The 121896-nt window shown below is 38.5% G+C and overlaps 2 protein-coding genes and 1 non-coding gene across 3 annotated transcripts; 1 reads left to right on the forward strand and 2 right to left on the reverse strand.

The window, feature by feature from the left end:
- Positions 1 to 24742: 24742 nt before the first annotated feature.
- Positions 24743 to 24814, reverse strand: TRNAE-UUC (transfer RNA glutamic acid (anticodon UUC)). The gene has a single exon. It is a non-coding gene; the product is annotated as a tRNA-Glu (tRNA).
- A 16944-nt stretch (positions 24815 to 41758) lies between these two features.
- Positions 41759 to 84829, reverse strand: NUFIP1 (nuclear FMR1 interacting protein 1). The gene is made up of 10 exons (XM_016205433.2): positions 84388 to 84829; positions 82253 to 82335; positions 81137 to 81235; positions 80352 to 80414; positions 79679 to 79755; positions 73543 to 73635; positions 66868 to 67061; positions 60394 to 60510; positions 46767 to 46999; positions 41759 to 44539 (listed from the first exon to the last, which is right to left on the reverse strand). Exons 1-10 carry the CDS (start codon positions 84797 to 84799, stop codon positions 44423 to 44425), a joined length of 1488 nt encoding a protein of 495 aa, XP_016060919.2. The 5' UTR covers positions 84800 to 84829; the 3' UTR covers positions 41759 to 44422.
- A 108-nt stretch (positions 84830 to 84937) lies between these two features.
- On the forward strand, positions 84938 to 121494 carry GPALPP1 (GPALPP motifs containing 1). Its single transcript, XM_016205434.2, has 9 exons — positions 84938 to 85106; positions 96927 to 97059; positions 97862 to 97960; positions 100591 to 100699; positions 106248 to 106379; positions 107617 to 107781; positions 111118 to 111216; positions 117286 to 117504; positions 118118 to 121494. The coding sequence occupies exons 1-8, from the start codon at positions 85019 to 85021 to the stop codon at positions 117502 to 117504; spliced, it is 1044 nt and encodes a 347-aa protein (XP_016060920.1). The 5' UTR covers positions 84938 to 85018; the 3' UTR covers positions 118118 to 121494.
- Positions 121495 to 121896: the final 402 nt, after the last annotated feature.

The raw sequence follows: 121896 nt of genomic DNA on the forward strand, positions 1-121896 counted from the left end.
AAGAAAGCCCTTCACAACAAAGAATGATCCAGCCCAAAACATCAATAGTGCCAACACTGAGAAGCCCTGGTCCAGCTCGTAGGAAATCTTTCTAAAACCATACTCAGATCAAGTTTCTCTCCTGCTCAAATGGCTGCACATTATCTTTGAGAATTCAAGCTCCTTGGCCTTCAGTCTTTCTAGAACTTTCCCATGGCTGCCTTTGCAGTCTTATCTCTCACTACTCCCAGTATGAACCCTTCTTACCCACCAGCCTGGACCCACGCATAACACTGCTCAAGCTCTTCACAGCTCACCTTACTTTAAAAACATTTCCCAACTGGATCCCCAGTGGGGGGGCGTGCAGGAGGCAGCGGATCAGTGACTCTCATCATTGATGTTTCTGTCTCTCTCTTCCTCTCCTTTCCTCTCTCTGAAATCAATAAAAACATATTTTAAAAAAACAAACAAAAAAAAAACATTTCCCATTCTCACATTCAATCCTGTCCTTCAAGGATCAGCTCTAGCTCCACCCCTTCCAGAAACTCTCCTGGACCAACCTCACCTTCTCAGTCTCATCTGGTGTACACTCGCTGTCCCACTAATACAAGCTCTTTTCCACCCTCTTCTCCTGGCTCCTGTGTGACTGGCTTCTTATCCTTTGAGTTTCAACTTAAATGCCATCTCCTCAGAAAGACCCTCACTGAACCCCCAAGTTCTCTGTCATCACTCTATTTGGTTTCTTCATAGTATTAATCACTATATAGTATCCTGTCCATTCACAGGCTTGCTTACTTCTTTCCTGCCTTTTTTTTCTCACACTAGAATACACAACACTCCGAGGGTAGAAGCCTTGTCTAGCTTGTGCATCAGTATGTCCCCAGCCCCTTCACAGTACTGTGCTCAGTATCGGTTGAATGAGTGAATGAACACTCCAGCTTACATGCAGGTGTTATTGGGGTGCATCTCCCTCATGCTCAAGAGCAGGGCAGCCCTGCCCCACTGTACAGCCTGATGCATTTGGTAGGTAACTAGTAATTATGCCCTGGATGAATAAGTGCCTGCAACAGACTTAGTATCTATAGAGCTTGCATTCTAATATTTTTAGATTTAGTCTCCACAGCAGACCTTACAGTTCATTCTAAATGGTTGAAGGTGAAAGCGGGAAGCAGCATTCTCACTAAGTAAATTACCTGGTAGGTGCTACGTTCTGATGTACATTTCAAAGTTGCTACACTTCTCTTTTACCCCACTAATGTGCCTTGTTTATTATCACTGGGCTTTATAGGGACAAATTGTCTAGGGAAAAATTTTCATTGGTCTGTTTACAAAATCTGTGCAAAGACCTGGCAGAGAGCCTCTCCATTCTCGCTTGGCTTTTCTCCCCCGGGGGCAGTTAGGAAGGATAAGCATCACTATATGAACAAAGCATTTTGTCTTAAATTCCTCCAGTCACCTGTGACAGAGCTTCTGTCTCCTTGAACTCCTTTTTTCCTCTGCTTCACTGTGGTAGAATTTTTAGCTGGGACATGGCCACCCAGTTCAAGACCACGTTTCCCAGACTCCTTTGCACTCAGGTAGGACATGGGACTGAGTTCTGGCCAACAGGATGTGAATGGACGGTAGGTGTACAGCTTCCTGATGGTGAGCTTGAAAGATGAGTGCCTTCCCCTTCTTTTCCTCTTCTGGCTTAAATATGGATGTGTTAGTGCCCACCGTGCAGATGAGGGCAATGTCCAGAGATGGCAGAACAACAAGGGAAAGGCAATTGGGTCAACGACATCATTGCTGCTGTGCAACCCTGAACTGCTTAAGCTCAGAAGTTTCCAGGAGAGAGAAAACTTTCTACCTTGCTAAATTAACTGTTATTTGGGGCCTTGCTCCAAAATATGACCTGCTAGTCTCACCCTTTCCTGCCTTCCCCACTAAGAAAGTCAGCAGTACCATCACCATTTTACCAAACCAAGGTGCCCACTTTGTTCAATAAAATCGGCAGAAATGCTAGAGTTGAGCCAGTACCTCCTAGGACATGTTTTCTGCGACCTCCTCTGCCACCCAAGCTTCTCCTTTACTGTCTATCCTTGGCCTTCTCTTAGCTCCTTCCAACCTTCATCTTGCCCATGGGTACTGATCAGGTGGCACAACATGATCTGAATAAAGGATATTTTGAGAGATCTTGAGCAAGCTTATCTCCTATCAGCAAGTCTTTTTACGTTCCCAGGTGGAACTTGCTCCATTCTTTTTTCTCAGCTTTCCCTAAGGTTTCATTTACTGCACTAAGACTGAAGCATAGTTCTTCCCACCTTAGAGATGCCTCCAGAACGTGGGATCTGAGTCTGTCGCTATGGATTGTTTTCAGTATTACTCACACAGTAATACTCTTTACTGATAGCAGAGTGCTTTCAAATGATCTCCATTTACCTCCCATCATTCAGTATTTGTTGAAAATAGATGATCATAGTGTCCCTAAGTGTTCTAAATGGAAGCAGCCAAGAAAAATGGGACAAGTCAGTTTATGCAACAAGCGTATGTGGAGCACCTGCTCAGGTACCATCCTAGGCACTGAGGAAACATCCGTGAGCAAGACAGATAAGGCCCCTGCCTCCTGGAGCTCCCATTTTAGTTGGGGACACAGACAAAGAGAAAGAAAGGGAGAAAAAATAGGAGAGGGAAGACAGAGAAAAGAGAAACTAAGCGATTTTGTATTGTGATGAAAGTGCTATCGGGAATACAGTGGGGAATGGGTCAGGCAGGCCTCTCCCGAGAGTATCTGATTGAGCTGAGGGCTGAATGACACCGACCCAGTGATGGGGATAATTATCTAGGGAAGAGTTTGGGAAGAGGGAAGAGCCCATGCCAGTGCCCTGGGGTGGGAACACCTGGGTGTGTCGAGGGGCAAAAGGAGGACCCCTGTGGCTGCAGTGAAGTGACTGAGGAGGAGGACATGAGATGGGGTCAGCTCATGCTCCTACCAGCCCCTCAAAAGTTCACACATGGAGTTGCAAAAGTGAGCCTGAAGGTCAGGAAAAGAGGAAATGAAAATCCTACCCTTAACTAATGTCTTTCCCAGGAAGACAGGAACTTAAGAAAACTCTGGCCCTGGCCAGTGTGGCTCAGTAGTTGGAGTGTCAGCCTGCACACCCGAGAGTCATGGGTTCGATTCACTGTCAAGGGCATGTGCCTGGGTTGCAGGTTCACTCCCCACCCCAGGTCAGGGCCCTTGTGAGAGGCAGCCAGTTGATGTGTCTCTCTCACATCGATGTTCCTTTCTCTCTCTCTCTCTCCTCCTCTCCCCCTTCCACTCTTCTGAAAAAGCATTGGAGAAAGTATCCTTGAATGAGGATTAACAGGAAAAAAATAAAAAGAAAACTGAAAATCTGGTTCAATCGTGCCTAATCCCTCGTCATCTCAATGTCCTGCTTACATTGTATGTGTGGTAATTATGATAATGATGGTACTAAGTATTGGAAATTGACAGCATTGCTAAATTTTGGTGTTAAATGTATATTCTTCAAACTTCTCTAAAATATGTACCTTCTAGCATAGGCAGAAAGTAAAACTTCTTTTTATACTAAGGCTGAATGTTTATTGGAACAACTCATGCTAAAAGCAGGGACTAGAGTCTAAAAAAAGATACTTGTTTTTAAACCCTTTTTTCCCCCTGCATTCATGACATCACAGCCCAAATGGTCCCATCTCTACCTTGAGTGACCCAAGACAAAGGTCTCTGGGATGACTGAGATGGTCTCATGAGATTCACTTTATATGTTTGGGGCCTCAGTTTTATCTTCAAAATGAACATAAATAACTTAGAGATTAATGTCAGCTCACTGGTAAGTAGACTCTAGGATCTACCTTCTCTCTGTCTTTGTAAATCATCGTAACTTCTGCCTCTGTATGTGGCATACCTACCATTCTCCGTAATTTCACAGAAATTCCCACTGACAAGTATAATGGTCAATGTTCAGCTATTTATTCATTGCCTGGACCGTCAATGGGGATACCATGATGGACAGGATGGCCATGGTCTCTGCCTTCAAGAAGCTAAGTCTAGTGGGGAACACAGATATTGAGCAAGTAATTTCTAGAGTAAGTGTCATGCAGGAGAAATTTGGGTCCCTTTGGAAACAGCCATCTCAATGTCCAGGTCTGATCTTGGAAAACTCAACTCTTCTTGAAGGACTCATTCATCTTGAGAAATCTGAAGGTTGTTTTGTTTCATGATGCATTAAAGAAAATACCGGAGGACCTAGTTTTCCTTTCTCTCCCCTGCCTGGGTTACATTATCTCCCTAAGCATGGCCTTGCCCCATCTTTCTTTAAATACACTTCTAAGGAATGTAACAAAGTGATGTGGTGTGGTGGAAAGGGCCAGAATTTGGCCTGAGATGATCTAGGCTTAAATCCCAGCTTTGCCTCTGAGAAGTCCCCACACACTCTGAGGATAATAACTGTTCCACCTCCCCCAGGATTATTGTGAGCACTCATATGATCATTTACATGAAAATGCTTTGCAAACTATGGAGCATTATTCTCACGTCAGCTGCCATTTCACAAGTCTTTGCATATTCTGGACTTCAGTTTTTCCTGACACTAATGTACAGATTCCTGCTATTCTTTTGTGACACCCTTCATTAGTGCCCCTCCTTCCATCTTTGATTCGTGTTCATTTAAAATCAGGGCTCTGTCAGCTTTCCCTCATTGTCATGCAGGTTCCTCTAGCTGCCTCTCTTTTTTTCTTCCTTGTGACTTGATTCAGATAGGACGGCATTTAAAGCTTTGTAAGCTTCCCAGGTCCTTTCAGAGTCGTCCTCAATTCCAAACCCCAGACAGCCCCTATTCCATTTTACCAACTTGGAAAATAAGATCCAAATTAATCTAGATCCAAATGATGTCACAGCCTAATGTCAAGTAAGGATTAATGTAACTCTTAGCTTTCTCATAAACTCTATCCCATTTGGCGGTGACCCTGGAGGAAGCCCAAGGGGGTCATAATTTCCTTGAGGATCTGATATTGGTGACTCAGAGAACCTAATGGGACTCCTAGACACACCCCAAACCTTTCATAAGCCTCCCAGACTCTCCCCACCCCCTGCAGGCCTTATCAAACCAAGAAGCTAGGTCTTTGTTCACTGGTACATGACCACAGAACATGACTTCAGCCTCCCAGGCAGTTCATGGCAGGTTGGAGGCAAGCTGGGAACCAACTCACACCTGGTGTGGGAGGCAGGCCATTTCTCCCAGGACCCTCCAGAAGCAGCTGAAGCATGAGCTGCTCTTCTTCATCCAGACAGGCCACCACTGATCCTGGTGGCAACCAGCCAGTAGTGCTATTGCCCTGGCTGCCCCTAACAACCGCAGAGGGCTTTGCAAGAGTGTCATAATCCTCCTCTCAGGAAGTTCCAGCAGTTGCCAGGTGACATCAGAGGCTGGAACTGGGGAGAACTCCTGAGGAAGGTGAGCAAGGAGAGGCTGTGGGTTAATCTGGAGTGTAAGGACACATAGGTTGAAAGCACGCCCCCGGAAAGGAAATTAACATCACTTTTTTCCCCACTTCAGTGAAAGAGGTCACTGGGTAACTGCAGCACAGATGCTACTTCTTCATTGGAAGTGTCTTGCTGCCAAAGACAAGGAACAGGGAAGCAAATGGGAAGGATGACAAAACCCGGGGATGTTACCATGAGAGGCGGGGGCAGCCTGGTGAAATTGACCGCACACTACTCTTTCCACACTGTGGGCACCTCAGCCAGGGTCCTCATCTTGCTTCCCTGGCCAAGGCAGTGTGATCCCTGGAAACGCATAAAGAAACATACACAAAGGGATTCCATTAAAAAGGGTTGCAGCCCTTGAACAAAGAACCAAAGCATGCAGAGGCTGAGGCTGCACCCCAGCTCTCAGCCTCTGGCCTCCCCTTTACCAGGTGGTAGTGCCTTTTTCCCGAATAACTTACGAGGAATCCCAGGAGCATGTGCCTGCATCTTCAAACAAAGACACCAGAACCCTTTGGTTACTACACAGGACCAAGTCTTTCTTCTTTCTTTTTTTAACCTCCTTAAATCAATCTACTCATCTTCCATAGTCATTACCAAATGTCACCAAATCTTCTGTGTCAGGTAGAGACAACTACTGTTTGCTTGAAACACAGGTTCGTTTATATGCTGGAATATGACACATCTTAGAAATGGCAAATCAAGAAACAGTCTGAAAAATAAGCACTAGCAAAAACAAAAAGTAACTTTATATTGTCCAAAACACTCAACCGGGAAATACCATAATTTTCCCCTTCTGCAATCAGAGCCATTAATGGACCTCATCTTTCTAATTCTGAGTACTTTTTAAAAATGTGTGCCCCTTTAGGTTCTGGCAATTAAAGCCTGAAGTTTTTGTTGTTATTGTGGTGGATGATTTCAGAACTGTTTAAGGGTTTCTTGGAGTTGCTTAAGAAAGTGTGCCCTTTTTCACCCCCTCTCTTTCTTTTTTTGTTTTGTTTTGTTTTGTGGAAATATTGACCCATGAGGATTTACTTAAATCCTCCTTGGTTATAGGCCTCCAAAGACAAAGCCATATCCATGGTAACCACAGGCCGCCCAGAAGAAGAGAGAACACATCAGACACAGGGCATAATAGCTCTGTTTACTGATGACTCAGATCTGAAAGCACTACTGTACATTCCAACTCCCAGCTCAGGGCAGGAGTCCAGGCATCCCAGTCCTCCAGACCCAGCAATCTGTAATCACAGAAAGGAAGAGAAGCCCTTTCCCAGCCCTTGGGTGTTCCTCCTCCCTGGGGGGAGGGATGCAGCAATTCTTCCAAGGCCCTGGAAGATCCTGCAGAAAAGGAAATCATAGGACAACATGAAAAGGAGGCAAGGACAGAGCTCTGGCAGGCTTGGAGTTTAAATAAAAGCACTTTGGGTCAGAGCCCAAACAGAGGGATAGGGCAAGTTATGTGGGGTGGGGTGGGGTGGGGTGGGATAGAGATGCACCTGCTGAAGCCCTCGTGGTCACGGGGAGTTTCCCTGCCTAGTGCATACCATCTGAGGCGTCCTGCAGGAACAGGCTCATGTTGAGGCCACCTCCAGATAAAGGCACACAAAGCAAGAGCAGACCCTAATAGAGCCCAGTTCACAGCCAAGAGTTTTATGATTTACCCTGTAATCCCTGCTTGTACCAGGATGCCTCATTCTATCAGTCTTTCCCATACGCCAATAAAAATCTGGTAAGCAGCCCTGGCTGGTGTGGCTCAGTTGGTTGGAGCATTGTTCTATACACCAAAAGGTCATGGGTTCAATTCCTGGTCAGGGCACATACCTATGTTGTGGGTTCAATCCCTGCTAGAGTCAAATACAGGAGACAACCAATCGATGTTTCTCTCTCTTTCTCTCTCTCTCCCTCTCCCTTCCTCTTGCTCTAAAATCAATTTTTAAAAACCTGGTCAGCACACAAACCTGAGTAAAGGGCTGGGCACACCAAGCCCCTCCCTCCCACTTTCTGATACGTGGGCGCAGAACAAGGATTCACAGAGTTCTCATCCAACTGCTGAACAGGAGCAATCAAGAGGCCTCAGGCAGCTCGCCCTACCGTCCTTCCAGAAAGTGAGCTCATCACAGCAAACACCAGAATGGAAAGAGCTCTGGCCCAAAGTGCTTTTATTTAAACCCCAAGCCCACCGAGCCCTCCATGGGAAGATTTCAGTTGCCTGGATCTGGGAGCGGACAGGGAAGCAATGGAAGGTAGGGAGCAGTTCAGGGGCCAACAATCCAATTGATGTGTGGATGGGCCTGCATACCCCAGGGTCTCCCAGAAAATGAGCAAAGCCATCCAAAAGTGCTTAAATTTCAGGAAGCTTCCATCCACCAAAAAGAAGGAGAGGGAATGGAGAGGGAGGGAAAGATAAGAATCTTGGAGTGACTATTGGGCACCTTGCACTGTAGTTCATTCAGTCGTTCTCACATTGACCTTAACACGCAGGCATTGCGTTTTCTATTGTTTTTTTAGATGAAGAACTGGGACTTGAAGACAATACAGAATTTTCCCCAAGATCGCATGTTGGCAGAATCAATGCCATGTTGTGTGTCAAAGTTGAAGCCACGCCCCAGGGTTAGATAGATTCTCCCTCAGTTTTATTTCTCTGTAAAACTAGTAGATATTTGCAAATGATTATAGATGACAAAATAAAGAAAGGTTACACAGTCTAGAATAGCTTTGCCAAGAAATTCAAAATATTGCCCAGCGGGCGTGGCTCAGCAGTTGAGCGTCGACCTAGGATCCAGGCGATCAGGGTCCGATTTCCGGTCAGGGCACATGCCCGGGTTGCGGGCTGCAGCCGATCAATGACTCTCTCATCATTGATGTTTCTATCTCTCTCTCTCCTTCTCCTTTCCACTCTCTAAAATCAATAAAGATATATTAAAAAAAAAAAAAAAAAAAAAGAAATTCAAAATATTTGGGGACCCGCTAATGTCCCAACAGGCCCCAAGTTGACCAAACCTTCCAAGTCAGATTGATTCTAAATTCTACAAGCTCCATGCTGAAAAGTGGGGTTCTGTTTCTTGTCATCAGCACCCAGAGTGTTCTTTGTTTTAGATGCCAGTGCTTTGGAGAGGTTTGGGTTGCTCCAATTTTACCATCACAGAGAGAAAACTTCGTAGAATTGCTAGGAAATGGAGCCAGCACTCTATGTTTAGGGAATTTTCCACAGTGTCCTTGCCAGAAAAGGAGCATCAGCTCAGCTTATGAGGCAAAGTGAAAAGAATCTGCAAAGGGCTTCATTCAGAGCTGTGAGCTGGGCAACCACTGACTGCATGGAATCAGCTTTTGTGCTCAAAAAAGGCTCGTGAAAGCAGCCAATGTTCTCTGACCAGAACTGCTGGTGGTTTAAATTTTTCTGCTGCTTGGAAATCTCCCCAGAAGGGGTTGGGTCGAGCTTCAGCATCCAAGAATGTAACCAGTGAAGTAACACTGCCCCGTGTCCAACGCCTTCTGCTCAGTACCAGGTCATTGAGATCATTTTACTCGCCAATGGCTTGTGGCTCAAACAGAAGTTGGAGAATGAATCTGTGACATGAACCTAAAAAAGAATCTTATATTGGCTGCACACTTGATCCCTCAGAACATTCCCCGAAATTGCTGAACTTGTTTGACCCAACTCAGCACTGGGTGGAACAAGCAAGAAGTGAGTGGTAAGGAAAGGAACTGGGGATCTTTCTGGTGTCTGCAGTGGAATCCAACTGCAATGTCAGGAACATGCATTTACACCTAGTCATCCAAAACTAAACAACAAAAAAGCCCACACAACAAACTAGCACTGCCCCTATTCCCCACTCCAACTCCCCAAAAATATTCAAGGAAATACAACTGTTGCTTCTGTCTGGAGGAAGAACAGTAGAACCCTACATTTTCTCTTCTAGTCTCCCTGCATCTCTACTCAGCCCCAAGCCAATTGCCCTCCATTCGCCAACATCCAACTTTACCTTTATGCCACAATGGTGGCAAACTGCTGTAGTCAATACATTCAGTCTGCATAGTCCTTAGGTTCCTTATGTTTATCATTCTCACTTCTTTTAATTTTTGTATTTTGAAATAATTATAGACTCACTAGAAGATGCAAAACATTTAAATGCGTTCATTTACCTGAGAGAACTATAGTCTTACTTGCTATGCCCCACTCCCCATAGGTCTCTTTGAGGGATACAACTTGAGAAAAATTGAGCAGTAAACTGGAAATTTACCAACTCTTGGAGGTCTAACTTTCTGGGAAGTGGAATGATTTTCTATGACATATGTGTATGTATATAGATATGTTTATGTCATGTCCTCAGAAGATTGTGTTCAAAAGGTTAAGCACTCTACATATCTAAGCTCTTTATTTTGTTTTTATTATTACTGAGGCTAACATGGCATGAATTTTATTTTCCCTCTTATTATTTTGTCATATCTGACATTGGCCTCTTTCCAGCTTATGAAAATGCTAGTTGTTTCTGCTAACCCTCAAATAAGAACTCATATTTCTGTGATTCTCGATAAAGAAATTCATTTTGACAAATCCCAGGGCCTTTTACACCTGGCTAATGAGTAGTGAATCCAAACTCCACTTGAAAATATTTTTAAAAACCAAAAACACTAATTTTCATTTGCAAAAGAGCATTAAGGCAAGGCAGCGCTCTGACAAGAGAAAGTTAGCAGATAAGTAAGCCTAACAGGATCCACGCTGTGCACTTAAGAAGTTTCTAAACACTAAAATAAAGCTCTTAGTCTTTTGGGGTCTTTTGTTCTGTTTTGTTTTGTTCTGTTTTTCCTATATAGCTAAAATGGCATTTCCTGTGCAAGGCCCAAGGCGTTTAGGTTTTGTTTCCAGATAGGAAGATAGACTGCCCACACCACCCTGGGTGAGAGCAGGAAGGCTGATACAGTGGGCCTGAAGCCTTGTCTCTTCATTGCTCCCTCCTGTCCGTGGCAGTGGTCAGCCCAAAAACCTGAGCCTAAAAGGTGACAGCAGCAAATAAAGACCCACAGAAGGTTGGACAGCTCTGAAATACCTTTGTGCTGGGGGTGGGGTACTGAAAGCACACTATAAGACATTTCAGACACACTGTATTCAACATACTCAATACAGTCTTCTGAGTTAGTTATATGAATTTATTTCAGGGAAATACATTGCTGACTATGAAAGCAATTACATACTCATTTCAAAAAATTTAGAAAACTGAAATAAGTATAAGGAAAAAAATAAAGTCACTTGTCATTCTACCATCCAGATGTAGCTACTGTTAACTTCTTGGTGTATTTCCTTCCTGTTTTTATGTACGTTTGTGTTTCCTTCTATAAACAAACTAATGTATAATACAAAGTTGGACTCAAACTATACATGAAGTTTGGAATACTGCTTTTTGCTTTTTTTCAATATGTTTCTTATTGATTTCAGAGAGAGGAAGAGGGATAGAGAGAAACATCAACGATGGGATTGGCTGCCTCCTGCAATCTCCACACTGGGAATCAAGCCCACAATCCAGGCACATGCCCTGACTGGGAATCGAACCGTGACCTCCTGGTTCATAGTCCAATGTTCAACCACTGAGCAACACCAGCTGGGCATAGGATACTGCTTTTTTCTGTGTCATTAAGTAACTTTGGCTGTATATAATACTGCTGTACAATATTCCATCACACGGATGGACTGTTTGTTCATTCATTCTCCTATTGCAGGATCTTTTTTTCCATCTCAGTAAATCTTAATGATAGATGATGCTGTAAGGAAAAACATTCCTGTTCATAAATCTCACTCTTTGTCCTTCTCTGACTCTTGCCTTGATGTAGATTTCTAAAAGTGAAATTAACAGATAAAAGGGAGGAGATCCAAGATGGCAGCGGACTGAGTGGAAGCTACACTGACACTCTTCCGGGACTAATCTGGATTTACAACTAAAACAAAGAAAAAACATCCTGAAAAACAACTGAAGATGAGCTGGAGAGCACCCTCATAACCAAAGAGGAAAAGTGGAGACTGCAAGGATACTGGTAGGAAGTACGGACGTGAGAGGGCTGGCTGGGAGCAGCTGAAGGCCCAGAGGGGTATCTCAGCTGTGGAGGTTCCCACTGGGGACTCTGGGGCCTAAACCCCAGGCTGGGCTTCCCAGCCAAGAGCACCAGAACTGAGAAAGGTGCCCACATAACATCTGGCTGTGAAAAGCAGTGGGGTTTCTGTCTGCCAGGGAGAGGCAGCTGGAACTGCAGGCACCCACTTAAAGAGCCATTGCACAACGTTTCATGTGCAGCCACTCACCTTAGGCTCCGGCAGAGGGGGAGTGGAGTGGACTGGAGCTGTGTGGGGAGAGTCTGGGGAGAGTCATTCCCCCAGACTGTGGGGAACATCTTTCTTGGGAGGCGAACTTTCTGCTTTTGCCTGAGGGGGAAAGCAATTGCCCCACTCTGCTGGAGAGCCTCTTGCCCTGCCCAGAGGAGTTTCTACAGCCTGAGGCTTATTAAGACACAGATAACAACTAGCCGCCCCACCCTGTGGAGCTTCTACAGCCTGAGGCTCAGTAAGAGGATCAGATTAACAAGTCTGCAGACTGAGGCAGACCTCAGGGAGCTTTGAGTTTTTGCCTGATCTGTTTTGGGACCCAGGCCTTAGAAAAGCAGACTTTGGTGTGCATCTCAGTGCTCTCCAAACACATCCAGCCCCAGCAGTGGAGACCTCAAGCCTGGGGTTGTTGATAGCCCCAAACAGGATACTCAGGGCCAGGCACAAACTGCGTATGACACTGGCCTGTACCAGAGACCCGCCAAAAAACACTGAGAATCCTAGCAGATCTACTTAACAGTTAGCCAAAATGGGGAGACCAAATAACAAGCCTCAAAGGAAAGAACAAGAGAAGTCTCCAGAAAAAGAGCCAAATGAAACAGAGATAAACAACCTCTCACATATAGAGTTTAAAATACTGATTGTAAGGATGCTCAACAGCATGAAAAAAGATTTGGAAACTATGAAAAATGACCAGGCGGAAATGAAGAATGACAGAGCAGAAATAAAGACTACATTAGAAGGAATAAACGGCAGATTAGAAGAAGCTGAGGATCGGATCAGTGAATTAGAAGACAGGTAGAAAAAATCACTCAATCAGAGACCCAAAAACAAAAAACAATTAAAAAACAAGAGGGCAGTCTAAGGGAGCTGTGGGACAGCATAAAACGTAACAATATTCGTATTATAGGAGTGTCAGAGGAGGTTGAAAGTAAGCAGGGGTTAGAGATGAAATAATGGCAGAAAACTTCCCTAACCTGGTCAAGGAAAAAGGCACACAGGTTCTGGAGGCACAAAAAGTCCCAAGCAAGAAGAATCCAAAGAGGCTCATGCCCAGACATATCATAATTAAAATGTCAAAAATCCAAGACAAAGAGAGAATCTTAAAGGAAGCTAGAGAAAAGCAAACCTACAAAGGAGCTCCCATAAGGCTGTGATCTGACTTCTCATTAGAAACTCTACAGGCCAGAAGGGAATGGCATGAAGTATTCAAGGTAATGCAAAAGAAGGATCTGAAACCAAGACTACTCTATCCAGCAAGATTATCAATCAAGCTGGATGGTGAAACAAAGAGCTTCCAAGACAAAAAAAGGTTAAAAGACTTTATCACTACAAAACCAGCATTACAGGAAACGTTAAAGGGACTGCTATAATTAGACGTAAAAATAAAGAGAATGGGAAACAGCTATGAAGAAACAAAATGTCAGTAGATAAGTATCTTTCAATAATAACCTTAAATGTAAATGGATTAAATGCCCCATTAAAGAGATATAGGGTGGCTGAATGGATAACAAAACATCACCCAACTATATGCTGTCTACACGAGACCCAACTCAGAACAAAAGACTCATACAGGATGAGAGTGAAGGGATGGAAAAAAATTTCCATGCAAATGGAAATGGAAAAAAAGCTGGGGTAGCAATACTCATATCAGACAAAATAGACTTCAAAATGAAGACCATAATGAGAGACAAGAAAGGTTATTACATAATACTAAAGGGATCAATCCAGCAAGAGGATATAAGCCTGATAAACATATATGCACCCAATATAGAAGCACCTAAATTTATTTCAAAAACTTCTAGAGGATTTTAAGGGAGAGATCAACAGCAATACAGTCATACTTGGGGACTTTAACACCCCACTGACTTTACTGGATAGGTCTTCCAGACAAAAGATCAACAACGACCCTAAATGAAACACTAGATCAGATGGATCTAGTCGACATTTACAGAACATTCTACCCCAAAGCTGCAGAATATACATTCTTCTCAAGTGCACAGAGATCATTCTCAAAGATAGACCACATGTTAGGACACAAAACAAGTCTCTATAAGTTCAAGAAGATTGAAACCATATCAAGCATCTTCTCAGATCACTATGGCATGAAACTAGAAATCAACTACAATAAAAACACTAAAAGACATTTAAACAAATGGAGACTGAAAGGTATGCTTTTAAACAATGAATGGGTTGCCAAAGAGATCAAGAAAGAAATAAAAAACTTCCTAGAAACAAATGAAAATGAACACACAACAACTCCAAATCTATGGAACACAATGAAAGCAGTACTGAGAGGGAAGTTGATAGCACTACAAGCCTACCTCAAAAAACAAGAAAAACTTCTGATAGACTTTTTAACCCTACAACTCAAAAACTTAGAAAGGGAACAACAAGAAAAGCCCAGAGTAAGTAGAAGGAAAGAAATAATAAAGATTAGAGCAGAAATAAGTGACATAGAGACTAAAAAAACAATATGAAATATTAATGAAACCAAGAGCTGGTTCTTTGAAAAGATCAACAAGATTGATGAACCTTTAGCCAGGCTCATCAAGAAACAAAGAGAGAGGAACCAAATAAACAAAATCAGAGACGAAAAAGGTGAAATAACAAATGACCCAACAGAAATACAGAGGATTGTAAGAAAGTACTATGAACAACTATATGCCACTAAGCTGGACAACCTGGATGAAATGGATGAATTCCTAGAAAAATACAACCTTTCAAAACTCAATCAGGAAGAGTCAGAAAGTCTAAATAGACCAATAACTGCTGATGAAGTTGAAGCAGTAATCCAAGGGCTCCCTGCACAAAAAAGCCCTGTCCCGGATGGCTTCACAGGAGGGTTTTACCAAACATTCAAAGAAGAATTAACACCTATCCTCCTCAAACTATTTCAAAAAATCCAAGAGGAAGGAACACTTCCAAATTCTTTTTGCGAGGCCAGCATTAGCCTAATTCCAAAGCCAGATAAAGATACTACAAAGAAAGAGAATTACAGGCCAATATCTCTGATGAATATAGACGCTAAAATCCTCAACAAAATATTAGCAAATCAGATCCAGCAATATATTAAAAAGATCATACACCATGACCAAGTGGGATTTATTCCGGGGATGCAAGGCTGGTACAATATTCACAGATCAATAAACGTGATACATCACATAAACAAACTGAAAGATAAAAATCACATGATCTTATCAATAGATGCAGAAAAAGCATTCAATAAAATCCAACACCCATTTTTTATAAAAACTCTCAGCAAAGTGAGAATAGAGGGATCATACCCCAATATAATAAAAGCCATATATGGCAAACCTACAGCCAACATTATACTCAGTGGGCAAAAACTAAAACCATTTCCCCTAAGAACAGGAACAAGACAGGGTGTCTGCTTTCACCACTCTTATTCAACATAGTACTGGATGTCCTTGCCACAGCAGTCAGACAAGAAGAAAACATAAAAGGCATCCAAATTGGAAAGGAGGAAACAAAATTGTCATTATTTGCAGATGACATGATATTGTACATAGAGAATCCTAAAGACTCCACCAGAAAACTACTAGATTTAATAAATGAATTCAGCAAGGTAGCAGGATATAAAATTAACACCCAGAAATTGATGGCATTTTTATACACCAATAATGAACTCTCAGAAACAGAAACTAAAAAAAAATTCCATTTACCATTGCAACTAAAAAAATAAGATACCTAGGAATAAACTTAACCAAAGATATAAAAGACTTTTACTCAGAAAACTATAGGACACTGAAAAAAGAAATAGAGGAAGTTATAAGCAAATGGAAAAATATACCATGTTCATGGATTGGAAGAATTAACATCATTGAAATGTCCATATCACCCAAAGCAATCTATAAATTCAAAGCAATCCCTATTAAAATACCAACAGCATATTTCACAGATCTAGAAAAAACACTTCAAAAATTTATCTGGAACCAAAAAAACACCCCAAATAGTCACGGCAATCTTGAGAAAGAAGAACAAAGTTGGAGGGATCACAATACAAGATATCAAGTTATACTACAAACCCACTGTAATCAAAACAGCCAATATGTCTGGCAGAAGAACAGACATATTGATCAGTAGAACAGAACAGAGAACCCAGAAATTGACCCATGTCATTATGGTAAATTAATATTTGACAAAGGAGGCAATAACATACAATGGAATAAAGACAGTCTTTTCAATAAATGGTGTTGGAAAAATTGGACAGATACATGCAAAAAAATGAAACTGGACCACCAACTTACACCATACACAAAAGTAAATTCAAAATGGATAAAAGACTTAAATGTAAGACATGAAACCATAAAAATCCTAGAGGAAAATATAGGCGGTAAAATCTCAGACATCTCTCATAGCAATATGCTTGCTGATACATCTCCTAGGGCAAGAGTAACTAAGGAGAAAATAAGCAAATGGGACTGCATCAAAATAAAAAGCTTCTGCACAGCAAAGGAAACCATTAACAAAATGAAAAGGGAGCCCACTGTCTGGGAGAACATATTTGCCAATGACACATCTGATAAAGGGTTAATATCCAAAATATATAAGGAACTTATACAACTTAATAAAAGGAAGATAAACAATCCAATTAAAAAATGGGCAGTGGACCTAAATAGACCCTTCTCCAAAAAGGACATGCAAATGGCTACGAGACATATGAAAAAATGTTCAACGTCGATAATCATCAGAGAGATGCAAATTAAAACCAGAATGAGGTGTCACTTCACACCTGTCAGAATGGCTACCATCAACAAGTCAATGAACTACAAGTGCTGGTGAGAGTGTGTAGAAAAGGGAACCCTAGTACACTGCTGGAATGCAGACTGGTGCAGCCAATATGGAAAGCAGTATGGAGTTTCCTCAAAAGATTAAAAATTGACCTGCCATTTGACCCAGTGATCCCATTTCTAGGAATATATCCTAAGGAACCCGAAACACCAATCTCAAAGAACTTATACACCCCTATGTTCATAGCAGCGCAATTCACTATAGCTAAGATTTAGAAACAACCCAAGTGCCCATCAGTAGATGAGTGGATAAAAAAGCTGTGGCACATTCACACTATGGAGTACTATGCAGCTGTGAAGAGGAAGGACCTTTTGGCCTTTGGCACAGCATGGAGGGAACTAGAGAGTATTCTGCTAAGTGAAATGAGCCAGTCCGAGAAGGACAAGTACCAAATGATCTCACTTATATGTGGAATATAATAAACAAAATAAACTGATGAACAAAGTGGATCCAGTAACATAGAAGCTTGGAACAAACTGAGGGATCTCGGAGGGAAGGCAGGGAGGGGGGTGTGGGTGGGAAGAGATTAATCAGGGAACTTGTATGTTTATGGGCATGGCCCATGGACGTGGACATTGTTGTGGGAAGGGCTTGGGGGTTGGGTGGATGTGGGGTGGAGGGGATCAGTAGGGTTAAAAGGGGGACATCTGTAATGGTCTCAACAATAAAGATAAAGTGGAAAAAAAAAAAAAGATAAAAGGAAGGAACACGTGTATGGCTCTTGATATGCAATATACAGTAAATGGTTTCCATGAAATTTGTAGCAACTCCCTTTTTCAATGTGTCCCAGAATCACACACAAAGCATATGCAAGAAGCTAGGTGCCAACATTAAAACACCCAATCTACAAAATAATTAGTAGCTCAGGGTCTTTGACTGATTCTTCACATAATGTAGCAAGATCAGAAGGGACTAGAAAATTTGCAGGCTTCATTAACCAAGACTTATTTTTAAAAATAGCCTAACAAGCACCCCAGAGCCTCTGCTAGCTTATATAGCACCTTTGCACAAATCAGAAAAAGTCACACCTTCCTCAAGACACTTTGCTGCCATCTACCAGAAAATTATCATAATAAATATCAAATCTATGATAACTGCAATGGGACTGGGGGCCCTTGGAGCTGTTCAGTGCATGGCTGGTGCTCTTGAGATGTCTGTCACTGCAGGTTTAGAGGTTTACATACAAAATTTTGTTCCTGCCCTAGCTGGTTTGGCTCAGTGGTTAGAGCATCAGCCTGTAGCCTGATGGGTCCTGGGTTCAATTCCGGCCAAGGGCACGTATCGCAGTTGCTCCATTCCCCATGTAGGCAACCAATTGATGTGTCTCTCTCACATTGATGTTTCTCTCTCTCCCTTCCACTCTCTCTGAAAAGCAATAAAATATATATCCTTAGGTGAGGACCTAAAAAAAAAAAAAATTTGTTTCTGTCACTGTAGGCCAGGTACACGACAGAACCTCTCTCACATGCTCATCACGCTCCTTTCTTTTCCTCATCTACTGCTTGAAACAGCCAGGCACTGTTCAGTTAGAAAACTGCTAAGCCTCCTATTTACCTGAAAATGACAACTGCCCTTGTAGGTGTCTACTTTCACAGGTGTTCCAGCCTGGATTTCCTGTGTTCTTAGGTTGTTCCATTTAGATGTCCCAACAGTGCCTCAAATTTGTCAGAAGAGACAATCTAATTCTCTCTGCCCCACTTCTCTGTCTCTCTGGGGACGCTTATCATCTTGGGGTTGTCAACAAATCATCCCTTCCCTTAACACCTCACCGCTGAGCTGTTGCCAAATTCTGATTATTCCTACTTCACTCCCCTTAGTGCACTGTTCTCTCCACCTCCTTTGAATCCATTAACCCCAATCAGGACATTAATGAGCACGGGTTATGGAAAATTACTCCAGCTTCTGATAACTGTCACTGTACTGTTCCCACGTTGACTCAGTGAACACATCTGATGCTTATAAGATCTCCTGCCTTCCTCTACATGACTCCACCACCACCACCACCAATTCCTATATTAGAGCTTAAAATAGAAAACAGCACTGGATTGAGAGGCACCCAGGGGCAAGAAATAAATGGTGGAGATTGCTGCCTTTGGCAAATGGACTTGCTAAGTTTATACACAATCAGAGAGTCAGGGTAAACGGTGATGCACCCAGACTGTGGCAGGTGTTGGGCCAATGTAACTAAAACCCACTGGGTGGGGTGGAGGTCCCTGATAAAATGGTGAACTCCCCAGATCCACTGTGAAATCCTGCAAGATCTGGACTAAATCCTGACAGGCATCCATCTTCTGCCATTCCATAACTTAGCTTTGGACCTTCCAGTGGAAATCCTAATGCAGGTGACATCCTTCAAACTAACCTGCTGTTCTGATGAGGCAGAAATCCCCAGCATCAGACATACCCCAAGGGCCTATTGCTTTTGTTTTAAGATCAGAGGGTGGTGACATGAGGCAGCCAGCCAGAGTGTGGGCCTCAGAACCTGCTGTTCCCCACAGCCACTCCTCACCCCTCTTTCTGGAACTTCCTCTTCAAAGTCTGGAGAATAAAAATGGCAGAGAGACCAGAGTCAGCACGAGCCTATGTTTTAGCAAACAGCTTGTGTCAATAACCAATCCTGTCTCCTCCAACTCCTTTGAGAAGAAAACTAGGAAAAAATGACCTATAGTCAAGATTATGAGCTTCTTAAAGAGAGATCTGGTTTTTGCCCTTGAATTCTGGGAAGTAAGCTATGTGATATCTGATGGGAGTATCTTTGTTTAGGGCAGGGGCTGGCCACACCTGACAGTTTAAGAGTGGTTGCTGGCCCAGCCAAAGACCAACCATGTGACTTAGGATGGGATCTCTGAGTCACTTGTTATCAATCAACCTAGAGTTTGAGTTGAACTACATGGGCAATCAATCAATCATTCAATCAATCATGCCTACATAATGAAAACCCAATAAAAATTTAGATGAGCTTCTCTGGTTGGCAATGTTCCATGCATATTGTCACACGTCACTACTAGGTGGGTAATGTAATCTGACTCCACAGGGAGAAAGGACAACAGAAGCTTGGTGTTCGGAGCCCTCTCAGGCTCTGCCTTATGCATCTCTTCCTCTCACTGATTTTGATCTGTACCCTCTCAGTGAGTTCCCGGGGTCCTCTTAGCACATCATCCAACCTGAAGGTGACTGGGGAACCCACACCCCAACTTGCAGTTGCTGTCAGAAGTGAGGAATGTGCTCTCAAACTTTGCAATTTGGCTCACTCTGGGCAAATGGGCTGAAAGTAAAGTATAATGTGATGTAGGTTCGTCCACAAGGAACCTTTATTTTATGACAAAGTTTCCAAATTCTGAAAATGAAGTTATGAAAGTCACCTCAAGAGATCTGTGAACATATTCTCATCTTCCTATGAAAGTGTGGGTGGTGCTCACCACAAGCAGAGGACCAGACCGGAAGCCTTTCAAAGTCTCTCCAATCCAGGGTCTCCTGGGGGTGGGATTCTCTCTGTGCTTAAATCTCCAGAGGTTTTCTATCACAAGTAGAATGAAATTCAAACTCCTTACCTTATTTCTGTGTGTGTGTGTGTGTGTGTGTGTGTGTGTGTGTGTGTGATTCCCCAACTAAACTATAAATCTAGATAAGTGCTGGCACACAGTAGGCACACTATAAATTATTGTAGAATAAATGAATAACTCAGATAAAAAGAATATAAAAATGCTTGTTTTGCCAGTAAGACCTTCTCTCTGGCTTAATTTTTTTCATTTCTTTATTAAGATATAATTCATATACCATAACATTTAGCCTTTTACAATTTGGGGTTTTTTTAGTATATTCACAAAGTTGTGCCACCGTCATTTCATTCCTCTGGCTCAGTTTTAATCCCTGTTCCTCCCTCCTCTCCACCACATGGTTCTAACGAGGGCTGCCAATCATAACACCCTACATGCTTCAACCATAAGAGAGCACAGGGCCCAGGCGAGGCAACATTCCTCCCCAGCACTTTCCAACAGAAACTAAGAAACGCCTTTCCTCTCGGGTGGGGAGGCTGTGAGGAATAAGCCTGGAGCTGGTGGTGCCCAGATCCCCTGCCATGTGGAAGTAAATGGTGCATAATAGGGGAGAGTAAATCTGACACACACACAGAGGGAACACTGGTTCTGGTTGTCCCTGAAGCCAGCCACACCACTCCACTTCCCACAGCTTAGTTATATAAGCCCAATGAGTCTCTACTGGGCCTGAACTGGTTGCAGTGGTTTTCTATAACTTGGAAGCTAAGGTGTTCCTTGGGGCAATACAATCCTTGTCTGGCTCATACATTCCCTCAACACATGTTTTTTAAGTACTTACTGTGCGCATGGCCCTGGCCCTGGAGCGTACAGTCTAGTGGGGCCACAGCAGTGCAGTAAATTCAATGAGAGGGAAACTCAGAGCAAACCACCTCGCCCACTGTCAGTGGGACAGGAGAGACTTTCAGAGGAAAATAACACCTAAGCTAAGACCTGAAGTTAGAGAAGAGTTTGTATCGGGAGAGAAGTTCACAGGATGCTAAGGAGAATCAGAAGAGGTTCCCACTGGCAGGAGAGGTAAGGGAAGCTACATGAAGGATGTAACATTTGAGTTCAGCTTTAAAGCATAGGGATAAGATGCAGATACTTAGAGAAAGGGCATAAGAGCATTTCAGTGGGAGGAAAAAAACTGAGAAAGGGCCAGATACAAGACACAACGAGAAGTTAACTGGACTCTGGGGTTCATGGAGGGAAGAGGAAAGAATCTGGCTGCAAAGGTAGGTTTGAAGCGCGTGGCTGCCCAAACTGAGGGTTTAGGTGCAGGGGAGCAGCATGCTCAGCTCCAAGCTGTGAGAGGCAGCAGAATGTGACATGGAAAAGATGGGTGAGATGGAAGACAAAGAAACCAGTTTGGTTCCTATTGCAATAGTCCAAGGAACAAAACACTCGGACCCAGCACAGTGGCAGGAGAAGTAGATATGAACATATATGTTGACTGAGACTTGACTTGGTGTGAACACACAATGCAATACACAGACGATGTAGTATAGAACTGTACATCTGAAACCTATGCAATTTTATGAACACCTATACAATTTTATATGTCACCCCGATAAATGCAATAAAAAAGAAAAAGAACATATGTGGGTGCCATGGAAGAGGTAGAAATGACCAGGTTTAACACCGTGATTAGAAGTCAAGGAAAAAGAGGGACTAAACATGATAATAATGATGGTGGTGGTGGTGATGGCAACCAGAGTTAATTGGCCCAAAACTGAGCCAAACACTTTATAAGCATTATCTTCTCTAATATTCACCACCCTATGAGGTATGTCCTATTATTACCCCCATTTTAGAGTTGAGGAAACTGAGGAACTGAGAGATGAAGTAATTTGTGCAAAGAGAACCTGAATACTTTAAAAAATAAGGAATCCAGGTAAAAGAGACTCGGAAGGAGGATGAGGTCATTTTTGCACAGACTGAGTATAAGTTGCTTATCTGGGTGAAGCTGAGCCCCAAACTTCAGTTTAAATGTGTTACTGCCAGAGGGCAATAGCCTTGCCTACATTTTCTTCATGAGTACACAACAAAGTAGAAAATCTCAAGCTTTCTTAAATCAGGATAGATAATCTTGACTGCCCACCCCCCACCCACCATGTCGGTCACTCTGTGACAAAAGGAAATTAGATTCATCCGATAAGCTTTGTTTTTCACAAAGCTATGTGGGCTGATTACCCAGTACCCTGTGGTCTTCTAGATGTTTGCAAATTGATTTTTTTGATTATTTGTTCCAGTGATTTTCCAAGTATTCAGTGTTTTTCCAAGTTCTTTCAGCTTTTCAATATGAGTGGGTTAAAATTCATATTTGCCTTCCCTGTCTTGTATTAATATGAAGTTTTAAGGTTGCAATTATTTAGGATATTTTTTACATAAAGTATATATCTCTGAGGGAACATACAAGTATATACAACTATAAATACATATGTGGATGGGTATAAGTTGATCTTCATGCAGAATCACTCAGAGTTTATGACCATATGCAGAAATGGGAACATATTGGGAACATATGGCTATTTCAAATATCCCAAATAAATTAAGATTATCACTTTCTAGAAATGTTTATATGGTGAATAAAAACAAAACAACCCTCAAAACCTCAAAAAGGAAAATTGTTCTATGTTCATGTAGCTATTCTGTGAACACTAACCAAAAACAAGACACAACTGAATTTTTAAAATTTATCTTCTCTCTTCCCAATCCCCTTCCCTGAAACCAGGATTTGGAGGGAGTGGTATCTGGCTAGGACTCCATGTAGAGATTCCAGTTTTTGGTGGATACACTCTAAAGTCCAATGCCAGGGAACCAGAGAAATAAAATTCCAGACCCAATGCTCCATGAGGGGCTCTATTAAATTACTGTGAAGGGCCTTTGCAGCTCAAATAGTCCATGCAGCTAAAGGCTGATTATGAGGATAATTAATAAAAATTATGGCAAAATGTTCTGCAAAAATGCAAGACTAAAAATACCAAATATAACTCAAGCAATCATCTCCCCACAAAGTTAAAGTTTTTATTAAGTATGTGTCTTTAGATCTACTATGCTCTGAGTCTCTTAAGTTTCATAGGCATCCAAAGTAAGCTTTAGTCAAATCCATGAAGCCAAAAATCTATTTTATGAAAATGAATCATTAATAGGATAAATAGATTTGACAGCCTTCATTTGAATGACATTCTCCTGCCATATGAAAGCAAAAGCAAGTTTTAAAACAAACAACAACAAAAAACACAGCTCCTCACTAGCAGCCCTCTTCATCAGCGCTTCTCTCTCCCCATTTAGGCCCAGGAGCCCTGAGGGCTGCATTAATTATCGATGCTTCCCTAAACACTAAATAAACCCTCAATAGTCCCTTTGTTGAACTCTCTGCTAAGAACGTGTCATCAGTTTCCCTACGAGGCCAATGGTTAATACAGGCATAATAATATCACCTAATAACAAAATAAAGATGAAATTGGAAAAAAAAAAAAATGTGTAAAGCATTTAGCCTGGTTCATAGTACATGCTCACTAAATATTACCTATTATTATTACTGGGCTTTTTATTTGCTTATCAATTCTGTCCTATTTGATTGGATAAATACAGATAACCAGCTGATGATCAATTTCTCCTCCAAGCTCTTTATTAGGAATTTTGAATGAGCATATATTAGCCTAGTATTTGTCTCATGAAGATGACATTTGTTTTTGTGTCTCTTAAAATTCCAAAGGACTTTAAAACATAGCAAATTTCAAACAAAGTTACATGACACCAAGTTTTTTCATTTCTCGGTGGTATTGGCAGTCTAGGAAGAAACTGAGGAACCTTCAAAGAATTCAACACCAGTGGGAAAGAAGGGTGGCTTCCAAACACCTTAAGGTTTTTCCTAATAGCAGCTGTTTGGAGGGGTAAGCAAGATGAACCATTATGGCACAGGCTGCGACAGTTTGAAACTGACTGGTCACATCAATGCTAAGATTTCTAATGCTAACTGAGTATATCATGAATTCTCGCCACTCCTCAATATTTGTAGTAACCTAATTTTCTTTTTTCTCCCCCCACCCCCTCCCCAATTAACTGGTTTAGCGAGCCCTTTGAATCGCAAACACATAGACTGCACACTGAACTACTTAATCTGCCCTTAACAATGGGGCGTTTTTGTGTGTATTTTTTTCTGGAAACCTTACTGTCCTTCTCAAAGGAATGGCTTTAGGCAACTGAAAAAGCCCTGCAATATCCTAAAACGTGTCTTGTTCTTTCAAAGAAGCGCACTTTTTGATCATTTGCTCCATAGCCACAGCACAAGGAAAAATTAGGGCAGAAAAACCAACTGGAACATACATTTCAGCACGGGACTGGCGGTTTCCCCGTTTTTTCACCTCAGATTTGATTCCTCATTTCAAAAGCGAGCTTCACCCTGCTCAGAGTCACTGCCCTTCCGTCGGCTTTGCAGGCAGGGCGGCTCCGGAGGTAGACTGAGGCCCTGCAGCTCCCTCGCCCCGCCCCGCCCTCCCCCCGCGCGCGGGGCTCTGAAACGGGGTTTGAGCGTTTTCTAAGACCAGTCTTGGCCTTGCTAAGCCTAAATTGGTGCTTTAAAAAAAAAAAAAAAAAGTTATGGCGTTCCCACACCGGGAGTCGAACCCGGGCCGCCTGGGTGAAAACCAGGAATCCTAACCGCTAGACCATGTGGGAGACGACGAAGGTGTGCTCGGCCTTAGACAAATTGAGTCTTGTGCAACTGCTTCCGGCCGCCTCGCCGCGCACGTCCTCCGGCTTCAGACTCGCTTCTGCGCCTGCGGGGAGCCCGCCGCGGTGCAACCTCCGCCTCTCCGCTCGCGCTCGCCGGGGCCCGCGGTGCTCTCTCTGCTCCGCGCAGTCTCCGATTCTAGGCTCTAGCTCGGATGAGTGAGTAGTCAGGATTCCTCACGGAAAAGCCTTCCGAGCCAGAAGGACTGGTGTTCGCGTTTTAGACTCACTAATAAGAAACAAGAGCTGTGTGAAGTCCCGAAAGCGCCGCCGCTGAGCCCCAAATGCAGCTGCGCTCCGGCCCCGGCGGCCGGCAGCCCCGCGCGCTCCAGTCCCGGGCTCCCGCCCAGCCCGCAGCCGAGCGAACCCCCGTGTGCCCCGCGCTTGGTGAAACGCCCCGGGCCGGTGCCCCTGCGCCCTGGGCCACAACCCCCACGGTGCCCGTAACGCCCGGGGCCGGGCGCAGGCCCCATCCCGCCCCCTTGAAGTTTCCGTTTCCAGACGCGGGGACGAGGCTGCGGGAAGCCTGGAGCCTTGCAGGCTCGGAGGACGCGGCGGCCACAGGCAGGGCTTGTGTCGCTGAAAGCAGGCAGCGGCGGTGTGTGAATGGAGCTTAGGAAACTGGGCAGCCCCCCACTGCAAGCGGTCGCGATTCAGATGGGGGTCCTTGTGGTTTCCACACCCGTTCTCCATTTGAAGCAGCAGTTCTGTGGGAGCAGTTTATGCGGCAGTAATACACTGTTTGGTTAGGAAGGTCCTTACAAAAAGTCCGTTATTCGGGAAGCCAACGTGGGAGAGCTGTGGGCCTGCTGTCCTCGAGGTGGCTTAAGCTACACAGAAGTTGTTTTTACTAGCGGTGGGCACTTTGGAGCCCATTTAAAAGCTGATTCTGGTCCTCGTTTCTCCCTCCTCGCTCCCCACCTGCCAAAGGCTTAGAAGGTCCTGGCTCTCTCCCCGACTGAGGCTCCCTGAGGCTGCAGTTGTGACATCTGTCAGCAAGAGGCGAGGGAAGAAGAGACCCGCAAGAGCAACTATTCTATTAATTCTATCTTGCATTTATTAACACGGATGAAACTCCCTAACAGGAAGCGAGCATGATCCACATTATTGAAACAATTAAGCTCTGAAGAAAAACTAGATACTACTGCTTATAAACCTACTGTGTGTATTAGACAGGTTCAAATTTGTTTGCTCATTGAATCCCCACAGTATACCTGTGAGGTCTAAGTCAGTATAACTGTCTTATCCGCATCTTTGGTGGTTCTTCCTATGCTATCTTAGCATCTTTAAACAGTTTCATTTGTTTTTAATCACTGAGACAGCTGCCTTCATTTGGGGGACATCTGTTTTGGAACACTAAGGAAAATTCTCCAAAACAAACCTCATCAACTGCAGAACACCCTACATCTGTGGTTCTCAATTTGGGGCTGAGATTTCACATGTACCTTTCAGTTTTGTATTTCCACTTGATGATATTTGTTTTTAGAAGTATCTTAACAGTTACATTTTGCCAATGTAACCTGTACATTAGACAGGCACCATCCTTAGGATATTGTTAAAATGCAACTTTACTTTTGTCTCTTATTATCCCCAAACTGAACTTTATTCACTTTTTCTCTTGCCACTGGATGAAAACTTAACAGGAAGCCCTATGGTTACTTTAAATAATAAAGCACAGTCACAGACAATATACTCTTTAACAACTCAATTTTTATTCTGGTTCTTTTCCACCACTCCAGTTTGGGCATGATTTCAGGCTAGGGGCAATGGTGAGGAGGATGGGGTTCCCATGGCTCACAGTTGTGGGCATCTCTTCCCAACTTCGTGTTCAGTGACATCACATTGGTAGCCTGAGGTAGCCATGCTGGGAGTATTTACACCACAGAAATAGGCAAATACTCCAAGACAGTGCTTTTTTACCTTGGAGAGTTGGTGTGCTGGTTTAAAAATAGTGATGTCCTGGTTAAATATTTACCAGCACAACACAGCCAGGGTCTGCTGTCCAGGAAAGAGGGCGTGTTCCACTTCTCATTTCTTTCTTCTCATTTTCTCCCTTCAAGGCTCCAAGGCCCTCCAAGGTTGGAGTATAGAGAAAAGGGAACCAACAGTTCCTAGTGGACTGGTACTATCAAAAGTCAGTTTCCTGCCCTAGCTGGGTTTGCTCAGTGGTTAGAGCATAGACCATGGATTCGATTCCACTCAAGGATACATTCCTCTGTTGTAGGCTCAATCTTGGCCTGGTTGGGACATGTGCGGGAGGCAACCAATGTGTCTTTCTTTACACATCAGTGTTTCTCTCTCTCTCTCCCCCCTCCCTTCATTCTCTCTGAAAAGCAATGGAAAAAAAATATCCTTGGGTAAGGATTTAAAAAAAAAAAGTCGGCTTCCTGCTTTCTGGGCCTGAACATATTTTAGGGCTGACTCTTTCCCAGTGGGTTCATCAGAGGCTTCCCTGCTTGGACCCCTTGAACAGTGCCTTCCAAAAGGCCAACAGTGTTCTCCCAGTGTGGGTCTCTCACTCTAGTAGTACCAGGATCAACAATGGCTTTGTGGCTTTGTTTAACTGCAGATTCACTTAGTTTAATTGCAGGTTCTGCAAATGAGAACTTCTGGGAACAGGCCTGGGAATCTGAATTTTAACAAGCCCTTCCCCCCCCCCCAAATTATTCTGATGCCATTAGAATTTGAGAAACACTGAACTACATGGCAATAAGTTCCCTTCAATCTCTAAAAGACCATGATCCCTGAAGCACCATTTCTATCATTTCTCTTTCCTGCTCAAAACCCAGGAAAAAATAGCTTCTGGTCTCCTGTTGAGTAAAATCTAAACTCCCTGGGCAAACCTTCCAGGCTTTCCAAATCCAGCCCTCACATTACCTGCTAATATTATCCCCTCTCAGAGCCCACATTCCAGATCACCCCACTTTCTCTGTCCCATTTGTCCCTCGTGCTTTCCTGCTCTGATCCCTTTGTTCTGCCTCTTTCGGTACTGCCTTCCCCACTCTTCTTTCCACATCTGATCCCAGCCCCAATGCCAGTTCAGCCCCATGAAGCCACCTAGGGTTCTCCTGGTCACAGGTTACTCCGTTTCCTCTGAATCCCAAAGCACAGGCCTTTTAAAAATGGGATGAGGATTATGCCTTGCCACTCTTATTACTTAAGTTATTTAATAAGAAAGTACATGAATAAAAATCAGATTCCATAATCCCCCTGGGAACCCAGTCCTGCATTCTGCCAAGTAGTCCTTCCTTTTATCTAACGTAAATACTTCCTGCTGTAGTTCCATGAGAAAGCTGCCCCCTTTTAACCACCAGCGTGAACAAAATGTTCCTAGGAGGAGGGGAAAAAAACACACAAATTGTTGAAGTTTAGCCAGACCAGTAAGTGAGCTGCATGTCTTTAGTTCTGCACACACAAAGAAAGCCTCCTTGTTGACACAAGGAACAGCTATTCCTTTCCCATGCATCTGAGGCTGACTCTCACGGGGCAGCTCTCCCATTTCATCCACCATTTGATACTGGAGTAAAGCCCCAAACATATTGTACTTGCCTGGCATCTACATTAGCTGAAGTGGTGGGTGCGATTCAGCTCCTTGCCTGCCAGTCATTTAGGAGTTAGATGGTTTCCATTTCAGCGGGCTCAGGAATCACCCTTTACAAGGGCACCAAAAATAAGCACCAATTAAATTCCACTCTCTCAAGGAGAGCTCTGGGAGCACAGCCCCAGCCTATGGTACAAAGTTAACCTCAAAGCTCTTCTGGGTAACAGCACCTGCCCCAGTTGGGGTGAGTTAATCTTCATGGCCTAACACTAGGCTCAGTTTCTAAAATTGGATCTGAGCTCAGGAGGCCACTGGGATGACAGAGCTTCCTCAGGGCTTGTTTAGATTTTATAACTCTGTCCTTCACCTCTCCCCCAAGTCTAGCAACTCCTACTTATCCTATAACTCAGGGCAAATACCCTTGAATTCACTCACAAAACTGGGTTAGGTTTTGTGGGCCTGCTCATCAATCTTTGGGCTAGATGAATTTCCCAGCTTCCCTCCCCTGTAAACTCCTGATGGCAGAGTCTGGGTCTTATTTTGTTGTATCCCAGCATCTAGCACAGTGCTTGGCACACATAATCATTTTCTAAATGAATCAATCTCTTAAAATATCTTCATTTCTTTGAGGACTATCCTATAAAAGTTACTTCCCCCCTTAAATCAGCAACTAACAAGAAAATATTTCTCAGCCATGTAAAAATATCTCCAAAGCATGGTATCTTTCCTGACACATGAGCAGTACTCAGTAAATGTTTGAGTGATTGCTTACTCAACTCATTCAGTCAGTCAGTAATCAATCATCTCAGAGGAATAGTCTTGGTTTCCACTTGGCACCTGAATGGCAAAGCAACTGAGAGTCTCACTAGGCCATAATTTTATTTTAATTCAGTTTTCTTTAAATTTATCTTTACTGTTGAAAGTATTACAAATGTCTCCCTTTTGCCCCCATTGATCCTCTCCACTCTGCACACCCCCTCCAGGCCTTCACCAAACTATTGTCTGCGTCCATGGGTTATGCGTGTACGCATAGAAGTTCTTAGGTTAATCTCTCCCCCACCCCCACACTCCTGCCTTTCATGCTTCTGTGTCTCTGGATCTATTTTGTTCATTGGCTTCTTTTGTTCATTAGGTTCCACATATGAGTAGGATCATGTGATACTTGTCTTTCTCTGACTGGCTTATTTCACTTAGCATAATACTCTCCAGGTCCCTCCATGCTGTCTCAAAGGGTAAGGGATCCTTCTTTTTTACAGCTGCACAGTATTTGAAGGGATAAATGTCTAAGAAGATGCTTAAATATGATTTCAATCTTCTTGAACTTGTAGAAACTTGTTTTGTGTCCTAACATTGTCTATCTTTGAGAATGTCCCACGTGCACTTGAGGAGAATGTATATTCTGCAGCTTTGGGGTGAAATGTTCTGTAAATGTCAATTAAATCCATCTGATCTAGTGTGCCATTTAGAGTCATTGTCTCCTTGTTGGTTTTTTGTCTGGAAGATTTATCTGGTAAAGTCAGTGGGGTGTTAAAGTCCAATTGGCCATAATTTTAATATCTGAGTAACTATAATATAGAACAAGAAACTACAGTGTCTCCTAATATCCTTCCACATCTCATAGACATTCTTTTTCCCTCATCCCTTCCTTTTATCTGCTCTGATCACACAGGACAGGAAGAGCTTTGGCAGATCATCCTCATATTCATCTCTCTCTGTTGGCACCTACCAGGGCTCAGCCCTGGGGCAGAGACAAGCTTTTCTCATTTTTCTAAAGGACACACTCTGGAGTTGTGTGAGTCTAGATGCTCCAAGGTCTGGCATCTAGACAACGTGCCCAGCATTATAGCTCCCTATTCCATGTGGCAGTTGTTGAAATATTAAAATTATGGCCCTCTGAGATCCTCAGTTAGTTTGCTTTGCCACTTAAGTGCTAGGTGGAAATCAAGTTAGACCTTGTATGGGAGGTTAAAACTGTTTCTGGTTCATTTCCAGACTTCCCACCAGCAGTTCTGAGTTCAGTGAGCTTTCTAAATTTATTTTCTTTTTTCCTTGTGAGATATTGTCTCATTTATCACCAATAGATTTATAGCCATCAATAGAATCACAGTCATTAAGGAATTATGTCAAATACAGTGTTGACCATGGCACCCAGTATATATTTGACAGTGCTTGATATAAAAATAATAGTCATCACATATGAGATTCACTTTGTGCCAGACAATTCTGAACACTAATATATTAATTTATTCTCACAAAGACCTAATGGAATAGGTACTAATATTATTCCTATTTTACAGAACAGAAAACTGAAACACAGGAAGGTTAAGTAATTTGCAAAAAAGTCTTACAACTTATTGATAATAGAAGCAGTATTCATACCCAGGCATTTTGTCTGGAATTCAAACTATTAATATGAAACTAGCGCTACTGTTATACATATTGCATCAAATAGGTGACTGTTTTGATGATAAAAATGATCATGCCTTTAGCAACAATGACAACATACATCCTGAGGCACGATGGCATCTTCAGGGGAGAGTGAAGGTGTTAGACTCTTCTTAAATCAATGAAAATAACATTTCATGATTTAAGACTTCATAGATGCTGACACTGGCACAGAGAAGACACCCTTGGCCCCTTTTCCTCATCATCTACCAATTTTCAAAAATATTATCTCTTTCATGATTGTCCAAAAATACATAAATGTTTTTTCCTCTCTCAACCCAGTCTAGGGTTAGAAATCTCATAACTCCCCCCCCCTCCCCCCCAGCCTCTACTCAGAAATGTCTTCATTATTGTTTACTGGTTGGTTGGTTGGTTGGTTGGTTGGTTGGTTGGTTGGTTGGTTGGTTGATTGAGGCAATCAACAAACCAGGCGTGAAGACTCATAAGGCATAAGACATTCCGCCTTCCAAAGCCACAACCTACTTTCCATCAGCATGTGGGTGACTAATGAATGTCTCAGATTTAACACATGTAAAACTGAGCTCTTGAGAGTCCACCACCTCACTCCCCCAAACCGGATCCTTCTGGAGTCTCCCCCATTTCCATTAATTGCAGCTCCATTCTACCAGTTGCTTCAGCTACAAATTCTGGAATCAACCACAATTCCATTCTCTCCTTCATTCGACATCCAATAATTGAGGAAATCCTACTGACTCTATCATGAAAATATACCCAGAATTTGATCACTTCTCCGTATTCCTCCTGCCCAAGTCAATATCGCCTCTTACCTGGATTACTAAACTCGTCTTACTCCTGCTTCTGCCTACAAGCCCTATTCTCAGCACTGCAGCTAGAGGGATTCTTTTAAAACAAATCGGATCTTGTCTCTTCTGTCTTCAAAACCCTCCAATGGTTTCCATCTTACTCGGAATAAAGGTCCAGTCCTGACTATGATCTACAAGGCCCTACATGACAACCACCCCCTCCAATTAATTATCCCAAACCATTAGACACTCTAGAACAATAGCAATATTTTTCTTTGGAGTCACTCTCAGGATAATAAAACTTTTATAAAGAGAACTAGGATGTAATACTGAGTACAGGGTAAGTCAACCGCTCATTAGTGATCCAATAGGAGCTGAATATACTCTTAGCAATATCCCCTTAAAATTAAAAAGCTATTCAGACTACATCAAAATAGCACTCTCTCATTGCCTCTTCTATTGAAACTCATGTTCTTTGCACTCTACCTAAAAGGAAACACTCAGAAGCATTTCCTAGTGACCCTCAAAAAAACAGACACCCATCAGCACTGCCGTTAATCTCTTTTTCTGATATGTCCCTGGGCAAAGTGCCGAGCAAAGAACAAATAATGCTTGTTAAAGTAGAAACAGAAATGCAAGGGGGAAGCTAGAGGAATCAGAGCTGCAGCAGCAACATCCCGGTGGAAATAAATGAAGACCAACCAAAGGAGAAAAGCAAAAGCTATTTGTTCAGAGCTTGCTAGAGCAAGGGAGTCAGCCACTGTCACTTGTGTTTTGGCAGAGACTTAAAGGCAGGCAGTGGAGAGGGAAAGCTTTCTGGTGGAAAAGGGGAAATCTTCAGGTGTGCCCCAACTGGAGGCTCCTGGCATGGGGAAGCTGTAGGTGTGCTAACTAGAAGCTGGATGTCCTACCTGATTGGTTAAGGGTACATATTTGTTTTGCTCTGGTTGGTCCCAAGGTGGAAATTGGGACAAAATAGGGACGTTGTCAGTTATGAATCACGTCCTGGCCATTTGGGGGTGATGGTTACAGAAGTTATTGTTTAGCTTCCTGCACTATCACTAGAGATAGCTGTCTGACTTCCTACAAACCTGACTCCCAGCAGGCTGGCTTGCTGGGTCGTTTAGCGCAGATCATGGTTGGGTCTCCTGGGCAGGCTGCTGCCGGCTGTGGGTCAGAGTTCTGTGCTTATGTACAGTCTGGCCATTGCCTGTTTGTATATTCAGCCTCTAGTTCCCAAGACGAGTAGCAGTCTCTCAGAGTTTCAGAGCTCCCTTTCAGACCAAGACACACAATCCAGCTTCTCCTCACTCCTTCCTTCTGCTTTCAGACTGGCCCCTCACCAAAGGCCCACCGAGGTGAAGTCTTCCCTTTGTTCTTCCCAGAACATCTCTCCTACCTTGTCTACTTGAGCAAGAGCTCTCCTTTGCACTCAGAATCACTTTGAATTCACCCCTGTGCAGTCTCTAGGGACAGGCCTCCCAGGTGCTCCAGGTCCCCTTCACTTTCCGCAGTGTTTTATGTCATTTATTTATTTACAGCACACATACTTATCATTTGGTATTAACATAAACAGCAGTGACTGTGTCCATTTTCAGACTGTCTGGGCCTGCAATAGTGCCACCCAGAGAGGTGTTCAGTACATGGTTCTGACCAATGACTCCAGCTATATCTTAGCCAAGTGGAGAGCAGGTCCAGTCACCCAGTCAGAAGCCTTTCAGCTGACCTGTTTAACCTCCGGCAGTATCTTTCTCTCCTTGGGCCCTCTTTCTTTTTAAATTTAAAGTGGGTATACCCACTGTTTGGGAAAAAAAGTTTCTCAGCTTTGTTTGAGCAGCAGTAAAATTACTATATATGCATATCTTATCGATATACTGATTTAATTAAATGTTTGCTTATGATAACTATTAAACTAAAAGCTACCCGGCAATAATTAAAATAAAACAGGCCTTCCAAGTTCACAACCAGAACTACAAAACAAACTGGGTAAGTGTAGTAAAGGCTGATTTAACAGTACCCCATATGACAGCACCCCTCACCTAGATTCAGACTGATGCCTGGAACGCCTCAGACCTTATCCACCATGAAAGCCTAATGTGGCATGAACTTTTGTCCGATTCCCAATTCCAGGCTGTAAATAAATTCCATTCAATTAAAATAAACTGATTTTGGAGGGGAAAAAAGCCCATCAAAAAACTCTCAAATACTTAAATGGTCAAAGTCAGCAATAATACATGGACTAGTGCTTTCTATAGAGATACTTGTCCAATTTATCTGGATCCAAATTCTGGCCTCCATAGGAATGGTCAGGAGGGCCATTATTTATAAACACCAGTCTTAAAAGTATGAAACTTCTCTGTTAATTTTGTAAGCTCTGAGCCTTTGATCTCTGTTCTTTCTCTCCTCTGAAGTCCTCCCTTGGGTACAGAAACTCATCACCTCCCTGGACCTCAGCCAAGAACCAGAAAGGATACAAATAATAAATAATACTTCTCATTGGCGTCATGTTTTACAGTTTACAAATCAGCTCATATACAGTGAAGTCATGTGAACCACAAATTGTGGGTGAGATATAATCAAATATCAGTGGTGTTCTATCCCTTAAAAGATATCAGTCATTATCAGTGTGTGGGACAGACACAGGAATTTTCACAAGCTCTGTGAGAAGCCCATAACAGTGTAGGAATCTAGTAAAGCTGCCAATGGGCCTATCTCCCTGGATTGTATGAACTTGTTTTTTCCTGCATCCATCCAGCATATCCCACAAAATAGGGCAGACAACTCCCCTAATACATGATTTCCAAGTCAGCTGCCATGGCTACTCTTTTCCCTGACCCAAAGAAAGATACTAAGTTCAAGCTAATGCTGGAGACTCAGGCAATTGCCAACTGCCTCCAGGTAATGAATTGTTCCCTCCTCCCACTTTCTAACCTTTAGTAAAACAGGCTTTTAAAAATCCTAAACTGGTTATTTCTATCCTCAGCATGTTCCCTTCACCCGTTTGGCTCTGCCAATAGGGGGCACCAGAAGGACACTGGGAGGCTGTTTGCTTTCAGTACCCAAGAGTGTCACCATGACCACACACACACTTCATGGTAGCAGCAGCAATTGCTTCCACCACTTCCAGAAATAAACTGATCACCACCTCCTCTCCCTGCTCAGAGACACCAGCGCTAACTGGCCAGCATCTCCCCATCAGAGGTCTGCATGCCAGCTCCACAGTCTCCCCATTAAGTTCCTGAGGAACCAAGACCAGCAGAACAGGATCTCCTCCAGCCCAGAGGTCTGAGTCCCGGCTCTGCAGGGCCCTGCTCCACGCTTCTACATTTCAAAAAATCCCAGCCTCTTACATTTGTTCCCCCACCGTAGGGGTGATCACTGTTTCTTATGGTTCTAACCTCTGTGACGCCTCAGCACCCTCTTTGCCTTTTCTCTTCCCTAATTCCTGGCCAACGATCTTATATTAAGTTCCCTGTTAAAATGCATGTGTGGTTTCTGTCTCCAGATTGGACACTGACTGATAAAAGTCCAGTTTGGGAATGCCTACCCTGCCCTTCCCACTCTTTTCATAAAATGTGACCCTATTCCCTGCCATTCGTTCAATTACTATGTGCCAGGCATAGTGCTTATGGCTGGAACAGGACAGAAACCACAAAATAATAAGCGTTTTTACACTGTAAATCCCAGAGCTTACAGTCTAGTGGAGAGAGACAAATTATCACACCAGTAAATATAAAACTGCAACTGTGACAATGCTGAGGAAGCAGGTATGTGGTGCTGAGTGTGCAAAAAAGGAGGACCTGACTTAGGGGGTCAGGAAAGCCTTTCCTGAGGAAGTGATGACTGATGATGATCCAAGCTTTGCCAAGCACTAACAAGACACTGGGGGAAACGGAAGAGCTTTCCAGGCACGGAGAAGAGCAAGGCCTCCTGGCAGGAGGCAGCATGGCAAGGAACCATGGCTGGGGCTCCATGGCTAGAGAGTAGAAAGATTAGGCAACCTGCACAAGATCACAAAGCCAGGGTCAAAGAATGGGGCGGTCGCCTAGATCTACACACTGCTGGGCCATTCTCTCATACTAAAAAGCCACCCTAGCTAGCGGCTGTGGTCTTCTTTCCACTCAAAACTTTCCAGATGGGCAGAGATCCATCAATTCATGCTCACTCCAAAGGAAGAAAATCACAAAGTAGAACATGAAAAAGAAGTGCAAAGGCTTGAGCCACAAAAACTAAAGACCTTGTCATGGAATTCAGTTTCTTTGTTGAATGTGCCCAGTCTGGGTCTGTGGGGTCTTGGAGATGGTCTGTTATCAGTAGTACTCAGTGTGGACCAGCAGCAGCAGCATCTCCTGGGAATGAATTGAAAATTCTCAGGCCCGCCCAAGACCTGAGTGAGAAAGTTGGGAGGTAGGGCCTGGTAGTCTGTACTTTAACAAGCGTAAGAGTTTCTACTGTTTATATACTGGTCTATACCAGTGGTTCCCAAACTGACCATCCTAACCACTGGTGGAAATAGTTAAAATATTCCAGTGCCACACCCAATAGCTACAAAAATCAGAATCTCTGGATAGGAACCTATATTCAGATGATCAGCCTGGTTTGGGAGCCACTGATCTATATCAGAGTAATACAGTGTCTGACACACGAGCAATTTTCAAATACCATTCTTTCCTTGCCAGGTAATTAAGAGTAATAAGTACCACAGGTTCTACAAGCCAGAATCAGTACATAATTTGATTGATAACTTCTATCTTCTCAGCTCTCCAATTTTAAAACATTGTCTTTTACAGATTTATTTTGATGTTTTTTGGTGAATGTCTCCAGCCAGAAAGATTAAGCATATCATATCCACCAAAAACCTGTATGAAATCTAATAAGTGCTTATCAAATTCAAACCTGTTATTTTAGTTGCCTTCTAAATAACCTGCTCTTGAAAATGTCCTCAAGTTTCAAAATAGAAAAGCGCCTAGCCTTGTAATACAAATATGCATCTAATTCAGAATTTTTCTTTTTCTTGCTTTTGCAAGTAAATAAATTTTCTATCATAGTGATTCAGCATTGTTTTAAGTAGGCACACAAATAAATATGGGAGGAATTAAGACAATATTATGTCTAAAAACAAAAAACAGGAAATACTTCCAGAACTGAAAGAATAGATATTATCTTAGGTTCATCTTCAAACAACAGCATTTTCAAGAATTTTTCCATCTTAGAATTTTCCCAAATCCTGGGATTTATGCAGCTCATATGCAAATAATATTGACTGGTCTACTGCAGGTAAAGCAAGATAAGGATATATGACTTATGTCCCTCAAAGGTCACAGTCTCAGTGAGAAGGGTCAAAAAAATGAGTGGTTGCTGTAACATAAAAAAAAAAAAAAAAGGCCCCCATTATTGGTTATCTTCAGACAGTTTAGCAATTGGGCCAGCAATCTTTGATTGTGTAAAAGCAGAATTTGTGAAGTGGCTGCTGCTACTACGCCAATAAAACAAGGAAGCAATTTGAGTAGTTTTAAGAAATGGAAAAGAGCAAAGGCAGGAAAAGGTAGCCTGGATTATATAACTCTGCTTCTGAAGGTATTAAAAAGAAACCATTAACTGTAAAATTGCATAATAATGGAAAACCTTTTATAGAGCACAAAACCTAGAAGGCATTATCAAGAAAGTAAACTGCCCTGGCCAGTGAGCTCAATGGTTAGAGCATCCGCTGTGCACCACAGGGCCCAGGGTTTGATTCCCCGTTAAGGGCACATACCTGAGCTGCCCCTTCCCTCCCGGCCCAGCTGGGGCACGTGCAGGAGGCAACCAATCGATGTGTCTCTCTCATATCAATGTTTCTCTCTCTGTGTTTCCCCTCCCTCCCTTCCACTCTCTAAAAAAAAAAAAAAATCAATGGAAAAATATCCTCAGGTGAGGATTAACAACAAAGAAAGAAGGTAAACCATTTTACCTGAAAAAAATAAAGAAATTAGAGAAAAAGTCTAAGGTCCTTGTCTATAGTTCTACAGAATAGGGAATTTTTTTAAAAAAGGTAACAGATCCTTACACCATATGCAAAATAGATTAACACTAAAATTTGGTATCACATAAGTATTATGAGAAAAAATATATATACATATATATATATATATGAATGGCACAAAGGCCTAAAACCATCAAAGAAAAAGTCATAGATACAACCTCCCCAAAAGTTAAAATATTAGCAAGAGATCAAAATATTTAACAAGCCCTAGCCAGTTTTGCCCAGTGGTTAGAGTGTTAGCCTGCAGACTGAAGGGTCCCGGGTTCGATTCTGGTCAAGGACAAATACCTCAGTTGTAGGCTCAAACCCTGGCCCTGGTTGGGGTGCATGTGAGAGGCAATCAATCGATGTGTCTGACATCGATGTTTCTCTCTCTCTCTCTCTCTCTTCCCCTTGACTCTCTGAAAAGCAATGGAAAAAATGTCCTTAGGTGAGGATTAAAAAATAAAAATAAAATTTAACAAAAGGTTGAGATTCATAACAAGGTGTTTGTACAAATCAAAGGGAAAAAAACAAGCAAACAACAGGAAAATAAAGGATCAGAACAGACAATTCACAGAATATAATGGCAAAAAAGAAAAAGACCCGACCCCCCCCACGGAAAAAAGCTTAGTACCAGGAAACTGAAGAGAAAAAAAAAAGCCATTCTTTTACCAGACCAAGAAACAAAATTACTGTACTTGCTATTATCAGATGTTCTTGTCTCTCAACAATGTCATCTAAATATAATCTGTTACATTTGAAAGGTCCAACACTGGGGATCCCTCTACCATTGCTCTGGACCCGGGGCTGCTGACTGGCACAGCTCATGGGGCCACAGGTATTCTAAGGCAAGGCACACCTTCCTAACCACCAACGCGGTGTGGGCTATGGAAAGTGAAGCCTGGCCACCACCTAGTTCTTACCGTCTCACATCTTCCTCAGGCACCTGAATGGTAAGCCCCAACTGAATTCTGAGGAAATGTTTATTTATTTATTTTTTTACTTTAAGCCTTATACACTGGCACATTTCATGCATCAGCAAAACCAGTAAAAATATTTGTAATACATTGGTAGGAGCACAGGTAAAAAGAAATGCTCATGTACTGTCGAAGAATGATTTTCAAAAAGTTGGAAATATAACATAGTAAGCACAGGTCAAAAGATTTATTTAACTTGTTAACAAAGGACCCCAAAAGATGACAAAAGAAGATACCAAAAAAGAATGCTGAAGTAAGGTTACACAGTCAGGCCTGGCTGGGTGTGGCTCAGCAGTTGAGAGTCGACCTGGGATCCAGGCGATCAGGGTTCGATTCCCGGTCAGGGCACATGCCCGGGTTGCGGGCTCGATCAATGACTCTCTCATCATTGATGTTTCTATCTCTCTATCCCTCTCCTTTCCTCTCTCTGAAATCAATAAAGATATATTAAAAAAAAAAAAAAAAAAAATTACACAATCAGATGCTAAAGTAGTTAATATCCTACAAGTCTAAACAACTGTAACCCTCTTTCTACTGGAAAAAAATAATGTCACTCTACCAAATAAAAATCATTTGCAGTTTATCAATATTGTAAAAGTTAGTATCTGGCTTTACAGAATCTGGGCCCCAATCAATTACAAACAAAAAGTGTCTGTAAACCATTAGATAGGTTTGTTAGACAATGCTCTAGTACAGTGGTTTCCCTAATATGTTGGTCTCAGGACTCCTTCATACTCTTAAAAATTAAGGATCTCCAAGAGCTTTTGTTGATATGGGTTATATCTATTAATACTTACAGTATTAGAAATTAAAATAAAATTTAAACATCAATTCACTTAAAAACAATAAACCTGTTTACATATTAACATAAATAACATTTTTTAAAACTTCTATTTTCTAATACATAAAAAATTAGTGAGCTCAGTGGCATCATTTTAAAGTTTTGTAAATCATTAGGATTTCAAAAAAATAATTTATTGATGATAATTAGAGAGGTTACAGAGTCTATAGCAAGGATAACCAAAGATAGCTAGTAAGAGTACAGCAAAAGTACTGAGAACAACCTGAGTTAATCTCTAAAAACTCATACATGTATATCCTCAACCTACCACCTTGGAAAATTCTAGAAAACACAATAGCCAAGCACACTTCCCATTAGCTGTTAAAGTAATGACAGCATCACACATCATGTAGCCTCTGGAAAACTCCACTGTATAGTCATAAGAGAAAGAAAAGTAAAAAAGGCAAATAATATCTTATAAATTACAAAAATAGTTTCAATTTCACAAATTCCACAAAAGGATCTTGGACACACACAGAGGTTCCTGGACCACACTTTGAGAACCACCACTCTAAAGGGCTCACAGTAATCCACTTTCCCGATTTCAAGTCTCAATACATTTTTAAAAATATATATTTTAAATAAGAATGTAATTTGATATAGTCTTTTAAAGGCCGTTTGACCTTTGAACCTGAGGCTCTTTCCTACAGAAACATTCATAGGTGCACACAGACACACAGAGTGTGTATCACTTTAAATTCAGCAGTGTTCATTGTAGTATCATTAACATTAGAGAGAAATTGGAAACAGATTTCCCCATAGATGAATGATTTAAAAGTGTATGATAAAAGCATGCATGCATACAAATATATTTATATACATATGTACAAATATTCATGACATATTGTCAAGTGAAAAAATGTGCAAAGCAATATCTATGATTTTTCTACTTAAAAGCCAAAATTCAACCCTGGCTGGTATGGCTCAGCTGGTTGAACTTTTTTTCATGAGAGGTCGCCGGTTCGATTCCTGGTCAGAGCACATGCTCAGGTTGTGGGCTTGATCTCCAGTAGAGAGCGTGCAGGAGGCAGCAAATGGATGCTTCTCTCTCACTGATGTTTCTCTGGCACTCTCCCTTCCTCTCTTTAAAATCAATAAAAACATTTAAAAAAATAAAACAAAAACAACATTCATATAAGCATATTTACATATTTGTAAATATATATATTTTAAAAGTCTGGAAATACAAGCCAAACTATTAACAGTGGTGTATCCGGGGAATATGATGAGAAGGGAATAAAGCAGAACAGACCTCACTTTCTGTATTTTATACACTACTCGACTGTTTGAACAATGAGCATATTACTTTTGTCATTAAAAATAAAAAACGAAAAACAAGGTAACTTAGAGACATAGCAACTAAAAGCAACGTGGTATCCTAGATTAAATCATCAAAAAGGACATTTGTAAAAAACACTGGTGAAATCCAAATAAAGCCTACAGTTTAGATTTACAAATTAAATAAAAACATTAAAAAATCAGAAAAACATGTAGACACAAAACCACACAACTTGGCCCAGGAAATGGTGGCATTATTCACTAGTAACCAGAGATGAAGGTTGCCAGGAACTGGAATGTAGAAACCTTCACACAACCTTGGAAGGGTCCTAAAGTGGAGACATTTTTACTGAGTGTGTACAACTCATTTAAGTTGCCTGGGTACAGAAGATCAATAGAAGACATTTGTCACTCTCATTATGAGAAGACCCAGAAAGTGTTCCAAACAGCCACAACTGGTATGTAAGAGTATGTAATGCACTGCAGGGTACAATCTATGGCAACAGCTACAAAGAACAGAATTTCAGTTTGGGGTACATTCTGACTATGTCTTATTACTCCATTCATTCACATTTACTGATTTTCTTCTATCCCAATTTTCAGGAAGAAACAATAATTTGTTCCCAATGCCACTCTCAAGAAGCCTCCATTTATGCTAACAGGAGAACCAGTCTGGAACCAGTCTGCCCTCTAAGCTCCTGCTTCCACCAGTTGAAATGGATCCTCTTCTCCAAGTGGCCATTCAGTCCACTTTAGCCTAGACAAAGTTACTGGACAAAGGACATGAATAGGCAACTTTCAAATGCTAATTCAGCATGTGGGCTGTGGAGGTTAGAAACCATCACAAGAAAAACTGCCCTTGCCCTGATCCATTGCCAGGGCTGTCTCCCCTCTCCCCCGACTGCGTTCTGACCACCTAGCGGCAGCGGTGAGCTTTATGGCACTTGGCACCACCATTTTCACTTTTAAATTAAAATACACTGTCCATTTCAGAATTTAAATGTCTATTTTTTAATGGGAAAAATGATAATACTAGTAAATATAATAAATGGGTTGAGCTTTTATTTATGTCCAAAATACAATTTTCCAGTAAGACACTTTTGATATACAAAACAAGGCACAAATGGAATATACAGAATGATCTTATTAACTATGTTATCTTAAAAAGTTACAGAAACTTAATTTGTCTGATTGGATCATTGATGGCCTTAAGGGAATTAATTTTTAAAGATATGGTATTTTCTCACAAAGTCCTTATCTTCTAGAGATATGTACTGAACTATATAGGGCTAAAGCGATGACTGGGTATTTGCTTCAAAATAATCTCAGGTGGGTGGGGTAGGGTTAGGAGGAATGGGTGAGTCATACATGAAGACAAGAATGGCCACAGATGGATGAAGTATTGAAGCTGCATGATGGTTGGGAAGGGAGTGTTATTACATTACTCTCTATATTTCTGCATATGTTTGAAATTTTCCAAAATAAAGTTCTTATTTAAAAAGTCACAAAAAGGAGCAAAAAATTTAAAGATGCTTACTTAAAAAACTAAGGAATATAATGAGTGAAGAGACTGTTATGAGTCCAGACTAAAACAGTATATTACCTCTCTCCTTTGCTCCAAATTCCTTGAAATGATATATTTTACAAGAACTGAAGAATTACAACGGTGAAGGAATACAAGATTAAAGGTGATGTTAGGATACCAGTGATTTTCACAGACTCCTCTTAAGTTCCTCAAAGTGATTCTCTGAAAGTGGTCCCTCAGATAAACATCATGAACATCACCTGGAAACCTGTTAGAAATGCAAATTATCAAGCCACATCCCAACCTCCTCTGGGATAAGGTCATGCAATCTGGGTGGTAACAAGCCCTCCATGTGATTCTAATGCACAATGAAGTCTCAGGACCACTGTAAAGCTGATGAGACGGACAAGAAACAAGAGAGGAAAGCCTTAGCCCAAACCAGCCCCAGAGACAACAATCAGAAAGGAAAAGCAATGACAAGGATACTCTAAGCTCAGGGTCAACACATGGTGGATAGCTCGCGGCCTGCCGCTGCAATAGTCAAGTCCTAACCTTGCCCACCTCTTAACCCAAGTGGTTGGTGGGAGTGGGAGATAGATAGTTCTGTCCAGGGAAGAAGATCTGCATCCTCTGAATAAAGTGCTTAGTGTTTTGGCAAAGAGATGGGAGTGAGGATGGGACAAGAGCCTAGCTCTTCTGCCCACTCCCCATCTGTGTATCCTAAAAGGCCCGTGTGAACAAGGCCCCTTTTCTCACAGTAAACGTCTTTTGGAGAAAGGAAGGCTTATACAAATGTGGGAAAAGTCCACACCAACTACCAATACATTAATCAAGTGAATCTCTCACATGTAAGAATGATCCTTTAAGAACAACAAATAGTGATACAGATAATTAGTAAAGTGAACAAACAAAAGATTGACAACCAACGGGGGGGAAAAACAACTAATAATTCAAGAGACAGAAAAGAATGTGAAAATCCTAATTGGTATCCTCAGAAATGTTAGGGTGCATCTATGGAACAAAGTAATTAGAAGAAGAAAGCAATCTTGAATATTTAAAAACAAATCACTGAACTTAAAAACTAAATAGAAAAGCTAAATAATGATGTAATGGACACATCTGAGAAGGATTAGTGATCTGGAAGATAATATTTGAAGAAATCTTTTGGAGCAGAGGATACGGACCAAGACAGAAAATAAAGGTGAACTGACAGATGATCAAGGCAGGAGGTCCCATATTCACTTAATAAGAGTTCCAGAAAAACAAAGCAGATAGAACAGAAGGAAAATAAAGAAATGATTTCCAAAACTGCCCTTAATCCAAGAATGATACAATTCTTTAGTTAAAAAACCATGGGGTAAAGTAGCTTTTATTTATTTAAAACATTTAAAAAGGATTCAATTACTATCTTCATAGGAGGAATTTTAACTAAACCTAAAACTGAGGTAACTCACAGACTGTTTCTGCTATAAGAAATTAGTTGAACCTCATCAAGTACTATACTTTACATACTTTATCATGAGGAAACTACAAAAGGTCTAATTCTGAACCACACCAAAAACAAGCACTTTTAATTGAATCTAAACATACACAGAGGCTGTATCAATATTAATATTTCAAACATTCAATAATTAAGCTACTTAAGTAGTAGCCATAGGTGAATTTCAAAATGTTCTTTGAAATAAACAGAAAATTTAAATCTCAGGACCTTCTAATTATATTAATTTAACCTGATTTTTAAGCTATTTCCTCCTCCTACAGTTAAAGAATGATGCTTCCTCTCCTGCATTAAGAACAAAATAACTATTTTTCTCTCTAACCTACAGCTTTGCTCAGCTGAATTAAACATTTTAAAGCTTTATTCTTTACTACTAAACCAGTATCTTGAATTCTTAACTGGCCCAAGAGCAGACATCCTTACAGGGCAGCAATACAATATATACAAATAAAAAGAATTCAGCCAGCAAATATTATGTTCAATAACAATACAGACAAAGTATTAAAAATCAGTGAGCATTTATTTGCATAGATTCAAAGGAAAGATTTGAAAATCCAACGTAGTATCATATGAAGCCCACAATTTAATTACTAATCCAGTTTAAAAATAAGTTTTCCTCCACTAACTTGAACATGGCACTATTTCAAATGCTTCGGTTATTAGTGCTGGAACATCAGACAACTACGCATCTTCAGTTTTTGTAGAATTACTATTAAGTCCAAAAAAGTCTTTTTTGATGATGTACCGAACACACTGCAAAATCACATTTCTTTCATGTCGAATGTCTGGAGCTAAAAGCTAAAACACAATAAATACAGAGATTAGCTAGTAAATAAAATATATCCAAGAAATACAATCTAAAATATTGTGTGCGCCTTCCCCATATGAAAACACAGAACAACAAAGATATATATTTACTAACTATTTTGCTAAAAAATAATACAAGAATACTTCCTTTTAATTTATAGAAGACTATCTAGCTTTTTAAACAGCACAAATGTTAACATTTGGGGTCCTCTCTAAGAGTATCTAACAAGGGACAAGAAAAATAGGTTTGAAAGTCTGCAATTCTTTAATATAAAAGTCATATCAAAGAGGATCCCACCAAACCCAAATCTATAAACAGTATAGAAATTGATAAGTAGATATAGTAAAGACAGTAATAAAACTAGCAGTTAAAAATCCCAATATTCTGCCCGGCAGGGCGTGGCTCAGCGGTTGAGCGCCAACCTAGGATCCAAGCGATCAGGGTTCGATTCCCGGTCAGGGCACATGCCCGGGTTGCGGACTGCAGCGATCAACGACTCTCTCATCGTTGATGTTTCTATCTCTCTCTCTCCCTTCCTCTCTCTGAAATCAATAAAGATATATTTAAAAAAAAAAAAAAGTCCCAATATTCTGCCCTAGCTGGTTTGGCTCAGTGGTTAGAGCGTCGGCTGGCAGACTGAAGGATTCCGGGCTTGATTCCGGCCAAGGGCACATACCTCAGTTGCAGGCTTGTGGTATGTGCCGGAGGCAACCAATCAATGTGTCTCTCTCACATCGATGTTTCTCTCTCTTTCCTTCCCGCCCCCCACCCTTTCACTCTCTCTGAAAAGCAATGGAAAAATATCCTCGAGGATTTAAAACAAAAAAAAATCCCAATATTCCTGGACTTTTATAACTTCCCATTTTCGTGCTTATTGTAATGAAAAGAAAGCTAAAAATCCCTGTTATTTAAAATAAGTACATAACCAAGGAGTCATATGTAATTTGTCAAAAAGATAAAAGTGACCTCAACTTATTTTCTGATGTCATTAATGTAGTCTGGAAACATCACATAGGAACTCTCAGTTGAAAAATGAATTTGCCCCTATTAGGCAAACATTTTTAAAATGCAACTTACTTTATATAGCACTGAAATTTATAAAACAGAGAACACATTTCAGATCAACTGAATCAGAAGCAACTGTGTCTACATGTAACCCTCATAGAGTGTAGTCACAGAACACTTTAGCTACAGCACAAGCACTTATCTGATAAGGCAAAACCAAACAGAATTTTCGCAGAATGTTAAATTTTACAACTTCACTAAAAAATTAGGAATATTTCCACTTCTATCACTCTTATACACGAAAGCCGTGGATCTCTGAACAGCTTCGTGTCCATTACTTAGAATCAAAAGATGCACTGCTTCCTCTTTATAATTTGAAGAAAGATAATAGATTTTTTAGCACACCACACTGAGAATAAAGCCAATAATGCACAAAACAAACACACAAAATCTTTTTCTCATTCTGGCGGGGTAGCTCACTTGGTTGGAGAGTCATCCTGTACACCAAAAGGTTGCAAGTTTAATTCCCAGTCAGGGCACATACCTAGGTTGCAGGTTCGATCCCTGGTTAGGGTGCCTGCAGGAGGCAACCAATAGATGTTTCTCTCTCCCTCTTTCTCTCTCTTTCCCTCTCTCTCTCTCTCAAATCGGTGGAAACATATCCTCAGGTGAGGATAAAAACAACCAAAAAAAACCCCTTTCTTCTTTCAGCCTGCCAGTGTATTTAGCTGTGCTTTCAATGAAAACTTTGTCATTATACCTCAATACACATTTCATAACCAATCAGTTAAACCTAGATTCTTTTATTTTAAGCAGTTTTGAAAACTGTAGAGGGATTAAGCAAAAAAAGGGGGGCAATAACTCACAGACATGGACAACAGTGTGGTGATTGGGGGGATATGGGGTGGGTAGAGGTGGAAGAGGGTATAGGGGGGATAAACGGTGATGAGAAAAAAACCTTGAAAATATAAAATAAAGAAAAAAATTGCAAATAAAAAAGAATATTGTAATTATTCCATATTTACTGAACAAATGAACATAAGCTATATGCCAAATGCAGCTTCATAATTAAGATATACAGATGAGTCTTCAAGGAGCTTACGTCTTTGGTAACCTTAAAAAACACACACCCACAAACGCACAAACCCAGTGACTCTACCTTCATGATGTGAGAAGAATAAAAAGATTAGAATGGGAAAAAAAATCATTTACCATTTCCAGGAGATATGGATGATGTGTTCTTGGTTCAAATAATGAATGATAGTTGTGATAATCTTTTTTCCTCTTAGGGTTTGTCTTTTTGAAACTTTTCTTTTGGTTCTTATCCTTGGCTTCTGAGAAATTTCTAACAGTCGCTTTAACATCTTGACTTGGTCTCTTAGGAGTATCACTATGAAGAACCTGGTCTTCCGCCAGAAAGTCTGCTTCAGTCTTAATGGGAGTTTCTAAATGCAATAAAAAACAAACACAAAAATTAAAAACAAAAGAACAGGTTACCCTCCTAAAAAATAACAACAACAAAAAACATAATAATTTCTCCAAGCCATAATACTGGCTACTTATTAAAATGAGGCATTTAGAAAGTATTACAATATTTTTTTTAATTGGGAGTTATAATTGCCAAAACTTGAGATTACCATAAAGAAAGTGATCTTTATGAAAAAAATAATACCAGATGGGAACTTGGACCTACAACAAATGAAGAACGAAGAGTGCCAGAAATAGTCAATATGTGTGGACAATACAAGAGATTATTGTTTTCCTGTTTGAAAATTCTTTTATAGATAATGACGATATAAAGCAAAAATAATAACAATGTATGGGGGTTTCTAACATCTGTAGAAATAAAATCTATGATAACAACAGCACAAAGGAAGGGAAGAGAAAAATGTAAATATATTGCTATAAAATTCTTAAATTATATGTGAAGTGCTACAGCATCATTTGAAAGTTTACTGTGATAAGTTAAAGTTGTATACTATAAACTCTAGATGAAGTCCTATAAAATAAACGAAGAGATATAACTAATAAACCAATATTTGCATTATCCTAAAAACACAGAATGACTCCAAAGGCAAGAAAAGAAAAATAGAAAAACAGATGAGACAAAAAGAAATAAACCTATCAATAATTACAATATATGGAAATAGTTTAAACACCCTATTTAAAAGGAACTACATGTCTATAGGCAGACCTTGCTTTATACAATTTGAACTGAGATTAAATCTCAGTTACCAAGAACAGTGCAAAGAGAGGACGCCTATATAAAGTCACAGGTTAAAAGTAAAAGGATAGAAGGAGATACCAGGCATATACCAATCATAAGAAAACTAGATGGCTATATCAATATCAGACAAAGGAGAGTTCAAAACAGAGATAAAGAGAGACAGTTCATAATGATAAAGAAATAAATTTATCAAGAATACAGAACAGTACAGCTAATTACAGAGTGTCAATATACATGCAGCAAAATCTCACAAAACTGAAGGAAAAATCCATTATTAAGGTTGGAGGTTTGAACACTATGCTCTCAGAAACTGAAGAACAATTAGACAGAAAATGAACAAGGATACAGAAAACCTGAGTACTACTAACAATCAACTCAAACTGACAGAGGATACTCAACCCAATATATGTTCTTGTCAAGTTCACACAAACATTCAGCTTGTATTGGGCTATAAATTGAAAAAACCTAAAAGCATATAGAGGATGTTCTATGACCATAACAGAGTTAAAGTAAAATCAATACCAGGAAACTATCTAGAAAACCTTCAAATATTTGGAAACTAAACCACATGCTTCTAAATAACCCACAAGAGAAATTAGAGCCTGGCCAGGCAAGGCTCAGCGGTTGAGCATTGACCTGGGATCCAGGAGATCGCAGTTCGATTCCCGGTCAGGGCACATGCTCAGAATGCAGGCTTGATCCCCAGTCAGGGCGTGCAGGAGGCAGCCGATCAGTGATGACTCTCTCATCACTGATGTTTCAGCTCTCTTTCTCCTTCTCTCTCCCTCTCTCTGAAATCAATAAAGATATATTTTTAAAAAAAGAGAAATTGGAAAATATTTTGAAATAAATAAGGATATAAACATAATATGTGAAATTTATGGAATGCAGCTAAAGCAAAGCATGAAAGCAAATTTATAGCTTTGAATATTCATATTAGAAATAAAAAAAAAATCTAAATTCAATTATCTATGTAATGAGGTAGACAGTGAGAAGAGAAGAAATAACAGTGGCCTTACCAGCGTGGCTCAGTGGGTAGAGCATTGGCCCACGCACAAAAGGGTTGCAGGTTCGATTCCACAGCCCTGGTCAGGGTGACCAATGTGTCTCGATCACACTGATGTTTCTCCCCCCCCCCCCCCCTTCTATTCTCTCTCTTAAAAAAAAAAAATGGAAAAAATATCCTCAGGTGAGGATTAACAAAAAAGAAATAACAGAGTGAAAAAAATCAATGAATTAGAAATACACAACAGAGAAAAATCAACAAAGCCAGAAGTTGTTTCCTCGAAAAGATTAATGAAATTAATAAGCACCTAGCAAGACTGATAAAGGAAAAAAGGAAAAAGATGCCAATTAATAATATGAGGAATCAAAGAAGGGACATCACTATGTATCCTACAGATGTCACAAGAAAATATTATGAATAACTTTATGTCAATAAATCAGACAACTTAGAGGAAACAGAAGAGTTCTTTTGAAAGACACAATTCAGCAAAAATGACTCAAGAAAAAATTGAAAATCTCAATAATTTCCTAATTAAGGAAATTTAATTCGTAATTTAAAATCTTCCCCAAAAGAAAATGCCAAGTACGGCTAGATGACTTCACTACTGAAATCTACAAACAAGAAAAAATGGTAGCAATTCTACACAAACCCTTAAAAAAGAAGTAGAGGAAACAGGTCCCAACTCATACCAAATCCAGCTAAAGCTATTACAAGGAAAAAACACACAGACCAATAACCCCCATGAACATGAATATAAAAATCCGCATTAAGATATAAGCAAAACAAATCCAGCAATGTATTAAAAAGGTAATACACCATGACCAAGTAGGTTTTATCCCAGAAATACAAGGTTGATTTGATATTTAAAAAGCAATCAATGTTAATAAAGAAGAAAAACCATATGATAAGTTGAAAGTTTGAAAGTTTTAAGATAGGGAAAAAATTTAAAAAAATACAAGTTTTAACATAGGAATCTCCTCCTCTCACCCCCTAAATGGTTATTCTTTGATGACCATGAATTATAGGTTGATATGATATAAAGAGTTCTATTCTAGATTCAATGACATGGAAGCATGGATCAGACTGATGAATCTCAGAGGGATGGAGGAGGGCGGGTGGGTGGAGGGGAAGAGATTGACCAAAGAATTTATACGCATATATGCACAACCCAAGGACATGGACAATGGTGTGGAGAGGGACTGAGGAGGGGAGTGGGAAGGAGTGGAATGGTTCATTGGGGAGAAAAAGGGACATCTTTAATATTTTAAACAAAAATAAACACATCAAAAAAAATAATAATAAAATAAAATACTATGCTTTAAAAAAAAAAAAAGAGTTCTATTCTAGAAGTTGGGAGACTGGGTTCAATTGCCTGGACAAGAGTGTGGGAGTCTAATCAGCTCCCTCAAAACCTTCAACACTCAAGCATTACAAAGGAAATTACATTTGAAAGGGCATGTAGGGTAAGTGATAAAAGCAGACTGACTCTGGTCCCAAGCTTTTATGTTCAAGTTCTAATTTTAGCACTTATTATGTGATCAAGTTATTTATCTCTGCCTAAATTTCCTCATAAACAATGGCATCTACTTCAGGAGGTTATGGTAATAATTAAATGAGTAAAGCACATAAAACAGGGCCTGACAAAGAATAAGCACTATAAGAGAATCAGTCATGATGATAAAGTTTTGATGTGCCTTCAAAGTGACTGAAGGAGAAAAAGGAGAAATATAACCATAAAAGAATGGAACTAAGAATTCAAAATGGTTCATAGAGTTCAAAATTATGGGAATAATAATTAAAGGCAAAAAGAAAAACCAGGGCACTACGTTCTATTACTCCCTTCCCCTTCAGATACTGATCTCCCAAACCAGGAATACAAAAGTCAAATGAATCAGAGCTTATATACTGTCAATTTGCTGCTAAGGAATGAGGAATTGGAACCATTTCTATTTTTCTCAAGATTCACATTTCCCAGTTTAGTATCAGATATTAATGTAATGTTTATCAATCCAAATAAATTTAAAATACAGCCACTGAGTTTTTTCAATCCTAAATCACTCTTTTTTGGTTCATGGCCTTTTGAATGAGTTAATTTAAAGGTCTCCAATCATATCCAAACCAATTTGAAGAAACAACAATTTGGGGGAGCTATAAAACTGCACTTAATTTCTAATATGGCAAAAACAAAACAAAAAACTAACAGATAAAAACAAATAAAAAACCCCATCTGGAACAGACATCATACTAAACCATTTGAAAATACTTCTCATTGAAATTTTCTTTCCTATATACAGGGTGAAGCATAGCCTCCTCTTTTATTTCAATCTTTCCTTGTTTAAAATTCTTTCCAGAAAAGCATTACTCATGTTTAAGATCCACTGTAATTTTTATGTTAATCCCTAAACTGAGACAGATCTTATCTATAAAGATACACAGACAATTATGCAGTGAAGGCCTGGAGTGGGGCAGGAGCAGGGTGGAGGGGGCCAATGGGGGGAAAATAAGGGGGAACATCTGTAATACTCTCAACAATAAAGATTTTAAAAAATTATATATCATTGTAAATGCTTAGGGAGTGCCTATGTTAGCCTGGGTGATCACATTCTGTGCAGTTCTTTAATTTTTTTATGAGGGTATGTATGAAGGCCTGGGGGTGGGGTTGATGTGGGGTGGAGGGGATCAATGGGAGTAAAAACACACAATAAAATTGTCACTTTAAAATATTTTACAAAAAGTAAATTACTTAATTAAATAAAATTTAAAAAGATACAATTGTTAACATCTGTGAGAATCAGACTGCTCCTCTCCATTTAGAATCTACTTAAGCCTAGTCAGTGTGGCTCAGTGGCTGAGTGTCGACCCATGCACCAGGAAGTCACCAGTTCTATTCCCAGTCAGGGTTGCAGGCTCAATCCCCAGTGGGAGCTGTGCAGGAGGCAGCCAATTGATGTTGATGTTTCGATCTGCCTCTCCCTTCCTCTCTCTCCAAAATCAATAAAAATAGATAAGTTTTAAAAAAGAATCCACTTAAATAAGCAGCCTTCCAAATTCTATTTCATGGCTCAGAGAAGGTCCACTTTATGTCCCTGGTTTATTTATTCCGAAGTCCCTGTGTGTCAATACCCTATCCTATAGCCCAGAATTAACACTGAAAGCTAGAAATTTGCTAGTGACCTGGATGGCTTAATAAAGCTGAATTCAAACTACATAAAATAATTCTTAAGGTTTGGGAATGTGTAACAAGGGCTTTTCCTTAAGGTAGGGCATTTTAGATAATTAGTCAAAATGAATTCACGGAAAATCAAACACATCTTTTAACAGATAGTATCCTTTGTTACCTTAAGAAAAGAAAAAGCAAAACTACGAGTAAGGTCACTAAAAAACTTACAGCATAACTAGGGATAATTTGTGACAACAAAAACATAAAAGGGAAGGGGGAGAGGGTCAGAATTTTCAAAAGAGGATGGAGTCAGACACATTTAAAAGAAAATGGACTACTGTATATATGAAAGTTTCTTTTTCATATACCTAATGGTAACCACACACAAAAAAACAAACAAGCTGAGACACATAACTTTAAAAAAAGGGAAAGAAGTATGGAATATCACCAAACAAAAACAGACAGAAACACAAAGAATCAATGGAGGCACAGAGCTAACAGGAAACAAAAGATAAAATGGCTATAGAAAATACTCATACATCAATAATTATTCTAAATATAAAGGGACTAAATTAACCAATAAAAAGGCACAGAGTAGCAGATTGGCTCAAAAAACAAAACCCAACCATGTGCTGCCTTCAGGAGACACATTTAAGCTGCAAAGACAAAGATAGACTCAAAGTGAAAGAGTGGAAAATGATTCTCCAAGCAAATAGCATCCACAGAAAAGCAGGTGTAACCATATATAATAAAACATATCACAAGATAACAAAGGTAACAACAGACAAAGATGGACATTTTATAATGATAAAGGGGACACTACATCAAAAAGACACAACACTTTTCAATATATATGCACCCAATCAGGGAGCACCGAAATACAAAAAGCAACTACCAACAGAACTAGAGGGAGAAACGGACAAAAACACCATCATAGTTGGAGACCTAAATACTCCATTGACAGCCCTAAACAGGTCATCCAAACATAAAATCAATAAAAAATAGGCCTTAAATGACACATTAGGCCAAATGGACATAATTGACATTTATAAAGCCTTTCATCCCAGAACATCAGATTATACATTCTTCTCCAGTGCACATGGACCATTCTCAAGGATAGACCACATGTTGGGTCACAGAACTAGCCTCAACAAATTCAAGAAGACTGAAACTATACCAAGCATATTCTCTGACCACAATGCCTTGAAATTAGAAATTGACTAGAAAAAGGAAATCCACAAATATGTGGAGATTAAACAACATACTATTTAAAAACATATGGGTCAAAGAAGAAATAAAAGGTGAGATCAAAAGATATATATAGACAAATGAGAATGACAACACATCAAAACTTCTGGGATGCAGGAAAAGCATCCCAGACGGAAGTTTTTATCATTACAGGCCTATCTCAAGAAACAAGAGAAATCGCAAGTAAACAACCTAACATCACATCTTAAAAGAACTAGAAAAAGAACAAAAGTAACCCAAAGTCAGAAGAAAGAAAATAATAAAAATTAGAGCAGAATCTAACAGAGAACAAAAAGACTATATAAAAAATTAAGACAACAAAGAGCTGTTTATTTAAAAAGATTAATAAAATTGACAACCCCCTGGTTAAACTCACTAACGAAAAAAGAGAGGAGACTCATATAAACAAAATCAGAAATGAGAGAGGAGGCGTCACCACAGACATCAAAGAAATACAAAGGATCAGACTAGAATACCATGAAAAACTATATGCCACCAAATTCAATGACCTAGGAGAAAAGGTAAGTTCCTAGAGACATAACCTTCCCAGACTGAATCACGAAGAAGTAGAAAATCTAAATAGACTGATGGAGAGTGAAAACTGAAACAACCACTAAAAGCCTCCCAAAAAATAAGTCCAGGACCAGATGGCTTCACCAATAAATTCTATCAAACATTCAAAGATTTAATACCTATCCTTCTCAAATTCTTCCAAAAGCTGAATTAGAGGCAACACTTCCTAAAACATTTTATGAGGCCAACATAATCCTGATACCAAAACCTGGCAAGAATAACATAAAACTAAAGACTGGTATCTCTGATGAATACGGATGCAAAAACCCTAAACAAAATACTAGCAAATCGAATACAGCAGTACATAAAAAAAAAAAAAATACATCACGATCAAGTGGGATTCATTACAGGGGCACAAAAATGGTTCAACATACGAAAATTGGTAAAAGTAATGTACCACATTAACGAAACAAAAGATAAGCATCATATGATCCTATCAATAGATGCAGAAAAAGCACCTGCTAAGATACAACATCCACACTAAATAAAATGGGTACAGAAAAAAAGTGCCTCAACATAAAAAGGCCATTTATGACAAACCTTCAGCTAATATCGTATCCAATGGTGAAAAACTGAAAGCTTTCCTCTAAAATCAGGGGGAAAAAAACAAGGATGCCCACTCTCACCACTCTTATTCAGCATAGTTCTGGAAGTCCTAGCCAGAGCAATCAGGCAAGAAAAAGAAATAAAAGGAGTCGAAACAGGGGATGAAGAAGTAAAAATATCACTTTCTGCAGATGGCATGATTCTGTATATAGAAAACCCTAAAGACTCCACAAAAAAACTATCAAAAACAATAAACAAATACAGTAAAGTTTGCATGACACAAAATCAATGTACAAAAGTCCAGTTTTCCTGTATACTAACAATGAAATTTCAGAAAAAGAAAAAAAGACCCAGAATAGCCACGGCAATCTTGAGAAAGAAGAACAAATTTGGAGGGATCACAATACCAGATATCAAGTTATACTACGAAGCCATTGTAATCAAAACAGCCTGGAACTGGCACAAGAACAGACATGTAGATAAGTGGAACAGAACAGAGAACCCAGAAACTAACCCATGCCTTTACACTCAATTAATATTTGACAAAGGAAGCAAGAGAGGACAATGGAGTAAAGACAGTCTCTTCAACCAATGATGTTGGGAAAATTGGACAGGTGCATGCAAAAAAATGAAGCTAGACCACCTACTTACACCATACACAAGAATAAACTCAAAATGGATAAAAGACTTAAATGTAAGTCGTGAAACCATAAAAATCCTAGAAGAAACCATAGGCAGAAAAATCTCAAGCATCTCCCGTAGTAGCATGTTTGCTGATACATCTCCTAGGGCAAGGGAAACAAAGGAGAAAATAAACAAATGGGACTGCATCAAAATAAAAAGCTTCTGCACAGCAAAAGAAACCATCAACAAAATGAAAAGGGGGCCCACTGTACGGGAGAACATATTTGCCAATGATACAATCGATAAGGGGTTAATTTCCAAAATATATAAGGAACTCATACAACTTAACAAAAGGAAGACAATTCAATTAAAAAATGGGCAAAGGACGTAAATAAACACTTCTCCAAAGTGGACATATGCAGTTGGCCAGGAAACATATGAAAAAGTCACTAATCATCAGAGAGGTCAGAATGGCTACCATCAGTACAACAACAAATGACAAGTGCTGATGAGGATGTGGAGAAAGGGGAACCCTAGTGCACTGCTGGTGGGAATGCAGACTGGTGCAGCCGCTATAGAAAACAGTATGGAGTTTCCTGAAAAAATTAAATATTAAACTGTCATTTAAGCCAGCGATCCCATATCTAGGAATATATCCTAAGAAATCCAAAACACCAATCAGAAAGAATATTTGCACCCCTCTGTTCATAGCAGTGCAATTTACAATAGCTAAGATCTGGAAGCAGCCCAAGTGCCCATCAGTAGATGAGTGGATAAAAAAGCTGTGGTATGTTTATACCATGGAATGCTACGCAGCTGTAAAAAGAATAATCTCTTACCCTTTAAGACAGCATGGTGGAACCTAGAGGGTATTATTTATGCTAAGCAAAATAAGTCAGTCAGAGAAAGACAAGTACCACATGATCTCACTCATATGTGGAATCTAATGAACAAAATAAATGGGTGAACAAAACAGATCCAGAGACATATTAGCATGGAACAGACTGACAAATCTCAGAGGGAAGGCAGGGTAGGGAGAGATTAACCTGGGAATTTATATGCAGATATGCATACCTAACCCAGGGACACAGACAATAGTGTGATGAAAGCCTGGGGCTGGGGGGGCTCAATGCGGGGAGTGGGGAAGGGAAGGGGATATCTGTAATACTTTCAACAATAAAGATAAATAATAATAATAATACAAGAGAGAGAGAAAAAAACAACAACAAAACCAAACAATTCCTTTTAAAGGAATTGCAACAAAAAGAATAAAATACCTAGGAATAAACTTAACAAAAGGATGTGAAGGACCTAGATACTGAAAACTACAAAGCATTATTAAAAGAGATTGAAAAGGACACAATGAAATGGAAAGATACTCTGTGTTCATGGGTTGGAAGAATCAACATAGTTAAAATGGCCATATTTCATATAGCAATGGGGATTTAATGTAATCCCCATCAAAATCCCAGTGTCATTTTTTTAGAGAAATCGAACCAAAAAAATCATTAGATTTGTATGAAACCACAAGAGATCCAGAAAAACCAATACAATCCTGAGAAAAACAGAACAAAGCAGGAGGTATCACACCACCTGACTTCAAATTATACTACAGACCTACAATAATCAAAACAGCATGGTATTGGCAGAAAAACAGACACACAGACCAATGGAACAAAATTGAGAGCCCAGAAATAAAACCACATGTATATGGGCAAATAATTTTTGACAAAGGAACCAAAGCAAACAATGGAGAAAAGAAAGTCTCTTCAATAAATGGTGCTGGAAAGCCACATGCAATTAGATTACAGTCTGTACCCATGTACAATAATTAATTCAAAATAGATCAATGACCTAAATATAAGATCTCAATCAATAAATTACATAGAAGAAAATATAGGTGCTAAATTTATGGACCTTGGTGGGAGAGAACATTTTATGAATTTGACCCCAAAGGCAAGGGAAGTAGCTGCAAAAATAAATGAATGGATGGGACTATAAGAAGCTAAAAAGTTTCTGCACAGCAAAACAAAAGGGCAACCAACCAATCGAATGGAAGATGATACAGTAAAACCTTGATATAATGGACTAATTCGGGCATAGGGGTGTCCGTTAAAACTAAAGTCTGTTATAAATTAAGTATGTATGAAAAAGCTGAATTTCACAGAAAAGTTTTCTATATGTATTACAGTAATTTTAAATTTATACTGAATAGGTCTAGTAAACGTGTGCACTCACCAGTCACTGTGAGTAAACAAATGCAGATGGCTGGGGCATGGCTTAGCACACGGAACATTGGCAGATAAAACTCTACAGAAAGTCATGCCACGAGACAACAGAACCAACTGCCGTGTGGTCACGCACTAATCATTCACCAAGCACTGTTTTCGAGTAGTGACTCTTGGACTTAAATATGTAGATTATAGTTGTAGATATGTAATATTTATTTATGTTGGTGAAATTACTATGTTTTTCCCCAACATATGGCCTGTTTGCTGAAATTTGTTAAAAATAACAGTGAATTGATAACAAAAAAATAACATGTTAACTTAATTATAAAGAAATCTTGGTTAAAAACATTTTAAAATTGACAGGGTATTAATTTTCACATATCACATACAGACTAGATATTTTATCAGTTAAACTGAAGTCCAAAAAATCGAGGGTTTACTGTATTTGCAAGCAACAGCTCCGACAAGGGATTAATATCCAAAATATATAAAGAACTCAAACAGCTCAACACTAAACAAACAATACAATTAAAAAATGGGCAGAAGACCTGAACAGACACTTCTCCCAAGAAGACATACAAATGTCAACAGATATATAAAAAGATGTTCAACTTCACTAGCTATTAGGAAAATGCAAATCAAAACTACACTCAGATACCACCTCACACCTGTTAGATGGCTATATCAACAAGACAGGTAATAACAAGTGTTGGAGAGGCTGTGGAGAAAAAGGAGCCCTGATTCACTGCTGGTGGGAATGTAAACTGGTAGAGCCACTATGGAAAACAGTATGGCTGTTCCTCAAAAAATTACAAAGAGACTCACCATATGACCCAGCAATCCCTCTTCTAGGTATCTACCCCAAAAACTCGAAAACGTTTATTCACAAAGATATATGCACCACTATGTTCATTGCAGCTTTATTCACGGTGGCCAAGACATGGAAATAACTAAAGTGTCCTGCGATAGAGGACTGGATAAAGAAGCTGTGGTACGTATATACTATGGAATCCTACTCAGCCATAAGAAAGGATGAAATACTGCCATTTGCCACAACATGGATGGACCTTGAGAATGTTATCCTAAGTGAAATAAGTCAGGCAAAAAGCTAAGAACCATATGATTTTACTCGTATGTGGGATATAAAACTGAAACTCATAGACACAGACAACAGTATGGTGGTTATCAGAGGGAAGGGGGTGGGAGTAGTAAAGGGTAAAGGGGGTCAACTATATGGTAAGAAAAGATTATTTGACTTCGGGGGGTGGGCACACAATGCAATATACAGATCATGTATCACAGAAATGTACCCTTGAAACCCATATGATCATATTAACCAATGTCATCCCAATAAACTTAATTTTTGAAAAGCAGGCTAAAAAAAGAAAAGAAAAGGTTATGCATTACTGTGCTGGAAGACAACAAATACCACACAGAGGAAGATTATAATGGAAGGCAATATAGCTGGCTTCTTTACTTTTAAGTCCCTAAACCTAGGCTTTATAACAGCTCAGCCCCATACTAGCTTTGGAAACTTATCCTCTCTAAGCTTAAGGTTCTATCAAATGAAGGGGTGGGACCTCAAAGATCCCTTCCAGTTTCTTTTCTTCCCTCTAATTAAAAAAAAAGGTAGCAGCCTCAAAATAAAGACATGAGTATAAAAGTATTAAATGTTTTATCTTGAAAGAGAAGAAAGCATTCACACAGCTTATATTTACTGGATTCAGTAATCTGGTAATAGCTTTCTTTGCTATCACCTGTCATAAATACAACTGATAAGCAGGAAATGTAATATGTGTTTAAAGAATAACTCCATCTTCATATCAGTGTATTGGAAACAAGAGTAAAGAAATAAATACTGCTTTTAAAAAAACAAGAGGCGGTCATCCAATAAAGTCAAAGTAGTTTATATTTCAAATTTGAAGTAGCTTTTAACCAGCTACCATAGTAAGTCAGAGCCCATTTCAAAAAGAAAGAAAATTCCTATGTTACAGAAAGATCTAAACATTATCTTTCATATTAAAACCCAACTCTTTCTTCTTTAATATCTTCCAACTACACAAACATTGATTATCTCTAACCTAGTCAACATTAAAGTGCTGCCATCCTCCCTCATCAATTACATTCAAATCTTCCCTTCATTCTACATATTCACTGTTAGACTCTATATTCTGATCTTCAGTACAGTTCCTATTGCGATTACTCATCTTGTCCTGAGATATATACACGTGGATTCTCTCATGGTTGGTAAAGCCTAAATAAAATTACCATGCAGAGTCAGATTTCCACAAGAGCAGGACACAGACTTTTCACTAAGCATATGCTGAATCACTGGTATGAACACTGGGTTAAGAATTACAGACAATACTGCAACAGATCAATGGCCTACTCACAATTCTTTTTAAAAAAATGTTTTTATTGATTCTAGAAAAAGAGGGAAAGGGAGAAGGGGAGAGAGAGAAACAAACATCGATGAGAGAAACAATGATCAGCTGAATCCTGCATGCCTCCCACTGGGGATCGAGCCCATGACCCTGGAATGTGCCCTGACTGGGAATTGAAGCGGTGACCTCTTAGGGCACAGGGTGACCCTCAACCAACTGAACCACACTGGCTAGGGCAACTCACAGCTCTTTTAAGTGGACCTAAAAGAGATGCTAGAGATTAAGCTGGCTCATCATCATCTTTAAGGGTAAGAAATGTCTTCTGAATATTGCTAACTTCTCAGAAAGACTCTTGAAAAGATTCATTTCTTCCAACCTTTAAAACTAATGCAACCACAAGTACAGGGTTGCTGTGTCCCCCAAATGAGATAATTTATGTAAACCTGCTCTTTGAAGAGCAATACCCTATATACATTTAAGAAAGTCTACCATCATCTCTGTCATAAAGGACCTCTATTCACCTACCAAAGGTGCTAAACATGGAGAGTAGAGCCAAAAAATTAACTTTCTTTGCTATATCTTTTAGGATTTTCTTCAAGTAGTCGATATTCTCTCTTCTATACAGCAATACATTTCCCCATTTCTTTCCTTCAATCCCATGTTAACTTTACTTCTGAATCAAATGAAACAGGAATTTCAATATCAAATAAAGAACGTGCATGACACACCTTTCCTGGGATATATACACATGAATGGACGCTACTGATGCATAGTATATATCAAAGGCAAAAGCAACAAAACAAAACAAACCCAATTGCAACAACTGAGGCCATGATTTACCTTCTGGCTCACTATCTGACCCGGAGAGACTACCATAGCTGTTCATCAGTGAGCACAGGGCTGGTGTTACTTCCTTGGGTATGACAGTACTTTGTGGTTTCTCCTCTTTATCAGACTCTGAAACAGAAAGGAAAAGCACTAAGAGTAAAACAGTATACCAAAAACATCTACCACCATAAAAAGAAAGCTGACAGCTCCCCACTTCCTCATGTGTTAGTAAAAAGAAAGTAATTTCTGATCATTTCCCAAATCTTCCCAAAGAACAAAACCCAGGAGGCCTGAAAAGTTTCCCCTTGGTTTAAATCTTCATGTTCAGAGAAACAATTTGCCCCAAAGAGAAGACACAGGGGCAAATGGAAGCTATACACAGCGCTGTTACTTACCATACTTCACAGGTTATGGAATTTGGGCCTTCTTTAAATTAATTTAATTATACAGTCTTTGCTATTAATTTATTTTATTTACTTTATTTATGCTATTAATATTATTAAGATAGTAGAAAGACCAGAAATTTAACTTCACTTGATTAGGATCACTGACTCTGAAAATTAGATTTAGGAATAAAATATAAAAATATCCACCTGTGTTGTTTTTAAGACTGGTTTTAAGGACAGAAATAATATTTATGTCATTCTATAGATAAAGGCTTAATCAAAGAGTTTGCTGAAATTAATCTGCCCAAAGTTTTTATTATTTGGAACTTCTAAGAACTTAAGTAAACAAGCCAAGCATGAGAACTGAGCAAGTACTCAAGAGCCTGCCAAAGGTAAATTGTTTGATCAGAGCCCAACAAGCCTAGCTGTAGCCCCAGGACACCACCTATTACATTTGTTTTTGGCAGCTCTAAAAATATATTAAATCTATTCAAAACAACCAATAAAAATAAAGCCCGACCGAAGAATGAAGACAATAAGTAACTTGTCTATGTAATGAACTAACTCAACCCCAACCACTATGAAATGTTTCAAGACAGCACTTAATGTTCACTAAATCAGTCTAGGGGAAAGCAAAACATGCCAATAGGAAATGGGAGTACTTTCTGTGAATGTGGAACTACCACCTTCTAGTGGTTCAAATTGAATCCTCTCTCTTCCACCCATCCACGATATCCAGCACCACATCCTCCAAAACCTGCTTCTTGTCAATTTTAAGCTAACTAACCACCTTTTCTCCTGGGCTAATAAAGGGAAAGGAAACTATGTACTGTATTTATCTAGGTAGATGATGATAGATAGATAGATGATGATAGATAGATATAGATAGATAGATGATAGATAGATAGATAGATTAGATAGATAGATAGAATTAGTATAGAAATACATTATTAGTGGATTTTTTAAAATCTACAATATTAATAAGGAGACTGTTCATCCCATTGTTTGAATGATAATAGGCCAAACTGTATTATTTCCTTCTAAGATCCAAAAAGAGGCATCAAAAAGTACAATCCATGTTCTTTAAGAGCATGAGCACATTTCATCCTTATGGAGTATCACTTTCAGTATTAATTACAGGTGATGAAACCAAATTCAGGGAATCTGAGTAGCTCTCCCTCTAGGTAACAAAATTATACAACAGTTGGGTCAAATTTAAGTCCTGGCCATGTGACTCCAAATCCCAATTCTTAACTAGTGGGCTAGAATATCTCCTACAGATATAAAGTCCTCTTAATAAAATGAAGACATCCTAACAAAATGTCTCAATCATTTGGGCCTGATATTTCCTACAGCTGTCTGACTCACTTCAGAATCTAGTACAATTTGTCTTTCAGGCCCAGCACACCAGTGAAGCTTTCCCTGAGAAGTTGACCTGCTTCCTCTGTGTTGCCAAACCTAGAAGTCATTTCTTGGTTCTCATCTTACTTAACTTAGTGACAACATTTGATAGTAATCATGTTTTACTTTTTTTTAAAAAACATTTTCTTCATTTGGCTTCCAGACTCCCATCACTTGGCTCTCCTTTCCCAGTCTCCCTACTGAATTCTCATTCACCAACTTTCAAAATTTTCAAGCGCCCCTGGTTCCAATCTTCAGCAAGTTTTTCTCTTTATGCCTCCTCCTCTTATGATTTCATTTCATCCCAAATCTTAAAATACTATCTAGATGCTGGTGAATAATAAATTTATAGCTCCAGCCTTCAATTCTCCCCTAAATTCCAGAATAATCTAACTGCGTATTCAACACCACTACCTAATATTTGGGGGAGACATTTTAATGCTATATAAATACCCTATTTTACCTTGAAGTGCTGCCACCAATTTTACCATTCATCAGTGGCTCTTGCCTGAAACAATTATTACTGTGTTCTAATGGTGACTTTCTATTTTTCCCTAACCCTTCTGCAATTATTATTTGAAATTCTTGTATAAAAAAGATTTGTCCGTCCTCTCCCATATTTATTTATACTACTATGGACTCATGGACATTTACTTTATTCTTTGGGTTATAATCTATTATTATTTATTTTGTGGCTCAAAACTGTTCCAGCTTTAGCCATTGGGAGACTTCCAGTTGGTCCCTATATCCTTGTGATATGCCCACATCCTAATGTTTTTTTAGCACTTTCTTACTGTCTGGTACTGTATTAAATGCTCTAGGCTCACCTTATATTTTCCCTGTCCCAAACTTCAATCATTTCTCCAAAAGGCTCTAGTCCAATCTCTTTAATTGGAGAATGGTAAAACCACAATCTGGGTGATTGGTGTACTCATTAGTAAGAGTGTCACAAAGCTCACTATACTTGACTGCCTTCCCAAAGGTTAAGAATTAGGAGTTCACACAAATGAACAACTCCTTCCCTACTTTATTCCCCCTCAACTGTATTTCAGAGATCCACCACACATAGTACACTTTGAAAAAGGGCACTGTCCTTTTGACTTGATCAAAACATCCTCCACAGTGACTTTTCATCTCAAAAGAGAAAGCTGTTCCCAAAATCCCCTAGATCCACCTAGCAGCTCTAACATGGGCATTTTTAGCAGCTATCCTGGAAAGACTATGCCGAAGGCACTGTACTAGCCGACAGAATAATACTCAACAAACTTCACTCACTTTTTAATAAAAACAGTCAAAACATTTCTCTAAACTAAAAACATCGGTATAAAAACAGTAGCAATAAAGATGATAAAATCAAACTTTAAAATGATTATGAAATACCAGCTCAAATAATTTATCTTAAAGTTAAAACACCAGTGATATTTTTCTTATGGTAAATCTCACCTCTAGTATATACATATCGTATTCCAACTAACCAAAAATATAATACAATAATCCAAAATTTATCACTAGACTATGAGTTTCTTGAAGTCAGGGAGAGACTTCTCTGAATTATAGTGCTAGGCAAGCAAAAAGTAGGACCTCAGTAAATCCCTCTTAAAATAAATATTTTTAAAAATTGCTTTCTGAATGTCTTGCCCAACTCTAAACACTAGTTGTAAAAGCTTCGCATCTGGCTTCTTTCTACAACTTACTTTTTTCTTGTCTCTCTCCCTTCCTCCTCCTACCATTTCCTATTGCCCTTATGAAACAAAACACAGTTACATGCTCAAGAACATTTACAATTTAAGTCTCGTAAAGAAAATGCTATCTATTGAAAAAAAATCACCCTTAAAAAATGAGAACTTTGCTTTATGGTTTCCAACTCTCAAAAATAGATATTTAAAATGGGCATTCGTGACAGCGGATGTGTTAGGCCTGCGTATTTTCTTACTTTAGCTTCCACCTTCAATGATGAGAATCATCGATCGGCTGCCTCCTGCATACCCCCTACTGGGGATCAAGCCTGAAACCTGGTCATGTGCCCTGACCAGAACTGAACCGTGACCTCCTGGTTCACAGGTGACCACTCAACTGCAACTGCTGAGCTATACCACTTGGGCAACATCTACCCTTTAAACAACAGAAGCCCATTTGGCTTATGCCAATGCATACTTAGACTGATGTCCTAGTTAGTGTTCTATGATAATAGCTATATTGTAACAAATGACTGAAAAATTGGATCCTTTTTGTTTTGTGGATGCTGAGGTGCTTAAGTCAGTGATGCTCAAGGATACATCACTGACCAGCTCCTTTCTTTCTAGCTCAGTTAAAACTTATTAAAAACCACATGCCAGGAAAGCCATAAAACATGTTGTATGTATATTTAAAGAACAGCAACAAATTAAATGTGGTCCTAAAAAATTAGGTACCAAAAAGATTAAAAGAAAATCTACTGACAACAGACCATACTCAAAACTGACAAACGGGGAGACTCCAAATGACATGCTTCCCTTTGAAACAATGTCAACCCCACATTTAAAGCATCTGCGCAATCAGTGAGTGTTAACAAACTACCAAGTATCACAAAAACGAGAGCTCAGTATATGAGGTTTGTAAAGGTTGAGAACTGTTGTCTTATCTAAAATGTGAATGCTGATGTCTGGATAAGATTCTGAGCCAAAAAAAAGGGCAAAAAATGTAAGAACTGCAAGATCTCCATTTTGAAAGAGAGCTTAGTGCTGAAAAGTGTTAAGTGCCATGTGAGAGCACGAACAGGGCTCCAGTATCACTATGCTGCCCTTAGACCTGCAACTTGAAGAATAAGCACATACTGGGTTTGACTGGCCCAAGGTGAAGGAAGCTGCCTCCAAACAAGTATAAGACTGATCTACAGGAGAACATTTAGGCCATGTGAAAAAAATGGTACATGTGGTTTTCTGCAGCTCTACCTGGAAAGAAAAGTTGAAGAACCAATGGTCTAAACACTGATTTGGAAAATGTAAACATCCAGAAGTAATCTGAGGTAAAGGATAACATGAATTTACATGGAATTTTTCCCACAAAATGAGGAAGCAAAGTATTTACTAGTGTTGCTCATATCTAATGTGTCTCTTAAAGACTTAACTACAGGTTTAAGTAAAAGCAAAATATATATCATCTTTTTGTTAGTATTTCACCAGATTAACACATACTGATATGAGAAAGCAGCCCTTGCTCAGTGGCTCAGCTGGTTGGAGAGTCGTCCTGTACACCAAAAGGTTGAGGGTTTGGTTCCCAGTCAGGGCACATACCTAGGTTGCAGGTTCTACCCCCAGTGGGCATGCACTCTTTCCCTTTTCCGCTCTCTTTAAAAATCAATGAACATATCCTCAGGTGAAGATTTTAAAAAATTCTTTATAAAATGGGAAAACAGAATTACTCATCTACCAAAGCTAACAAAACAAAACAAAAAGAACAAAGACCACTCAATGCTACAGAGTTCTTCAAATGTTCACTTAGAGAACTGCAACAAGTGAAGAATTACATAATTTTCAAATTAGTAACTTGTTGATAATAAAAATTGTAATTTTTTTAGACAAATAAGACTTCACATTTAGAGGAAGTATGGTACGCCAGTGGAGTCAGACTCCTAAGTTCAAACTCTGGCTCTGCCGCTAACTAGCAGTAAGACAAAGGTAAATCACTTAGCCTGTGTTCCTCAATTCTAAAATGGAAGTAGCAACAGTACGTATGTAAAAGGTTTGTTATAAGGAAACAAGTTAACATATACAAAGCATTTAGAGCACAGTAAATACCTTATTCAATAAGTGTTAGTTGATGTGAAATGTTATCTTATTTTTGGCCCAACATTCTCTTATGCCAAGATTGTTTTCCATCCTAGTTCAGTCAGTGAATTAGATATCCCAATTCTTGCTGGCCATAAGTTCATTAATTTGTCATGTGAAGCCACTGTCTTCCAGGCTGAACAGAGCCCGCTAGCAAACCTACAATGTAATCTCAATCCACTCACTAATACTACTCCTTTGCAAATGAGGATACACATGCAATTAGATAAAGCCTCCCCATACTATTAGAAGGAAAGATGGTGGAAATATTACATATACATTTTCACTTTTCAGAAGAAAAAATGGAGTCTCAAGGCTGAATGAGATCTGCACAGGATAGCAGCATTTTGGTTCTTTAATTCTTCAACTTATAAGCAAGAGTAAACTTGCCCCAGAAGTTCTAGAGTGAATTCAATAAACATATAAATATATTCTATGCCCTGAGAAAGAAGAGTATTACTCAGATACAATGAATTAATATTATTTACCCAAAGAGATATGTTTATGCTCAGTAGCATAAATACTAGCTTCCATTAGGACCACTACTTGATAGGTGGGGGGGGGAATCATATAATTGAGCAAATTTGAATCTATAGCATCAATACTCTCAGGACAATCTTAAGAACAGTTCCAAGATTACATCATACTATGGAAATTATCCAACATATATTATCTTCCATATCCTGCCTACCTCATATGCCCACCCCCAAGGTTCAGAAAAGATGTCCTGAAATAAGGTTTTTGACAAGGAATCCCTGTTAAAAAATAAAAACAAAAGCATCATTCTACATTTTTACATATTTGCTATTAAACTCTCCACAAACAATGCTGTGAAGAATCAACTTCAGCTTCACCGCCTATACTTATAAACACAGTTTTCCTGTTTAACTTACCAGAATCAGTATTTACCAAAACACTCAGAGGGTCTGCATTTGCCTCGGGTGGACCTTCGGGCTTCGAATCACACAAGCCATTGCCTAATCCAATGGCTGCTCTCTGTCCAGCACGGTCATTTTTCCATTTGTGATGTCTGCCAGGACTTCTGATCTTTGCCATCTGTGAATGTCTGGACATTCCCTTCATCTTACTGTAATGAAAAAAAAATGCAATTCTTAATATAAAAGACACTGACCTTTCAAAAAATATTTGAAAAAAGTCTACTGAATGCAAAAGAAATCTAGCTGTCAATCACTTGTAGCTTAGTTCATTAAAGAGACCCGAATAAAATAAATTCAGTGGTTTCCAAAGACAGAGAACTCTATGGAAGAACTTTAAAAGAATAACACGCCACAATATACCATATTTTATCCATTCCAAGACGCACATTTCCTCTGAAATTGGGCTATGTTTTACAATCAACAGCAGGTGATTTTAACCAGCAGTTTCCTTCCTATTGTACATAAAAGTGTTTCTTAGACTTTATAAAGTGTGTTAACTTTTGTCTACTCACTGCTAAGGAGCCTTCAAGGTCTGAAGCATTTACAAACATACTGCCTTGTTTGATTTTCATAACAACTCTTTGAAATTGATTAGACAGGCACTATTTACTTTACAGGAGGATAGAGTTATAGATTGAGCGTAATTTCACAGCACCTCAAACCAAGTGCCCTCTCAACCACTACAATTACTCCTCTTAGAAGGAAAACAAATACTTACGTGAGCATATTCTAATATAAACTACATGTAGAAAAAAGGCCATTTTATTTATTTTTAAAAATACTTTATTGACTTTTTTAGAGAGGAAGGAAGGAGAGAAAAATATCTATGTGAGAGCAAAGCACTGCCTCCTGGGCAACCCCTTCCAGGGACTGGGAATCAATGTGCCCTGACTGGGAATCAAACCAGCGACCTCTCCGTGCACGGGATGACGCCCAACCAACTGATCCACACTGGCCCGGGCAAAAAAGGGCCATTTTTAAAAAAGGTTTATGCCCTTGCTGGTATGGTTCAGTGGAAAGAGCATCAGCCTGAGCACTGAAGGGTTGAGGGTTCAATTCCTGGTCAAGGGTTGCAGGCTCAGTCCTGTTTGGGGTGTGCGTGGAGGTAACCAATTGATGTCTCTCTCTCACACAGATGTTTCTCTCTCCCTCTCCCCCCACCTCTCCTTCTCCCTCCCTCCCACTCTCTCTAAAAATCAATGGGAAAAATACCCTTGGGTGAAGATTAACAACAACAAAAAATGTTTACTATCTACATTCCCAGTAGACTATAATACAAGGTATCCTTTGGTGGGGCTGAGTTTTCACAAAGATACATATATTTATCCTAGTCATTTATCGGGCAAAATTCATTTCTCCATTAATAATGGAGGCTGCAGTTAGGAGTATAGAAATTAGAAATCTGGGTTCAAATCCTAATTTTGCCACTTTCTGGTTATGTCTCTTGGACAGTATTAAGACCACCGAGTCCATTTACTCCCTCATCTGTAGAATGGGAATCATAGAGACATACAGAGAATTACTATAAAGTGCTTTGCATCTAGAACAAGGTAACACACTGGGCCCTTAATAAATGGTAATTATCATAACATTCTCTAAATGATTTGCTAAACCAACATATTCAGTTAATATCTCTGCAATACAGAAGTTCTTAATACTTTTAGACTCACCATAATCTTTACAGAGTCTCATCCAAAAAATCATATATATGCTCCAAATTTTGCAGAGAACCATGGATCAGTTTCCAATTTCCATCCAGAAATGTTGGGCTAATACCTCAACAAAGTCATCACAGCTAGCAAACAGAGTTGCTGCCTCTGGCCCACCGTCACCCTGAGGATAATGAAGAGAGGCCACTTCCTCAGGCTCCCACTCACAGATGCCTTCCTGTATCCACTCCGAGGTGCTGCCTGCACCTGACCACAGCTCGCTTTTGAATGATCATCTTTAAGGTAATCACTAATAAGTAATGAGTTAAGATAACCCTTAACTGATGAGATCAATAAAAGACTTAATTGAAAAAGTAGTATATTTAGTATTTGCATTACACCGCTGTTTGACAATCATTTAAAGGGAAAGTTTATTTAATCAACACTTAATGTAAGTAAAAATGTAGATGCACTTGAAATGGAGAGATTAGGAATAATTATAACTAAAAAGCGAATAGAGAGGAAAATATATTAAAAATTATTCAATTAATCCAAAAGAAGAAAGGAAACAAAAAATTGGAAAAAATGTAAAAACAAATAGGACAATGGTAGGCTGAAACCCAACTATATTAGTAATTACATTAAATGTAAATAAACTAAACCCTAGCTAAAAGAGAGAGATTTTCATCCTGGACTATAAAAAAATAAGGTCAAATTATATATTCAATAAAGAAATATACTTTTAAATACACAGGCATAAAAGTTTAAAAGGAAAAGGTTAAAACACACTATCCTTGCCCTGGCCAGTGTGGCTAAGTGGTTAGAGCATCAGCCAGTGCACGAAGGGACACTAGTTTGCCCTGGGTGGGGAGAGTGCAGGAGGCAACCAATTGATGTGTCTCTCTCACATCGACGTCTCTCTCCCCCTTCACCACTCCCTTCTACCCTAAAAAATCCTCAAGTGAGGATTAACAAAAACAAAACAAACCAAAAAAACCCACTACCCTTTTTCCATTGTATCATATTGCACCTTTGTCATAGTCAGGTGATTGTCTATCAGTAGATCTGATATTGTGGTATTAGCCAACACTACACTATCTTCATCACTCTAACTTTCTTAGCTACTTTAGAACATTTGCATTTTCATATAAATTTTAAAGTTTAGCAATACTGCCCTCCTCCACCATTCATTCTACCACACCCCTGCAAAAACAAAACAAAACAAAAAACTTGCTAGGATTTTGATTAGGACCAATTTGAGAACTGATATAAACATATTGCATCTTCCAGTCCATGAACATTATATATCCACCCATTTATTTAGTGCTTTAATGTTTCTGAGCAATGTTTTATAGTTTTCAGTATAGAGGTTTAGCAAATCTCTTGTTAGATGTAGTCCTAGATATATGATATTTTGATGCTATTGTAAGTAGTATCTTCTAAAAATGCATTTTCTAATTTTTGTTGCTAATATACAGAAATTAAACTGATTTCAAAAATATTGATCTTACATGTATTTGGCACTCTTGCTAAAGTCACTTATTAACTCTAATTGTAGATTTGTTTGGGGTTTTTACATATATAATCATGTCAACTCTAAAAATTGACCGTTTTACTTCTTTCTTTTCAAACTTTATATGTTCTATTTTTTTCCTGCTTTATTAATTACACTGCCTAGGATCTCCAATATAATGTTGAATATAAGTGGTAGTAGTGGTTATCCTTGTCTTGTTCCCAACCTCAGGGGGAAAATGATCAGTATTTCACTATTATGATTTGGCTGTAGGTTGTTTGGAGATGTCCTTTATTAGACTCAGAAAATTATCTTTTATTCCTAGTTTTTTGAGTTTCTTCCCCCCGCCCCAAATGGAGATTTAAAAAGTTTCTTATTAAGGTAATCCTATCACTTTACTCCCTCATTCTGTTAATGTGATAACATTTGATTTTCAAACACCAAACCTAATCTTGCTCTTGGAATAAATCCCATTTGGCAATGATGTATATCCTTTTTTCATATTGCCAGATTGATTTGCTAACTGTTTTAAAGGATTTTTGTGCCTCTGCTCAAAAGATATTTGCTTGTGATTTTCCTTTATTATATCAGGTTTGGATATCAAGATTATACTGGCCTCTTTACAAGCTGTAAAGTGTTCCTTCATATTCTAGTTGCTGGGAGATTTTTGTAAGAATAGTATTTGTTTTATAAATGTTTTAAAGAATTAAACAGTAAAGCTAATGGTAACTATTTAGGCATCCCAGCCATCAGCCAGGCTAGATAAGCCATCAGCTAATCAACACCCATCTGTGACTGAGCCATGTCAAGATCAGCAGATATGTCTAACTGTACCCCAGCTATCCCCAGATGTCTGAACAACTGACTGATTTTTTTTTTTTTTGAAAGACACCCATTAAGAGCGCAAAATGGCAAGACACAAACTGTGAGACTACATCTGCAATATATATACTCTACTCAAATAAGAATTGTATCTAAGTAAATAATCCCTACAAACCAAGACAAGTAATCCAATTAAAAATGGATAAAGACTTGAAATAGTGTATCACAAGAGAATATAAAAATGGCCAATAAGCACTAATGATGTCAGAAGGCGTTGGACATCATTAATCATGAGGAAATGGTAATACATGAAAAGGTTTAACAATACCAAGCATTGACCAGGATACAGAGCAATTAGATGCCATCAGTAGGAATGTAAATTGGTACAACCATTTTGGAAAACTGTTTGGCTGTATCTATCAAAGCTATACACATGGATGCCTTATGACCCAGTATACATATACATATATGTGTGTGTGTGTGGGTACTGTGTGTACAGTACCCACACACACACACACGGTATATGTATATACGCGCATATATATGTATATATATGTGTGTGTGTTTGTATACATAAAATGAGTACTACATCAACAAAAAACATGTAAAAGAATGTTCATAGCAGCTTTATTCATAACAGCCCAAACTGAAAACAACCCAAATGTCCAACAGTGAGAAGATATTCTCATAATAGAGTTTTACATAGCTATAAGAATAAATGATTTATAGCTACATGCAATATAAATGAATCTCACAAAATAATTTTGAAATTACACACCAAAGAATACATAATGTATGATTCTACTTATATAACGTTCCAAGAACAGGTAAAATAAATCTATGATGACAGAAATCAGGTAAGAGATTAACTTTGTGAGGAGGCACTGAACTAGGGAGGGCCTAAGAGAACTTTGTGAGGTGAAGACTTTCTATACATAGTCATGCACTGCGTAACACCATTTCAGTCAATGACGCCATATACGACGAGGGTCCCACGAGGTTATAATGGAGCTGAAAAATCCCTATCATTGGAGCCATCTAACGTCATAGCACAGTGCATCACTCACGTTTGTGGTGATGCTGGTATAAACAAAATTACTGTGTTGCCAGTCTTATGGAATTACATACACATACAATTATATACTGTACATAATACTTGATGATTGTAAAAAATGGTACTGGCTTTTTTTACTATACTACATATTTACTATACTATACTTTTTATTGTTATTTTAGAACATACGTTCTACTTATAAAAAAAAAAAGTTGGCTGTAAAACAGTATACTATGTTTTGTTAGAGCCTCATACATATTATGTTTACTGCATCTGTTGATTGATCAATTTCTCTTGTGCTTTATTTAATCTCATGCTGTTTTATAAACTTTGTTTTATAAATGCTATAAATTTATAAAGTATACAGTTATTGTACAGTAATGTCCTAGGTTTTCCTTCACCCATGACTCACTCACTGACTCAAACAGAGCAATTTCCAGTCCAGCAAGCTCCATTCATAATAAGTGCTCTATACAGGTGTACTACTTTTTATCTGTTATAGTGTATTTTTCTGTACTATTTCTATGTTTAGACAAAAAAAATACTTACCATTGTGTTAACAATTGCCTACAGTATTCAGTCCAGGATTACAGCCTATCAGCAATATGTAGTAGGCAATACTATACATCCAACTTTGCATAAATACACTCTATAATGTTCGCACAACAAAAGAATTGCCTAACACACTTCTCAGAACATATCCCATAGTTAGGCAGCACATGATTGTATTATTAATCTGTATGGAAGTTACATAGGTGTGCAGGTGTATACTTGTATGTGTGTATGTGTGTGCATAAATTCATCAAGTTTACATGTAAGATTTGTATATTTTACTTATATTAAAAATATATTTCTCTAAAAAATAAAATGGAAAAAATCTGAAAAAAATCTATGAAGGTGATAGTGAAAAGAGGGTGTCTCATACATTGCTGGTAGAAGAGTAAACTAGAACAGCTTCTATGATAGATATTTGGCAGTTATCAATATTACAAATACACACATATCTTTCGACTCAGCAAATCCAATTCTAGAAATCCATCCTCAGAAATACCTGCACACATGTAAAATGTATGTATAGAGCAATAATGGCAACTTTTTATTAGTAAAAGATTGTTCAGAATTTAACTGTCAACAGTTACCAAAAAAAGGCCCTGTGGGATATCCCTAAGCTTCCATCCTTAAAGAATGAGGAGACCTGTTATGTATTAATATGGGACAATCTACAAGTATTTTATTTGGCTAAAAACCAAGGTGTAAAATAGCATCAAAAAAGGGGGGGGGGGGAGATGATTATCTATGTGCTACATACACATGGAATATCTCTGAAGGATAAAATGGCTTGTCTTTGGGAAGGAGAGCTGTTTAGCTGGGAGACAAAGATAGAAAAGACTTAATAATTATAAATCACCTTGAAAGCCATACAAATATAGCATTAATTATTTAAAATTTTTTTAAGTAAAAGAGTTACAAAGCAAAGATTTTAGAATTGGGAGTGTAGAGATTTTAAGAGTTTGGTGTATGCTCTTTTTTTATTTATAAGTATACTTGTTTAAAATAAGTAGTGAGAATGCAAGCAATTTTAAGGAACTTACCCATACTGTGTCGTTGTCAATACTGCCCCTCTCTTTTCTTTTTCAAGTTTTAACTTCTTCTTCCTTTCAATATTGGCCAGAGTTGGATAGTTTCTACAAAATAAAGTTAAATTTTGCTACCAGTCTGCAAGTAGGTAAGGAGCTTTACACTAGAATTTAAATCAAATATATCATACAGTGCCTCAAACTGGTCTAATTCATTTATTTGGTGTGTATGTACCTATAGAAAAAAGGTAAATCTATGCAATTACTTATGCAAATACATAGCAGGTCCATCCAAAGTTACCATGATGAGGAAGAGACTGTTCTCAAAAAAGGTAGTCTACCAGGAAGGATAAGAAAAGCACACAGGCAGCTTTAACAAAGGGCAAAATGTAGTAATTACCCCAAAGAATATATAGCTTGGAGGGTAGGAGAAAAGATTAAATCGAGCTGGAGAAAAACAGAAACAAAAAAGATACTGGTCTTAAATGGTGTTAATAGACAGAAATCAGAAAGAAAAGCTTTTGAGTGTTCTAAGCAGAGCAAACAATGCAGACAAACCAAGGCCTCAGAAAGTGAGATCCAGGGAATGACAAGTGGTTCATTTTGTATAAAACATAGTTACAGGCAATCAGATGAGAAAGGGAGGCTGAGGCCAAAATGTGCCTTAAATGGAAGACTAGAAAGTTTATATTTAATTCAGTGGAGATGGGGAGCCACTCCAAGTTATGAACAGGGAGAGATATGTACAGGCAGTGATTAAGATTTAAGTTAGACCGCAGTGTTCAAGATAAAATGCTCTGACAAAGCTTTCTTTGTTCCTTGGCATAATTGTGTAGAGATGCAGGCACCAAACTCTGGTGGTGAGGGGAGTAGATTTCAGAAGTATAAAAAGGAGGAAAACACAAACAGATCCCTACCACTCAGCCAGCCTGTTCATTAGAGTCAATTTTAAGAAACATAAACAAATCTTGTTCTGCCATTGTTTCTTTTTTTTTTTTTTTTTTTTTAACACAGACAATATGAAACCCATTTGTCGGCCACATTGAAAGATAAGAATTGAAATGATATTAAGTGGTGAAGTAATCAGAAAAAAGGCAATGAATTTCAATGAGGACAGTGCAAAGCAACCTATTCAGCCAAGAAAAATAAACTCCATAAATAAAAGATGATGAATACACAAGCTATAAATAAACATAAGAGGAAAAGATCAAGGTCATAAGGAGATAAAAATCTGACAGCCAGTCAGTACCATAAGACTACACTTCTGGAAAGCAAACATAATCTAAAGTTATGTGAAATGGACTCTGGCACATGTTCAAGTGTGAAATCTTCCTCTCACGAAACTCAGAAGTGGTCAGAAACTCTCAGCACTGTGTCGTTTTGTACTTCTAAACTGAAAAGGAGGGTTGAGGAAAAGTAAAACTTGGAAGGGATTCAGAAGAGACTCAAAGATGATTAGCAGGATGGAAACTAAAACCTCTGAAGAAAGATGAAAAGAACTTAAGTTATTTGCAGCCTTTAAAAGAGGAAGAGACGTGACAATAAACAATCTCACAGAGAGGATGGTAGCCAGCTGTTCTCAATCTGAAGACAATATACAAAAGGCGAAATGATGAGAAAAAAGGTGATGACTTTCACAGGCCCCAGTGTCGAGGCATGCAACTCACAGCTACTCAATACCCTTTACATCTCTGAAATTCACTTATTCATACTACTTGTTTCCTCAACATTTTTCTTCTACGTACTGCAGACCCTTAACATGTTAGGCCATATGCCAAACAATAAGATTTGGTAGTATAATGTACGATGTAGGTGCCACTTAAGTGCTTCTCAATAATGAAGAATGTACATGTTTGTTATAGCAAATGGTTTAGGTGAGATGTGAAAAGAATTCCTATACAAGACATCAAGAAAGTTGTGGAAACGCCTTTAAAAAGGCTCACTTTCTCTTCCTGGCAGATTCAAGTATCACTTTCCTAAAGGTAAGGGATCTTTCAATAACCCTTGCAAAGCTATAAGATTCTATTGTTCAGTGCTTAAATTAATAAAATCTTGGCCCAAAATTTTTACCATTTTTATTTACACAGAATCTAGAGATTAAAAACTAAGGAAAACAAGGGTAATAGAAGAAAATTATTCCAAAACAGGGATACCAGAAATACAAGACAGTTACACACACAACAATCAGGAAGACCCTCCCACAACATAAAACTGAGGTACAAAAATAAGGAAAAATCTGGAGCTTTGATAAAGGTCACAGGTCAGGTTCCTAAGTGCAACTGAAATAACCAATTCAAAGACTGTTGAAAAAAAATCACAAATTGTCTTATACTGCACAATTATAAACAGATAAAACTTGGCCCAATATCTCCTGGTAGACAATGGATGTTACGAAGTTATAAAGACTGGGATAAGTGATATTTTCAATTGGTTTCTCTATTTTTATTTGCTAAAATCACTTTTCTTCCTGTACTCCCATCTTTCCCCAATACCCCAAGAGGAAATGGCCCTGAAACCATAAGCCCTTTTTCTTTCTTCTTCCTGTTTCATTTCATCCCAACTCTTTACCTTCCCTTTGCCTACGCTTTAAATCTCCTGTGACAATCTGTAAGCACTAAAGTCAATAAATGGGCAAAACTGTCCCAACCATGATCTTAGCACATGTCATTCTGGTTACATTATACTCTCTAACTCTCTTCCTTAACCCCAAATCACCACCCACTTAGTGCTTCTCCCCTAAGTCTGTTCTCTATAAAAACACAATCCCTCTTTACTCTCACTGACTGACCCACAACTACTTCAACACAAGCCCTACCACTATATTTTTATTTCAGAGTCTTTCTGAAATTCAAAATATGTAGCATTCTTTAGGAGCAGACCCTCTCTGTTGGAATTCTGAAATAACTGGGGACACAATTTCAAAGGATTTCCTAACCTACAGCAACTGCTGAAATAAATGCCACAAAACTACGCCACCTAGTGGACTCCCATCTGCCATAAAACATCTCAATGTTTCTAAAATAAGAGGTTTTGAAGACAAGCCTCTACCACTCATTGTCTCTAATACCAAGTCACACAGCATTTCTACCTCATAGGTCAGTAATTAAGAATCGCTTTGTTTATTTTGGTGGAACTTTTTTTATGCAGGTTATTAGTGAAAGCCGTAAAGTTTTTAATAAAATACAGTGGGGACCTGAGTTTGGCTAATCTGAAAAAAATAAAGATGAAGGAATAAAGGCAAAAATGTACTTTCTTTAAAAGAGCAACACACTAAGCAAATCTTTAGCATTTTCTTCCAGCTCTAAAATTCTCACTCCATGAATAATCTTTTACAAGATTTTCTAACATAGCAATTACAAAGTCTTTCCTGTCAAAAAATAGTGGCTTCCTCAGAAAAAATGTAGCTCTCACAAGAACTTCAGATGAATTCAGCAAGCAGCAAAAGACAATTTCAGAACACTCTGTTAACAAGGCAATATCAGAGGTGAAAGTAAACTTCATCCAAAATTGTCATCCTCACCCAATTTCCACATTCTCCTTAAGCATTTCATAACTTCACAATCTGTAACCTCACTTACTCCACAGATGTTGCTCAGTCTTCTTCCAAGTTACTCTGTCCACTGTCATAGTGATACCCTCAACCTACATTCTAGAAAGTACAACTAGACTCTCCCCTCTTTGCCCCCACCTATCCTATAGGAAAAGAATCACCAATAAGCATATTAAACACTTGCTCATCTATCCTTTATTCAGGATAGAGCTTCTTTCAAGTATCACTTAGAGTTTTAAAATTCAACAATCTTTAAACTTTCCCACCAAGCATTGAGGCAAATGTTACTACCCTGTTGTCCCCTTTCCTTAACAATTTTGTTTGGGGATATTTCATCAACTCTGTGGTCACTAACAGTGGCCAAGCAACCTATTTCAATGAGAGCTACTTGGAAGTCTCCTGGTTGGAGCTAAAAACAAAGTGATTGTTTTCCTAATAAAAAGGGGCAAACTTGGCTATGGGTGCCTTTGGCCTTTTTCTCTTCTTCCTGCCTAGAATGTGGGCTTAATATTTGGATATGCGGGAAACTTCTGGTGGACATGAAAATGAAACCACCTACTAAAGAGTAATAAGAGAAAGCCTATGCCTAATGGTGCTGCTGAGCAGCAATAGTAGCTCTGGAATTTTTCTACCTGGGAAAAATAAACCTCTTTGTACTAAGCCACAGTAGTAAGGTTGCTGTTCCATTTACTGGAGCACAATCTTAACTGATGAAAGCACCACTGCATCCTAGCCATCCTCTTTAATCCGAATGCTTTCCCTACCCAACTAGGCATATCTTGATTTTAAAACTCGCCTCCTAAAAGCTTTGGCAGTTTCTTATAAAGTTAAACATGCTTATCATATGACCGATACCACTCCTAGGTGTTAACCCAAGTCAAATAAAAACACATGTTCTAAACAAAAACCTGTACGTCAATGTTTATGAAAGCTTTATTCATAATCATCAAATACAGGAAACATTCCAAAATGTCCCACAACTGGGAAATGGATGAACAAACTGTGGTATATTCATATATGGGACATTCATACGGGACAGAATAATAGCGATAGAAAGGAATGAACTACTGCTACACGCAACAACAGAAATCAATCTCAAATGCAGTGCACTAAGTGAAAAAGACAGATTCAAAAGCTAAAGACTGTATGATTCCATTCAGATAATACTCTGCAAAAATGCAAATATAAGAACAGAAAACAGATCAGTGGTAGCCAGGGATTGAAGGTTGGGAGAGAAGTTGACCACAAAGGGCATAAGGGAATGTTTTGGGGTGATAGAATACTATTCTATATCTTGACTGTGGTGATTACGCAACTATATACATTTGTCAGAACTATGCATTAAAGGGGTGAATTTCACTGTATGTATAACATACATTAAAATAAATAAGGAGGGGCAGACTCTAGACCTCTTACAAGAAGACTTGCAAAATGAATTGATGGCCCTGCCTACCAAAGATTCCAAGTATCCCTTGACCAGATATTATCATCTCTACATGATTAAACTTAATGCTTCAGTTGCCTATGGTCTCATGGCCACATCACATATATTTATCCTATATCTCATGAGTGAGAATATTCAAGGCAAGAGTCTATTCCTATCTGCTTTCTGTGACCTTGGCCAGATATAGCAAAATCTTTGCCTTTTCAAATACTGAATGTTTACCTCTAATTTTCAAGATAAACTATTGTCAAGAAATTATTCAAAGATATCATAATGTAAATTAACAGAAATGCAAGGGTTGCTGAGATTTCTCACTAACACTGGAAAATCAAATTAGTCTTCTGCCAGGGACTTTATATTAACACATGCTACCTAAGCTAGTTTGCATCTTCAAATTTCTTAAGTTTCTCTAGTGACTAGTCAGTAGATTTTTTTTCCCATTAAAGCACTAGTTGCACAAATCCACCAGGGGGCATAGTTCACACACCTATGGGGAAAGCTACTTTAGAAAGTATTGCATTCAAATACAATCAGTTTGGTTTGTCTCAGTGATTGTCCAATGTAGTGAGAAATTTCATTATCAAAACCATAGCAGTTTAATTAGTATTACCTATGTTACTAATTTACAACCATAATTATTCATCCTTGGGTGAGGATTAACAAACAAAAAAATGAGTCTCACAAGATGTCTCCAACCACTTACTTGGATGTACCAAAATAGAATTACACACATAATAAAAGTATTTCCAAGCTCCATTTATATACATAAACATTTATAAGATCCCTTAGATCTATGGCAACATGGGGTATAAACGGCCACATAAAAGATGGTTCTTACCTTTGTAAAGCCTTAAGTCACTTTTTAAAAAGATACATATGCAAAGTTCATCAATAAGACCATAACAAGAGACATCTACACTAAGAGGCAGAGCAGATACCAGATACCGCATTCAAAGAAGGGCAAGATATTCCTGTAGGCAGATGAGGAAAAGTATCCCCAACATGGCAGGATTTCAGCTGGGCTAAAGCAATGAGCAGAACTTTAAAGAGAGAGGAAGTACAATTTATTAGAAGCAGCAGCTTGAGCAAAGTCATTATTTTGAAGCCCTGCCATAGTAAAAGAAAGTTATTTCACTAGTTCTAAACTCTTTACTCACTTTCTTCTTTCTTCTCTCCATCTTGCAATCTCCTCTGGAGTATCTAACTTGATCTTCTTCATGCCAGGAGCATGCATCTAGGGGGAAAAAGCCTGCTGAACATCAGGAAGCTTATATATGCTTTTGACTAAATCTCAAGCATTATGGGGGATAATGGAGACTCTATACCCAAAAGTTTAAAACTAAGTATGCTGGTTTTATCCATCCTTATTATAACTTTTCCTTTAAAGAAGAATAATGTCCTGTGTATTTAGATAAGTGCTAATGATAAGAAAAAAAAGGAGTAACATAATTTTGGCTACAAAGTAAATGTCATCCACTTTTCAACTGACATTAACTTCCTAAACTAATGACCTAACAACCAAAATTGAGGGAGGTAGCTAAAGAAATAACAAATACACAAAACAATATGAAGCAACATGGTGCAGGAAAACCACCAGAGAATTTGGAATTTTAAAAAATGCAGGAATCAGTTCTGAGGACCTGGGCAAACAACTACTTTATCTGTTAAACAGGGCCAATATTTATCTATTTTACATAGATGTTTATGAGAATAAAATAGATGTAAAATTCCCTTACAAAGTACAAAGTACTGCAGGAATGTTGAAGATAACAGATCAATGAAATGGAAAGAGCATGTATCAGAAAAAAACACACACACACAAGAACTTACATTTCTCCAATGGAACTGGACGATCTTCTCATGTGCGCTAAAAGAGCAATCTGTTTCCGGACACTATAAGAGTAAACAAAAAAAGACTGTTCATTGTTTTCCGTATTAAGTATATCCTATTACTACATATACAGATGTGTTCTAGTCATATTACATAGTTATCCCATCTATGTGGTGTTATCACTGCACAGTTATGTCAATAGCAAAACAAAGCTCACTCCAAAACAGAGTTGAATGTAAAAAGAAATGATGTTTTCAAAATATATAGTATAGTAATACATATTATTTACTTTTATTCCTAAAAGTGAGGGGCATTTCTATAACCTGAAAGAGAAGCTTTTTCAAACTAAGAACTTTCTCTTTAACTTCTCAAATATTCTGGTTAAAAAAATTTTTAAGTACTTAATAAGGTCCAGACCATCCTTAGAGTGTGATGGGCCATGGCAAATTACAGTGTGGTTAAATGGTCAAGGGCAGCCTTAAAAGGAAAAGAATTTACAAAGGTGCACAAAGCAACTGGAGGGGAGAACGGACCCTCTTACAAAGCAGAGGAGGCCCACACATACTGACAGCTGCCAGACCTTCCTTCTTTGCTGCCATCTAATCTCTTTCTGAAGCAGTGGGCTCCCCACCCTCAAACTGCAAATTCTAGGGTCACTGTCCCAATTTGTCAGGTTATCAAACATTTCTATGAACTATAAACTTTTAAGGAAAAGCAGCACAGAATTTTTATCAAATAATACCCATTTTGCTAAATAAATTTCAGGACAACCAAGAATACCTACCTTTGTATGCTCAGACATGTGCTTATCATACTTTTCTTGATTTTTAAAACCACGATCACAGGTATCACAAAAATAGTGAAAAACTGGTTCTTTTCTTTTCTGCAAACAAAATGAAGAGGCATTAGATTTTTGGTGAAAAATCTTTAATCAATAATAAAAATATAACTGTCCTTCTAGTAACACATACTTTGATTTTTCACATAACCTTTCACAGAAACTCCTGAAGATATTACTAATGAAGAGATAATTCTGTTTCTTTCTTTTTATTTTAAGCAAAGATATTAGGAAGAGGCAGACACAACAAAAAATTTTAAATCTGAGCAGAACTGATATAAACAGTGAACAGCTTGCAAAGTGGTATCTAATTAGACTTCTTACACTAAATATTTCTTTTAGAAAAAAACAATTATATATATTTAAACCTACAGAAGGGGAAAAAAGAATTATTTAGGTAAAGATTAGTTATTTTTTTATCCCAATTTGCTACTGTATGCTTAAACACAAAACTAGAGAGATTATTACAATGGTAAACTCTATAGGAAATATTTAATGTTGAGATGTTAATAAATATAGTAGTTTTTCACAATATTTTGTTAATATTAGCTACATATTCTCTAAACTAATAACATGATTTACACACTTTAAAAGCTGGAAGACCAGACTGTAAATACTAGAGTAAAGGAAGCCCATTTTAAGACTTGGTTTCTGAACACAACCAAGAGTTGTTCCTCCTTAAAAAAAATACAAAAGACTTTTAATTCCACCCCCCCCACCAATCTTCTAGTAATATACATATATAATTTTTATCTATTTTTTTACTTCGTTGAGTTTTAATAACATTTACATTTATCTGTAATCATAATTCTCAATAACATTTACTCCTGATACTATACTGAAATGAATTCAGTGTTTCCTTTTTCTATAACTTTTCCTTTTATTTCTCAAAAAGATTTCGCTTGAATTTTTTACTCAAGCTAACATTCTTAAAGATCCTATTATAGCAAGACTCCACTGTGTCAATAATGGATGCAAAACACTGAGAGTTATGACAGAAGCACAAAATATGAGAGTAACATAGGGACCACGTGTTACATTCAAGAACATCTTCAAAAATACCTTTTTTTTATGTTTTCTACTGGGAGGGAAGTTGAAGTCAGTAAACTTTGCATCATATTTTTGTGGAAAATAAGAATGATTAACTGAAAAACAAAAAGAGATCCATAAATGTTTGCAACTAAACAATTATTTCAAAATTTTATTTGCTATAGTATGTAACAAATACTTGAGTAAAAGAGTGGTAAACTGCCCCATCTAAGAAGAATAGTAATTTGAACAAATTATCAAAGATTAAGACTAGTCTACCAAATAAACATTTTTCAAATGGTGGTAAGATTAAGTGTCCATAGATGCTTTAGGCATCTAAGCAATGGACAAGCTAATCTGATAAAATTCCTTGTACTTATTTCAAACATTAGAAATGTAAACAGTAAAACCCCTAATACAGCTCCTTCATCATCAATTTTACACCAGAAAACAACCTTGTGAAATACAATTTTTTCTCAAATTCTTTTCCTTTCCTATTGCCATCACCCAACTCTGAAGCCCTGATCTTTCTTTCACCTAGATTACTGTGACAGTCTCCCAAATTGTTTTCCAGTTTCTAAGTCCTCTCTTCCAACAGACTGGGCACACTGACACCAAAAAAATAATCCTTCAGTCATCACAACCCTGCAAATAGCTTCCTAGAGTCCTTCAATGAGATCCTGGTTTATTTTCTCTTTCCCCATACCTTCCACATACTCTGCTTCAGTCATATAAAACGCTGCAATCTTCAGAACTCACTTTGTACTGACACCTCTTTGCCTCTACCTAAAAAGTATCTCTTCCTAAACATCTCCCAAGACATTTCTTCCAAAAGCTGTTCCCAACTCCTCAACATTCTGAAATCACCTTTTATATACCTCTATCATCAATCACACTGTACTGTGACTTACATTTACACAACCCATTTCACCTGACGCACTGCCATAAGTACATTCGTATTCCCAGCATTTGGCACAGAGTAAACACTGATTTAGATTCAATTTAATATAAATGGAATCTTATGCAGAGTTGGAGAATAGTGAACACTATCATGGCTTTAAATATTACCTATATGCTGATGGCACCCAAATTTACAACTCCAGCTACAAATCTCCCCTGAAAGGAGTTTGGAATACTGTGTTAAGTAGAGATGTTACTAAATAGCTAACAGCCTATTCAACATCTCTACTTAACACACATATTCCAAACTCACTCCTGGTCTTCTTTCCAAATCTGCTCCATCCACACCCTTCCACTTGTTTGGCAAAAACCTTTTAAGTTATTCTTATCTCTTTACTTCACACCCTGTATCTGACCCTTCAGCAAATCATTTTGGCTTTACCTTCCCTTCGAAATATATCTAGAATCCAACTATTTCTCATCACCTCCTGAGCTCCATCCTGGTCCCAAGTCCCCAATCTCTCACCTGGAAAGCTGCAGTAACTTCCTAACTGCTGGCCTCCCTTTCATTCAATTCTCATTGGTAGTCACATTAACCCTTTAAAAAACAGATCAAATGTGACTCCCCTACAACTATCCATATCACAACAGTAAAAATCAAAGTCCCATCAACTAAAAGGCCCTCACAGGTCTGCCCTCTTCCCCAAATTTTCTACAATTTTACCCCAGGCTCAGTCCTTTTGAGCCACACTGATCTACAGTTCCAGCCTCATGGCCTTTGCAGTTGCTGTTCCTTCTGCCTGTATCCCCACTCCCCGATATATCCACGGATCTGATCCCTCACCTCCTTGAAGTCTTTGCCCAAATGTCACCTTCCTTATGACTGACACTGACATTTAAAACTGTACTATCATTCTTCTTTGCTTTATCTCCCTCCATAGCACTCACTGCCTTCTAATACACACTGCTGCATTTTGTTTATTGTCTGTTTTCCTACACCAGATGTTAAGCTCCATAAAGATAAGGATTTTCCTATGTTTTGTTCACTACTGCATTCCCAGTTCCTATAGTTGGAATTCAATACTTAACTGCTAAACTGAATGAAAGGGCAAGGAAAACATTCCCGTCCGACAAATTGTGAGACATTAACGACCACACTCCAAGAGAGCAGGGCAAAATCAGAAGTGGAGAGGCGAGAAAAAGAAAACTGGAGAGGGAAGAGGAGTCAATTGGAGGGGGGCGGGGTACGGAGAGGAGTAACAGCCTACCCGGAGTGTTGTGGGGTTGCTGATGCTGAGGGAAACTGCCAGGAGACTGTCCCCAGTGCCATGATGTCGAAGCCTGGAAACTCCAGGAAGGCTGGCCGTTGACCTGAGGCTGAGAATCAAGGCGGGACTGGGTGTCGAAGAGGGTCTGGGCCCCGGGAAGAACCTGGGCATCGAAGCGCGGAGGCGCCTTGGGGAGCCCCTGGGTCTCCATCGAGGGCAGCGCCTCGGAGGACCGCTCTGACCCCGCTGCGGACGGCGACGACGAAGGTGGCGGCGGCGGCGGCAGCATTGCCCAGAGCATCCATTTGGGCGGCAGAGGAGCCGTGTCGCTCAGAGGCCCCAACGTGGGGATCCGCTCGGGGGCTGAAAACCACCCCGCGGGAGTCACGAAACCACCAGCCGGCTCAGCCATGCCACCAGCCAGGTGGGGAACCCAGCGTGCGAATGTGGAGCCGGCTTTATGCGTCACTTCCGCGCTCGTGAGTTACGTGGATCAGCCAACCACGGGCAGAAACGTCATTGGTCAGCGCCGGAAAAAACTTCCAGCGTCTGCGAAGGATCGCGGGCTGATTGGGGGTAGGTTTGACTCTGTGGGTGGCCTCGCCTGCCTGCTCAGCGTCGGCCGCCGCGCATGGCGAGGGATCTGATCGGGCCGGCGCTGCCGCCGGGCTTCAAGGCTCTCGGGACAGCGGAGGACGAGGAGCGGGACCCCAGCCCCGGTAAGCTGCGGCGCGTCCCCGCCGGCCTGGCCCTGCTCTCTGAGTGGACGGCGGAGGACTGGAGGGCGGGGAACTGGGGTGTGGGCGCGTGCGACCCAAACCAACTTTCCTTCCCAAGCCCTAGCGGTAGGGGGAGGTGGCTGTGGGGCCTCAGAAACAAGTCTCGTCCTGGTAATTATTTAATGATGTGTTCCCATTTGGCGTTAAATGGACTGGACGCTGTGCGAAACTGTCAATACACATTCAGTCAGGTAATCGTCCTAGGAACTGTGGAAGGTAGAGATTGTTCTTGCTGTCGAGGAAAGAACGTCCAAACCTATAGAAAAGTTTTGCGAGACTTTATTTAAGCCAAATTTTTGTGGACACGCCCCGAATCAAGATATCAGCGGATTTAGAAAATGCTCTGGAGAATGGCAGTGTTACAGTTCTTTTTATGTATTTAGGATCAAAGGAGAAAAGTCAGGAAGGTAGATGAAATCCACTGGTCGTAGATTAAGGGGGAGTGGGAAGCAAAGAGGGGAAATCTCCAGGATTGGATAAAAAGCAAAGCGAAGAAACACTTTTACATTGCTGGGTACAGAATAGTTCATTAACATTTACAGTATATAAAGCTGGTATGCAAAGAACAAGATATAAATGAGTGGTTCTGTGGTCTCTGGTGGTGCTGTGCTCTGGTGCCTGCAATTGTGCCTTTGAGGGGTCTAGAAAAGAAAATTACTCTGACATTTCAAAGGTATGTTATCCTAGGTGCATAAGAGCAAAGGACAGGGCTCAGTTAAGGTAGACATTGACCTTGCTAAGGAAGCTATAGGCCTGGAGTGTGACTACCCTCTATGACCTGCCCAATGGGAATATGTGATCAGACCATCCTGTGTGGTTACTTTTGGTCACTGAGGTTTTCAGACCTGCCACCTGGCCTCAGTGACTTTGTCAATGTTATTACATAGCCCCCTTTTTGTTCACATTTCCATGTTATAATTGGGGACACTTAAGACCCAGGCTGCTACCCAGATCACACAGCTAGTAAGTGGTGGAGCCCCTTTTAGAATGAAGCCAGTATTCTATGTCTTTTTGCCTTCTGATGTACAATGTCCCTGGCTCTTGGAGAAGATGCTTTGCTCTATAGCCTGACCTGTTGTCCTAGCTTCTAGTTCTGTCATTGCATCTGACACACACAGCGCAGTGCTCAAACCAGTTAAAATTTCTGGCAGTTCCTCAGTTCTCTAAGCTCCTTCTGGCTTCACTCTGCACTTAACATACCTGACAAACTCCTACCCCACCCTTGGAAGCCCAACTTAAGTGTCACCTCAGTGAAGCCTTTCCCAAATTCTCCCAAACATTGTCACCCTTTCCTCTTTACCCACAGGTTTTCCCTACTTAATTACATCATGTATTTAATACACTGTTTTTGAATAACTGGTTGGCTTATCTGTCTTCACCATTGCAGTATGGTCTTCTGGCCTTAATACGTAGTACGTACTTGGTATTTGCCAAATAAATGCTTCTCAGACTACTCCATGCATATCTATCTTCTTTAATGGTTGTTCTAATTCGTAGGCTGGGGACTTGACACTAAAGTTGGAAAAGAATAAAGCTGAAAGAGCAACTCTTCCATTTCTCAGTCTAATTTTCGTTCTTTGCCTACCTGGAGGCCATGTTTCCACCTAGAGAAGCAGTTTTCAACCTTTTTCATCTCATGACACTAATTACTAAAATTCTGCAGCACACCAAAAAATATAATTTTTGCAGATCTGACAAAAAAATAGGTATAACTTTGATTCACTCACACCAAATGACTGTTGTCTTTTTATTATGATTTGCTTCCATTAATTTACCAACAGTTACTTCAGTTAGTCCTTTCTCTGTCCACTCTCTTCTGTTTGAGTATGTTCTGTGTGCACTCTCTCCCACCCCCGTCCCTCAGCACTTAACACTGTGTAGGTGTGTATCCACTGTACCTTGCCCCAATCTGCCTGGCACATAAAAGATCTATGGTAATATTTGTTGAATAATTTCACCTCATCAAACACAATATTTTGTGCATAGCATTGTCATTTTTAACACATAATCCCCTTATTATAATTTTGTTCCCTTAATAACCTCCTAGATGGCTGATCCTAAAACAGCTGCCAAAAAATCTTGAGATGCCATTTTTTATCTCATTATTATTCATCTGGACTTTTTAAAAGTTTAGCAATACCAGTATCCTTGAAATTCACTATATCACAGCGTAGAAGTTCCCCTTGGGCCATCTTCCGGTCACTACCTGCCTTTTCATCCCTCTTTCAACCAACAGGTAACCACCATCCTGGCTTATGACATCATGGATAAATTTTGCATACTTTTGTGCTTTATTTAAATAGAAAAACACAGTAGGAACTCTTGAAACTGGCTTCATATTTGACACATTATTTTGTAAGATCAGCATATTGATGAATTGTTGATGTTATAAATTTATAGGCATTGCTATCTAGTAGTCCATTGTGTGAATGTTCTGCAATTTATCCATTTACCGTTGGTGGATATTTGAGTAGTTTTGCCTTTTTCATGCTTAAAAAAGTGCAGGTATACGTTCTAGTACATGTCTTTGGTGAGTACATGTTGCTTTTTTTTTTTTTATTGTTGGGGTCATTGGATACACATATATTCATTCAGCTTTAGTAGATACTACCAGTTTCCAAAGTCGTACCAATTTACACTCCCCCCAACATAGATGAGAATCCTCATTCCATGTTCTCACTAATACTTTTATCTGTATTTTATATCTGATGATTTGTAGCACTATCTGATGGTAGCTTTAATTTGTATTTTTCTGATGACAAGTAAAGTAGACTACCTTTTCATGGGTTTGGGTTTTTGGGATTTTTTTTTTGTTATTTTGTTGTTGTTTGTTGTTTTGCCATTTGGATGTGTGTCAGGTCTTTTGCTCATTTTTTCTTTGAGTTGTCCCTTTTGTTACTGGTTTGTAGAGTTCTTTATGTAGTCCGGACACAAGTCATTTTTCAGCATGAATCAGTTTTCAGAGATATGTGTTGCAAATGTTTTCTCTAAATCTGAATGACTTTTGATCTCTTATTAGTATATTATGAACAGAAGTTCTTAATCTTTATATATTCTGGTTTTTAATTTAATTTTTATTGAATTTATTGGGGTGATACTGGTTAACTAAATATTACAGATGTCAGGTGCACAATTCTGTGACACATCATCTGTACACTCTATTGTGTGTTCACCACCCCACATCTCTTTCCATCACCATTTATCCTTCCTGTGCCTTCCTCCACCTTCCCCCAGCAACCATCACACTGTTGTTCCTGCCCATGAGTTTTTTTCTTTTTCTTTTTTGCTCAATCCCTCTACCCCTCCACCCAGCCCTGCAAACCACTCCCCCTTCCCCCTGCAGATGTCAGCCTGCTCTCTATGTTTGACTCTGTCACTATTTTGCTTGTTAGTTAATTTTGTTCATTAAATTCCACATATGAGTGAAATCATATGGTACCTGTCTTTCTCTGACTGTTTTATTTCACTTAGCACAGTGTTCTCCAGGTGCGTCCATGCTGTCTCAAAGGATAAGATTTCCTTTTTTTTTTTTTTATAAGGTATAGTATTTTTTTTATTATTATTGATTTCAGAGACAGGAAGGGAGAGGGAGAGAAATAGAAACATCAGTGATGAAAGAGTCATTGATTGGCTGCCTCCTGCAAGCCCCCTACCAGGGATCGAGCCCACAACCTGAGCACGTGCTTTGAATGGGAATTGAGCCAAAATCTCCTGGATCATGTATTGATGCTCAACTGCTGAGCCACACCGATGAGGCAACATTTTTTCTTTTCTTCTCTTTTCTTTTTCTTTTTTATGGCCAAGTAGTATTCCATTGTGTAAATGTACCACACCTTTTTTATGCACTCATCTACTGATGGACACTTGCACTGCTTCCAAATCTTGACTATTGTAAATAATACTGCAGTGAACATAGGGGTACATATCTTCTTTCAAATTAGTGTTTCGGGTTTCTTCGGATAAATTACTGGAAGTAGAATCGCTGGGCCATATGGCAGTTCCATTTTTAATTTTTTGAGGTAACTCCATATTGCTTTCCACAGTGGCTGCACTAGTCTGCATTCCCACCAACAGTGCAGGAGGGTTCTCTTTTCTTCCCATCCTCACCAACACTTATTGTTTGTTAATTTATTGATGATAGTCTTTCTGACACGTATGAGGTGGTATCTCAATGTGGTTTTAATTAGTATTTCTCTGATGATTAGTGACTTTGAGTATCTTTTCATATGTCTATTGGCCATCTCTATGTCCTCTTTGGAGAAGTGTCTATTCAGGTCCTTTTCCCATTTCTCAGTTGTAATTTTTTTTTTTTTTTTAGTGTTGAGTTTTATAAGTTCCTTATAAATTTTGGTTATTAAGCCCTTATCAGATGTACCAGTGGATATGTTCTCCGTTCAGCGGGTTGTCATTTCAAGTTGTAGGTGGTTTCCTTTGCTGTGCAAAATTTTAGTTTGATGTAGTCCCATTTGTTTATTTTTTTCTCATTTTCCTTGCCCAAGGAGATATATTAGAAGAAATATTGCTACGAGAAATCCCCAAGATTTTACTGCCTATGTTTTCTTCTAGAATTTTTATGGTTTTTGAGTCTTTAATCCATTTTGAGTTTATTCTTGTGTGTAGTGGCAGAAAATGGTCTCGTTTCATATATTTGCACATATCTATCCAGTATTTTCAACACCATTTATTGAATAGACTATCTTTACCCCATTGTATTTTTTTGCCACCTTTGTCAAATATTAATTGACTGTAAAGGCATGGGTTTATTTCTGGGCTCTCTATTCTGTTCCATTGATCTGTATGTCTGTTTTTCCCAGTACCATGCTGTTTTGATTGCTGTGGCTTTGTAGTATAGTTTGATATCAGGTAACGTGATCCCTCCATCTTTGTTCTTTGTCAAGATTGCTCAGGTTATCTGGGGTCTTTAGTGGTTCCATATAAAGTTTTGGAATATTTGTTCTAGTTCTGTGAAATACACCATTGATATCTTGATAGGAATTGCGTTGAATCTGTAGATTGTTTTGGATAGTATGGATACCTATCCATGAACACAGTGTATGCTTCCACTTATTTGTACCTTCCGTTTCTTTCTTCAGTGTTTTATAATTTTCCAAGTATAGGTCTTCTACATCTGTGGTTAAATTTATTCCCAGGTATTTTTTTATTTTTGAAGCAATTGGGAATGGGATTGTTTTCTGAGTTTCCCTTCCTGATCATTATTGGTGTATGAAAATATAACTGATTTCTGGATATTTATTTTGTATTATGCAACTTTACTGAACTCATTTATTCTAGTAGTTTTTTGATGGAATCTTTAAGATTCTCTATATATAGTATCATGTAATCTGCAAATGACAGTTTTACTTCTTCCTCTCCTATTTGAATGTCTTTTATTTCTTCTTCTTGTCTGATTGCTGTGGGTAGGTCTTCCAGTATTATTTTGAATAAAAGTGGTGAAGGCCGACATTCCCTTATGGGGCTGAGTTTGTCATACATGGCCTTTATTAAGTTGAGGTATGTTCCCTCTATTCCCACTTTGTTGAGAGTTTTTATTATAAATTATGCTTTTGGATTTTATCAAATGCTTTTTTCATCTATTGATATGATCATGCGATTTTTATACTTCATTTTGTTTATGTAGTATATCGTGTTTATTGAGTTCCAAATATTGTACTAACATTGCATCCCTGGAATAAATCCCACTTGAGCATGGTATGTGATCTTTTTAATGTATTGCTGGCTCCAGTTTACCTGTGAAGCCATCCAATCCAGGACTTTTGTTTGTTGGGAGTTTTCTTATTACTGCTTCAGTTTCACTAGTTGTAATCTGTCTGTTCAGATTCTCTGATTCTTCCTGATTCAGTATTAGAAGATTGTATATTTTTAGAAATTTATCCATTTTGTTTGTATTGTCCAATTTGTCGGCATATAGTTACTTGTAATGTTTTCTTGCAATCCTTTGTATTTCTGTGGTGTCAGTTGTTACTTGTCCTCTTTCATTTCTAACTTTATTTTTTGGGTCCTCTCTCTCTTTTTCTTGATGAGTCTGGTTAAAAGTCTGTCGATCTTGTTTATCTTTTCAAAGAACCAGCTCTTGGTTTCATTGATCTTGTGTATTTTTTTTTTAGATTTTATTTCTTTTCTTTTTGCTCTGATCTGTATTATTTCCTTTCTTTCTCTCCCTTTGGGCTTTGTTTGTTGTTCTTTTTGAAGTTCCTTTAAGTATAAAGTTAGATTGTTTATGTGAGTTTTTTTTTTTTGTTTCTTGATATAAGCCTATGATGCTATGACTTTTCTTCTTAGAACTGCTTTTACTGTGTTCCATAGAGCTTGGGTTGTTGTGTTCTCATTTTCATTTTTTTCAAGGTATCTTCTGATTTCTTCTTGATCTCATTGTTAACCCATTCGTTGTTTAGTAATATATTATTTAGCCTCCATTTATTTGTGTGGTTTTCAGTGTTTTTCTTGTGGTTGATTTCTAGTTTCATTCCATTATGGTTGGAGAAGATGCTTGATATGATTTCAGTCTCCTTAAATTTATTGAGACTTGTTTTGTGTCCTAACACATGGTCTCTCCTAGAAAATGTTTAATGTGCACTTGAAAAGAATGTATATTATTCTGCTTTGGGTTGAAATGTTCTGAAGATATCAATTAAATCCATCTGCTCTAATGTGTCATTGAAGGCTGCCATTTCCTTGTTGAATTTCTGTCTGGAAGACCTATCCATTAATGACAATGGGGTGTTAAAATCCCCTACTATGACTGTATTACTCTCAGTTTCTCCCTTTATATCTATCAAGATTTGCTTTACATACTTTGGTGCTCCTGTGTTGGGTGCTTAAATGTTTACAAGGGTTATATCCTCTTGTTGGATTGCTTGCTTTCTCATTATGTAGTGTCCTCTGTCTCACTATAGCCTTTGTTTTAAAGTCTGCTTTGCCAGATATAAGTATTGCTACCCGTGCTTTTTTTTCTATTTACGTGAAATATCTTTTTCCATCCCCTTTACTTTTAGTCTGTATGTATCTTTCATTCTGAGGTGGGTCTCTCGTAGACGGCATATATATGGGTCTTGTTTTCTTATTCATTCAGCTACCCTATGTCTTTTGATTGGAGCATTTAAACCATTTACACTTAAAGTGTTAGTTGATAGGTACATATTTATTGCTATTTTATTCTTTTAACTATTTCTCTGTAGGGTTTTTTCCTTCTTCTTTTTCATCTTCTTCTTAAAGCAGGCCTTTTCATGTAAAACTGTTTTCATGGTAACAAACTCCTTTAGCTTTTTCTTGTCTGGGAACTCTTTATTTCTCCTTTGATTTTTAAATGAAATCCTTGCTGGGTAAAGTAGTCTTGGTTGTAAGTCCTTACTTTTCATCACTTTGAATATTTCATGTCAGTCCCTTCTGGCCTGAAATGTTTCTGTTGAGAAATTGGCTGGCAGTCTTATGGAATCTCCCTTGTAGGTAACTGTGTTTCTCTTACAACTTTTAAGATTCTCTCTTTGTCTTTAACCTTTGCCGTTTTAATTATGATGTATCTTGGTGTGGGCCTCTTTGGGTTCGCCTTGTTTGGGACTGTTCCTGGATTTCTGTGTCTTTCCTTCACCAGGTTAAGGAAATGTTTGGTCATTATTTCTTCAAATAGGTTCTGGATCCCTTGCTCTCTCTTCTCCTTCTTGTACCCCTGTGATGCAGATGTTGTTATGCTTCATGTTGTCCCAAAAGTTCCTTAAACTATCCTTGTTTGTTTGTTTTTAATTCTCTTTTATTTTTGCTGCTCTGATTGGGTGGGGAGGAGGGGGTTCTACTTTGCCTTTTAAATCACTGATTCAATCCTCTGCTTCAAGCAACTTACTGTTATTCCTTCCAGTGTATTCTTCATTTCAGATATTGTATTCTTCATTACTCACTGGTCCTTTTTTATGGTTTCTATGTCCTCTTTCATGCTGTTGAGCATCCTTATAACCATTACAGTGGTACCTCAGTTTTCTAATGTAATCCATTCCGGAAGACTTTGAGTTCTGACACGTTCGAAAACCAAGGGATCAGCAGCCGACAGCTAGGCCTCAGGATCTTGCACTCAGCAGAAGCCATGTGGCATGTATGACTTCCAAAGCCTGTTGGAAAACCGAAGCATTTACTTCCAGGTTTACGGCGTTCTGTAAACTGAAATGTTCTTCAGCGGAGAGCCGAGCTGTTCCAAAACCGAGGTACCACTGTACTTTGAACTCTATAGCTGATAAATTGCTTGCCTCCATTTCATTCAGCTTTTTTTCTGGAGAGTCTCCTGTTCTTTCCTTTGAGGCCTGTTTCTTTGTCTCCCTATTTTGGCTGCCTCTTTCTCTTTGTGTTTGTTTCTATGTATTGGAAAGATCTGCTATGACTGCCAATGTTTGTGGGGTGGCTTTATGTAGTAGGTGTCCATGAGGTCCAGTGGTGCAGTCTCCTTGATCACCTGAGCTGAGTGCTCTAAGAATGTCCCTTGTGTGGATTAGTGGGCCCTCCTGTTGTAATTGAGTCCCCCTTTTGTAAATTAAATTAAGTTTTTATTGATTTTTAGAGAGGAAGGGAAAGGGGGGGCAATATCAATGTGGGAGAGAAACATCAATTGGATGCCTCCCTCATGCATCCCGACTGGGGATCAAACTCACGACGTAGGTATGTGCCCTGACCAGGAATCAAACCTGCCACCCTTTGGTGCATGGGATGATACTCCAACCAACTGAGCCACACCAACCAGGGAGTAATTGAGTCTGGATTGCTATTAACTCATTTGTGTGTGGGATTCACCCTCAGGCTGGATGACTGTGAGGCTCAATCCTGACCATGGCATGCAAGCTGCTATGCGAGTGCTGACCACACAAAGCATAATTCACCTCACAGGGTTTGTTGCCTGCTGAGATCTCCCTTTGAATATGCTGCTTGTGAAGCTTATTGGATCCTGCTCTGATGTTGTCTGAAGTTGGCCACTGGGAGGGACTCTGGCAAACCAATTTAAGATGCTTCCTGTGACTGTTCCTTAGCAACCTGTGTGGAACTCCAAGCAATCCACACGCAATCCACACTTTGTGGCTGCCTCTGCTGGGACTGAATACATGCAGGAAGGACTAAGCTGTGCACCAAGGCCAGCTTTTACCAGGACCAGGCTTGGGGTCAGGTCAGCAAAAGTTCTAAGTCAGCCTAATGAGATCCACCTCCACCTCCCTCCTCCTGCCAGCTACCTGTTAGGCTCAGTCACTGAAAGAGCCTCTGCCTGTACTCCTCAGCAAGGTGGTAAGCTCCACAGAGTGGGAAGAAAGGGAGTTTAGAGGGTGGGACAGTTGCTTCCCCAAGGTTGATGCTGCATGGAGGCCAGTGCATGACCCAAGAATGATGGTGCAGTATGGGAGACTGACTCAGCACAGGGATTCTGGCTGCTGTCCCTTCAGCTGCCTCCCCAAAGCCACAAACTGCAGACTCTATTCACATGACTCTAATCTGTTCTGCCCTCCGTCTGCCCTGGAGCCCAGTGTGAGGGGCTGCAAATGAAATTTTGTGCATTGGCCCTTTAAGAAGGTGCCTGTGTCTTTAGCAGACTCCTGCGTCTCACTGGCGGCCAGAAACCCCAGTGCTTTTCACAGCCAGATGTTATGTGGGCTCCCCTTCCTGGCTCTGGTGCTCTGGACTGGAGAGCCCAGCTTGGGGTTTAGATCCCATGCTTCTCATGGGGAACCCTCCATCTCACCCCCTCACAGCTTGAGATATCCCTCCAGAACTCAGCCGCTGCCCTTTAGGAGCAGGGCCAGCCCTTCCTACCAGTCTCGACGTGGCTTCTATAAATCCTTGGTTATAAGACTTCTCTTCAGCTAGTCTTCAGTTGGTTATTCAGGATGATTGTTCTATAATTTAGTTCTAATTCCAGTTTGGCCCTGGGAGGAGGTGAGTGTAGTTTCCACCTACTGTGCTGCCATCTTGGATCTTCCCTCGTTTTTGTTTTTGGTTTTGGTTTTTTATGGTTAGAGCTTTTTGTATCCTGTTTACAGATACAAACTACAGATTACAGAGCTACTCTCTTATGCTCTCTTCTAAAAGCATTGTTTCAGCTTTCACATTTATATTTACAGTCTACCTGGAATTGATTTTTGTGTATGGTATGATGTAGGGGTGAAGTTGTTTTTCTTTATTCTATAAAGGTACTCATTTGACCCAGCACTATTTATTGAACAGACCATCTCTTCCCCACTGCACTACAATGTCACTTTTCTTATAAATCAGGTGACCATATATGTGCATCTGGTTTTTTTCTTGTTCATTCTGATAAAATATATGTAACATAAAACTTACCATATTAATAATTTTAAGTGGACAATTTATCATTGAATAGGTTCACATTGTTGTGCAGCCATCACCATTTTCTATCTCCAGAGCTCTTTTTATCCTGCAAACTGAAACTTTATACTCATTAAACATTAAGTCCCCATGACCCCTGGCAACCACCATTCTGCTTTCCATCTCTGTGAATTGAACTACTTTAGGTACCCCCATTTAAGTAGAGTCGTACAATATTTGTCCTTGTGTGATGGGTATTTCATTCAGTATAATGTCTTCAAGGTTCTTCTTTGTTGTGGCATATATCAGAATTTCCTTCCTTTTTATTTATTTATTTTTTATTTATTTTTTAATCCTTAACCGAGATATGTTTATTGGTTTTAGAGAGGAAGGGAGGGAGAAAGAGAGAGAAAGAAACATTGATGTGAGAAAGAAGCATTGATCAGTTGCCTCTTATATGTGCTCCAACTAGGGATCAAATCCACAACCTAGTTATGTGCCCCAACCAGGAATCAAACCTGCAACCTCTTGATGCAGCAGACGATGCTCCAACCAACTGAGCCACCCAGCCAGGGCAGAATTTCCTGCCTTTTTAAGGCTAAATAATATTCCATGTATGTATATACTCTGTAGACCACATTTTGTTTATCCATTCCATCTATTTGTGGGCACGAGTTATTTTCACCTTTTGGCTTTTATGAAAATGTGGCTATGAACATGGGTATACAAATATCCACTTAAGTCCCTGTTTTCAGTTCTTCTGGGTATATATCCAGAAGTGGATAAAAAAATATCTTGGCGATTCTGATATACATTCAAGCTTGGGAACTATGGAAGTAGAATTTTAGCATCACTGCACTGGATCAACTTAGACAGTTGTGTCTATGTGACATCATGACATCACGTAATGACATCATGCAACATTTGTAATTTTGCTAAGAAATGAAGTGAGAGCAAGTTGTTCTGTTGAGTGGGCCCAGAAGACATGATGATTTTTAGAAACCAGAATGGGTAGTTTTCATTTCTTATAGGTTAGAATATGGAATGGCAAATTTGTTGTTTAGTTAGCTCCGTTATGTAAATATTATCTACCATATGCTGTTTGTAAGAAAAAAAAACCACGAAACTGTTTTGGCAGCTGCACCAACCAAAATTGCAACCAATGCAAAAATTGCAAGATGTCAGGGAAATTGTATGCTATTATTATATTTATAAGTTTGGTTGTTAAAGTTTTTGTGAATCTCACAGCTATACCATGCAAGACATGATTTCTGCCTTCCTGGAGTTGGAAAGACAAAGCCACTGTACACAAAACAGGAGCAAATAAGATTAAAGTCCATAATAAACGATAGCCAGCCAGTGCTGTGAATTCAGAAAAGAAAGTATAAAATGTCAGCTGGGGGTTCGTTGAAACAGTTGTGGCTAGTTATGACATACACAAGAAATCTTTAGTTGCAGGACCAGCTCTACCACCCAATTATAAAAGCAGTAGTTCAGAATCATCAGACAGCGATGAGGACAGTAGTTCTTTGTACGAAGAAGGAAATCAAGAATCTGAAGAAGATGACACTGGTCCACCTGCAAGGTCAGTAACTTTCCTAAACCACGGTTCAAACCTGGTGTACATTGGCTGGAACAGATAGCTAGTAAGGGGCTTAGCACATCTGCATTTCTACAACACAGCAAGAAATCATTTCATGTGGCATTTCCTCGCGAACTATACCTTTTACAAAGACATTTATTCTAGTAGTACATAGATGTGGAGATATCTAGAATTTCAATAAAATTCTTATAGAATTTTTCCTTAAGGTATTATTAAAGTGACTAAATATTCTAAATAAACCATAGAATTTATTCTTTAAAAATTATATATGCAATGTTTGTTTTTTGTTTAAGTTAAATGAATGATTTCCCTTTTATTTAACCTTACCACAGGTCCATGTAAATAAGATGTCAAATCTTTGTTTATTATTGAGTAATAAGGGTTTTTTTAATGCATTTTAAAGATTATGCGACAGAAATAGCAACATAAAACTCTTCTTTAAATGAGATTAAAAGCCAAAGTCATAAACTTTTTGCTCAAAAACATCTAGCAAGCAGACTACTATTTGAAGCTTCATTGAGTGGAATCTTTAACACCACAGAAAATAGAGAAAATTGATATAGTACTGCTGTAAAAAAAAGTAACCAATCTCTAACTATTTTAGGCCAAAAATAAATTCCAGGAAAAGATTAGTAGACAACTTACTGTGTTGTTCGGGGTTTTTTTTTTATTTGACAAGATTAATTTATGTTCCAATATGTATACAACTAGTTGAAGTTGAAAACTAAAATTTCTGTGGAAAAAAGTTTGATGTATGCATAAAGTTACACTACTGTGTTTTCAGAAAACAGAGGAGAAATCAAGATGACGATGATGATGATGAAGGATTTTTTGGACCAGCCCTTCCTCCTGGATTTAAAAAGCAGGATGATTCTCCTCCGAGGTGATAATGTGTAATATTTCAGGCCAGTCTTTTCTAAATATTTTAGCTAGTGTCTGTTAATTCATTAAAGAGTTCTCTGTAATTGTTTTTTATTTACATATTTATATAACATAAATTCATATAATAAAAATAATTTTTAAAATAAACTTTTAAATAATCATTTAAATAAAAATTATAATAAAATTGCCTATAATAAAAATTATTATTTACATGTTTATGACACTTTCATAGGTTATAAAACTTCCACATCGTCTATTTGATACTCACAGTAGTGTTTCGTGGTAGGCTGGGTGGAATATTATCCTTTCTTCCCCTTTTTGTAAATAGATAAGGTTCCAGACATAGTAAGTAGTAGACCTGGGGCCTAGAATCCTGGTCTTTGACTTCTAATCCAGACTTTTTCATTTCATATTTATATACATATGCAGGCGTGTGTGTATCTTATATGGTACCTGGCACAGAGTAAGCATATAATAAATATTGATTCCTATCTTCTTGGAATTGCAAAATTTTGAAATGCTAAATATGAAGTTTCACACCAAATTATTTATAATTCACAGTATTATATACCAATATAAGAACAAGTCACAAATGGCTGTTGTACGTTTTATATTCAGAGTTTATCATCACATTTGTCAGCTCCTAATTTTCAGAAATAACAGGGATAGACAATCTACTGTCTGTTTTTGTATGCCTCCCAAGCTAAGAATGATCTTTAAAGGGTCATTAAAAAAACAAACACAAATATACAACAGAAACCCAAATGTGGCCCCCAAAGCCTAAAATTTCCTTTCTGGCCCTTTATAGAAAATTTGCTGAGAACATAATATTCCTTTCAAGAAAATAAATTATTAGATGTATAGTGGTTTCTGTTTTGAGAATATTTTGGCAGTAATAAAATATATATGTGAAATAAACGGGTGGTAGCATATAATATAGGCAGAAACCTTTTATACAGCCATAACATGTCATGATTATATTCCTTTACTATATTTTAAGATTTCATGTACCAGTAATTTTATCTTTACAAATTCCCTGAGGCCAGAGAATTGAACTGTAATTGCATTTGTAGATCTGTTAATAATTGTACTCAGAAGAGAACCCATGTAGTACTTCCTTGTATCTTATAGTAACTAATTTGATCTTTCTAAAAATGCCAAACTTCCCTGTTTTTTATATACAAAATTTTGGCTCAAAGAGGTTTTATGAACCGAGACAAGAGGTTATGAAATGACTAGGATCAGAACCCAGACCTGACTTTCAGTATTGTTTTTCCTCTGCCAGGAAGCCTGTCACTAAGGCTCTAATTGAACACACTGCAATCTGGAAAATTCAGCTTAGGACTTCAGTACCATCTTGGTTGGTAATACTGGCTCAGTGACATCTCTGGAAAAAACATTGGTACAAAAGAAAGGATAAAGAAACTTAAAAGTATGAATGAGAATAGAAAATATCTTTTCTTTTATTTTTTTCTCTATACAAAGTAAGGCTCTCTTTTTAAGACCCAGAATTTAGGCAATTTTCCCTTCTGGACTAATAACAGTTCCCTCAGAATGTGGCAATGGGACAGCTTGAAAGAAAATGAACTTTTAATCAAGTAGACCAGGATTCAAACTCTAGCTCTGCCACTTATTCATTTGTGTTGCCCTTGAGCATTATTTTGCTCACCTAGGAAATGGAGTAACTTATACCCGGCAGGGTTACTTTTTGGAAACAGAAAGGTGCACTGGTTGAAATGTGGTTAGCACGGCGCCTTTTGCTTTTTCTTAGATGAACTGTTTCATTCTTATGCACTTCCCCGTCATCTTTGGATTATTAGTGAGGACAGGCTTAGATTTTTATACCACCTTGGCACATATAACCGTAAATTGCTGACATCTGTTGAATGCACATGCTGTATATATGTCCTTCAAACTCAGTTTATACTTAAGTAGTTCTGACTATAATTTAATGCCCCTAATGTATTTTTCAGTGGATAGTGAATATCAAAACTGAAAACTAAGGCACAAAATAGAAAAACATCTTCACAGGCTTTAGTCCATGATAACGACTTTTAAAAAAAATCATCATTTTTATTTAAAATAGTTCTTTCAGGAAGTGGGAATACGCCACTGCCATAAATATTGAGAATTACTGGCTTAACATCTAGTCATTGACTAACAAATAAAAAGTAAAAATATAAAAATTAAGAATTTTTTATATTAATTGGAAAAATACTAGGTTATAGAATAAAAATAAATTGTTAAGTAAAATACTCATCTTCAACATTTTTACATCATCTGGCTTTTTATCATTTTTGTGAATTGTATTCTGAAAACTGCTTTTTAAAGTTAAGGGAAAATTGCCCAGCTGGGCGTGGCTCTGGTTGAGCATCAACCTAGGATCCAGGAGATCTCGGTTTGATTCCTGGTCAAGTCACATGCCCTGGTTGTGGGCTCGATCTCCAGTCAGGGGCGTGCAGGAGACAGCCAATCAATGACGACCCTTTCATCATTGATGTTTCTATCTCTCCCCTGTTTTCCCCCTCTCTGAAATTAATAAAGATATATATATATATATATATTTTTTTTTTTTTTTTTTTTTTCTTAAAAAATAAAGGGAAAATGATAAAGGTACATTTTATTTTTCAGGCCTATAATAGGTCCTGCATTACCACCTGGTTTTATTAAATCTGCACAGAAAAGTGACAAAGGCAGAGATGATCCAGGACACCAAGTATCATCGTATTTCAACTCTGAGGTTTGGAAAACTTTTGTTTAAAGGATAAGCTGTAACAAACTCAAGACTTTACATCAGTCATTTGACTCAGATGTGATGTGAGACAGTCATATTTGGATTAATTGAGGATCATAGCATAGGTAGATAAAAGCTTATATTATAGACCTGAGATTCTATTAGAAAGATAACATGTAATGTTGGAAGGGTATTACCTGTGCATGCTTCTCATCCTTGAAAAGAAGCTTCACAGTGCTAGAAAATAGAACATGATGAAAAGTTTAAGGAATTGATGTGATTTGACCCAGAACAGAGGAAGCTGAGGAATTTTTAAGTAATGATCTTTACCTTGGAATTAACTCTCTCCTACCTCGCTCTGGTACCTGTATATAACAGACGCACTGGCGGATAAGTAATTTTATGAAATGATAGATCAAAAGATTTTGGAGTCAAGTGTGAAGACGTTCCCTTGTTAGAAGCCAGATCTTCAACAGTAGTTGAGATTCATACAGTGCCTTATAATTTGTAGTGCATTTTACACATATGGATGTTATTTTTATCTTCACAGCTTTATGAATTAGATATGATCACATCTTACACATGTTAGAAACCAGAAAAATTGCGCAACGTACCCAAGATTGCACAGTTTATACTTATTAAAGCCCCAGTTCTTAAGCCTTTAAATCACCAGTTCACTGTTATTCTGCGTTGCTTCTTGTATGTTTATCTTTACTGAGAATTCAGTAATTACACTGAGGTTGTTATTAAAGGAAATACTATGCCATGGTTAAGATCATGAACTTCAGAAATATTTATTCATTCTTTCAGCAATATTATAGAGCTCCTACCCTGTGTCAGGCATACAATCACAGAAATGAATTTGTCAGCCAATTATTTTGTTCCTCCCTTCGAAGACATTCAGAATCCAGCCACTTCTGTTACCACCCTGGTCCAAGTCAACATCATATTTCATCTCTTTTATTGGTTTTCATGCTTTAGTCCTTGTTCCTCAACTGCCCCTTCTCAACGCAGCAGCTAGAGTGGCCTGGGTGAAACAGATCAGGTCATGTCACACACTCAGAACATAAATTGCTCCTCCTCTGCATAAAGCCAAAGTCCTCACAGGGCCCTCTACAATCTGGCCTCCATTAGCTCCCTGACTTTCTCTCTGATTTTGATCGGACCACACTGGGCTCCTTGCCGTACCTTCTCAAGTACAGCAGGTAGGCTTCTACTCCTAAGCATTTATACCTGTGAAGTCTCCCCAGGATGGTCTTCCCTAGATATCTCTGTGTCTTGCCTCCCAGATCTTTCCCTTTTTTGCTGGACTGACCTAAAAGAGGTTATTTCTGACCTTCTAATTTAAAACTGCAAACTCCTCTTCCCTTTACTCCTGTCCCCTCTCCTCCTTTAATTTTCTCCATAGCATTTATCACTGCCTGAAATAACATTTACTTTACCTCTTCTTTTTGTTTATTATTGACCTCTCCCTACCAGAATGTGAGTCCATTGAGGACAGAGATTTTTGTCTTATCTCCACTAGCCATTCAAAGTATTTGCTGAATGAATAAGTCAGACACAGTCCCTGCCCTCATCACAGTTAGTGTAGTGGGGAATGTACAGTAAACAAATACTGTCTCATGAATGAGTGATTCAAAAGGTGAGACAAAATATAGTGGAACCATGATAAGCAAATCTAATCTGAAGAAATGAGGAAGTCTCTTTCTCTGAGAAAATGTCTAAACTTAAGATTGATAAGTAGGAGCTAGCTGGGCAAAAAGGTCAGGAAAGGATTGGTTCAGAGAGTACAGATAGCTTATTTGGAGGGAGAAGTTAGGGTTTTTAAAAACCTAGTATGGGTAGAGTGGGGAGAACAAGGAAAGGGGTAAGAGAGAAAGGGAGAGAGGTAGGCAAGAGCCACTTAAGCTTTGAATCCTGGCTGAGCTTAGTTTTCTTATTAGTAGCTTGCAGGTTGTTATCTTACAGAGTTGTAAGGATAAATTAGAACAGTAGGTATTTAATTTTTAATAGTTATTATTGCTATTAGTATTAGTATTACCACCCCCAGTACTGATGCCATGAGAGTAACTTTGAAGAATTTACACTGAGTATAAGGAATCCTTTCTAACAGGGTTGTTAAATATAGGAATAAATTACCAGAGGTAGGACTTCCAGCCATATGGAAGACTGAGCTGACAGGTTGAGGCTAGGCTTTCCCTGCCACATTACAGAGGAGTGCTGGGGGTGGAAATGAGATTGCAACAAAGTTAATACACAGCGAAGCCTAAAGAAAGGGAAATCCAAGGGTACTGGTAACACTGAGAGAATTCAAACCCAGAGCAGTAAACACATTTACAGCAGAGGGCCACAGTAGTTTTAGAGATACCAGCCATAAACCCTAGAGAATTGGGTCTGGGCAGGAGCTTAGGTTCAGACTCACTCAGGCAGGAGAGTGAGTGAATTGAGCCCACAGCCTCAAAGCACTGCTCTGTCTGCAAAAGGGCACTAGGGAAATGTAGCCCACTGTCTAGGAAAGTTTCTTCAGTCTAGGGCCTTTTCATGCTATTTCCTACTTTCAGTGATTGACACACACACAGAAAGTGGGAGCGTGTCTGTCCATCTGTCTGCCTCAGAGAAAGAGGCAGAGGGTAGGAAAGAAAGATACATGTGGTAAAATGTTAGCAACTGATGAATTTGGGTGAGGATACATGGGTGTTGTACTTGTCACTACATTCTTTCCAAATAAAAAATTTTAAAGATGTAGCATAATTCAACTTTATTCACACCTGGAACTTTGTCCTAGCTCACTTAGACAGCAAATGGGTAGTTTATACAATTTCCCTAGGTGGTATCTATTCCATGTTATCTAGCTTTTCTTAGCAGAAGGGGAGGGGTAAAGGTATTGTAGAGATTCCACCATAGCACACCTGTTTTAGGTACTCTTGCTTCTGAATTCTTTGCTTTGTAATTTTCCTTCTTTTTCTGTTTTCATATTTTTCTTTCTCAAAGAGAAGCTTCTCTTAGTCTCTCATTCACAACATATACCCCCAAAAGTAAGGTATACATAATAATACTAATGGTTAACGTTTGTTGAGCCCTTGCCATATACCAGACACTGCAAAGCACAACATAAACTCATATTTGCATAATTTATTTAATTATATTTGCATAACTGCATAAACTTAATTTAATCCTAATAACAATCCTGGAGGCTACTGTGTCAGCTAGAATACTTTCAGCAGCAAAAAAGAGAAAATCCAATTCAAAATGGAATTTTGTCTTAACCTGTGTAGTTAGCAAATGGGTTGTTTATACAATTTCCTGGTTGGTATATAATCTATATTCTTAAAATAAGGAAAATGTGTTTCATACATAAGCGGTTTAGGGGTAGAGTCATTCCAGGGTTTGTTCATTCAACAGCTTAATGAGATCATTGTTTTTCTCCACCTTCTCTATCTACAGTTAATCCCTCTTAGGCTGCCCCTTATTATGTCAAGAAGCCTCCCAGAGTTCTAAGGTTCACATGCAGATGGTAGCGTCCAGACATAGAAGGGGAATAGTCCCTGTCCTGTGTCTCTTTTTTAGAGGGAGAAAGCCTTCCAAGGTTTCCTGTAAACCTCTTCTCACATTTCTTTGGCCAAATGATCAAGAGAAATGAGACCAAAGCGTTTGGTTTAAAATTATCAACATTTTCCCCCAGGAATAAGAGAAGGGCCCAGTTTCCTGAGAAGAGCATGGCTCCAAAGAGGATGACAAACCAGTGTTCTCTTAGCAGCAGAGTAGTTATTGGGTGAAGCTGTTATAATCCCCATTGGAAGGACAAAACCGATGCCTGGAAAGGTTAAATAACAAGCCTGAGGTCACAGGGCTAGTACAGTGGAAAACCTAGGCCTTGAAACTCAGTCTAACTCCACAGCCCAAAATATAAACTAGTAGGATAAGTAAATCCTATTGTATTTCTGAATAAAATAGCTCACCTTTTTTGTTTTTTAAAAATTAACTCATCCAGGACACCTGAATGACTTAATACCTAGATTGGATTTGGGTTTATGATTCCGGCTTCTCATTTTCAGTTTAGTATGTTGGACCTGATTTTCTGTTTGCTCCTCAATACAACCATTTAGTTTATGTCCCCCAACATCCAAAGTGCTTTTTATTTCTAGAAATTTCAGGCATCATCCTACCAAGGCATGCTGAAATTTACCTTTATAAAACCATCTCTTGTTAGATGGAAGTAAAAATACCATTAGCGTATTCCATCATCTTAAACTTCAATACTATATTAATATCATGTCTTTTATAGTTTTAAAAGTTCATTATATCTTTTATATCTGTTTATCTGTGTCACCAAATATATTTGTAGAGCAGTTATAATCTGTTTAAGATAATGTCTTTGCCATTAAAGGGCTTACTGTTGTAGAGATAAGCTATAAACACTTAAAATTAAATCATTAACAGTTGAAATAAAGAAAATAGAGGGGCTGCTGAGGCCAATATAAAATACTGGCCTTGATCTTAGAATATTTGAATCTTAGATGCTAGTTTTATAGCCTTGGACAAGGTGTTTAACCTTTTGAAATATTAACCTAGGTTTCCTCAAAAAGAAAACAAATAATAATGCGATTTCACAGTTTTGTTACGAGGTTCAAATTAGACATGGTATACACCGTCCGTAGTTACTGGAGAGAGTGTATGATCTAGAGTGAGTCACAGACAGTATATAATTATCTAATTATTTGTACCACCAGCAGTTGCTGTAAGGATCGAGAGAAGAAACCACAAATAGAAAGTTAACTTTGAGCAGTTAGTAGGGAAAATGTAAACAATACAAATGAACTCCTGATCCTGGGAGTTTGAAAAAAGTAAGAAGCAGCTGCCTATGGGAGCTGGAGGACAAACGTGTTTCGTTGTTCACCTTTATATCTCATCTTGTAGGACAAGGACTGCTCGAAACCCTATTGTATATAGCATCTAGCCCAGTCTCACATGAAAACCCTGTATTAAAATGATTTGTTAAGAACAAATTGAATTCAGTAATTACATACTGTTAATATCTTTGGGGTAAGTGTGGTACTTTGGGAGCCAAATTAATTCATTCGCATTAGCATTTGTGAAGTGCACAGCATTCCTGTTTTCGTGGAGTTTACCGAATCATAAAGGCTGACACAGCTGCCAGGCATGTCTCACTTTCGCTCATCTTACCCCAACGAGCACTTTCTGTACCAGGAATGCCAGTGATCTCAACTTGTGTCATCTCTGACCTATCGGTAATAATTGCCTAGAACATCGTTTTGAGAATTGTGAGGCCACATCGTTGTCCATCAGGAAGCCAGGTGAAATAACTTACTGAGGTCTGCCGTGGACCGCCGTAGGAGGAGAGGCGGGACAGTCCACGTGCCTTGCATCTGTCGCCCCTGTACTGTGCACTTGAGGAAGGCACAGAAAGCATCCTTGTTGCTCAGCGATTAGCCAGCAATATATTGTTCACTTTTTTGTTTTATTGTCTCTATGTAATCATATTCGGTTAAATTTTAAGTAATTTGGGTGTAAAGGTAATGTCTTATTTCAAAAGGAAACAGACAGCAGTGAAGATGAGGACATTGTTGGACCAATGCCTGCAAAAGGACCAGTTAACTATAGTGTAACAACAGAGTTTGAAAAAAGGGCCCAGAGAATGAAAGAAAAACTAACTAAAGGAGATGATGTAAGTTTTAAATATACTATACTCTGAGAAATAGACTAACTAAATTAAAAATCTAAATTTTAAAAATAGACATTAAAAAATACATATACAGGATAGGGCAGAAGTAGGTTTACAGTTGTGAGTATGCAAAACATGGTTTGTTTATTTTTTTAATCCTCACCCAAGAATATGTTTACTGATTTTGAGAGAGAGAGGAAGGGAGAGAGAGAAACATCGATCAGTTGCCTCTCATACGCGTCCCAACCAGGGATCAAACCCACAACCTAGGTATGTTGCCCTGACCAGGAATTGAACTTACCACCTTTCATTACACAGGACGACGCTCCAACCAACTGAGCCACCCAGCCAGGGCTGGTCTATTATATTATTATTGTTGTTGTTGTAGATAATTCTCACCTGAGGATATTTTTCCCATTGATTTTTAGAGAGAGTGGAAGGGAGGGAGAGAGGGGAGAGAGCAAGAAAGAGAAACATCGATGTGAGAAAGGCACGTCTATTTGTTGCCTCCTGCAGGCACCCCAACAAGGGCTGAGGATTACACCTGCCCTTGACCGGGAGTCAAGCCTGTGACCCTTCGGTATACAGGCCAGTGCTAACAACTGAGCCACACCGGCCAGGGCTTGTATTATAATTTATTAATTATTATATTATTTTCCATATAAAAACTGTAACCCTACTTTTGCCCCACCCTGTATATGTGTAGGGGTGTGTGTGTGTGTGTGTGTGTATATATATGTATGTATATATAAAGGAAATTTAGGAGCTGGGTGACCCAGAAGCTATAAAAGGAAAAGATTGGCAGATTTGCCTACTTAAACATTTTAGTATGGCAAAAGATAACAAAGTCAAAAGAACAATAAATTAGATGAAAGTATTTGTAACATATATGATAAAAACATCAATTCTTTTTATTAAATCCTTTCTGTTAAGTCTGTTATTTAACTTTAAATCCTGAATTGGAAAGCATAGTCACTTACACAGTATTTTAAACACAGTATTTTTCTCTTTACCATATGCTTGAAATGGAGCTGATCATACATAAACTTGTGAAACCTTGCTGTGGTTTGTTAGAACATTGCTTCCACCATATGTTAAAAATACATAGCTATAAAAAATAAATAAATAAATAAATAAATAAATAAATAAATAAATAAATAAATAAAAATAAAACACAGGAGCACTCTTTCCAGGCTACTGGTGGGTTGTTTGTTTGTTTTACTTTTTGTTTCTCTTAAAGGATTCAGCTAAACCAGTTACAAGGGAGTCATGGATGACTGAGCTTCCTCCAGAATTGAAAGACTTTGGTCTTGGGCCCAGAACTTTTAAGAGAAGAACCGATTCCAAATCTGGAGACCGATCAGTCTGGACAGATACTCCGGCTGACAGGGAAAGGAAAGCCAAGGTGAAAGTCGTTGTCCATGTGTTTCTGTTCATGTTGGCTCAATTTTGAAAAGACATAAGGCAAAATTATTTAAGGGTGCTATTTTGAAAATTGATTCCAAAGGGAAAATACAGATTTCCCCTTGAAGGAAAGTTGGGAGGAAGGAAAGTGACACCAGTTGCTTACTGTTTCCCAGTAAATTATATAATTTAACTCTCTAGAAAACCCTGAGACATGGGTTTGTTGACCTCATTTTATAGGAGAAACTAACCTCTATGAAATCACTTTTTCTGGAATTACAATGCTAGTCAGTGATGAACAATAATTCCATTCGAGTCCCTTCTAACTCCTAGCTCTTAGACTTAGAAACTCCCAAACTGGTCCTTATACAGCATCAGACTATTTCCATGACACGGTATCTTTTAAAATATCTTGGTGAAAAAACAAAGCCACCGATTAACCTAGATAACTGATGCATAAAGACTCATGTTACTATCAAGATAGACAAGAAGCACTTTAATTAATAGTGCTAAATACCTGTATGATCTCACATGTAAAATCTAAAAAAAACAACAAAATAAACAAAAACTGAACTCATGGATATAAAGAACAGATTGGTGTTTGCCTGAGGTGGGAGTGGACAAATGGGTGAAAGGGGTCAAAAGGTATCAGTTTCCAGTTATAGAACGAATAAGTTCTGGGGATGTAATGTACAGCATGGTTACTATAGTTAATAATACTGTACCGCATATTTGAAAGTAGCTAGGAGACTGGATCAGGAAAGCTCTCATCACAAGGGGGAAAAATTTGTAGCTATGTAGAATGATGGGTATTAACTAGATTTATCGTGGTGATCATTTTGCAATATATACAAATATCGAATCATTACATTATACACCTGAAACTAATATAATGTTATGCCAGTTACACCTCAATAAGAAAGAAGCACTTTCATCAATACGTTAAATAATTTACAAAATATATACCAAAAAAGGGATGCATAAAATACATTATTATTTTTAAATTTTCTTTTCTTGAATCTTACCTGTTTATTAAAAAATACTCCATTGTAAATTAGGAGTTGAACCAATGTCCCCAGTACTACTCAAATTTAATCCATCAAGTGGTATTAATTCCCTTAAGGTATCCCATTCAAATCTTTTTTTTTCCCCATTCAAATCTTAAATACTCTATTAATTCACCTTGTGATTATAGCTTTATCAGTTCTGACTTAAACAGTTGCACACGATTCATTCCGCCTGTTTATCTTGTTCATTAGTACCTAGAATATGAGGATTCCTATTTCCATTCTGAAATATGGAAATGTTATCTGTGAATATAGTTTTTGTTTTCTTTTCCAGTCTGTACACCTTCTGTTTCTTTTTCTTAGTGTGTTATAGGCATTCCCTTGGTTGCAGATAGTAGAAAAATGAAATAGCTCCTTAAGGAGCTTTTTTATTTTAGTGGAAAATTGGTTGTGAAATAGTGTTATTCTGAAAATGGATAATGTGCTGTCCCCACATTTTAGCGCCCTACCCTGAATATTTGGCAGCATCATAAGTTCTCTGTTACCCTGCAGATTAAAGGGAATCCGAGAGTTGTAAGAGAGAGGTGAGGTCCACCAGCACACATGGGGGCAGAAGAGACAGCAAAAGATGTGGTGTAGACATGAGCCACACCTTTGAATGGTTGGTGTTGGAAGGCCCGTCCAATCTTTAACTGGTCTCTCATAAAAGTAATACACTATTAGCGTTTTTATAATTTAGTCTTTAAGATTGTCTCCAAAAATACAATTAACTCCCTTGCTTACGTGGACTTTTTATTGTGCCTATGTTTACTTATGCCCTTTGTTGTCCTTCTGTTCCTCGCCGTGGCTGAATAGATGTCTGGCCTGCAGCCAGAGATGCAGGGAGTCTTCTTCCGAGGGAGATACCGCAGGAAAATGGAACCAGTAAGAACTGGGCAGTACAATCTGAACGTAACTGGTTGTGGGCCCTGTGACTGAGTTCTTTAGATCGGGTCATTCTTTTCGAGGCTGAAGATGTATCATTCAGCATTGACAGTGGACTCATAAAGGAATTTAATACCCCTTAAACTTTATGTGGTACTGTATCACAGCAGATAGTACCACAGACTTACACGTATTTGTGGTACAAACTATATATTACCAGTTTTTCGTTTTCTGATATTTTTGATCCTGGGTAAAGTTCATGACTAATTTTTTATTTTTGTAACACACCTTAGTCCTTTCCTTTTTTGAACTTTCCTTTTTAATAGGTTCTCTTCATCTCACTTTTTGGTATTTGATTCCACAGCGCACTTCTCCCATGTCACATTCACTTAGCCAGCCTCACCTTGCTCTCTAGGAAGAAATGGAAGGGCGATGCGGAAGTTAATTGACCAAGATCTCTCTCATCCTCACCTTCCAGTCTTGATTATTCTGTTAACTCTTAAATGGGCAGGTTTTTATCTCCATCGACCATAACATTATTTTTCTCTGAATATTTACACTTAGAAGCATATGCTTTCTGGGAAATGTTTTATGGAAAAGTAAGACTTGAACTATTTCTATGCTTCTAACATACTTTATTAAATACAATGTTGTTTTAGTCCATTATTAAGATAAAAAATGTATAAGAGCCTCATTGGTTTTCTTAAGTAAATAGCAACAGTATAAAATTATGCTTTGAGAACAATGGCTTTCAATTGTTGTTTCTCTAACTAAAATTTGTTGGAAATTTACCCAAGTACATACTTCATTTTTGTGTGTATGCTGTGGTAAATGGTTGTTCTTTATCTTAATTTCAAATTCCAGTTGTTCATTGCTGGTATACTTTGTATGTTGGCCTTGTGTCTACAGCTTTGCTGTACTTGCTTACTAGTTCCAGGAGTTTTTCTGTTGATTCCTTGGGGTTTTCTACGTAGACAGTTTGTCAATCTGTGAATATAGTTTTATTTTTCTTTTCTAGTCTGTAAACCTTCTATTTCTTTTTCTTAGTTCCCTCAAGAGTGATTTTCCAAGTTTTGAAAACATAATGTAGAATTTCTTTTTAAGCCTTATTTTATCTTTTACATTTCATTTTAATTTGTCAGACTCCTGCTGAGTTCGGGAAATAGGTGATTCTTCCAGTTAGTTGATTGGATGGAGTTGGGGGGGTGGTTGTTGCTGCTGTTTTATTGTTTTCAGGAAACTCTTAGAATACTAATAGACCGAGTATTTTAACATTTCTAGGGGGAAGAGGTTCAACAGGCCTGGCTTAGTTTAGTCTCTAGTTAATCTGAGTAAAAATAGTATTTCTTTTTTCTTTTCTCCTAACTATATGGCTCAGTAATGTGTTATCTGTGTTCGTTCCTCAGGAGACAAAAGAAGCAAGGAAGTCATTCAGTAAGAAGGATGAAGAGCACGTGTTGTCAGGAAGGGAGAAGAGACTGGCCGAGCAGGTGTCCTCATACAACGTAAGTCGGGGAATAAAATATATAACCTTTAACTTTTTTCTGCCTTTTAATGCACTTTGTTTTTTCTTTTTCTTGTTTCTCTTTCTTTTACACGTCTGAACTCTGTTGTGTATATATTTATGTAAAATCCCTTTGTGTAGGGTTTTTTAATTTATCTCATGTAATAAGATAGTCTTAGTTATTTACTTAAGTCATATATCAGAAATTTAATTCCTAGAGATCAGTAGCATATGATCAGAAAGTAAGAGCCCTACTAACTCAGCGAACCTCAGTTCATATATTTTTAAATTATAAGCAGATTTTGGAATGTTTGATATAAAGATTTAAATATGGGAGAAAAATGTTTTTAAAATATGGCTCAATGTAAACTGAATAGTCAGTATTCATTTAGCATATCATCATTTTATTATATTCTCTTACTCGAGAAAAAAAACAACTGGTGTTTCAGCCCAAAGAGTAAAGGTCAGTCACCAAACTCCTTGGCCCCTGAAAGGTAAGGTGTTCAGGTGTTTGGGAAAATTACCTTCTATTCCCAAGATATTAGTTAACAGAAAGTTCCATAAGCATTACAAATATAATGAGAATGATTTATTGGACATATATAGACAGTGAAGCACACATGAAACATTTTTGGAAACTGACCAAAAACTCAACTCCCATGGAACATTTATGAAAACTGACGAGCTCAAAAGTCACATCTCAACAAAATTAAAAGTCACAATCATTCAAGTTATCTTCTCTGACCACAAGGGGTTTAAGTTAAAATTCAGATAACTTAAAAGTCCTATACAACAAGAAATTAGAAAAATTCAAAATTTAAACTTTGCATAATGAAGACATGATAGTAGAATTTCGAAAATACCTAAACCTGAATGATACAAAAATACAAGTATGTGGGATGCAATACAAAGTGGTACTTGGTGGCAAAATTTATAGCCATAATGAGTTATGTTAGAAAAGAAGAAATAGCTGAAAATCCACAAGCTGTGCATTTTTCCAAAGGGGCATTTTTATAAAACTAATCATACACCTACCCTATGACCCTACAACTCCATCCCTGGGCATTTATCTAAGACAAGTGAAAACATGTCCACATGAAGACTTGAACTGCTTTATTCATAGTAGCCTCAAGAAAAGACTTATGCAAGAATATTCAGAAACACTTTATTCATAATAGCTAAATTTGTGAATAGCCCAGGTACCCATCAAAAAGAAAGAAAATCCAAACTCTATACAATGAAATACTACTTGGCAATAAAAAGGAACAAGTTACAAATAAATGTGACAACATGGTTAAATCTCAAAGTCATAATACTGAGTGAAAAAAGTCTTATACAAGACTTCCTATACAAGTCCATACTCTATGATTCCATTTATATGAAGCTCTACAACAAGCAAAATGAATCTATGGTGGAAAAATATCACAGTAGTGGTTGTTGGAGTGGGAATGTGGTGATTGAGTGGAAAGGAGCATACAGAGCTTTCTGGAGTGATGGAATTGTGCCCAATCTTGATAGGAATTTGAATTCTAAAACATAGTAAATCTAATATTAAGATTTGTGCATTTCATTGTTTATAAGTATACCTTAAAAGAAAAACTTGTAAACAAATATTGAACTCTGGCTAATGAAATGCGTGATGAAGTATTTAGGGGTACATGTAGTGATATGTGCAGTTGACTTTAAAATGCGTCAAAAAATTCGAGTTACTGTTCAAAATATTAATAGTCTTAAGACTAAACCACCTTATTATAATACTTAGTTTTGATAAATCGAGCACTAATTAACATTTTACCATGAAGATAAAATAAAAAACAAACTAGAATCTTTGCATGAATTTTCAAAAGTACTATAACACTATCCTATTTAACGTAAATTGCTCTGGCTTTTATAAGTTTTTATAGAACACGCATTTTTATTAAACGATTAAATCAGATAAATCAGCAAATTGACTTTTAGCAAACTGATCTCGACATGAATTGGCTTTTAGTGTGGTTTTTAATGAATTGACTGCTTCAAGTTGTTTTTATTGGTTTTTTGTGGTTCTAGCAGTAGTTTGGTCACATGTTTCCCAATGTGCAAATGATGCTGAACCAGATAGTACACCTGAAACAAATTTGATAAGACAAATTTGAGACCTTGAATTGTTTGAATTGTTTATGATAGTCCAATGGTTTGATATCTTCCCTGTCTTTATTGATGTTTAACTGACTAAATTTACTAAAACAGATGCTCCTTGGCCTTCAATAGGATTACATCCCAATAAACCCAATTGTAAGTTGAAAATATTATTAAGTCAAAATGGGTTTAATACACCTAACCTACCAAACATCACAGCTTAGCCTAGCCTGTCTTAAATGTGCTCAGGATGCTTAAATTAGCCTACAGTTGGGCAAAGTCATCTAATACAAAGCCTGTTTTATAATAAAGTGTCAAGTATCTCACAGAATTAATTATGCATATTGCTTTTGCACCACTGTAAAGTCAAAATACCATAAATTGAAACATCGTATGTCAGGAACTTTCTATAGAAGGGATCAGTAAATTGAAACCTGTCATCTTTACTTCCCCATTTTTATTTAATTTTTGTTACCTTTTCTACAGTTTTGCTCATCCTGTTTCTCAGTAGGGGCTCTAGGTAAAGTAGGGCCTCCATAATTTCATTTTCTCACATCTCCCCCAAACTTTGTTCTCTGTTTTCTCCAGCTTTTTTTTTAAATATCTCAGGCCTTCCCCTTCCAACTCTTGATAGCCTGTCTAGACATCTTCATCATTGTTATCTCATTAATCAATTATTATTTTCCCATTAATGGGGAAGGAGGAAAACGTGGAAAAATGGTGCTAAAAGATCAAGTTTTTATAGTATAGTTTCTTTGCATTTGTATATTTATACATAATTATATTTATATTACATTATAGTTCCCCATCCTAAAATTAACTGCTCCACTTCTTGTTCGTGTTGTCATTCTCTGTTCTCTCTATTAAGACCAAAGTACCAGAAAGAATGACCTACACCAGGGATGGGGAACCTTTTTTCTGCCAAGGGCCATTTGGATATTTATAACATCATTTGAGGGCCATACAAAATTATCAACTTAAAAATTAACTGTGAAAAAAGCTCCTAGATTTATTGAATTTCAAGTCCCATCTGCAGTTGCCTTGGCAGGGCCAGACCAAATGATTTCAAGGCCTTGTACAGCCCTTGGGCCAGACGTTCCCCACCCCTGATCTATACAGTAGGTTGCACATCTGGTGGGTACCCTGTATAAGAACCTGGGTGATTTTTAAAAGCACAGGTTGCGCCCAGCCCGTGTTGCACGGTGGTTGAGAGTCGATCCAGGAACCAAGAGGTCTCGGTTCGATTCCCTGTCAGGGCACATGCCCAGGTTGCCAGCTCGATCCCCATTAGGGCACGTGCAGGAGGCAGCCAATGGATGATGTTTCTCATCAGTGCTTTTCTCTATCCCTCTCCCTTCCTCTCTCTCTAAAAATCTATTTTAAAAAATAAATAAGTGAAAGCACAGCTTGCTGTGACCCACAGTTGACAATTCTCATTCGCTAAATCTACAGTGGGACTCAGGGATCTATTTCTTTTACTTTTTTAAAAATATATTTATTGATTTTTTTTAGAGAGAGAGTGGAAGGGAGAGGGAAAGAAAGAAACATCAGTGTGAGAGCCAAACATCAGTCTGCTGCCTCCTGCACACACCCCCACTGGGGATCTAGCCTGCATCCCAGGCCTGTGCCCTGGCTGGGAATCAAACCAGCAGAGTTTCGGTGCATGGGACGCCGCCCAGCCACCTGAGCCACACCAGCCGGGGCAGGAATGTGTTTCTGTTCAACTCGTCAGCGTTAGAGACCAGCGGTCTTCACGTGTTTCTGCTTGGTACCCCCTAAAAGAAACTTTTTACTTGACATCTAAAATTTTTCACTGTAAGTTTCAATAGTTACCAAACATGAATTTATAGCATATTATATTACTCTATTAAACGTTTCAAATAGAATCTAAATACCATCGCAATTCAATATCTATTGTTATGTATTAATACGTATATAAGCAAGTTCTTCCTTAATGGTTGGAAATTTTATTGCATCCTTTTTTCTCCTTGAGCTTATAATTTTATTTCTCTTCTGCCACAGAAGGTTATCCTAACAGAATTTACTTTTATGATTATATTTGATAAGTCTTATTTAACTGCAACAAAAATATATACATAAATTGAAATTGGAAGTTATTTTTAAATTTTCTCTGTCTTTAAATGTTTACACTTTCCCTACTTCTGGAGTAAGTTTTAATTTCAGTTGATCAAAACAATGTAAATATATTGCAAATTTTGATAAATAATCATTAAATGTAAAATGTAAATTTAATTTAATCTCATAATGAAAGATTTTTTTTCCAGTTAGTTTCTGGACTTTGGATGAAAGTTACTTAATGCTAGAATAAGACAGGTTTCAGCATCAAATGTGTTCATTTATTGTTTTCTTTATTGGGGGACAGGGAGAGGCATTGAAGTGAGAGACAAACATCAGTTGGTTGCCTCCTGCACACGCCCCAACCAGGGATCGAACCTGCAACCTGGGTATGTGCCCTGACCAGGAATCGAACCCACTATCCTTCGGTGCACAGGACGATGCTCAACCAACTAAGCCGTACTGGCCAGGGCTGTTCATTTGTTTTTGTATTAAGAGTTTTGTAGTTAAGAGTTAAGAAACCATGTTTATATAAGAAGTGGATGAGATGGAACACAATTTGTTACAGCAGTGTCATTCAATTCTTTAAACAATTTCTGAGTTATTACTATCATTTGCTCTCAAGTACTATGTACTTGCTCTCAAGTACATTCTTTGACAGAGCAGGGCCTGGAAGAGACGGGGTATGTTAAGCAAAAATTGTTCTTTCTGCCATTGCCCCACTCTTCAGTATATCTGAACTCAGTATATTAACAAGAGCCAAAATACCCATTTTAAAAGGACATTACACTTTTAAGAGAAATATGTTTAAGACAAAAAGGAAGTTCCACTCATACTGGTATTTCAGGTTTTTTTGTTTGATGCCTGGAGACTTGCTCTCTTACACAATATTCTCTGATACGATGCTGAAAGGCCTCACTCACCTTTGTTAAGTGGGAAGAGGCTATACCGAAGGGGAGACACTCTCATAAGATGCATTATTGGGCAAATCAGTTTTGAATAAGACTGCATGAAGAAGTTGAGAATCATAGGTGGATAACCTTAAAACTATCCATGCCTTCGTACCCCTGGAATCACTCTGTGTAGCCCCAGGGACACATGCACCCCAGTTTGAAGACTGCTGGTCTGTACTACCTGTATCCACTCCTGCATCCCACTCCCTGCTTCTCTCATCCAGGGCCATTCTGTCTTTCACTTTAATCAGTATTGAAAGGTTTATAAGGAATCTCTAACTTATGAAACCAGTTGCCTTTGCTCAGACCTCATCTTAGTATATATATATATGTTAAAATGTATGTGAACACCTGCCCCAACTAAGAAGGAAGAAAATGAGGGCGGTAAGAGGAAGAACAAAACAGAAAGGAACAAAAATTCTCTTGCATAGGGAATAGGCCTTGAATTGTGCCGCCTCTGTGCTGTTATTTTTCTGGTTTGCCCTCGGTTTGGCTCCAGCCTGGCAGCGCCCTCCCCTTCCTGGTCGCTCGTGGGCGTCACGGGCCAGCACACCCACAAAGCTTTAACCAGGCTCCGAGTGAGAAGGAGCTGCTCGCTCTTTCTTGCCCATGTTCTTGATTTGGACCCTAATTTTGATACATCACACTGATGCTTTTCTTTATGATTATTTAAACATTTGTTTCCTTTCTGCCTTGTGTATGGCATGTAATTAGTAGATATCTTCACTTTGATTTAATTGAATTAGCCTCCAGTACATATTTTCTTCGTAGATGCTGTCTTGGATTTGGAAAAATCTGTTGGGCCCTGTAAATAGCCCTCCTTAACATTCACCATTACTACTAAACTATTTTGTTTCACTCTCATACTCTGTCAATAATTACACAAACTAAGACTTTTCTTTCTACTCTCTTACTTTCCCCAGGAATCAAAAAGATCAGAATCTCTCATGGACATTCATCAAAAAAAATTAAAGAATAAGGCTGCTGAAGATAAAAATAAGCCTCAAGAAAGAATACCATTTGACCGTGATAAGGATCTCAAGGTTCATCGGTTTGATGAAGCCCAGAAAAAAGCCCTAATCAGAAAATCTAGAGAACTAAACACGAGATTTTCACATGGCAAAGGCAGTATGTTTTTATAAGTAAGTATATTTCAGTGAGGTATATTTTTATATCAATAAATTTGAGCTTCTCTAAAAATAAATTTGTTTATAAGTAGTTATGTGTAAAAATCTCTTTCCTTTTGTAATAAAGTAGATTGTAAACCTGCAAGTCTTTTTTTATAAGTAAACTTTGATTTTTTGATAATTCAGCCTTTGTGGGCTTATAAAAGTGGTTCATGGAAAAGTAGCCTTGTCCTCATAATAACCTAACAGGGCATTGCTATTTAAAATACTATAATAAAGTTTAGTTTATGAAAAATGAAAAGGAGGGTGTAAAGGATGAAGAAAGGAGATTAGCTAGTAGTCTTTTTATGTTAAATAAGATCACAATGGGAAAATGTTCATTGCTTTTAAAGGTTCTCAGTAAAGTAAGGCTCAAAACCATTACATCATTCATTTACAGTCCAAACTGACAAGGGTTCATAATGGTGATTAAAAATTACTTAAATACTAATGCTGCTTCTTAAAAACTTTTATGATTGTTTTCAATTGTATGAAGCCTACATCAGTATTAAAATTTGCTTTAAGGTAAAATACAGTTAAAGTTAGAAATATTTTCCAACTTACTGAATTTTCTTATTCTTACTTCAAGGGAATTTCCCTGTGCAGTGAAGAAAAGTTGAAGAATACTTTTCATCAGTCTGTCCACCTTTATTCGTTTTAAGTTTCTTAAGATTAGAGATTACTCTAGTCTTAAAAACCATACAAACTCATCTAGTTCTGTGCGTCCTTTAAAGTCATTTGGAAACATAAAATTGGTGTTTCTTACGTCGAATAGAATTTTATGTCTTTGACTTCTGAGAAAGTGTGGGCTTTCCTTCAAATAATTGTTCTGAGGAGTCCCCCCGCCAAGCCCTAATTTTTGTGATGTCTCACAAGTATCCTCTCAGGCCGGGTCAGGACTGGCCACTGAATCTCTACCACAGCCTGGGCCTCTTCGTCGCATGTCGCTAACCTGCCCTGGAGCACGTGTGCCTGGTCCCCACCGTCAGCCCAGGAGTTTGAAATTGTTCAGGTATTCCCTTTCAACCGCCGCGGTGGATACACATTTACTTGAATATGGAAGATACAGAGGTTTGGCTGTTTCATTAACAGTTTACTTGTTTGGGCACTCGGGGCCTTTTATTTGTTGTTTGGGGGTTTTGGTGTGTTTTTAAGTCAGAAAGAGGAATCTCTGTGTTATCTCATGTGCTAAGGAAAAGGTATTTGATTTTTTTCAACTTTAATAAGTATTTCTAGGGGAGGCAATCTGGGGAACAAGACATGCCATTGGCCCTGGCCAGGTGGCTCTGTTGGTTAGAGTGTCATCCCAATACGCCACGGTTGTGGGTTCGATCTTGGGTCAGGGCACATGCAAGAATCAACAAATGGCCTGGCTGGTGTGGCTCAGTGATTGAGTATTGACCCATGAAACTGGAGGTCACGGTTTCAGTTGCCAGTCAGGGCACATGCCCGGGTTGCATGCTCAATCCCCAGTAGGGAGCGTGCAGGAGGCAGCCGATTGACAGTTCTCTCTCATCATTGATGTTTCTCTCTCTCTCCCTCTCCCTTCTTCTCTCTGAAATCAATTTTTAAAAAAAATTTTTTTAATTTTTTTTAAAAAGGAATCAACCAATGAATGCATCAGTAAGTGAAACAACTAATGGATGTTTCTCTCTCTCTCTCTCCCCCCCTTCCTCTCTCTTTCTAAAATCAATAAAATAAAATAAAAGACATGCCATTAACCATGAGCAGTGTGAAGTCTAAGACTCAGCTCTTTGATCTCAACCAAAGCTTTCTAAGTCTGTAAACTGCTTTTGAGATGATCTTACTTTGCCCATTTATATTTAACATATTTTTAGCTAATTTATTGGGGACAGATCTTTTATATCAATCATAAATAGCCTTTCTTAAAAAATGAAACTATAATCATAAGCACCCTAATGGAGCATTATAAGTTTGTAACTCTTTAGGTGCTAAATAGAAAATTCTAAGTAGTTAAAGCTTAAATTTAAATTCTGTAAGTTATATTTTCTTACAGATTAGTCCTAACTGTTCTGCTAGTTCTGTGTCCTTTTTCTGATAAAGCACAAGGTTTTAATGGGAAAAGCTTCTGATTCCTAGTTCTTGAAAATGTATAAACTATTCAAAGAATGCTACAAATTATTCTTTTAATCATAGCAGTACAATGATATTTTCCATAACATCTGTATAAACAGTAGCCTACTCAAAGAGCTGCTATTAAAAAGATGAATTATTCTCCTGAGCAAATTCATGAAAAGGCTTCTTTTCTAAATAGAATTGAACAGAGCTGCCTTTTGACTAAAGATACCATTTTTAGCGGGTGGCATTGTCTAAACACAAAACTTTGTGCAAGAGCATCCATTGCTTTCATTTAATTTTGTTCTAAGTTTTTTCCTCAATGAAAGGAAGAAATGTTTTCTATTTCCTCGTCCGTCTATAAATTCCTAACTTATATTTTTGGGAAATTTGGTATTTTTAAAGTAAAAATGTCATCTTTGGATACTTTTTTTCACTTTGCTTTCATTCTAAGGAGATAGGGATATTTCTATATTACATATTTACTATTCCTTCCCTCACCCTGGGAGTGTCCATGACGTTCGCAAAACGGGAAAAGCCTCTTGTTTCCATGAGTTACCACCTTACTGCCACCTCGGATCTAATGTTCCTTCAGGCCACCCTGAGTCCAGTTTTAATAAAATGCAAAGCCAGAGGTCTTTTGTCTCGTGGAGAGACTAAACCCAGTGTAATAGCCCTGGCAGTAAAAGAGCAGAGTAACTGTTTGCACAGAATGGAGAGATATTCATTTCATCTCCAAGCTGCAAACGGCTGATTAAATCAAGTCTCCTGTCCATCTGGTAGAAAATTGAGATTGTTGACATTTTCAAATAAGAACTTTTTAATGTCCTACACTTCTTGGCCAAGTTTTCTAGAATTGTGACCTCTTTTGAAACTTAAAAAGGAAGAAGAAAAAGAGTGACACTAAGCTCAAAAGGTGAGGCACCTACTTTACATTTGTTACTGTTGAAGGTGACATTTAAGTTCATTTTACCTGAAATTATATGATTTTGTTCACTTCTCTAAATTGTCATCTGAAATAAATGTAGATGTTTCAAATAATAACCATATTACTGGTAAAAAAATGGTGGCTTTCCCAATTAGAGGAATTGGCGAGTAGGGCACGAAAGATGAGAGATGGTGGTTAAATCCAAAATAAGACTGTTTTATCGGATAAATTAAATCTTTTTTATGTTGGGCAAAACATCATAAATTAAGCCATGCTTTCAAAAAAAAAAAGGCCACCTCTTACTAAATGTTTTTGATCTTGTTTGGATATAGGCACCACTTGACATTTAATCACTTGAACATTTAATGATTCTTTGAATTAATGGTTTTTTTGAGAAGTAAGGTTGAGATGTACATGGTACTGAGGCTTCCATGCTCCAGATAGATAAACGATTTATAAATTATTTGTTTTTTATATGGGGTTAGATAATGTTAATATTATTGCTCAACTATGTATGCTCATGGGAGATAGTTTTTAAGACTATTTACAAGAGCCCTTATCACATCTCTTCACTTTTTTCATGATAATGTTATGGGGGAAATTCTCTGTTGAGTTATAAACCTAAGAGACAGAATTAATATGGAGGGAAATGGTTAGAGATCGTACCCATGTAGCCTCTCAAAGCCAAATCGTCTATTTCAGAATATTATTTTACTTTGACTTTTGATGCCATCACATGATTTAAGTATGCAGTTACAAAAGGTCATGCATTTCATATTATGGGAGAGGTATATTTTTTGCAGCTTAAAAAGTTAACTGTGACTGTAGTGTGTACAAAATTAAAAGCTATATACTGCCCCTTTCAATCTTTTCATTTTGAACTTTACAATTAAAAGACTGTTTTTAGAAAAGAACCTGAGGTGTAATTTTTTATGTATAAATAAAGTTTCATCTATATCTGAGGAATTGTGGCCTTTTATTTTTGTCTTGTATAAACAAAATGTTAGCTTATTTCAAACAGGCAATATTGATAAAGAGAATATCCTGTAAAAATCAATCTGTCCAACCAGATCACTGTGGGCTATTGTGAGAAAAAGTCTCTCACCCCAACTTCCTTTCCAGGCTTTCCTTATCCCAGTATAACTGCATAACTATTTATTTAGAAATGCAAGACAGATAAATGCTCTTAAGAGCATCATGGCAGGAGGGGCCGCACTGGGTTATAACCAAGTTTCCATTGTTCTACATGTCATAGGTTTGCGTAACAGTTGGTGGATTGGTTGATTATAAGCTTTTTTCTTTCTGTACTTCCAAAATTCTTTCAAAAAGCATGTATTTTTCAGTAACTTAGGAGAGATTAACAC

This window comes from Miniopterus natalensis, chromosome 2 (assembly GCF_054644295.1).
Source record: "Miniopterus natalensis isolate mMinNat1 chromosome 2, mMinNat1.hap1, whole genome shotgun sequence".
In the NCBI taxonomy this organism is placed as follows: Eukaryota; Metazoa; Chordata; class Mammalia; order Chiroptera; family Miniopteridae; genus Miniopterus; species Miniopterus natalensis.

What these genes read in the sequence shown, in the direction of transcription:
- NUFIP1 (XM_016205433.2), bottom strand. Translation starts at nt 84,799, where the DNA reads ATGGCTGAGCCGGCTGGTGGTTTCGTGACTCCCGCGGGGTGGTTTTCA. An exon ending in GCAACCCCACAACACTCCGG is followed by an intron (nt 82,336 to 84,387) that starts GTAGGCTGTTAC and finishes TTTGTTTTTCAG; the next exon opens with TTAATCATTCTTATTTTCCA. An exon ending in TTGACAACGACACAGTATGG is followed by an intron (nt 67,062 to 73,542) that starts GTAAGTTCCTTA and finishes TTTTCATTACAG; the next exon opens with TAAGATGAAGGGAATGTCCA.
- GPALPP1 (XM_016205434.2), top strand. Translation starts at nt 85,019, where the DNA reads ATGGCGAGGGATCTGATCGGGCCGGCGCTGCCGCCGGGCTTCAAGGCT. An exon ending in AACTAACTAAAGGAGATGAT is followed by an intron (nt 106,380 to 107,616) that starts GTAAGTTTTAAA and finishes TTTCTCTTAAAG; the next exon opens with GATTCAGCTAAACCAGTTAC. An exon ending in ACAGGGAAAGGAAAGCCAAG is followed by an intron (nt 107,782 to 111,117) that starts GTGAAAGTCGTT and finishes TTCGTTCCTCAG; the next exon opens with GAGACAAAAGAAGCAAGGAA.